The sequence below is a fragment of the Malaclemys terrapin genome, chromosome 10 (genome assembly GCF_027887155.1).
Source record: "Malaclemys terrapin pileata isolate rMalTer1 chromosome 10, rMalTer1.hap1, whole genome shotgun sequence".
NCBI classification, from domain to species: Eukaryota; Metazoa; Chordata; order Testudines; family Emydidae; genus Malaclemys; species Malaclemys terrapin.
Window position 1 is genome coordinate 86,174,253 of NC_071514.1, and position 114,322 is coordinate 86,288,574.

The following is a 114,322-nucleotide window of genomic DNA, read 5'->3' on the forward strand; positions in this document are numbered from 1 at the left end:
GGGAAGCTGAGCCACTGGAATTCAGAGTAGGACTCTGCCTCCTGTCTGTCTGTGTGGCTGGGCAGCCAGCGCTCAGCAATTGTTCTCCTTGTCGCTGTTGAGCAGTAACGGGCATGGAAGAAGCAGCCCAGTCTTGCAAAGTGAACTCCTGGGGAAATCCTGTGCCAAAAAGTTAAATATTCTGAAAATAATAATAATTCTGTGCACAATATTTTAAAATTCTGCAAAATTCAGCGTATTTTATTTGTCAGAATAATATAATCACACTAGTTTCAATTATTTGTGGTCATTTATTTCAAAATACCTGTCAGCGAGTATGTAATACAGACAACAAAAAAAGATTCAGGAAATGTTTTTTTGACAAATAGATTCCTTACTAGGCATATTAATACAGAACTGAGTAATAATTCATTTAAACTGCACTACAGAACTGTATTTCCCGCACCCCTCAGAAGCAATGCAAAAGTTTGGGGGAGTCAGGGGAGGGGAGTAAATTGCTGGAAAGGAGCCGGGGTGTGAACCTGGAGGGTTGTTGGTATGGGTGGGAAAAGTATGGAACAGGTTTTTTTTGGGGGGGGGGGGGGGGGATTGTTAGGGAACTTCCCCCATGCAGACCCTGGCTTACCCCTAGCCTCTCCCATTCAGTCAGGCACATCTGCCCTGTCCCATGTATTATTGCACCCCCATGTGTCCCTCCACCCCCACTCAGACACCCCCTCCCCCCATCCCTATGTGGCCCTGTACCACTCCCCCATCCCCGTGTGTCTCTGTGCCCCCACCCAGCCACTCCCTGTCCCTGTGCAGCTCTGCACCCCTCCCCCATCACCATGTGGCCCTGCATCTCCCTCCCTGCTGTGCCTCCACTCCCATTCAGCCCCTGCCCCAGTCTGTCCTCCCCCACTAGCCTGTATGAGCCCCTGTCTGACCCCTCCAGCACCGCATGCTGTCTATCTCCCCATAGCCCCTGTCTCTTGACCTGGTCTGACAGGCTCTTTCTCTTCCCTCGCTGGCCAGGAGCTGCTGCTGTGTTCTATCGCCACAGCACCCTCTGGTGTGCAAAAGGCGGAACTGCAGAAGTTATTTTCTGCTGGGAGCTGCAGCTGTTCTTGCACCACAGCGCCCTGGGGTGGGCAAACAGCAGAACTGCAGCAACATTTTGTCAGCTTTTTTCTGCATAAAAAAATTAATATGCACAGCTCATTAATTATGCACATGCGCAGTAGTGCAGAATTTCCCCAGGAGTAAAAGTGCAAGTGTCTGGCCCCAGCTTTGCTTGTCTGCACACGGATAAATGAGCCCACAGACATGCAAAGTGTAAGCTAATAAATTTGGCCTCCCTTCCCATTTGTCAGACAGTTTTCTTTGAAAGTGCAAATTACCCAGTTTCTTTGCTTTCCTTGGGCAGATTCAGTAAAAGCAGTTGCCCACAACTGGCTGAGTCATGACTGGCTCTTGGTGGGATCGCGAATGCTCAGCGAAACGAGACAAGGGGGGATGAGGTAATAGCTTTTCTGGGACTAGGGTTGCCAACTTTCTAATAGCACAAAACCGAACACTCTTGTCCTGTCCCGTCTCTGAGACCCCACCCCTGCTCGCTCTCCCCAACCCTTACTCACTTTCACTGTGCTGGGGCAGGGGGTTGGGGTGTGGGTTAGAGTGAGGACTCCGGCAGGGGATGTGGGCTCTGGGGTGGGGACAGGGATGAGAAGTTGGGATGTGGGAAAGGGCTCAGGGACGGGGCAGGGGTGCAGGAGGAGACTGAGGACTCCGGCTGGGGGTGCAGGCGCTGGGGTGGGGACAGGGATGAAGAGTTGGGATGTGGGAGAGGGCTCCGGGATGGGGCAGGGGGTTGGGGTGAGGGCTCCGGCTGTGGGCTCTGGGGTGGGGCCGGGGATGAGGGGTTGGGATGTGGGAGAGGGCTCTGGGACAGGGCAGGGGTGCAGGAGGAGAGTGAGGGCTCCGGCTGGGGGTGCAGGCGCTGGGGTGGGGTGGGGATGAGGGAGAGGGCTCCGGGCTGAGGCAGGGGGTTGGGATGTGGGCTCCAGACTGGGGCGGGGTCCCGGTGGTGCTTCGCATGACTTACAGGAAGCAGCCGCCAGGCACCGCGTGCTGCCCCCCCCCCCCCGTGCCCCCTGGCTCCGCCCCTATAGCTCCCATTGGTCATGGTTCCTGGCCAATGGGAGCTGCGGAGCCGGGGCAGCGTGCTGAGTCTCCCTGGCTGCCCACGCCCCCAGGGACAGCTCCCTGCCCTACGCCCGGCGCAAACTGGAGCCCGGCAACCCCAGCGCCACCGGCCCGGCCCCTCGGCAGGAGCGGGGCCTGGAGCAGGACGAGGCCCGTGGGTCCGCCGGCGGCTTGGCTGGGCCGCTACGGTGGCCGGGCGGGGCCGCTCGCAGAGCAGGCCTCGGGGCGGCTGGGTACGGTGGCCGGCTGGGACCGGCACCTGGCGTTTCCCGGCAACCTTTGCGCTCTCTGTTGTTCATGACACAACCAAGATGGCCGCCGCCGCCTGCGGGGACTGTGAGTCTGGGCGTCCCCTCCCCCACAGCCGGCCTCCTGCCCCTCCCCCGGGGCCTTGCGTGGGCTGGGGGCGTCTGCCCCGGGTGGGGCCGGGCCTGCGTGATGCCAGCTCCCCGCTCCCGGGCCCGCGGCGCAGCGGGGGCTCGGGCTGGGAGGGGCCCGCGGGGGAGGCCGGGGCGGGCGGCTGCGGGGCCTGGCGAGAAGAGCCCCCCCTGCCCCCCCGGTGTTACCATCAGCCCCGCTTCCCCCTTAGGAGCCCGGCGCCCGGCGATGGATTTCTCCAAGTTCCTGGCCGATGACTTCGAGGTGAAGCGCTGGGTGAACGGAGCCTTCCGCGCCGTGCAGCAGCAGGACGCGCCCGGCAAGGTGGACGCTCACGCCGCCACCTTGGTGATGAAGTTGCAGCTCTTCATCCAGGAGGTCAACAACGCCGTGGAAGGTGCCGCTGCGGGTCCTTGCGCTCGGCCGGGTGGGGACGGGGCAGCGCTCGCTGCAGCCAGGGCGGGTGCGAGCTTCCTCCAGCGACCCCGCCCTGCCGAGGGGACGCGATGGGACTTTCCCCACCCTTGGTCTTTTCCTTTAAGAACACTGATTCATGGAAACCCTAATTGCTTGGGAGGCGGGGTCAGTTTTGACCCATCTCCCGATTTGAAAATGGTAAATGTATTTGTTGAAATCGTTGAAGCACCCCATGTTGATATTTTGGAAACAAAACGTTTTGTTTTTAATGTTGAAACAACTTTTCATTTTAAAATGGTAATTTATGCTACAAAAATTTTCTTTAAAAAACAAAACAAAACGTTTAAAACAAATACAAGGAAGTTCTTCACGCAGCGCACAGTCAACCTGTGGAACTCCTTGCCCGAGGAGGTTGTGAAGGCTAGGACTATAACAGGGCTTAAAAGAACCTCCATGAATTTATCCAGTTCTAAGTTCATTAATGGCTACTAGTCAGGATGGGTAAGGAATGGTGTCCCTAGCCTCTGTTCATCAGAGGATGGAGATGGATGGCAGGAGAGAGATCACTTGATCATTACCTGTTAGGTTCACTCCCTCTGGGGCACCTGGGATTGGCCGCTGTCAGAGGACAGGAAACTGGGCTGAATGGACCTTTGGTCTGACCCAGTACAGCCGTTCTTATGTTCTTAAAAAAAAGTCAATATTGAAATGAAATGTTTCAGTTGACCTGACCCCTTTTTGTGTGTTTTGGGTTTTTTTAGATCGGGGTAGGCAACCTATGGCATGCGAGCTGATTTTTCAGTGGCACTCACACTGCCTGGGTTCTGGCCACCGGTCTGGGGGACTCTGCATTTTAATTTAATTTTAAATGAAGCTTCTTAAACATTTTAAAAACCTTATTTACTTTACATACAACAATAGTTCAGTTATATATTATAAACTTATATAAAAAGACCTTCTAAAAACGTTAAAATGTATTACTGGCACACAAAACCTTAAATTAGAGTGAATAAATGAAGACTTGGCACACCACTTCTGAAAGGTTGCCGACCACTGTTTTAGACTATTAGTTTGAGGATTTTGACTTTTTGTGCTGATTTGGAATAGGGAAAAAAATTGAAATTTTGAAAACTCTTGCAGGACGAGAGAATCTTTTCCTGCCCATGTCTGTCCTGACCTGTAGCGTCTTCTGGTATTCCAGCCCAATTGTTCTTCCCTCTTCTGCTGTCCTACCAATCCCCCTGCCAGCATTGCTCTACATGCTTTGTCTTAGTATTATTTATATACACTGATAGGCACTTACCAAATGCTCAGAGGATTGTCCCTAATATGCAGCATGCCCTGCTATTCCAGATCTGGAAGATCTTTTTAAATATACAGTAGAACCTCAGAGATACGAACTGACCAGTCCACCACACGTCTCATTTGCAACCAAAAGTACACAATTAGGCAGCAGCAGAGAGACACCCCTCCTTCCCCCCTCCAAAAAAAACCCAACCAAAAAGCAAGAGCTAGTACAGTATTGTGTTAAATGTAAACTGCTAAAAAAGAAGAGAGCAGCTTTTTTCTTCTGCATAGTAAAGTTTGAAAGCTGTCTTAAGTCAATGTTCAGTTGTAAACTTTTGAAAGAACAACCATAACGCTTTGTTCCGAGTTATGAACATTTCAGAGTTACGAACAGCCTCCATTCCCAAGATGTTTGTAACTCTGAGATTCTGCTGTAGCTTCAATGCAGCAATGAAGATTTGTTGTACACCATGCTCCTTGGGAAGTTTGTTCTGTGTGAGGGTTGAGTCCCTTGTCATTCCATTGCTGTTTGTTTCTGCAGAAACAAGCCACCAGGCGCTCCAGAACATGCCCAGAGTCCTTCGGGATGTGGAAGCCTTGAAACAGGAGGCAACTTTCCTGAAGGAACAAATGATCCTTGTTAAGGAGGACATTAAGAAATTTGAAGAGGACACAGCTCAGTCAATGCAGGTAACTTCTCTCCTCACTAAATATTTGCCTGTGATTTCCAGATTTGCTGTAGCTGCCGAAGTTACTGAAGGTGCCACGAGTACTCCTGTTCTTTTTGAAGACTCTGTTTTGGTTTGTGCAATTCCAGGGGGGCTCTGTTAGCTCTCTGCAGCAGTTTGAGCTCTGGTAGATGCTGACAAATAAGGGAGACTGATTTCCTGCTCTGATATTGTGTCCTTTTTAAATTGCCACGGTCATCCTGTTGCACTTCAGCAAGTTCTGAGGCTGAGATCCTAGATGCAAGGAATCTCTATGCTTTTTTCAAGCAGAACAGTCACTAAAAACTCCTACAATCTGGTAGCTTCTCTGAACTACAGACTGATTGTACGAGGCTTCAGCAATTTGATACCCTGTCGGCTGCTTCAGATTTTTCGTACTTTTGTGAAGAAGTAAAAAAGTTCTGGAGATATTGACTTTTTCTTATTGTGAATGAATGATAGTGCTTATTAAATTGAAGAACTAATAGAAGTGTCTAAAGCGGGATGTAGCATGGGCAGACGCAATGCAAGTGTCCCTACAGATTTTGCCTTGGTTCTGGGCTGCAGCACCCCTGATATTCCAGTCCAAAGCCTCTCTTAAGCAGAGAGTGATGCCGTATGGTGGTTTTGTGTGGGGACAGATGGGAGACTAGGTTGACATCCCCAAAAGCATTTTCCTTATTAACTCAGCCATGCACTGTGTACTCAGAAGTGAAAAGCTAATGCAGTACCCACCTTACCACCAAGACATAGATGTTAGCAACCCAGACTAGAACTAGCTCTGATCAGACCTTCATGAGCTTATAACTCTCCTCATGTGAGTGATCCATCTTTCATGACACGCAGCAAGCTGCGGAAGCCTTTATTGTCTGAGCTTATTGGTGGTGGTGTTGTATTAATACCATGTTATAGAGTTGCTTTGCATTTTTCCAGACAAAATGGACGCTAATTATATTGAATCCCAAATTCAAACCAGTTTATAGGTGTGCTTGTTTTCTTGTGATGATTCAGGAGTGAGCTGCTCAAGCAGAGGAGCTGATGGTTTATCCACAGTACTGCAGATCTTTGGTGAACTGTTTTGCAAGTTGTTTCTGCAGTTTTAGCTGCCATCAGAGCCCAGCCCCTTTTCCCTCAGATCACATATCCATATTACTGTTTAGAGTTGGGTGTAGACCCTGAATAAAAGCAACATTCCTCATTATGTTCTCAAATCTCTACTGATGATGCTCATCAGTTGGTTCAATTTTAAAATGGATTTTAATATCGTCAGCTCCTCGGAGAGATGATCCACTTCTGTGTAAATCCCTAAAATTGATTTTAGCCAACGTCCTTCTGAAATTGCTATCACCCAGTTTCTTAAACCCAAATATAACAGAAATAACCTTCTCTCCCCCCCCCCCCCCACCTTACTCCCCACCAAATCAAGCAGCTTCCACATTTGTCCCCAATTCTGATGGGCAGCAGTTCCATCTCTGTTTCAGGTCCTAGTAGAGCTTGATCGAGTGAAATCCAGAATGCAGCTGGCTGCTGAGTCCCTCCAGGAAGCAGACAAGTGGAGCACACTGAGTGCAGATATTGAGGAAACTTTTAAAACACAAGTAGGTACCTGCTTGAAAAAGACAAAGGCATGAAAATTGTCAATCATAAAGGAACCTAATTTTAAAAAAAGTCCTTTCAAGTCACCTTTCAAATGGAAATATGCCTCTGCTTCCCAGATGTCACTGTGGAACTTAGGACTTGGCATTTTTGATATTGTGTTAACAATCCCCTAACTTCCTTTGGTGGCAGGATGTGTCAGTGATCTCTGCCAAGTTAACAGGCATGCAGAACAGCCTGGCGATGCTTGTGGACACTCCGGACTACTCTGAGAAATGCGTGCACCTAGAGGCTCTGAAGAACCGGCTAGAGGCCATGGCCAGCCCCCAGATTGTGGCCACTTTCAACGCTCAGTCTGTAGGTCAGTACGGCTCTATTTCCCTTGTCTTCAGTGTAGATGTATTTATATGTAGGTGTTGCCTTCATCAGGAGAGCGAGTCATGGTGCTCTCAATAGCATGCTTCCAGCCCCCCAGCTGCTGTTTGGTGCTCCTTCTGCCAAGCCTTGTACACCTCCCACCATCTCCTATTCAATTTGTCCTTTCTTCATTTCTGTCTTTTTTTTTTTTTTTTTTCTTTTTTGCTTTGTTTGTGTGTTTTGGGGTTTGCTCACCAGAAAGCTAAATGCTGCCTGGGTTGGGAGTGTATCCATTGGGTCTCTTTGGGGCTGGGTTACGTGCCCTTTCTTGGCAGAACCAAACGAAGAGATGCATGGGACAGCAGCCTGCAGCCCAGTACGTGTTGGATTCTCCCATAGTCTGCAGCCTTCTTTCCACCCCTGGATGCGATCCAGGTTGGGGAATGTTTCTTGAGTGTGTTTAAGATCCCTGTAGCTGCTATATCAAAGAGCTGCTGAGCGTATGTAGCGTAGCTTGATATTGTAATCAGTGGATAACTTCATTGGGAAATGCTATGACTCTTTAGTGCCTTGTAAAAGGTGCATTCGAAACAAGGGAGAAAGTTATAAAATGGTTTGGGTTTTTTGGTCTGGCCTTGCTCCCTTTCCCCACCCTTACACTGTCCGTTTCTTATTTGTATTTCAGTAGCACCTAGAGCAGAGGTTCTCAAACTTTTGTACTGGTGACCCCTTTCACATAGCAAGCCTCTGAGTGTGATGCTCCCCCCCCTTAAATTAAAAACACTTTTAAATATATTTAACACCATTATAAATGCTGGCGGCAAAGCGGGGTTTGGGGTGGAGGCTGACAGCTCACAACCCCCCATGTAATAACCTTGCGACCCCCTGAGGGATCCTGACCCCCAGTTTGAGAACCCCTGACCTAGAGGCCTCCATAATGATCATGCTATTGTGCTGCACAAACACAGACTGAGACAGTCCATGCCCCAATGAGCTTATTTTCTACTTGAAGACAAGATGCAGAGTGAGACAAGCAGAGGGAGGAAGGAAAAGGTTAATATGAAGGGTTCATGTGCTTGTGTTCTTTTTCACACTCTTCCTCCTTTACTCCTCTATTCTTTGCTTTTCTCTTCCCATTTCCCGTCACTCTCTTTCTGGTCTTCCAGTCCATCACACTGGCTTGGTTTCCTTAGGTTCTGCACCCATCTGTCTCAGTATATGTGTCTGTCTTGTTGCTGCTCTTGGGCTGTATGGCCCTTTTGCAGGCAGATGCAGGAGACACAGTGATGTTTGAGAATGTTTTCTCCCACCGACAAGGAGAGAGCCTCATAGAAGCTGCATGATATTAATGTGTCCCATATGAGTTCTTTAGATATGTCATGTAGCTGTGGTAGGAAACTGACAGCAGGTGGCGCTTCTGTATTGGCAATGGGTCCATTGCTTGGCTTAGGTATTCAAGAGGTTCTGGCTCACTTTGAGATAAATGCAGCCCTGAGTCTATTACCCTTTTAATATTTCCTCCGGAGCAGCTGGCAAACATACATTTCCTTTCTGTTGATAGTATTTCACATGTTCTTCTGAGTTCTTCAAGAGATCTTTCTTAGATCTGACCCTGTAGATAGGAACACAGGACAACAAATGTGTCCTTTGGGGCGGGGGGAGGTGCTGTTCTCTCCTTTGTACTGCTCTAGAGCAACCCTAGTTACTTGCTGTGTGTCAGATTTACAGGAAGCCACCTGGGCCCTTCCAGCAAACCAGAAACAAGTTCCTAAATACGTCATTACTAACATCTCTGAACCCAAGTGTTTTTTGTAGACAAAGCCGTCCCCACTGTTCCGGTAATGCAAAGGGAGCAGGGAGACTTTCAGGCTTTGAGTAAATGGTAGCTGGGTCATTTAGTCAAGGTGAAGAGACAGCTAGTTGTGGTCCTGGCACCTGGGGGTGAGGAAGGTAAAACTGAGGAGTGCAGTTCGGTTCTACTGACACGTGCTCTGGTCTGGAGGGCACTAGTCCTGTCTGTCTGAAAAAAGCATCTAGTCTTTTTGGGACTCAGTACTGTTACAGGGGGCCTGGAGTTAGAAATGTTTTCCCAAGGGAAGTTTAAAAACTCTTCCATCATCACTTTACTCTACCACTCTGGAATTTCTGTGGCTATGGATTCAGAGGCAGCTGCCCTAGGTGAAGGGAAAGGAACACAGGGAGGCCTTGTCACTTTCTTCACGTATTGTGGTGCTCCATCCCACACACTGTATCCAGGCTCTTCTTCAAACTGAAGAGGGTGGATTTTCCTGCTTAGTCCAGAAGACTTGTTTTGCTCAAGGCAGTACCTCTGTCACACAAGTTAGGAGGGTGACTTGTTAACTAATGTTCTGTGTTGTTGTATTTAGACCAGGCAAAAGTGTTTGTGAAAGTCTTCACTGAAATTGATCGGATGCCCCAACTCCTGGCTTATTACTACAAATGTCACAAGGTATCTAGTCTCTGTCATGGTCACATTTTAATTTGGGGGAGTGAAATGTGAAGTAGTTCCTTGGTTTAGCCTGTAGGGGGGGCTGCCACTCTGGTCATCTCACTTGTCCAATTTAAACTGAGGATGACGCCTGTTCTCTTCCACATTTCATCCACCTGAATCTTTTCCTGGCTGTGATTACTCCACACAAGGGGGTTTGGGGAATAACTCTCCAAAGGAGTCTTCTTGTGCCTTCCTACAGCAGCTAGTAGGCCAAATGAAAAATGTACTTGTGCATCCCTCTGTGCCCTGAAAAGGTGTTTAGTTGTTGCTTTTTCCTCCTTTTATGATTTCTGGTTGTTATAAACTTTATTGTAGTTTGCTGCTGCTGAATTATGGAAACTCTCTTCAGATGGGATTGGAATTCTGGATGGTTCATTGACCTTAACCTGATCCTCCAAAGCCCTATTATCAGTGGGCCTTGTGAGGATTAGCTTCAGGGCTGGGGCCTGCCAAATATTTCAACTGTTATGGGGTGGTATTGGTTTCAGTCTCATTTATGAGCAAAATACCAAGGTTAATGAAATCTTTGGATAAGCCAAGAAGCCTTTAGCTTCACGTTTTAAAGTCTGAGCCCTCTTGGGTGCTGAATGATCGCAGGGTGGTGCGTTCAAATCTGAGGGATGCTGCCTTTGAGGAAAAGCAGTTTCCCTAGGACATGTCTCTGTTTGAGTTAACAAGGCCCAGTTCTGTAGCATGAGTGACTTTTATTACCCCTGCAGGTGCAGCTGGTGACAGTCTGGCAGGATCTTTGCCAAAGCGACTTAAGTTTAAATCGGCAGCTGACTGAACTGTACGATACTCTGCTTGGAACATGGCACTCACAACTCCAGTGGGTCATGCAGGTACTGTTACTATCAGTTAACCACATCAGTGCAATGCCTGGGAACGCAGACTGCAAATTCCCATAAGGCTCAGAATAACTGATCAGCTCACAGACTCATTTTGTGCCTCTTCACTAAAGTCTTGGAGCTTGCTTTGAGGATCTAGCTCCTCTGCTGCCACAGAAAGATTAAATGTTTGACTCAAGACCAGTGGCAGTATCTCTGCATTGCTGCTGTTAAAGCTGCTCTATCTCTTTCATCGCTATCGTACATGAAACCTAATTTGTCAGTGTTGCATTTTGTTCTGTGGCAAAACATTTGAAATACCTGAATTTCAATATCGCCTGACCTAGAGGAGGCCCTGGAGGGATTGCTTGACTGATTTGTGGTGGTTTGTGTGTGACTTCTGGGGGAACTCCTGCTGGAACCCCTCAGGATTGTGCAGTACCAAGAAAAGCATTTGAATTTGTAAATGCAGAGCTTACCATACTTACACCTGACCCCAAAAGGAGTTAGCCTCTCTTCATTTAGCCTAACCAATTATGTTGGACATTGTTGAGTCTGTCAGCGTTTTCACCCGTGAAGGGTAAGGGAGATCGTTATCTTATGGGTATGAAGCCTGTAACATGGGCTGAGGCCTTTCCTGCAAGGATACCCAGCCTTACCTTGAAATAATGTCTTGGGATTTTTTCCTGCATAACGATTAGTTGTGAATCACAGTTCAGATGCTGGCTTATTCACTAGCATGTGCTCTGTGAGGGGCCTTGCCATGTGGACCAAAGCTCATGTCACCCAGGGCTCTTCTCCCTAGTCCTCCTGCACTGCCTGTGTTAGGAAAACCATTTTTTCTTTCCTGTTCTACTTGCTGATCATGGTTTTACTGCTGCAAGTTGGATACTGGGGTTATATGTTCTGGTACTGCAGTGGTGGGGGCTGTATAAATACCTAGAGAGAATAGACCAGTCAGTCAAAGTGGTGATGATAAAAGCTACCGCAAACAGAGATGAGGGTGATGGATATGAATGTGAAGCTAGCCTTATGCTGATCTAAGGATAACATTTGCCAGCTGGTTACATTCTCGCTGGGGCTAGAATATAGTGCTTCCCAACTCTCTCCTCGGTCCATCCTGACCAGTCACCTAGCTGCTTATTCATGGGATTCTTTATCCCTTTCCTCATGCCTTTCAAAGGTACCTGTTTAAATTGTGTTTGAAGACACAGCATGCTCTCTACCTTGTTACTCTACTCTGTTGCCCATTATTTGCCTGTCCTCCTTTGGATCCAGCTTCTGCTCAACGTCATAGATTCTCTGCTGCCTTAGATAAAGCGCTCTCCTTGTCTGGGCTCTTTAAGTGATAATGATCAACTCTGCTTTCATACCATTTAGTCAGCCTCTCCTGCGTGCTGAACCAGCAAGGTTCCAGAAATCTGACCTGGCCCTGCTTTTAGTCTGGTAATATTTGTGAGTTTTCAGATGCGCTCCCATTAGTGTTAGTTGGAATTGCACATGCCCAGAGAGGATCCAATGATCTGGCAGTTTCCTGAGTGCAGTGTTCTTGATGTGCCACACAATTGCCTCTTAATGAACATAATTTAAATCTCATCTTTGGGGCAGTTTAGTCTCTTCTGCTCTGCGAATTGTTTCTGGGGGCTTCTGCATGGCTTCTGTTGACTAGGTCATTGTGCTGGTGTCCTTGCTAAAGTGGTGGAGCGTGGGGCGGCTCCTGTTCTGGGGCTCAGTTTACACAGAAGCAGTGGGCTGCTTCTGCTAACATGCTCATGCTAACAGCTTTCTTGTTCATGCAGGTTTTTAAGAACCCCCATGAAATTGTGACTGTGCTGCTGATCCAAACATTAGGTGCCTTGGTGCCTTCAATCCCAGTCTGCCTCAGCACCGCAATGGAGAGAGCCAGCCAGGAAACCAAACTACATAAGCTGCTGGAGCTGCATGACACCACAGCCCACTTTGCAAGAGGCTTGGAAGTAGCAATGGTGTCTAACTTAAGTAGGGACGGTTATTTCAAATATTCCCAGACTTTATGGTGTATTTTTGTGTAACCCTCTGTACAGGCTTTGGGTTCTGTGGTTTGTGTTTCGTTTTTCACGTAAGGGATTTGGATTTCATCCACAGTGTTTGCTGTTTACATAATGTTTGTACTGAACTATATATTTAACTTATCCCAAATCTATTGACACAATCCTGGCCTTGTTTACTGAAGCAGGGCTATTTTGATACTACCTTGCTACCTTGTGTAAATAATGCTTAGCACTTTCCTTTTACAGCATTTGTGTGGGTGAATTACAACATCCCTATAAGGCGGATCAGTTTTATCCCGGTCTTATAACTGGAGAAATGGAGTCAGAAGATACTTGACTTGTCTGAGATCACATGGCAATAAAAGCTCAGGAGTTCTTGGTTTAGACCGCACCTCTCTTAACAAGTTCTCCTAATCATTTGCTTTCTCAAACTCTGCAAGGGAAAGTTTGCCAAAATGGTTTTCACTGGAATTTAAAAAAATGGTGGAAACCGTTCTGTTGGTCTTAAGTTTTATGGAAACCATGTTCTAACCAAATTAAACTGCTGGGTCAAATTTTATTATTTCTGACGTGTGCTTTTGTTTAGTGCCTAAAAGTGTGCTGTTCAGAACAAAGTAAAGACCCTCTCCCTGCCCTAAAGCATTTGCAGTTTAATTTTAGATAGAAATCCATGAGTGGTTGATGCAAACCATTGAAGGTAAGGGAGGAAGGAAGGTGAGTTAACAGCAGTGAGACCATATGATTATATAGGCTTAGCACAGTTTTAATTTATGAACGTTTATACTTGTATCTTAATTTAGCACAGCGTCCCTTCAAAGAGAGTGTTCAGGAAATTCGCATGTGAAGGTTGATGGGTTATCTTTAACACTGCATTTCCTGCCTGTGTTTGCTTTGCATCCTACTCCTCAGTTATTTAAACCCAGTTTTAGTAGATTACATTTAACTGCTGTGCCATTCCAGGAAGTGTGGCTGTTGTTCTGTGCTTGTGTTCCACTTTTCATTGGAAGTCATTGTGCACTCTTAACAAACACTTGCTACACACTGGTCTGGCTTAATTGGGGTAGGTAACAAATACCATAGACACTCTATAGAAAGAATTTGGAGAGAAGAAGCCGAAGTCTGTAAGATAAGATAATAGGAAACCAGTTACTGAACTGTTGAGAGTAAAAGTTGCATTCTTTATTTGCATATTATCCTGCAACAAGGTGGCATGCTCTAAAAGCCACACACACAAGCAGAAGCATCACAGGAATGGGGGAGCTGGGTGACTAAGCAGATTGGCAGTGGGGCATTGGGTCAACTGGTTCACTTTCAGGCCAGGTCGGGAGTGACGGTGGCTGTGTAGTAGTCTACATGAAATGAGTTGGCATCGTTTATTTTAGGTATGGATGAAGACTGTGTAGTTTCCTTTTTGATGGGACATAAAATGAGACTTATGCCTTCTGTAGGCAGGCACCGTTCAGACAGATTCCCTGCTTCATCTCTGATTGTGATAGCTGGCTTGAACTCTTGTGACCCCAGATGGTTCTTGAGCAGCCAGGAATATGGCTTAATAATTTCCTGCTGTGCTTGTTGAAATAGAATACCTGGGGATTGAGGCGCCGATAGTGATGATATTCCCATTTGTTTAAAAAGTCTGCAGCTCAGCTTTAAAGCCGCTAGGCAAAGTCCCAAGGGATATGCGCACATGGTAGTGGCTGTCAATAGGCACAACTCATTGAAAGAGCCTAACATGCTGCTTTACGGCCACCTTGTAGCAGTTCGTTTATTTCTTTGTACGCTCACTTCTGATTCCTTGTAGAAGAGCATAACCTGGTAAAAGTGATGGAACTGGTGGAAGTAGTGTATGGTCCGTATAAACCCTACCAGCTGCGGTACGGAGACCTGGAAGAAGAAAATCTCCTCATCCAGATCAGTGCAGTGCCCTTGGTAATGTAATGTATTCTGCTCCATCTGTACAGTAGTAGCCCGCAGGTCATTGGAGGCTGATATTTATAAGTAGTTTAAAGGATCTTTGTTAGGGTGGTTGGACCCTAGATTTTGGCTAGCATTTTCCAGTTGCAATTTCCTTTGATATCTTTCTTTTAATGAAATATGGCTTTTTTCACCTAAGTTATAAAATTAATTCCAGCAGCTTTGTCTGCTCCTGGGCAATCCCCCAGTAACTGGTGCTTCATGCATCTGGTGTAGGGGAAACCTTGGGGATAAGCAGACAACTTCTTGGACGCTTAAGCAGACTATTAGAAGCAAGGAAGAAAACCTCTGAGTTTGCCTTGTCTTTTAACCTTTTGTATATGTGACCTTCAGTCAGGATGAGTGGAGGGTGGGGTATTGTGTTAGGCGCTGTACAGACTAGAAGATAGTCCCTGCCCCAAATTCTTATGCTGCAAGTGGATATACCAAACCACTGCAGGGAGGATGGCATAACCATGACAAATGGTTACATAGACTAGCGATGTGCATTCCTGCCTCCTCTGTTGCTTTCTTACCATAGACTGAGTGGGTGGGAGAGGGAATCTCCTGTAGCAGTGTTTCTCAACCTGGGGGTTGCAAGTGCTGGGCCGGCTTTAGGAGGTGGCTACCAGGGCAGTTGCTTGGAGCCCTGTGCCACAGAGGGCCCTGCAAAGCTAAGTTACGTGCTTCTGCCCAGGGCGGCGGGGCTCAGACTCCAGCTTAGGAAGGGGCTCACCATTTTTTTTTTTTTTTTAAAGAGTCCAAAGAGTGTCGCCAGCAAAAAAAAAAAAAAAAAAAGGTTGAGAAACACTGTCCTATGGGAAGGTTAGGTCAGTGTGTTTTGTCTGGAGGCAGTGATGAGAATAGGAAAGGGCAATCTGACTTTTATGTGCTGTCACGGTGTAGGAGGATGAAAACAAAGGAGACTGCTAGCCCTCAGTGCACTCCAGGAGACAATTAGACGTTGACGGGAAGGTTTGCCTGTTGGGTTAAACTTCCTCCTTCCCCATCTGGGTGTTACAGCAACTACAGTGTTAGCTACAGAATGACCTGATACAATGTGGTTACTGCAGGGACACTTGTTGAAGGAGGGTTGGGATCAACCAGTGTATTTTTTGTTCTCCAGGAGCATTGGGAAGTAATTGACTGCGTCCAGGAACTGAGCCACTCGGTGAACAAACTCTTCAGTCTGGCTTCTGGAGCCATCGACAACTGCGTTAAACTCACCGATGGGCTGGGGGTGTGTGGGCTGCTGAAGGCGCTGAAAGCTCTGTTCAAAAAGTAAAGCATTTTCTGTCTTTCTAATACACTTATCCCGGCGAGTGAGCGAGTGTTCCACAGGTGGCTCTGAATGCAATGGGGGGCAAGCCTGAGGACTTTGTGGTTTGTGATATCGTCACGTTTCTATAGACACAGCTAGTGTTGAGCATAATCCCTTCCCTTGTGATCTGCCACTCGGCTCAGCCAATAAAGATCCCTCGACTTGTTGCTTTTCATGAAAAGTGGAAGTTAAACATGACTGGAGGTAAAGCTCCTCATAGCCACAGTATGCCTGAATTTTCATTGATGAAGTGCCTAAAAGCACTTCTGGGAAAGAACCACTTCGGAGAGGACCTAATAGAAGAGAGGCATGGTAGGCTGGTGAGCATAAACCTCAGTGGGGAAACGTGTACTTTAAAGTGCACAAGTGACCTTCCACTTACAGTATTTGCTGCATACCTTCCCTGTAGAATGAGTGGCACTAATTAGAGGCAATGTATTTTTTCCTATTAAATCTATTACATACTCCCATTTAAGAGAGCATTCCAGTACTGATTTCCCCTACTTATCCTTTTTTCCCTGGGCCAAGGCAGCTGCTAACCTTGCATAAACTAAGCCTTGGCATCAGTGCATTATTGTGGGGAGTTCTGTGGGGAGAGCCCTATTCTGTGAGTAGGTGAAAGCAGAGCACTGCTCTTCGATGAGGGAACGAGAGATCTGCGAGCAGCAGTAGCCTCTGACTTTGGCTCATCTGCTCTAGAAGAGAGCAGTAATGCTTGTGACGCCAGAAGTGCTCTGCTCATACCTGCTTGATAACCGTGGCTTCCTGTCACTTAGATGCAAAGCAGTATTACTGCTTCAGCTATTCTGACTGGTGCTCTACCCTACCCCCTTGTCCTCCGGGTTGGGCCTGGACCTGTCACTGCTGGCCACCTCTAGCCTGCAAATGTCGGGACTTGGGCTGGAGCAAGGAATACTTCCTTTGTGCTCCTCTCCTTGTTCAAGTGCCTCTGGCTCTTTGCCTGAGACGAAGCGAACTGCTCATAGCAAGTGCCATTGCTGTAGTCTGAGGTCTTATTCCATTGTCTGTCTCTGCTCCATCTCTTTACACAGGTATGTGTCTGACTTCACTACTACTTTGCAGTCCATAAGAAAGAAGTGCAAACTGGATGATATCCCCTCGGATTCCCTCTTCCAGGAGGACTGGACCGCATTCCAAAACTCTATCCGGTAACGTGACCGTATGAGCCGGGCTCTTGAGAAATGGTGCCTGGTATTTGGTCCCGAGGGCGAGCTGGTTTTTAGGTGAAAATGGAAGTGGGGGAAGGTCACTTTTATTGTCTTCGGCCTGGGGATTTTAGCTTTTTTTTTTTTTTTTTTTAGCTCCTTCTCTATTGCTGGAGACTCCCTTTCGGACGTATGAAGAATCCCCACTCCCATTCCCCATTTTTTTTTTTATTTTTTTTTTGGCTAATTCTGAGTCTCTTCGCCCACCCATACTCTGTTAGTTTTGAGTAGAGCTGAAATTAACTAATGGTTTTCTTTGTGGCAACAATTGAATGAAAGCTCTCTGACATCTTCTCCTGCACACAAGCCTGCGTGGTAGTGTTGTCACTACTGTGGAAAACAGTGTTTCTAATTTGATTGCTTCTTCAGAGCCAGGCTGCTTGGGGAGAAGGGAAGGCAGGACACTCTATGGTGATAGTGGCTGCAAAACTAGAGGGTTTTTTGTTATTCATTTTTAAAAACATCTCCTTAGTGGGATGGAGAAGTGATAATTTCTGAAAACCCTAACAAACCCCAAGGCAGTTGGAACCCTGGAGCCTTTGTCTCTCAGGCCGTAACCATCTGAATGCTTAAGAAAGGGACACTCCATAAGCTAGTATGATCTACTTTAAAGTTGGTTTGATATCAGACAAATGTGGCTCTGATGGGCCCTGCTAGTTCAGTTTCACATAGGGCTATGTCTACATGGCATCTAAATTAGTGGAAGTGTTAGTGGAGATTGAGCGTTAGGTGTCTGTTGGCATTTTAGGCACCGTGTTGACTAATTCTTCTCAGAGCAGGACACATCACTTAAAATAGCAACAGTCACTAGGGCTCCCACCATTGGAGCTGAGCTGGTGTTAGCCATGGTGGGAATAGTGCAGACCTGGCTACAGTGCGACTTCAGCAGGAGAGAGTGAAGGTATGAGCATCAAGTTAACTGCCAAGCTGAAAAAGTGATTCCTACCATGGGAGAGCTCTCGCCAATCACCCAGTGAGGAACTTTATTCCCAGAGACTTGCATACTAAGGCTAGATGGCGTGAGGGAGAGTCTGGGAACCTTTGTGCTGCCTACCCCAGGTTCACAGTGTGGTGTTTTGTTCTGTTCCCTCCCAGGATAATAGCTACTTGTGGTGAACTCCTTCGGCAGTGCGGGGACTTTGAGCAGCAGCTAGCAAACAGGTAGGAAATGCTGGGGTTAGCGTGCAAGCCGTATGCGTGTCTATCCAGTTAAAAGGAACCAAACCCCGAGGTGCTCCGTCTGTATGGAGGCTACAGAAGGAACGCAAGAGCCAATGAACTGTGATAATGGCTGTGAAAAAGTAGTGACTTTGTGTATGCAGCCTGTCCACCTAGGTGTCCCTGGTCAAGACCCAAATGTGTAATGGCCTATAAAATGGAGGGGGGGGGAATAAGAGAGGCAACAGCTTGAAACGTTATGGGGTTATAAAATGAAGCTGGGCTTCCTAATGCGGGACGGTTAGAGGTAAGAGCATGCACTGGCGGAGTGAGACAGCGTAGATGCTATGCTGTGTGGAATTGAGGTTCCTGGGAAGGCAGGAAATGCAGCCAGTAAAGTTTCCTCCTGCTGCTGCTGCTGTTGGGAAGTTCTGATGAGCAGCTTATTGACAAAGCCCCATGCCACCGGTCTCTCTTATCAGGAGCCATCTTAGTGACTTCCAGGAGATTCAGGAGCTAGGTAAATAATCAGGCCAGACAAAAGGAGCATGCCCTGTAGTGCTGAGGCGTCTGCTTTTCCATGGAGGATTCTGTAAATCACCAGCTAATGGGAACTTGATTTGCAGTGTACAAAGAATGGCGTTTGGGGATGACTGGGAGAGCAGGTAAGGGGACATTTTACAGAGGATGCCCCAACTCTTAACCCCTTAAACCTAGGACTGGTTTTGTGGTTGGGTTGTCTCCCATCCTGATTTTGGGGGTGAGATTCTGGCATGCTGCAAGCTTATTATTAGAGTCCCTACAGATATCTGTAGCTGCAGTGTGTCCTCACATTGCCACATGGGAGCAAGTTTCTGCTGCAGATAGATCTGTGGAATGGCCACCTTATGTCTTAGAGATGTTCCTTTGGCCCTGGAGGGCTCCCTCTGGGACTTATGCTCCAAGATTGGCTGCTGGAGTGAGGTGGAGGTCACCACAGAGCAACACATGGCACCATTTCTGCCAACTGTGGTAGGGAGGATGTGAAATATAGTAGGGCAGAGTGGACTAACCACAGGGCCCGGTAGAGGCTGCTTAACTTGTTTGTCAAAGTTTAAAAAAAACATGTGGAGGGCAGGGGGCCTGTTAGCTTTCTCTGCTTTATTTCTCAAGCTGGAGCCTTGTGTGTCAGTAAAGCTGGTGATGCTGAGATGGGGCCTCCTAGAAGGGACGGGGGGAGATTCCAGGCAGGGCTGGGGCAGGGGCCATGGGGGAAGCTCAGGAATTCTCTTGGTGCAACCCAGTGCCAACTTCAGTGGAGTTTGCTTTTAACTTTTAGTCATGTTGGTTGGTTTCAGGATTTTATCCACTGCTGGGAAGTATCTGCTGGACTCCTACAGCCCTTGTAGTCTGTCTGGCTTTCAGGATGCCAACTCTGCGGAGAAGAAGAACTCAGTCAAGAACCCCTGGCAGGAATACAACTACCTCCTGAAGGAGACTCCGTCTGAGTATGCCAGCCTCATGGAAACACTCCATACCCTAAAGGTAGGACTGCAGTGCTGCCCAGGACACATCTGGCAGTTGGGGCCACTGCCTGGTCACATGCCTCCATAACAGCAGCCTGTTGATTGGGAAGGGCGTTCCAAGTTCTCCTGACACACCCAGTCCCAACAGAATGGAATGTCCAGAGCTGTGAGGCTCTGGGCTAACTCCCTCTCTCTGAAGCACAGAGCTCTGGTTGTGTGCAGTTCAGATGAGATATCCCAAGGCAAGAGGCAATGGAAAGTTTGTATTTGAGGGCCACCTTGAGCTTCAAGTCTGGTCATTGTCTTTCCAAGACTTTCTCAGCAGGTTACACTCTGCTGGTGTACCCATCCTGAACTGTAATTCTGCATGTGCATTCATGCGTGCATCTGTGAACAGGGTAAAGCAACCCCACTTATCTTCAGTACTGATCTAATTTATGTATGTTTGCCTTCATTAGAACGTTTGTAATAATAAACCTAAGTTATTTGTTCTGTCTTCCTTATTTTCCCAGGGTGTTCTGAATTTTTTGGTACTTAAATTACATATAACTCATGCATCGCTACCCTCAATATTACGCATTTGACTTGTGTAGAAATAACATAGTCACCTCTCTGTATTCAGCCTTCTCTATACCAATTTTTTGTGCAAAGCTTTTCCTTGATTCCGCACAGCAGGCCAGTTGCTTGTGCCCTTTGAGCATGGTCATCTAAAGGTCATGTTTGTATTCCTCCTCCTTATTTCTGTAACTTCATAATAGCTTTAGTGAGCAAATGGATTATATTATCTAAGTTTTCTTTTAGTGATTGCCTGGCAGTGTGCAATAAAATCTCTGTGCTGTTGCCAGTCCCTCCTGCAAATGGGCAACGGAGTTATACGGAACCAGGGAAAATCTTTTGGTTGGATTGTGACTATTAAGCTTTGGTTTGTACTGCCTGGGGTGTGGTGAGGGCGTGCTGCTAGGAGTCAGCCACAGTTTCTTGTGAGGAGTGCATACTGCAGTGGCAGTTCTTCCACCCTTTCAGCAGGTACAGCTGTGCTCCCCTCCGTGCCTGACCAGGTCTGCTGGCTGGTGTGGAGTGGATGTGGTGGTGGAGGGTGCCACCCTTCCCTGTCCCCTTTCAGGGACCTTGCTCCCTAGGGGCCTTAAGTAGGAAGGGGAGGTAGTGCTCTCCACTGGTACTGTGTCTGGCCCTTGCAGGATAAGGATCCTTTGTGCTGAGCCCAATCAAAACCTTTCCTTCTAATATCTTAACCTAGGCCTCCTATGATCAGTTAAGTGACATCTGTATGTAACTTCCTTTCTGTGTTAGGAGAAAGGGACGAGTAACCACAACCTGTTGTCCGCATCTCGATCTGCCCTTACCCACCTCAACCAGCTAGCGCACCAGTTGGCATTTGACTCTGTTTTCCTTCGCATCAAACAGCAGCTCTTACTGATTTCTAGGATGGAGGTAAGTTCTCTGGATGATTCCACTGATCCAGCATAGCGAGTGGGAAAACCTGGCATGGATATCTCCGCACACTGTATGGGAGCCTGGGACTAGTAAGCCCTCATTGCCTCTCTACTGGATGCCCTCACACCTATGGGGATTTCTGTTTCCTCAGATGTAAACTCCCTTCTTGGAGCTGTGCTCTTGCTTCAATGGAGAGCCCCAACAGACCCACCACCACTGCATCATCTGCTGGGATTTGTGTCTTCAGCATTCCCACATTTCTGTGAAAATAATTAATTTCAACCTATGTACAAAGAACTGTGAGAAGTGTTTTAGAGGAGGGGTCTTTCCACAGTCCTTGGTTTCTTTAGGAGTCCACTGGCAATCACGATCCCTGTTACCATATGACCCCCCTCCCTTTCTTTGGGACTGCTACTCATGCTGGCTGAAGAGAGCTTTGACTGGTTCTCTGCTTGACTCCTTCCTAGGGCTGGAGCTCAGCTGGCATTGGCGAGACGCTAACAGACGACCTGCCAAACTTCAGTCTGACTCCTCTTGAGTACATCAGCAACGTAAGAGCACATGGGGATAGTTTCTAGAAATGGCTGAATCTTGGGGGACTCTGTAATTTGGCTGTCTGAGTATTTTTGTTCATTGTATGAAGGCAGGAGTTGCTGTTTTGTTGGTTCAGATCCCTACCTCTGGGATTTCTGTTCACCGCTCTGAGAATTTTAGGCAATTGTTGGAAAGGGACCTCTTGTAAAGGGTGCCAGGAAAGCACTGAGGTTTCTGGAGAGCCCAGGAAAGGTGGTGAAAAATGACTTCTCTCTTGAGTTGTGTTAACACTTGTACTGGGGTGGGTTACGCTGCCACAAGTCCTCGGCACCCCCCTGCTTACTTCCATTGTAACTATGGAAAAGTGGCACCTTTCAGCATCTCTTCAGTCATGCAGCTCTTGGAGAGGCTAACTCAGCAGAGTAATCACACCAAGCACATAGGGCTGGAGTTCCTGCCGTATGCTGGGATGACTTTGTGTCATTATCGATTTGAAAAGAGCTTGATCTCTTTTCCCCTCAGTACCTGGGAGCCTCTCCAGTCTCCCTTTGTGCTGCAGAGATAATCTTCTGGTGCTGGGATGGCAAGAGTGAATGGGGGCCGTGAGCCTCGCTGCATAGTTCTTGCTGGCTATATCTGTTTAATCCTTGCTCACCAGCAGAGGCTTGAGGACTGCTCCCTAACCTCTTCCAACTGCTGCTTCTCATTATTGCCTCTAAATGGGCCAGGGGCAGTAATTCCGAAGCCTGGGCCAGTGAGTAAAGATCAGTCCGATACTCAGGAGAATTGTACTGACCTACTGGCTGCTGATTGCTCACTCCACCCCAAGTGTAATTTGACAAACCGGAGGATGTGTGCTCATCACTGTGATGTGCCCAGGGCAGCACTGCTCTCATTCTTCATGTCTCACTCTCAGACATGCACGAGGAATAGACCCTGAGGGGTATGCCCCAGCTGAGCGCTGAAGGGAGGGCCTGAGGCCATAGGATGCGGTCAGTTCATTTCCGGTGTTGGCATTCTGAAATTTGCCTCTCCCCGCTGCATGTAGATACCAAGAGTTGGTAGCCTGCTGAACTTTGGGGTCACTTCCCATTTATTTCTAACTTCAGCCACCTGGGTGGCTTCTGTTACAACACAAGGTTCCTTGGCAGTGTAGCAGGAAGAAAAGAGAGGGGACACCCAGCCACCACATTCCTGTAACCAAGCTGCTGACGCAGACTGCCTGAGAGAGGCCCTGGTGGAATTGATGAAAGTGATGGATAGGTTTGGCAGCAGTTGAGTGCACTTTTAAACCAAGCACATCATGGCCTCAATTAGGGTCACGTTCTGTAGGGAATTTGAGCCTTTATGGGCCCAGGAGGGGCTTCTGGGACTTGTTCAGATATAGAAAGTCTATTTCCTTTCCCAAGCACTCTTCAACCTGTGATTGAGAGGGGAGCGTGATTTATGGATTGAGACAAGTGGGAGTCTCCTTGGGTGGCCCCCAAACCAAGCTGCTGCATGGCCAAAAAGCTACAAGTGCCTTTTAAAATCAAATCCACGTAACTAGCCGTTATATGTAGAAGAGAGAGAGCAACATGAGCTCAGTAAAAGAGATGTTAATGAGACTGTTAGCTCTCCAGAGGACCAGTGGGTGAAGGCAGAGTGCTCTGAGCTGTACCCCTGCCCAGAGCCGCCTGTCCGGGGCATACAGGCAATCGGTGTGCAAAGGACAAGGGTCATGCACTCCTGCCTGGGTTTGTGTGGCCTCAGTGGCATTCTGGGAAGGATCGTGTCTGTAAACTTATTCTCGTGTAACGTGATCCTAAGGTTCCTGTTCCCTGATTTCGCTCCGAGCAGACTGTTTGATTCCCATCTACAAAATGAATCACCAATAATTCCTGTAGGGGTCAAAGAGGCAGTTATAGGTGTGAATCTGTGTCCCAGTTTTTCTTGTCATTGTTGCTCCTGTAACTGGGCCTTGACCTCTTGGAAAATAAACGTTGTTTGTATAAAGGGAATTAATGGCCAGCGAGCGATGGACGTCACTTCCTGGCGTAGTGTATGTTGGTGAGCTGCTGTCACGGTCTGTGTTCAGACCTGGTAGGTGGGGATTCCTCTCATTCAGTGAAGTGCCCACTTAATGCACAAACCTTAATAGCTCAGTGTCACACTTACAGTCCTTTTCCTTTTTATCCTAGATTGGACAGTATATCATGTCCCTCCCACTTCATCTCGAGCCATTCGTTACTCAAGAAGATTCTGCTCTGGAACTAGCCTTACATGCTGGAAAACTGCCGTATCCTCCAGAGCAAGGTAGGACAAGACCGATTCCCTGAGGTGTCTGGAGGACAGCCTGTGTTTAGCATTGCAGGGGGTAAGGCCATGTGAGGCTGATTTCCCTGCTGATGTGGTACCTTACTGTGTAACCATATAGTGCCTTCCAATTGTCCCTCACGAATACTCACAATGAGACCGTAGTTAATGAGGAAAACTTCAGCACCTTCACTGAAACCGGCAGCGTTAGGTCAAGCTGTGCTGATGTCTGTATTGGGGGAAGTTGCTCTGCAGAGGGGATGAGCCCCCATGGGGGGTATGTGTGAGAGTGAAGAGATGAGTCGGTTAACGAGCCAACCCAATGCATTATTTAGTTCTATTGGAACTGTCTCACGATCAGTGAGAGTTCCTGGGAAATGCTGTGTGGTTACCTTTGGGTGTTGAGTTCAATCACAATTGTAGCTGCACTTGATGTGTTCACTTATTTCTAGCTCCAAGTCTTCATTATTTGTGACAAAGCCATGGAGCTGTGCTGTCAGCGTGGAAATGTCCATCATGAGTACCCCTCTGGCTGGCATCAGACCACTGATGTTTGAGAGAACCACTGTCCACAGAGAAGCTGTTTGGATCATTTGTCTAGCTATTTAAAGATCGTATGATCTCAGCACTATAATAAGCCATACCTAAGTAGCACATAGTGACACAAAAGTGGACAGAGTGCTGGGGGAAGCAGATCTATGTTTCATTCCTAGCTCAGCCACTAACTCATTGTGCACCCTGGGCAAGTCGCTTCACATCTGTCTGTTTCAGTCACTGCATCTGTAAAATGGGAACAACACTACTTCCTCTTCAGCTTTGTACCGTGCTCTGAGCTGCCTGGGAAAACAGCACTACACGAGTGCCAAGAATGATGATTAATTAAAGTATTAAATGAGGGAGGATAACATTTAAACAAATTCACCACTTTGGTTGAGTCTCTTCTAAATAACATCAATGCATGGCCTGTCAGACACCATCCCTGTCTCTTGCCCTCTGGTCCCATAACCCTGCTCTGGGGTTAAATAAGCTTGTGGCATCATGTCCAATCCTCTCACCTTCTCCCTGCTCTCCTCCCTTCTGTTCCTGAGTCTCCCAGTGCTTCCACACAGCCATCAGCTGTTGGTATGTGACTGGCTGAAGCAGGTGGGCACGGCCCTGAATGTGGTGAAGTTGAGTGGTGTTTTCAAGGAAACCGCTTCACTCACTGCAGTACCGGTAGTCCTCTTCGAGCCCTTGTAGCTGGCAGGAGTGAGGTTTCTGTGAGCGCTACATTTTGGCCCTCCTTTGTGTTTCTCAAAGACCTCAAATGAGGCTTTTGGCTTTAATAAAATAAAAAATATATGGAGATATACCTATATCTCCTAGAGCTGGAAGGGACCCCGAAAGGTCATTGAGTCCAGCCCCCTGCCTTCACTAGCAGGACCAAGTACAGATTTTGCCCCAGGTCCCTAAGTGGTCCCCTCAAGGACTGAACTCACAACCCTGGGTTTAGTAGGCCAATGCTCGAACCACTGAGCCTATCCCTGCCCCCGACCTGTCCCTCAATTCTGTATTACCTCTGTGCTTGTACCCTTACATGGCATGGAAAGCTGGCCTGGATAGCTGCTCATGTGACATGGATGCCAGTGCAGATATGTGCATACACAGGGCAGGCGATGTTGGGGGTATGCTGGATTGCCGAGCAGCTTACTAGACATACTATAAAGAACAATAATTATACACAATGTTCATGTTTCCAACCTGCCCTTGTACCCAGATTGGCGTAAATAAGGATTATCAAGGACTCTTCCTTCTGCTGTTGCTAATCAGATCACTCAGACCTCCCTGAGAGCTGAAGGAAAGCACCTGTAACTTGATTTCCTCATTCTATATCCTTAGTGTTAAATTAAATTGTAAAGTGGCTTGGTCTGCAATATTTAATCTCTTATGGACATTTGTTTTCACTGACAATTGAAGCAGTGTATGGCTTGATGCTTTGTGTTCCTCATAAGAACGGCCATATTGGATCAGACCAATGGTCTATCTAGCCCAGTATCCTGTCTGCTGACAGCGGCTAATGCCAGGTGCCCCAGAGGGAGTGAACAGAACAGAGCAATCGTCAAGTGATCCATCCCCCGTCATCCACTCTTAGTTTCTGGCAGTCAGAGGTTTAGGGACCCCAGCGCATGGGGTTGCATCCCTGTCCATCGTGGCTAATAGCCATGGATGGACTTATTTTCTATGGATTTATCTAATTCTTTTTTGAACCCAGTTATAGTTTTAGCCTTCACAACATCTCTTGGCAATGAGTTCCACAGGTTGTCCGTGCGCTATGTGAAGAAGTACTTCCTTTTGTTTATTTTAAACCTGCTGCCTATTAATTTCATTGGGTGACCCCTGGTTCTTGTGTTGTGTGAAGGGATAAATAACACTTCTCTGTTCACTTTCTCCACACTATTCATGATTTTATAAAGTCTATCCTATCCCCGCTTGGTTGTCTTTTCCGAGATGAATAGTCCCAGTCTTTTTAATCTCTCATGTGGAAGCTGTTCCATAACCCTATTCATTTTTGTTGCCATCTCTGTATCTAATTCCATTTCTAATGTATCTCTTTTGAAATGGTGCAACCAGAGCTGCACGCAGTATTCAAGGTGTGGGTATACCATGGATTTATATAGTGGCATTATGATATTTTCTGTCTTATTATCTATCCCTTTCCTAATGGTTCCTAACATCCTGTTCGCTTTCTTGACTGCCGCTGCACATTGAGCGGAAGTTTTCAGAGAACTATCCACCGTAATTCCAAGATCTTTCTTGAGTGGTAACAGCTAATTTAGACCCCATCATTTTGTATGCATAGTTGGGATTGTTTTCAATGTGCATTACTTTACATTTATCAACACTGAATTTCATCTGCCATTTTTTACCCAGTTTGAGATCCCTTTGTAACTCTTCACAATCTGCTTTGGACTTAACTATCTTTAGTAAATTTGTATCATCTGCAAACTTTGCCACCTCACTGTTTACCCCTTTTTCCAGATAATTTATGAATATGTTGAACAGCACTGGTCCCATACAGATCTCTGGGGGACCCTGTTATTTACCTCTCTCCACTGTGAAAAGTGACCGTTGATTCCTACCCTTTATTTCCTGTCTTTTAACCAGTTACTGATCCATGAGATGACTTTCCCTTTTATCCCATGACTGCTTACTTTGCTTAAGAGCCTTTGGTGGTGGACCTTATTAAAGTCTTTCTGAAAGTCCAGTTACACCATATCCACTGGATTGCCTTGTCCACGTGCTTGTTGACCCCTTCAAAGAATTCTAATAGATTGGTGAGGCATGATTTCCCTTTACAAAAGTAATATTGACTCTTCCCCAACAAATCTTGTTCATCTCTGTGTCTGATAATTCTGTTCTTTACCTTTTCCTCCTGTAGCTTGCTAAGAATACGACGTGTGGTTTAGCTTTTGATGTTAATGACTTTGTCTCATTAAAGTATTTTCGTATTTAAAAGGGTTTCATTAGCTTTTAAAACACCTCACGTGTAGCAGTGAACAGAGGACGCCTTGCATGCATACGTTCTGCAGGGACCTTTGTTGCTTATTGGAGGGCTTCTCCATGTCTGAATTAGAGAAAAAGTGCTGGCTCCGGAACCTAGCCCACTGCTGTGCATGATTGGCTCACATCACTATGGAAATGACTTGATGAAGATGAGTAACATGAAGAAAGAGTGTTGTGTATTTAGCTACCTTTTAATGTGAGCTAGCAGCTGATAACAAGGAAAAGAGCTAGCACCAATCACCACCCCACTCTCCATAGACCTGTCTGTCAAAGTTCCGGTACCTTAAAGTTTTTAGATTAAGCTGACTTTTTCTTTTACCTAGCACAGAATCCACCCCCCGCTACAGACTGAGCATGCGCAGACTGGTCGGGGTTCTGATGGCTAATGAGAACTTTCTGTTCAGGTGACGAGTTACCTGAGCTGGACAACATGGCTGACTACTGGCTAGGTTCCATCGCCAGAGCTACCATGCAAACCTACTGTGAAGTTATCCTGCAGATTCCAGAGCTCACCCTTCACTCAGCGAAGCAGCTTGCCACGGACATTGGTGAGCGCAGAACACACACTGTCTATGAGCTGTTTCTCCCTAGCAGGCCTTACTCTCCTAGACCCCAACCCTGCAGTGTGCAGTAACCTCCCAAACGGTGTGGTTTGCTGCCATTTCCTAGTGGACTTTTTGGGAGATGAGAGTTTGTAAAGGAGCTGCTCGATATCTTGCATATCAAGGCTTTTGATGATGTTGCAGCTAACAGCTGAGATGGCTGGTTAGTGGTTCAGTCTCAAAGCCCATCGTTCCCCATTGGTGGGCTGCAGTCTGGCACACGCCCTTAGTGCCAAGACACACTCTGAGTGAAATGTCAGCTAGTACAGCTGCAGAAAGAAACGAAGGGGTCAGAGTTAGAACCCGACAGCTTTGTTTGGCAAGGCTTGTCTCCTGGACACTTGGAGAATCTGGGCCTTTCCAATAGGTGTTGATGGGTTGGGGAGAGAAGTGATTAGTCTGTGCAGTTACTGAAATGTAGCACCCTGTGCCTCATTCCTCTGACCAGAACCACTGATCACGTAAAGCAGTAACCGAAGATCCAAAATATAAGACGGGAGCCAGCCACTATAAGATTCCAGCCGCTTTTCGGGTGCTGTGAATTAGTCTGAACTAGTGCTGATGGACAGAGGACATCTGGTGTGCTCTGGGGCAGAATTGCCATGCCACTACTTTGGGGACTGTTTGACATAGTAACCGTTGCCTGTTTAAATACATTTTGTCCTTCAATCTTGTAGATTATCTGATAAATGTGATGGATGCCCTCGGCCTTCAGCCTTCGAAGACACTACAAAACATTGTTACTCTATTGAAGACCAAACCAGAAGACTACAGGCAAACGGCCAAAAGCTTGCCCCGCAGGCTAGCAAGCAGCATCGCCACCATGAGAAGTGTGGACTATTAACTCCAAGCCCTCGAAAAACACCAGCAGGGGAGGTCTTGGCTAAAGGCTAAATTTCGTACATTGAATTTTTTCTCCAGTAAACTTTCCAAGGATGATGGGAATTTGGTTGGGGAAAAGAGGAATTTATTTGTGACTCATTTAATACATTTTCTTCATTTGGAAATGTTGCGAGAGCTCTCCAGGTGTTTTGAACTATGAAATGGAAAAGAAAAATGTCTTAATGACCACATTTCCCTTTAGCCATCTGGGTGACCTGGCTGCGTTACAGCTGTCTTGTGACAAGTGTTCTGACGCTAGCTGGAGAGTACATGCCGCATGACAAATGAAATGATGGGCTTTTTTAGTGCAGTCTAATTAATGCGGACTGAAATTACAGGGTATGTGCAACGTGGATCAACTGAAATGAGGACTCTACTACCTGCAGGCAATGCCCATTGCTCAAGTCTTTCATTATCCACAATCTCATGAAGGTAGTGTCTCAGCAATTAACAGAAAAGGCAGGACCAAACTAAGCCCTGACAACAAAACCAGTTTAGTAGGTTGTTTCTCAGGAGATTTTCTTCCTTCTGAAGCTATTGGGAAGCTTCTAGGGAATTGGATGTAGCAGTGTTGTAGTCTTCTTGTGAAATGGATGCAAGTGTGGTGTGTGGGTTTTTGCGAAAAGGCTTATCTAATCTAGGAACACTTCCAAGGGTATAGGCTCGGGGAAAGTATAAACTGATCCCACTGTTGGGATTTTGGCTGTGTGGGATCATGGTTGATACAAATGCCACTAGGGGAAACTCTGCAAGGCTCAGCTTCTGGGAACCTTTTTTGGGTGAATCAAGTCTTAGAAATTTAAAATGCCTGATTTTTTGGGGGGAAGGGAGGTGGTGGTGGTACTAGAAGAATTTCCCTGGAACATCTGCACCAGTGTAGTGTCAGTCTGAACTGCTTTTCCAAGCTACCTATAGAATTTGATACTTCATCTGCAACATTACTTTAACCAGTTTTTTTGGCAAGAGAGGAGTCCTGATCTGGAATGCAAACCAACACAAATATTCAGGTGTGTCTTGATTCTAAGCACAGGCTGTACCCGAAAGGGATTACGACTCTCTTGGTTGCTGGCAGCAGCAGCCCTGAGGTTTTACTGCTCTCCTATCCGAATGGAATCATCTATTTGACAGTGAACTTCCCTCCTCTGAAGTGTACCTTTTATCTGGTGTGTACTTAAGAAATGTGCAGTTACAGCCCATACAACCAAATAAAAATGAAACCTCTCTACTGCAGAGTTGATTTTCTTTCTCTTTTGCTCTAGCACTTTGTCCTTTCTCCCTCTTTTTCCAGCTAGAACAGAGGCATTTTTCTGATCTCAGTTGGTCCTCTCTGGATTTGCTGAATGCTCTGCCAGAGAGGAACCCATTCATCATGGATCATCTTCACAGATACCTCCTTGTCTTGAGTTCTGTGCCAGACTCCTCCATGCAGATGGGGACATGCACTTAATCCCCATTGCAGCAGTGACCTGATCTTCAGCCATGTGTCTGTTGTTCCTCTGCAGCACTCATTCCCCAGGCAGCTTTCAGGATCAGTAAAAAGCATGCACCAGACCTATAAACCTCTCTCAAGATGGGGGGAAATCAGAAGACACAAAGGAATCAAGTGGCTTTTAAGGATATTGGTCTCTAAACAATACTTCACACTGCTTCATTTTTACTGCTACATGGCTCCTGTCCCTGTAGTTCAGCAGGGGTGGGGTGCTGTGTCCTTCCAGAGGAGATGCCAGTTCTCATGGTGAGTTGCACAGGGAAGGGTGTGCTAGGTCAGAAGTGCTGTTCCAGCAGCCCCCAGCTCCTGAGACTCTAATAATGTAATTTATACACCCGGAGCTCACTGTCTGAGCACCTCAACAAAAATACCCCATCAGTTGAAGTAACAAGGCAACAAATTCAGGGGTGTCACAGAGCAGAAACAAAACCTTATGCTCCCGCAGCAGTGCAAGGCACAAAGCAAGTGGTGAAGTGCTTTGGTGTATAGCGAGGAGGGAATTCTAGTGTTGCAAACCTTGGGGACCCTATCTCCTGCCCTCTCAATCTCATACTTTGAGGTTCTCCTCAGGCAGATTGGCCCTTCGTTATTTGCTTAAGGTCCATCGACCGGGTAAGGCCTCAAAGCATACTTGCTGCTGGGCCTATATGTTGTCAATGGCCCACGGTCTTGCTGATTGGCAACATCTGCATAAGAGTGAAGTTGACTTGAGCAGCTCTCCCTGTACAGTAGGAATTGGGCAGCAGGCATGCGTATGAGACTTGTCTTATGGTGCAGCCTCTCCTTTCAGCTGGAACAAAGAAGCTGTTTGTGGAGCACACTGGAGAATCTCCAGTCTCTGGTGAGCTTTGAACTCGGTTGTTCTTTGTAGCCTGCCCAAGAGCAGCGATGTGCAAAGTTTTGTTCTAACCTCTGCGGCCATTGAGCTGCTGGCAGTATGTGACTGTCTGGTTAGCTTGTATCCTTCCATGGGGCCCAGACTCTTCTGCTTGCTGAGCCAACAGAACACCCCATTAGCAAGGGGCAGCCAAACCTACCTGTTCTGCGTTCTTATTGATCCCTTTGGGAGAAATAAGTAAGTAAACACCCTGACTCAAGTACCTAAGGCACATTTTTCATTTTATTAGTTTGTCAAACACCCTCTATAAACCAGCATTGCCGAGAATAGTAAACTTTCCACCTGCTGCCAGAGAACACGCTGTTCCAATTTACCGTGCGAGGGGCTGTCTGTCTCACGATTTGAGCCTCTCCCATCTTTTCTCTGCTTTGTAGCTCAAAAGTGAGGAGTCTAGTGGCAACTTTTTGCTTTTTGTTTCCAGGCTGTAGCTGTTGCAGTTCGCAGAGTGAATAACCCTTGCAGGCACCCAGCTAGGAATAAAGGTCTGAGAACATGGCAGATGTTTACTCCTAGGCAGGATCTTAGACATGATGGTGCATTTTTGCACTGTCTGGGGGTTGATCCTGCTTTGAGCAGGAGGTGGGACTAGATGACCTCCTGAGGTCCCTTCCAACCCTGAGATTCTAGGATTCGATGATTTTCTTTTGGTATTTCTGTTGTAGTGCCCAGAGGCCCCCTTCTGGGCCAAGCCTTATTGAGCTAGTCCAGGGATCGGAAACTTTTGGCCCACGGGCCGCCAGGATAAGCCACCTGGCGGGCCTGGCTGATTTGTTTACCTGCCGTGTCTGCAGGTTCGGCTGAGGTGGCTCCCGCTGGCTGTGGTTCGCCGCTCCAGGCCAATGGGGGCTGCGGGAAGTGGCGTGGGCCGAGGGATGGGCTGGCTGCGGCTTCCCGCAGCCCCCATTGGCCTGGAGCAGTGAACCGCAGCCAGTGGGAGCCGCGATCGGCCAAACCTGCGGATGCGGCAGGTAAACAAACCGGCCCAGCCCGCCAGGGGCTTCCCCTGCCAGGCCACGTGCCAAAGGCTGCTGATCCCTGAACTGGCGATGCTATATTGGAGGGGACCTGATTCATCAACTGTTTTGGTGAGGGCTGGATTTGGAACAGACTCGTCTCCTCTCTCTGCAGCTGGCCTCCCAGGGTTACGCACTCTGCCTTGCTGTGGGATCAGGCATGGGCTTGGGCCAATTGTGGGGCCAAACGAGATTTCGCCACATGCTTCTAAATCCACCCTGGCTCTGGGCTGGAACAGCTCTCGTGCTCCTATGAAATAGGAGCTGTTACAAATGATTGAGATGGCATTGTCCAGTGGCTTGGACCCCAGAGTTGGAATCGGGAGACCTGGGTTTATTCTCAGCTCCCTGGTGTCTTGCTCGGTGCCTTAAGCAAATCACTTCTCTGTGACTAGACTAACTCGTCTATAAAATGAGGAGAGCAATGCGTGCCCACTGCTGCACAGAGCTGTGGCGGAGAAGCTGCTACGTGTTACTACAAATGTGCTAGAACGCACTGGCCCAGAACCAGAGGTTTGTTCACTTACCCAGTTCTCATGCAATGGCCACATGGGTTGCAGAGTGAAGCACTCTCAGGCTTTAGGGAAACTCTTTGTGAAGGCGGCTGCAATATAGAGTCATCCTCTGGCTAAGGAAGGAAGTAACCCATTTATTGGGTAGGAGGGGAGCGAGGAGTTGAACAGTAAAGGGTTAGGACGGCTCTTGTAAGAACTGGATCTTGCTGTCCTGAGCAGGTTTCCTAACTGCATTTCATCTGCCCTGTCACCAATTCTGGTTATTTTTACTTGCTTGCTCATGGCTTTGCTCTCGATGTACCCAGGGCTAGGCGATCTCTTCCTTACAACACCACCTGCGTAGATAACATAATTGGCTGTCTGGAATAGGCTGGTCTCCATCTGCTGTTAGATTCTGTCTTCCACAGACCCTAACAAACTGGTGAATAAGAAGCACGTGAACTGGAAACAGCAACAGAACTTAAGTGAGAAGCTGGTTCATAAGTGTGTCTGTTTATTGCACAGGACAGCAGACTCCCCTTTTATTAACCCTAAAAGCATCTGTTGCAGATCCTGGGGACCTAAAGTGCCTCAACCCCTCTTGAGTGTGTTCCCTCACTGACTGCTGTGAGCTCATCCCGGCATGGTGCGAGTTCTGGGGTACGGTCCTGTCGGGTGCTGACGTAGCTCAGCAGGAAGTGTTCACACACAATAAGGAATCTGATCCTTGGAAGTGAGGTGCAGGCTCAGCCCTTTACTCAGTCAAGTGTGGTAGGCAGCTGTGCTGTTCCCCTTGTGTATGGAAAGCAAAAATGCCAAAAGTTTGACAGAATGGCTCCATTTACTGACATAAGCTTCCTTTTGAAATGCTGATTATTTAAAGTATGTAGTGATTAGATGAGATATGCAAATAGAAGTTGCAGGAATGCTAGACCAGTATTTGGAAAATTAGACTCAACTAGATTATGTAGTAATCTCCTGGTTTTAGCACAGTTGGAAGATTATAATGGATACATCTTAGATCCTGCCCCTTTTTCCTAGACCTGACAATGAACACTGTCTCCCTGAGTGAGCGTCCAGTGTTTTGAATGAGATTAAAATATTGATTAGGTGGCATTAGTGGCAACGTGCAGGTTTTGTATCATTTGCAAATCTGCTGGTAATATGTGGCACTGGTTATTTCTTTGTTTCTTTGTATTTGTAGAAATCGCTCTAGTGCGCAGAGTATCGGATCAGCCTCTAGCCCATAAATGAAAACACAATATAAGGGACGGCCGGTAACATCTGCCAAACTCGCCCAGCCTCCTCCTCAGGAGCCCAAGAAACAGTCTTTCACCAATAATTACAATGATTTGAAGATGTCAAAACCATAAGTATTCCTAGTATAGACGGAAAGGGTGGGAATGCGGAAGGATAACCGAGAGACTGTTTTTTCCATATATTTAATGAATGGGAGGTATAAGGGTTGTTCTCTTAAATAAAAGCTTCCTTTGGCGTAAACAGAACACATCAAATTAATGGTTGCTAGAATAAGGGAATTCGGTTTCACTTCTGTGATGCTGGGGACTGTAGTAAATGTTCATTTATGTAGGAAAAAAGATATTAAAATTCTTAAGAACCTAGATCATGATGTTGCTTTGTTTGCTATAGATAATCTCTGCAGATTTTAGGGCATTTGCTTAAACAAACACATTGTGTAGCTAATTTAGATAACTGTCTTTAACAAAAGGAGGGAAAGGATTCAGGGCACTATAATTGGTAAGATCAGGAAAGGATGATAGAGTAGCTCCCATTCATTCATTTTTAGTCAATTTATCCCTGCAGTCTGTGAAATTAGAGATTTCCATCTATCCAGCTCTCCTCTAGTAATGGTTTAAGAGAGGGATGTAATAGAGATTTGGTCTGTAATGTGAATTCTCAAGTATTTAACAAATTGAGGTTATGAATACAGGAAAAGGCCTTTGGTGTCATTGATTTTGAAACTAGAAATCTGCCCAAAATTATAATGTAAATTAATCAAATTCAGGGCTGGTCTGTCTTAAGGAGGAAAAAGGTGTCCTCAATGTTCTGGGCTGTGTTGAGTTGTTACTTGTTATATTCTTCCTCTCTGTGAGCGCACGCAGAAAGTTTCTACTTATTTGAAAACTGTTGTTGGTTTTTACCCATGTTCCCCATTGTAGGTGCAGGAAATAAAACTTTCCAACTGGCAGAAACTTTTTAAAATGTAGACTGCAAGTGGCTCCATCGAGGAAACACTAAGGGTAAGAGAGCCGTTTCCCAGCTGTGGGAAGAAAGCCATTCGCTTTTCTTAGAATCCCATCCTGTAATCAGTTCTGAGGGGGGTGATGCTTGCTCTGAGCCCCTGGGCTGTGCATGGGGACGGGTCTGCCCAGCTGGCGCTCATGGCAGGTTTGGGGCTTTAGAGAATGTCACTTATCCCTAACTTTGTCCCATTTACAATAATTCCCACTAAATCCTGTTTCATATCGAAAGGAAAACCAATTCAATGTATGCTCTCAGGAGCTTATGACAAAGCTGTCCTGGGGCTCCCCCTGCCTGGGGCAGAATGGCAGACATTCAGTGGTCTTGGGGACTTGTCTGTCCTGGTTTACAATGTGGTGCCTATGGCCGAATATTTTATCCAAGATGGTTAATGTGAATGGGAGAAGGAGACAGGCCTGTGCAGACTGCAGCTCCTTATCATTGTGTGTATTAGCGGTATGGATCGATCAGCAGAGCGCGCAAGGCTTCGTACTTTGAACATGACTGGAAGTATTCAGAATTCCAAACCAAGGACTTCTTACAATAAAATTCTAGTGCAAAGCCCTGGGTGTAAGACGAGGCCCACAACTGTGCTGGGCACTGCAGCCACCAGGGCCTGCTGCGCTAGTCATCGATTGTGATTGTTAGGGTGTGTCTTGCTAGAATGTTGTTACGTCAGTTGTGCTGCTGTGTGTGAGGACGATCACTTCTGTGGCTGTGTGAAGGAGGAATGGAGAGTCTCCAGCTAGCCTGGGACTTGAGAATTTTGTGTCTAATTCATAGCACTGCACTTTGATAGCAGTTTTGAGCTGTGGATTTCAACATAAAGCCTCACCACCCCTCTGATAGGTGAGACTGTATTAGCCCCATTTTACAGGTAGGGGGCTGGGAGATAACTCACCCGTGGCCACGCAGCCGCGAACTGTGCAGCTGGGGATAATCCCCAGGACTCTCAGGACTTGACCACACAATCTTGTTTCTTCCTGAAGTTCTGAAAGCTACTAGATCTGCAGCGCGGTTGAGAGGCAGTGGGACAGCAGCCGTGGCATGGAGCTGCTCCCTCCTCGCCAAGATGTGGTTCATATCAGCCATAAGAGCAAGGTCCTAGGCTCACCTGCCAAGTGCCCTATGGAGATCTGACTAGATCACTGCAACCCCGCTCCCTAAGGCAGTCTGCAAAATGGAATCGCAGGGCTAGTGCTGTTGCAGTAGCAGAACTGGCTGCCTAGGGAAGCTTGACCTAAATCTGCACCGGACCTAGTCCTATCCTGTACTAGCAGCGTCTCTTTTTATAAGCACTAAGCGTCACCTGCTCTGCCACCAGGAAACTCAGCAATGAGAGCTGGTGCTTTTTGCCAAGAATGATACTGTTAGGTGACCTGCCACTCCACCCAGGGTAGGCGTGCTTGTATCTTTATTGGAATCTAAACTGTTTACCTCTAACATATATTAACAAATGTGCCCATCTGCAGGAAACTAATTACTAAAAATCAGAGCAGTGAGCACAGGAACACAAACAAAAAGCATAAGGGCTCCAGCAAGCAGCCAACACCACTTGTGTGTGGAGCAGGTCCCTGTTTATACTGCTGGTTATTTGGAGGCAGAAATATTGAGAGTGGAGAAGACCTTAGAAAAAGATGAAAAAGGGTGGGTCACTTCAGTTCTGTTACTTGCAGGCTAGCTGTACAGAAACTGATGTGTGTAGAACAGGCTCTAGTCTGTACTACCCCATACAGCAAAGCCCCTATCAGCTTCTCATGCCATGGATGTCCCAGTCTCTTTCTACTGCAAGCCACCCTCAGTCTTTCCTTTGTGACTTTCCTCCCATGTAATAAATTTCCCGTTGTCATTGCAACAGCCTTTTATTCTGGTATCGTACTTGTATACCTAGTAGTACGATTCGTTTATCACCGTCATTCCATGAGAAGCTACTGATCACAGAAACAGCATGCAAAGAAGCACTTTCTAGATACAAGTGTGCGTGGGGGAGGAACTTGCTGAAAAAAATCCGTAGTATGTCTTAGACTGGAATAGATTGCAGTATTGAATTACGCACACGTTATACAGTAAAGTCAATGCCTGCCCCCCCCCCCCATGCTTTATCGGTGGAATTTCTTTTAAATGAGCTTTGTGGCCTTTTTAGCCCCTGCCGCTCTCCTAACGAACAAAGCACAGTGCCGAGTCAATTACAAGGGTCAGGTGGCCAAGTGCAGTGCAATATTCTGTGCTTCTTAACTGGCCTCTGCATCGCTGTCCGAGTCAATGCCAGCCCGTGGGTCTACCCGCAGGGAGTCGTAGTTGGGTGGTGGGGTGCCTGGCTCGGGTGGGAGTGCTCCAGGGGGAGGAACTTCATCACAGGGGGTGATGTTGGTGTCCTCATGTTGGAACCCAAGATTGGTGTGAGCCTCCACCAGCTCTGACACTGTCGGAGGTGTGTCTGGGTACTGGGCCCGGGCTCGTTTCTGCTTCAGGCCTTTGCACCAGCTGATGATGTTAATTATGGTGATCCACAGAAAGTCAATGATGATTTCTCCAAATTCAATGAGGCACAGCACCGAGCCCCCCATCCAGAACCCAAACTGGCCTCCCAAGTTTGACAGGAGCCACACAATCTGAAATAGGAAAATGAGGTCAGGACCCGCCTACTGTCAGCCCCAGGAGCAACTGGGCAGCTGTGTACTCGGGGGGGTTACATTTAACTAGGTGACTATCCACACCTAAATCACACCTGCAACATTTAGCTCAGGCCCTCATGTTGCAGGCACAGAGGCGTGTGAGGGGAGCTGTTCACCCCAAAGGAGATTTCACTGTGCTCCTAACCATCGCTTTCCCCCGCCCCAACCAAGGATAGAAGAGGAGGTGGGTCAGCGCCAGGACTGAAGAAGGGATTGTGAACCAGCCTGTAGAGAGTGGTGCTGATCAAGAGAAGGAGTTCAGTCCCATGGAGCAGCACAGCAGGTGCATTTACCACTCAGTCCAGGTGACCGGGACACCTCTAAATACTGCATGGACGCTGCTCAGAGACTGAGATTGGCAGAGTCATTGCAGTGGGAACTCTGCAGGTATTTGGCTTCTGGAAAAGGCTACGGAAATATGCTCTGGCACGTGTGTTAGAAGCAGGAGCCTGATACTGCACTTACGGTTGTAGCCGCAGATTCCGAGATGGTTCTGTAGTTATACTCTTGGAAGTAAATATTTAGCTTGATGATCCCATTTCTGTAGGACACAAGAATTAATTCAGACTAAATTCTAGCCCTGTGCATTTACTCAAGTGTAAGCTGGACTCTGGTGCTCCCTGGGAGGGGCTGGGCTTGCATTTGGGATCAAGCTTCTCAAGGCAGCGCTAGGGGTGACAGTTATAATATTCTTTCTGTTAAACACAGTCTGGCAAATAGAGGAGGTAGAAATGGTGAGCCTGGTTGCTGGGGGAGAGATCTTGTTCTCAGGCACCTTATAAACTGAATCCCTTAAGGGGTCAAAGGTGCGTTAAGAACAGAGCTGCCTAATGACTGTATTGGAAGTGCTTGGAGACTCCTGGGGGAACTTGCCAGGAGCAAATTTCTGGGAGCTGATTAGCAACCTTTCCTCTGACTGCCGCATCTGAATAACCCCTGAGGTCTGTTCTGGAGGCAGCCAAGGGATGGGCATAAACTGTGTGCTAGGGAGGCGTTTGGTTTTGCCTGGGTGGGCATTTTCTGGTGGTTTTTAGAGCTATTCCTGAGGAAAGTGCCGGAGCTTAGTTTTGTAGCCATTTGCCACCATTTTAAAAGAGACGTGGTAAAGTTAGGCTTCTAAATCCATATTCAAGCACCTGCATCGGAGCCGGCTTTTCAGAGAGGCCAAGCAGCCCCTCTCCCACTGAAGCCAACGTGGGCTCTCGCCACTTCTAGAATTGCCAATTTTGGCCATCACTTTTACTTACTCGTTTCTGCCAAGTCTCTGTCATGGTGGCACTTCCTGTTCACTTCTGCCTCAGTCTCTTAAATCTATTTTATGACCGTAACATTATTGTAGGGTTAGGGTAACTCCCGTGAAGGCCTTGTTAATGTTCCTCTGCTGTTTGCCACAGAACATGGTCTCTCGCACATCACCAAACCTCCTGGTAGCTAGCTGGTTTTACTTTCATGCTCCGCCAAGCATTATTATTGTGCTACTTCCATCCATTTTTGCCAGACCTTTTATGGCCAGCCAGCCTCACATTCATTCTCTAATTCAGCACAGAACCTGCAGCTTTATCTGTATTCATCCCTTGGGCAAATGGACTTCAGTTGCGAGAACCTCCTTGTCCTGCCTCAGTTTAAAACACCGAAGTCTGCAAATAACCCCAGGCTAACAGCACCTAATACTGGGACTCCCCAGGGGAAGAGTCAGGGTCACAGGTCTGCTCCAGGCGGTTGCCTCTAGTTCACTTCTCCCTCAGAACCTAATCACATGGTCTCATTCTGCACAATGGCATGATTTCGTGTCCATTGTAATCTGGACATAGCAACATCCTCTGCATTATGCAGACTGGACGGGAATATGGAACCAGTTTCTCTATTTAACATTGTTAGTTCGGATCCTTTACACTGCTTAGGAATTGGAGCTGGAATTCTATATAAACAAGGAATGCAACTGCTACCACTAGGACAGGGATTCTCGGGACAAATGTTTTGGTGGCCTCAGAGTGTGGCCACCAACTCTTGCTGGTGGCTGCTCTCACATTTTTTCTAAGATACTTAATTAGCTATAGGAAACCAAATAAATGTGCACATAGACACGGCCAAATCATTGTAATTTATTTATTGTTAGCTAGTTCGTCTGCTGTGAAAAGTGATATTAACAAACATACAAGTATCACTTTTACACAGCAGATTTAATCAGCTCTAGCAAGCCTGGGGACAAATTAAGTCCTAGATGGAGGGCTGGGGGAGGCACTGGGGGGCTGGAGCCTTAAGCCGGGACAGAGCCTGAAGCCATGTGGCCAGAGCCCCGGAGCTTGGTACCCCAGGGCTGGAGTACTTGCTACCCCGCTACCCCAGGGCTGGAGCCCAAAGCCGGAGCCCCCGCCCCGCCCCTCCGGGAAGGTGGGGAACTCATCAGCTGCCTGCTCCTCCAGCACTGTGCCCAGGTGACTCCAGAGCGGGGCAGGGCCCAAACCCCGGCTGGCAGCCACAGTAACCAACATCAGGGCGGTGCATCCAGGAGCAACAGGGAGGGGGAGGGGGCTCTACTTTGCCCTCTCCCCCCCATCACATTCAGGAGGCTGCGGCCACAAGAAAAGCCGCTGGTTGCTGCAGACAGCCACGGTGGCTGCATTTGAGAAACGCTGCACTAGGAGCAACAATGGACCACAACTGACAAATGTCCGGCACATTGAACTCCATGGGTCAGCACCGCATGTGCACGACACACAGGTAAACCGGTGAGGCCAGAGTAGCCTGGCTTGGCTATGAAATCCAAGGTGTTGGTTTTCTGCGTGAGGAGAAGTGACTGTTCCTGAGCACAGACTTCAAACTAGTTTCCTTGTGCCTTTCTGCTAGGCTAGAACTAACTGCAGTGAGGTCTAGTTCACCTGGCTTTATGGCTTGATACGTAAGAGACACTGCTACTGTGATACCAATGTCAGTCCTGTGTCAGGGAGCTTAATGTTCACACCGATTGGTTTCAGTGTGACCTGTTTCCATCTGATTTTTTTTTTTTTAAGCCCACCTCTAGCACTGTGTTCTGGGCTCAGCCTTTATGGCCAATCTGAGCTTTCGCATGACTTGTTTGCTGCATGTTACACGCACCTGTGCAAGCAGATGCAAAAAAGTCAGAAATTTTCCAGACAAAGCTACAGTTTGGGTTTGGAGTCAGATTATTTCTGCACCTCAAAGGCCGAGTGCAGATTTCCCACTTGTCCAAGGCCTCAGTTCAGATTATTAAATCGTATCGGCCATCTCCATCCAACCTGGTAGACTGGGTTGGCTCCTTCAGAGGGTGGGCGTGTGTGTGTGTGTGTGTGTGTGTGTGTATGTACACATACTCCAATGCACATACAGGTGCTGAACATTGGAAACCTGGGGCATTTTAGCCCTGGTCTCTGTTAAAACTTCTTTGGAGCTGACAAGACCCTGCTGTGTTCAATATGCTTTTTAGCTTAAACTCTGGTTGCAGGTTTTTGACTTGCCTAGTTTGTAGCTATGGCGAGTACAGTATCTGCATGCGCTGCTTTTGGGACTGTCTGCCTACATGGCCAGGCAAGCACCATGTCCGAGAATCTGCTCTCCTCCCACGTGCTTGGGTTGATTGTCAAGGTCTGAGCTAACCTAATGGCAATAGGCGCCCAGACTATTCTCTCTCAGATCTGTTTTTACTCACCTGTCCAGAGTCACATTTGTTGACAGATCTCTTTCATAGGACAAAATATGGAAAATCCAGTCCTAGGAAATGAAAATTGATTCATAACTGAAAAGGGAAATGTTCTCTCTGAGCCGCATGTGCTCTGGGGGAGGTAAAATACCGCCTACAAGGTCCACAAATTTTACACAGAAAGCTGGAACCTCTGGCACCCGCCCATGCTAAATAACCATTGATGTTACACTACATAAAGGAATTTGTGATTCAGCCAATAGGAATTGCAGACAGGTGACTTTCCTCCAGCCCATAGAACCAAGGCCCAGAGAAGCAAATCAACAGGAAAATTCCGGCTGAAATGGTAAGAGGAGTAATTTTGCAGAGATTCCAATTTTCTATCAGTCCATGTTACAGGCCCAGATATTTTAGCTTCACTGTTTTCAACTGATGATGAGAAAATGTGGTGAGGTGACTTAGGGAGAGTTTGGGAAAATGGGATCAGACTGGAAGCAGAGACAAATTTCCATCATTGGAAGGATTTGGGGTCTGAACTCAAGTAAATGAAACCTTCCAAAGGGCCAGTTTGATGAAGTGGGTTGCCTATTATGGGATAGGGAGCGGCAATAGATGAGAACTGTCTAGAGTTTGAACAGATGGGGGACTTAGGCCAGGAGAAGCATATCCCTTCACAGAAACCTCAACCTAAAACTTTATACCCAGTGGGGATGAGAGACAAGTTAACTGCAAATAAAACTAGAGCTCTAAAAATGCATGGAGGATAATCGGCATCAGTGTTGGAGAAGAGCATTTAAAGAGAAAATAAAGCCCAAGTACAGTAGGGAAGGAGAAACAACAGGAGAATCTTTAAGTATGCTGGAAGTCAGCAAAATCCGAGAACAGGAGCCAAGGGTGTTCTGAAGAGTCCGGCTGGGTAAATAGAAATACTATTCCCATGTCTGATTAGAAAGATATCATAGAACCTGTGTCTGTTCTGAATAATCACTTTTATTACCCAGATGTTCTACCTAGAAAAATGGGGGAAAGTGTTGAATAACGTATTCAACAAATACGATCTTCACAGCTCTAGTAGATCTGCTGTCAGTCTAGCTCCTGCTTTTTTTTAGTCTCCAGGTAATTCCCTGGTTGCCCGGAGCGCTGTTCGTTGTTGCAATGTCGACTCTGTACTGTGCTGAGACAGAGTGAGCGGCTTTTCCCAGTGATGACACCAAGGCAAGTGTCGGTTCTGCAGAAGCATTTACCAGCTATGGAATGAGTCCCTGAGTCATTCTCTCAGGTTTGAATAATTGTTCTAACCTGTTCTTAGATAAACAGAAGCTGGGTTGTACCACAGGAGGTGACACCACTTCTTCCATTATCTTCTGCTGCTCTCAGAAACCTGCTGGAACCCTGCTAAATCCTGCTCACATTTAAAACTCCCTGTAAAGTCAGCCATGACTAATGAAGTTGTGGGAATCTGAGGACAGCTGAGAGCGAGAGATGGCCTTTTAAATACTATAAGGCTTACATTGATCAAAGGTCTCTATAAACGAGAAAAGACCTTGGTCTTGAATATACACAAAGTAGCACAGACTAGAGGATGTTACATCCATCTAAAATCTCATTGAAAATCTTGTATGAATGTGGTCATACAAACATATGACCACACAGAATGTGGTCATACAATTAAAGACTTGTCACGTATATGAAGAGCCCTGCACGGATACAAAATTGGTATCTGCATCTGATCTGCGGTCTGCAAACATAGACCATGGATATAAAGCGGATATCTGCAGATTTGCAGATCTACGTATATACATAAAGAGGCAGAGTTCAGGCTTAGTGTGCAACTTTCTTTTTGACATTTCCTGACCTTTGGCTGCTTAAGTATGCAACCTGAACATTTATTTAACGAATATATTTATGGAATGTTGAATTTTCACACTGGCTATTCCGTGAGATCCTATCACACTTTTCTACGTCAGACAACTCCTTCATCTAGTACAAAGGTGGATGATTTTTTTTTTGTTCTCAGCTATTGAGAGAGGGTTCCATGTTGCTTCTGTAGCAGCTTCCAGCTGTTCTTGGGGAAGTGAAATATGCAGATCATAGTGAGGTGTGTCAGCTAGACAGGAAGTTTAGGGTGAAATGGCCAAACACAGTAGACTTCCGTTACGGCTGGGAGTCCTGTACCATGTTCCTATTGTATAGTTTTGGACGGGCAGCTCTGTCCGTGGCGCAGTGAGCTACAAAGGCGAGTGCGGTATTGATTTGAAAGAGGAGGCCATTGTTCTCATTGTAGTTAACATCTAAAATAATGAATAATTAAGGGCCGGATTCTCCTCTCACTGACACCAATGGTTCTAACTATCAGCTATTCCTGATTTTCACCTAGGTGAAAGAACTGAGGCCTTCTCTGCTTTTTAAAACCAGATACAATATTCCTGGCTCCAATTCTGTTAAAGAAAAAGCTCTCCCTCCCTGTTTGTATTTCACAGCCTGGAGAGGCTGTTCTCTGCTGAGTGCTGACAAGTGTCAATTAGCAAAGACGGGGAGGTTGCCTAGCTGAACATGTGAATCCCTCCGTGTTTGAGGTTAACTTGGGTAAGAACATCTCATTATCAACCTACATTTTAAAAGTTAGAAATTGGCTTTACCTCGGAAGCTTCAGAGGGCCAGTCTGCCATCGATATGGTCATCTTGTACTGAGTGTCACTGGAAAGAAGACACACGAACATTAATACACAGAATTTCTCACTTCTCTGAAATCCCCAGAACTTGAGTTTGATTTCAAACACCCCAAAAAGGATTTCAGATTTTAAGAAGATCAGTGTTCACGGAGCGATGAAACGCAGGATTCCCTCCACCTTGAGAGCTGCCAGAGAGAGTTCATGTACTTACTTGCATGTTTCCTTACAAGAGTCAATACAAAACTGCCTGTGTCTTATACTTGATCTCAGTGAAGAATAGCAATATGCTGTTTGGTGAAAACAAAAAGCAAATAATCCTTTCAGATGAGAACTTTGCTGCTGCACAAATTTGCATCCCCTTTAACCTTCTGGGTTCTTGGTTAACCATTAAATCAAAACCAGTTAAACTCTGAGCTATCTGCAAAAAGTTACATCATCTATTATTATTATTAAGGGCTTAACAGATTGATTATGCAGCACTGTACTACGTAAAATAGATCTTCATCACTCCAGTAGGTAGCATGGGCTGTCACTTGAAATAGAACCTCATTGAATATACTAATGCCCTTGTTTTACTACAATCCCTTTTCTGTGCATGTCTGTCCCAAGGGAACTGCAGCACTCGGAAACATTCAGAGCAGACACAATTGGGCACTGAGGATTACATCTGCTCTGTGCCACCTTGTACTGAAGGGGGAAATTTATCTGGGGCTCTGTACAAACCCATGGAGAAGTGCTGACCTTTCCGGGCTAGGAGACCTGAAATGCAACAAGGCCAGTGTGGTGGTTTGTGTTCACTTCATAGCAGAGAGTAGAAATCCCTGTTATCCCACACCGTGTTGGGTGTTACCAGCTGGCCACCTCTGTGTGAGCAGCCTTCAACTAAGCTGCTATCAGCGGCGGCTCCAGGCACCAGCGCTCCAAGCGTGTGCTGGGGCGGCAAGCCGCGGGGGGCGCCTTGCCGGTCCCTGCGAGTGCGGCAGTCAGGGAGCCTTCGGCGGCTTGCCTGTGGGAGGTCCGCCAGTCCCGAGGATTCGGCGGCAATTTGGCGGTGGGTACGCCGAATCCGCGGGATTGGGGACCTCCCGCAGGCAAGCCGCCGAAGGCAGCCTGCCTGCCGTGCTTGGGGCGGCAAAAACGCTAGAGCCGCCCCTGGCTGCTAGGGAAGCTGAGATTTCTTACTCTGAGGCCAGAGCTGAAAGCTCTGCCTCCCCCCTCGCTATCCACCTGGTTAGCAAATAGAGCCACTGCAGAACTCAGACAAGCAAAGCCTTGAATTCAGTTACTTAAAATACTCCTGACAGAGCCCTGTGCGTTTCCGATCCCTTCCCTGATGCATTATGGGGCCTTGTTACTTCATGTTCTTACCCCAGTCTGGATCATCTTCATTGTTGCAATAATTTACCCCTTCAGGTAAAGGGAACAGATAGTGCCCACACCCACAATTTTCAAACATCTGAGCTTGGAAACAGGAGCGCAGACAAGCCTGCAAAGAGGGGACAAGGAGCCAGTTAGAACTGGAACATGCTCTCATACTGATCAATGCATCAAGGAGTTCAGACACCGCTCCCACATGCCTTCCTACCAGGCTCCCAAAGGGCCTATTCCTCCTGCGATGAATGGAAGATTTTGGAGACTCATGTTAGGAAAAGCTAATGTAACTCAGGGAGCCAGTTTTGCTGGTTTAACAAGATGAACTGCACTGTGTGACTTGAGGCTGATAGTTCTTACAGGTGGAGTGATAAGCATGATGCAAGGGATTTTTGTCTTTAAACGGCAGGGGTACAAATCAGAATGCCCTGGCAGACGATGGAACTCAGTAGTAGCAAATGTTTGGTTTACAATTCCCAGCTGTTAAATCTTTGCTTTAGAACTTCAGCTTGCTTTGCTTTGCACTTTTACTGCTTGGCTATCTAGTGATCCCAAAGCTCTTTCCCATGGGGCGTAAATGGTAGTAACCCCATTTAACAGGTGGAATAATTGAGTCTCAGAGAGCTTAAGCAGCTTGCCTCCAGTCACACACCAAACCCTGATTATTTAGGATTGCTGGGGCATTATATGGGGTTTCCAAACTGAAATAAAAAGTTAAACTAAACTTATGGACCTTGACATTATTTCTTGGCCTTATATGGCATATTCTTATTTTCCTTTGATTTATGAACGTAGATGGATAATATTCCTGACTAGGTGTTGGACGCCATTGTTCAAAATCCTTCTAACTTCTATTAAAATGTTCTTATTACAGGGAGCAGCTCTCAGAAAGCTGAATTTTCTTCTCCACCCATCCACATCCTTCCCTGGAGCTAGTCATGGGTGCAGCTTACCCTATGATCGAGGGCTGCAACGTTCTGATTAGCTTTTCAGTCTCAGGCCATTGTGAAGCAGGGTGATGCCCAAAGACACTGGACTGGGATAATTGATGAAGGAGCAAGAGAACAAAGTGGAGACTAAGAAAAGAGAAAAACCCAACACCTCCAGCTGAACTAAGGGTCATATCTCCCATGCGCTAGGAAACGTCTAAGGACTCTACTAGAAAATAGTCATAGGGCACTGAAACAGTTCCATTTTGATGACAGGTCTTTAAATGTCCCTTGGGAGATGTGCATTACAGATGGATTGAGGCAAAATTTAGAAACCTTTAAGCTAAGTATTATTTATTACGTATTGATGGTGTCATTTAAAGCATCTGCTTAGTTAAACATTTAATACATGTTTTAAAATGAATGTAAAGGGGTCTAATGAAAACAGTTATATGAAGATAGGAATGTGAAATGCCTACTACTCCATCTAGCCCATTGCCCTGCCTGGGACGGGTGTGTGAATCTCCAATCCAGCTGCAACTGACTCAAGCAAAAGGGCTTCTGCTGTTTTTCCTTAGCAAGCTGTTCTACCGCAGTCTGACATTTAGCATTATTAGGAAATATGTTCTGCTTAAATATCCCTTAGTTCTCTGGTATCCCACTGTGCCTCGTTACAGCCTCTGGGAGTGTTAGAAACAAACTCTAGGAAAAGCACAATATACATGCTAAGCAAACAGTCCCGGTTTCTCTCCCTTCTTTGATTCTGAAGCAAAAGGCAGGCCTGGGGCGAATTTGCATTTCCATATAGTGAAAGCCAAACCTGAGTTTTCAATCTCAAAGAATTTATTTCACTTAAGGAAAACAAGATAATGAAAGAACAAAAGTGAAGCCTCCATGAGAGAGCCACGTTTGTGTGTTTAATTCCCGTCACAGGCGTCAGCAGTTGTGCCTGCCTGTCTCTGCAGAAGGCAGCGTGCTTAGCAGTTTAAAGTTGTAGCACACCTAAGTCAAAAGATAACATTTATACAGCTACATAGACCAGAGATACCTTTAACCTCTCAATACCTATAAAACAGCAGTAATCATGCTGTTTCCCCGAAAGACTTGAATATTACAGTCTTAAGGAAAAGCATATAATCTTGACTGGCTTCCCATCCAGAATTGTGGTAGCTGTTTATGTTGCAATCCACCCAAGACTGTATATATGCCATCATGTGCCAGCAGTGCCCCTCTGCCATGTACATTGGCCAAACTGGACAGTCTCTACGCAAAAGAATCAATGGACACAAATCGGACATCAGGAATCCTAACATTCAAAAACCCGTGGGGGAACACTTCAACCTCTCTAACCACTCAGTGACAGACTTGAAGGTGTCAGTTTTGCAACAAAAAAATTTCAAAAACAGACTCCAAAGAGAGACTGCTGAACTCGAATTAATATGCAAATCAGACACAATTAACTTAGGCCTAAACAGAGACTGGGAATGGTTGGGTCATTACACTAATTGAATTTTTTTCCCCTCATGTTAAATTCTCCTCACACCTTCTATGGGTCATCTCGATTATCACTTCAAAGTTTTTTCTTCTGCTGCTACTGATAGCTCATCTCAATTGATTGGCCTCTTACAATTGGTATGTGTTCTTCCACCTTTTCATGTTCTCTGTAGGTATAAATATCTTCTGTCTGTGTGTTCCACTCTATGCATCTGAAGAAGTGAGCTGCAGCGCATGAAAGCTTATGCTGAAATAAATTTGTTAGTCTCTAAGGCCTGGTCCACACTAAGCCCCCAGTTCGAACTAAGATACGCAACTTCAGCTACGGGAATAACGTAGCTGAAGTTGAAGTATCTTAGTTCGAACTTAAAAGTACTTACCGCGGGTCCACACGCGGCAGGCAGGCTCCGCCTACTCCTCTCGCAGAGCAGGATTACCGGCGTCGACGGCGAGCACTTCCGGGATCGATTTATCGCGTCTAGACAAGATGCGATAAATAGATCCCAGAAGATCGATTGCTGGCCACCGAACCAGCGGGTAAATATAGACGTACCCTAAGGTGCCAGAAGTACTCCTGTTCTTTTTGCAGATACAGACTAACACGGCTGCTACTTTGTAAGACTGTAGTCGTTATTCTAGACTGATCACCTGCTACTTCGGTTAGAATATTGGAGGGTAAAGTATCCACTGATTGTTCAATAATCCCTTCTGAGTTCAAAGCACATCCCTGGTGCACAGATGTAAGGATTACATTACAACTCCACGCCCATTGGCTAGTTAACTCACTGTTCTATAATAAAAGGATTTTAGTCAATCATCAGACACACAAATCAAACATTATCCCCTCAAGACCAACAATGAAATTCTTTCCTTATTGACACTATGTAAATATCACAGTGCTGCTTTACAGGAGACCTGCAAAGGCAAAAATTGGTTTGTGCCTTTTGGTGCTTTATAATGACAAAAGGTCAGTAAAGTGTGGGATTAACAAGCTATAGATTGTCCTGTTAGTGATTTAGCTAAGAAATATCAGGAATGTAGAGGCTTGTCAACCCTTTTCCTGTTGGTGGACTCTAGAGAGGCCTCAGCTATGGACTAGGAGCTTTCTCAGCCCTTACTTGAGGGACTGGGGCATCCTGAATTTTAAATAAACAAACAGATTTTTTTTTCCAGCTGTTTATAAGCTGTGGAAGAAACAGGTGTTATCCAACACAAGTAGAAATTTCAAACTGTCCAAATAAAAATTCCCTCCGCACCCCCTCAAGCAGGACTTCTGGGGTATCTGTGGAGCCATAATTCTTGTTGTCTGTAGTGTCTTGTAAGAAAAACAGAGCAGAGAAGACCTGAATGTGGGATGAGGTCAAGCTGGATAATTTCTCTTTAAAAAGTGTTTCAAGCCCCCTTTATCCTTCATAAAGAAGCAAAAAGGGTCTCACACCCATTTTCCCCCTTTGCGAGTCACCTTTAACACACTGGCCATGCCCCAGGGCAATTCTCACCTTGCCCCGCCTCCCAAGCAATAGCTCCTAGACAGTCTGCGAAAGCAGGAGCGGCACCAATCCTCCCCAGCTTCTCCCTGCCTGCTGAGTCTGCACTTGAGGTTTCTAGAGGATGGCTCTTTTCAGTTGTCGAACAAGGACCACGTCTGCAACGTGGGAGGCACAACTTTCATTTGGCATCTCATCCTCTAGCAAACCCGTTTGTTGTCCTACGCACGACTCCACCAGGAGGGGTGTTCCCTAATGAAGTCTGACTTTGGGATCACTGGAAGACAAGCCCCTTTCACTCTCTCTGTAGATAAGGCACGAGGACTTTCAGTTCCTTGAAAGAATCATCAGTTTTCTTATAGGCAGTAGGACAGGGGTTCTCAAATTGGGGGTCAGGACCCCTCAGGGGGTCGTGAGGTTATTACTTGGGGGGTCGCGAGCTGTCAGCCTCCATCCCAAACCCTGATTTGCCTCCAGCATTTATAATGGTGTTAAATATACTAAAAAGCAACAGAGGGTCCTATGGCATCTTTAAGACTAACAGAAGTATTGGGAGCATAAGCTTTCGTGGGTAAGAACCTCACTTCTTGCATCTGAAGAAGTGAGGTTCTTACCCACGAAAGCTTATGCTCCCAATACTTCTGTTAGTCTTAAAGGTGCCACAGGACCCTCTGTTGCTTTTTACAGATTCAGACTAACAGGGCTACCCGTCTGATACTTAAATGCGTTTTTAATTGCTAAGGGGAGTCACACTCAGAGGCTTGCTATGTGAAAGGGGTCACCAGTATAAACGTTTGAGAGCCGGTGCAGTAGGAGCCCCCGGCTAGGACGCCTCCCCTCCAACAGCTACGTTTCATGGGAGAGGTCTGATTTCACGGTCTGTGACATGCTTTTCACAGCTGTGAATTTGGTAGGGCCCAATTCCTATGGTAGGTGTAGGGGTAATTTATAGCTACAGCGATTCTGGGCTATTTCTGCTCGGCTTTTGTTATGCCCTGCTAGAGTTGTGCTCAGCACTGCAGGCCGTGGAAACCCAAGTGGCCTTAGAGGCGGGTGAATTGCAGACACAGCATTTAGGCCGGGAACAGGAAGGGACACTTTGAACACTGGGACTGGAGTCACCCTATTGCTGCCTTTGCTCTGATTTCAGGATGGAATGGGGCTTCCAGCAGTGGGAACTCTACTCTGGGACACTCAGCCCCGAGACAGAAATTGGGCTGCACTGTACCGACAAAGCTCACAAGCGCTGCCCGTCTGGACCCTGCTCTGTCCTGAGTTTGTTCTCTGACGCTTTGCAAGGGTACTTGTCCCGTAGGGCTCCCAGCCTTCCTAAAGCCCTAGGGCCTCCTGCAAACACACACACAAAACCAGCTCTCAGGCACTTTCGCCACATTCATTTTGGTTTTGTTCTGGCCAACAAGCTCTCCCTGGGTGAGAACATCTCACGTGGAGTCCTTGTCCATCTTGGCATTTCTCTCGTTTCCCTGGGCCCCGTGTGCGGGCCCTAGCTTTGCTTTATTCATTGTTGAGTTTTCCCATTACTTCACTGCTAATGCTCTGATTTGGGTACATCACATTTTGTTGCACCCTGCAATTTATCTGAGAACTTTTGCCATTTCCCCTTGACGGTCTGACCCCTTCATGCATTCTAGTTCACCCAACAGTTTGCATGTTCTTCTAAAATACACTGTATGGAAATCAATTTATGTTCTGTACTCCTTTTCTGTTCTCTCCAATCTTCTTAACAGTTTTTATCTGGCAGAGACAGACATGCAAGCCTTTGGATGCTTGTCTGAAAGTAAATAAATGGGAGGAAAATTGGGAGGGATCCAATGAAAATGTACAAGTATCAGAGGGGTAGCCGTGTTAGTCTGGATCTGTAAAAAGCGACAGAGTCCTGTGGCACCTTATAGACTAACAGACGTATTGGAGTATAATGTATTTGAGGATGCACAGATATTCTAGATTCTGACTGCTTTGACTTGTGTATAATAATCATCCATGTCACCTGAGCTCCCACAATCTCTTCCAGAGACCAAAAGCACAACAAAAACATTTTGCTTTTTCAGTTTACAAATCGCTGCTTTGCTTGTAAGTTGCACTTATTGGAATTCTGTGCAACCATAAGGAAGGTTGGAAGGGAAACTTGCTAGGCTCCGGCTTTGCAGAAAGCTACAGAAAAGCAAAAAAATAAAGCTTCCAACTGGATAAAGTGAAAAGAACCATCTGCACCACGTCTTCACTCTGCCCAGCAATCTCTGTAGTAAGGTTGAGTGACAGAGAATGACATTGAACTGGAGTCTTTGTCTGAGCAATTTAAAAATTCCTAGTGGCTTAATATAACTTGAACGAGATAAATTGTTAGGTTTTGATCCTGCAAACACGCACACGAGTTTTCCAACTGAACTCAATGGGAACATTCAGATGTATGAAGTTATGGACATGCATAAGTGTTTGCAAGATTAGGGCTCTCATTTGTGTTTTTAAAAAGTTTTTCTTGTGCTGAGTTCATGCTTACTGGTTATTTTAGAGATTCTGATCTATTACGTTTAACTTTCTTATTCTCTAGAATCGTTCATATAAATTAAGAATTTAAATTGCTTAAAAGATTTTGTTTTAAATTGTTTTAATTAATAATGCCCTTTACCTGTATGGAGTAGGAGGTGTTATATTCGTTATAAAGATTTTTTACGGGGACATCTGACCCATTCATCGTGCAGTCGCTGTAGGGATAACCCATCCGCTCAAGTTCATCCTGAAAGAAAACCAAACCCACCAAATATTTGTATGCTGTAGTCATAGTTCCTCTCTGTCACAGGTTTGTTTGGTGCAAGACCCTTTCAGCCACACAGATCCTGCCAGTTCCCCGATCTCTGCAGTCCTGGAGAGGCTAGAATAGCCACAGGTTGCAATATTCAAGGAACATCATCTTGAGGAAATGCATGGAGCTGAACTGGAATTCTTTGGTGCTCAGAAGCGTGGGGCTTCCTGGATTCCCCAGCAAGAACCTCCTCAGACCCCACTGCTCTGTGACCCCATCCCATTGTCTCTTGGGGAGGATTAATGGCAGATCCATGGGTTCCACCCTGTCCCAAACCCCAGGTTATAGGTTCCGGTGATAAATGCATTATCACGCATAGACGGGAAGGATGGAGTAAAAAGCTGGGCTCTATGATGAGGGGGTTGTCTTAGCCCCAGTCAGTGCGGGGCAAAGGCTCACAGAGGCACAGCCAGCAAGACCAGTACCTTATTCATTGAACGTACAGAAAGAAACAGGACACCTGCTGTCTGTGTAATTCTAGGAAGACCACGATGATAATGACAATGATACTATGCTCTTCAGACTAAAGACAGGGTCAGTCAGCACGAGTAACATTCTGGTAACTGCACCTTAGGGAGAAGAAGGGGGCAAGGAAGAGCTGCCCTGCCCCAAAGACACCATCCAGTTCCCTTAGCTGCAGTGTTAAACGTAACTGAACTCGCTTAGCCCTGCAGCTGCTGCCACTTGGAGTGAAGAGGCAACAATTACCTAAGCTGCGGCTTTTGGCTTCGATACAGCAGTTACCAGATAAGTTGCATTCAATCTTTCATAAACAATGTTCCAAGCCGTAGCTAGTAGATAACTTGACTCTTTTGGATTGAGCCAGTTCAGCCAAGACTGAAAACAAACTTGGCTGCTGTCCCATCAGATACAGGAGTATTGTTCTCCGGTGGTTTGTTCTGATGAAATGTCACACATACCACTAATACGCCGATAGAGGTTTCTGTCCCAGACATGGCATAGATGCCCTGGTCTTTAAGAAACGGGAAACTCTTCTGCTCATGCAGCATAAGCCTGGCCCCAGCAGTAGATGTGAGGTAGGGAATGTAGTCTTGTTGGCTGATGTCCAGAATTAACTTCAGCCCTGTGGGCACCAAACACAATATTCAAAAACCCACAACATACAATGCAGCGTTTATATATAAAAAGGGAATGTTTAGAGGAACTCTCTTACGAGGCAGGGAAATCCCTCTCTGCTGAGAGAAGAGAACAGATCCTTCCTCCTTAGATTGACCATTGTTACACTTGTTCATGCTTTGAAAAGGACTCTTGCACTCAGCCAGTGTGTGGGAAGGAAACACCTGATTCTGTGGGTGTTTTCCCAGGTATTCAGCTGAGATGCACTTTTCTTAAAGTCATCCCATTATTCTGTGTTACCCTTTGCCATTTCGTATGTAATCTATGACCCTCTTTGGGGTTTACCCCCTTACTAATCCTGGCAGTCAGTTATCATTTCTCTATCCATCCCCTGTGCCCCCAAGAACTCATTCATAAGAACATAACGGCCATACAGGGTCAAACCAATGGTCCATCTAGCCCAGTGTCCTGTCTGCCGACAGTGGCCAATACCAGATGCCCCAGAGGGAATGAACAGAACAATCATCAAGTGATCCATCCCGTCGTAGCCCTAGATGATACCATAAATTGGCCTCTTCATAACATGTAACAGAACTTGCTTGCTGCAGATGAAACATTTCCCAGCCCTCCTGTTTCCTTTGTTCCTTGGGGTTTTAGTACTTACCAAACTCTGCTCCCGGGTTGGAAGAAATCAGGGCTTCCTCATCCATTCCCCAGTTAAAGATGTAGCAGTTGCCATGGTCAGGATGGTAGATCTGGGTGAAATTTCTGTAAGAATCATGCACAATAAGGTGTGACCTTCTAAGGTGGTAAAAGCATGGGACTAATTGATCCCATGTTTTGATATCTTGTAGTTATGCCAGGGCTGTACAGTTAGCTTGTTTATTTGCTGCACACACAAATACAACAGTTTCTTTTGGTATGCGATGCTCCGTTTTTAAGTGGTATCGTTTCAGCCAAATTGCTCTACTGAAAAATAGCAGCAGCAGCTCTTTGTGAGACTTGTTTGAAGGTTTTTTCCATTAATTTCCATGGCAAGATTTCATTTTTTCCGATTGAATCTGACAGTGTCGCAGATTCACTGTCCCATAGAAATCCCTCCTACTTCTGAGACAAGCATGGTGCTGGCTGGCAAAGGGAGCAATACACTAGGTGCTAGATCAGAGCTTCAGGTAGGTGGAGGTGCAGTGCCTTTACTGGTGTGAATTCTTTCAGTGCGCTTTACTTACAGGACCCTAAAGCACTGGGAGGAGGCTTAAATGGTGTCATCTATATGTTGTACTTAGCCAAAAACCCAAACAGAATTTAGAATATGGTATTCGAGGGCCTTGGAAAGACAGTATTTTCCAGGATCAGCAGAGGCAGACTGGGGGAAGGGGATGTCACACATTTAAACACAGAACTAAAATGCAGGTGTTCCCTCTGGGAATGGGACAAACTGCACGGGAGACGCTGTGACTTGAGCCTCAGTTGTCCCTAAGGTGCATTCAGTACGTCTAGAAGCACAGCCGTGGTGACCGCACAGCACGGGGGCTAGCCAGGGTGCATCTCCTCTGGGCAGGTTAGCGCCACTGGCAGTGCTTGCATCAGGGGAGCACCAGGCCTGACCTGGCACAGAGAGAGGGCAAAGGCTGCTTGAAGCACCCACCCCCTTTGCTCACCTGGGCAGGCTATAGACACAGTCTTGCCCACAGATCCAGCATCTCAGAGGTACGTGCTGTAAGTGACGGAAAGGAGACTGCCTGTGATTTTCTATTGAATGCTACAGTGTGACATAAGTGTGGCACACCCAAATAAGTGCCTGGCTTAGGGCTGTGATAACTGACTCGCCCAGTTTGGATAAATACCCAACTATTTGTTTATTGATAATTCTTATAACGTCCTGTACAGAGCAGTACTGCCGGAAGGGCTCGTTACAGCCTAGGCCGGAGTCATACACTCAGTTCTGCAGATACAGAGGGTTTGTCAATCGCAAGGCATGGGGAGGGAAGAAGTGTGTTATCTAGCAACCGGTGTTAGGAAAACGTGTGTAACCGAGGGCTTGCCCTTCTACACTGGGCCACATGCTGTGCTCTAGGGTTAGTTCTTCAGACAAACTCTCACAGGAGCCCGTTGGGCTCTGACGGTGCTCGGCACCTCTGAAAATCAGGTTGCTTATTTATCTGCTCAGCTTTAGGCTGTGAAGTTTAAAGATTGGCCTTAGTTCCTTGTCCGTGGCCATGAGGAGTCAGTGACAGAGCTGGGATTGGGACTCCTCTGATGCCCTGTCCTGTGCTCATATCACAGACACTCCAGTAGCAGGGCAGAGAGAAGGGATGGCTGGATGAGTAACGGTTGCTGAGCTGAGCAGAGCACCTCTCCGAGGTCTCCTGGCACCAAGGGAAGTTAGTACGCTCTCAAACGCAGATGGGCAAGTACATCTGTCATGCGCATTGGCGCACAGTCTCTCCTCTGTTAGCAGGTGGAGCCCCCACTCTTGTCAATATAGGTTCCACTCTAAGAGCACGTGGAGGATACAACCCTTCATAATAACGAGCAAGGCCATCAACTTGTGTGGGAAGACTGCTGAGCGGACATTTGGTGCCCAAGCGCCCTGCAGAGTAACGGCTCTCACTCCATGCATGGAACTCCACTGACATCCAAATGGGAATCAGCAGCCTTGGGAATATGCCCAGGGCAATTGGCTTTGTTGCTGACAGGAAGAAACAGTGACAATGCCCAGGCTCTCTACCTGGTACACAGACACACTGGCATTGTTCTATATTGGGACACTGGGTACAAATAAGACCATGACAGAAGAGTAATAAAGTCTCTGTGCTTATGTTAGTTCCAAATCATCCAAAATGATCCTCCACCAGTAACCGCAGGCGCATTTTCAATGACTCAGTCTGTACAGATGGAAGAAGGAAGATGAGAAATGGCTACGGGTCTAATCCTGCAGCTGTGAAGAGCACATGGTCCCCACTCATTTGGAGGGGAGCTTGGAGTAGTGTTGATATTAACTAATCCATAACCACCCTGCAGCCCATGTACATGTCAGACATGTCAGCTCTTTTGCTCCGTAGGGTCATTTCTATTGATTGACATGAATATTATACATAATATAAATATTACAACTAATATTTGCCAGCAAATTCCTTTGCAATGCTCCTATTCAGAATAAAATTGATCTCCGTTACCCAGATTTACCAACTAAACCGTAAGTGTTCGCTTCTCAGTATGCCAATCTATACCTGTAATTAAAGTACGAGCACTATCAGATTTCACCAGTAGGGTTTTTCTAATTGTGTGTTGGAGCCTGTGGACAAGAATGAGACACTATAAGCAGGGAAAGGGAACAAACTCAGATCAAATAAAGACCAACTTGAACCTGCTTCTAGAACTCAAACCAACCCCATCCTGAGAATATTTTACTCTGCCCCTGCATGTCCACTGCAGCTGGGATCACAACCAGAAATCCTGCGGGATACGTTGGGAGCACTGGCAATCTCATGATTCACTGAGAAAAGCTTACGAGAAGCAGCCACCCCCGGAGCTGCTGAGGCCTATCGCAGTAGCTTTGTCCATCACTAATTACCGGTCAGGCCAATGGTCTTTGAGGTTCAAGTTTTTGAATTGACGGTTTATTTTTTAATTAAAAAATATTCTGCCATAAAGCTGATTATATGGGTTGTTTCCCCTGCTGCACTTCACTCTCATTGTGAAAGAGAGTCAAGTGGAGGCTCTCCACTAGCTGGGATCACAGAGATAGAGCTGCTGCATGAACTGAGGTGTCTTTTTTCTTTTTTTAAATAACTGACTATTTAAGAAGTTACCTTACATTTTGGCTGGAGGCTTTACCAGGTACTGGTTACCATTTAAACCAAGTGAGATCCAGTAACTCTCCAAGTGGGGAGGCTGTGATGGTACGTAGTTCAAGTTTAGGCCATTTAATAATTTGGTAGATCCCTGCTCCAGTCAGGCTAATGAGCACCCAGCAATACTGGATGGATAAAAGCCAAAGTGCAATTCACTGCTGTAAGGAGTGAGACTTTGTGCTGTTTCTATTACAGATTAATATAGACTTCTATCTAAACATTTTTCTTTGCCTTTTATGGACTTGATTCTGTACAATGAAAATATTTAGAAAGACAATAAAAAGAGCAGGAATCACACATCCGTGTGAGGCCCTGGCTCGTACATGATTTAATAATTCATAGTAGTAGTAGTAATTCATATTTCCACAGCATCTAGGAGTCTCCGTCAGGGACCAGGACCCCATTGTCTCAGCGCTGTACAGACACAGAAGAAAGTGGTCCCTGCTCCGAAGAGCTTCCTACTTCTTTTGCCCTGTATAGTTTCAAGTGACACTGAGAGTAAGTAGAAGTTCAGTGGGTTCCACCACGTACCTGTAGCTGCAGGGCTCTGCCCCGTACAGACATGCTAGGATCATGTCCTCTGGCTGGTAGCCCATCCTGATCCTCTCTTGCAGCGGGACTTTAGAGAGGATGCTAGTGGACTGTAGAATGTACCATTCTGTCACCGCTTGGGCTGCGCTGGTGAAGTTCCAGTACATGCACTGGGGGATGTCCTTGTGGTGGCACTGAAGACACAAGGAGTTAGATTTTAATGTGGAACTAACAGACAACCAGCAGGCAGCTGGCCTTGTGTTCAGAGGGAGGGGATAACCTACAGGCTGGCGTAGCGACTGTGGCCCTCTGTAGCATTCACAGAGTATGGGGGTCACAGCATACATGAATGTAAATCCTGTGGCCACCCCCCAGCCCACTCCATCACCACTGCCCACATGGGCATTTGCATGGCTGGCATGGAGACCCTTTCTGCAGAGCAAGGACATCTAAGTGCAGTTCTGCCCATGGTCCCCAGGGCAGGGCTTCAGTGGACCTGGTGCATCTGGCCTTCACGCCACAGGTGAATTTCACCTTGGAACCCATCTGCTGTCAGCTGCACCTAGCTCCGTTACCACATGACCCTGCTACTGTGCACTAAAAGATCCCTAGTGCGCTACTCCCATGGAGTGGAGAGCGGTGTACTAAGGAGCTTTCTGGGTGCGGGAGCAGAGTCCAAGCAGACTGTCAGTATGCAGTACACTAGCGCGAGAGGGATTTTCACACCAGCTTGCTGTGCACTAACTGTTCATCCACACAAGCCCTGAGCATTTGATCCTGGTGGGGGCCCTCAGAATCCCTAATGAATGACTGCAGCCAGAGTCCTGGGTGTGTCACCTGGGGCAGGATTAGGCCCAAAAGATTAGAAGTGAAACAAACTGGTTTTATGCTGGTGTGATTAAAAAATCCCAAACCCAGCAGCCCCCCAGTACGCCAGTGTTACCGGCGAGTCCTATGGAACGACCCTCCCGAGATGCACCAGCCTGCCGGAGCAGGCCCCAGCCATACTCCCAGTGTGTCCCTGTGCGGGAAATCATTTGATATGGGGTCAGTGTTCAGTTCCAGCCAGCTCTAAACGGAGAGAAAATGGCTGGAAATGATGCACTGAGCTGTGCCAGGGCCCCTTTGTGAGCCAGCACAGACCACACGATGCAGCTTTTCAAGAGAGAAACCTGGTGGAGAAACAAAATCCAGAGGCCCCATTTGAAGCCTCTCTCAGACGGATAGAGCCCTGCGATGAGGTTATCACGCCGCACTTGTCCTGAAAGGATTAGTGAAGACTAAGGGGGGGAGGGGGCTACTGAACCCAAGAAGCCACAGCTGAGGGGAATCAGGTGGCTAAGCAATCCCCTGACTGAGGGAGGGCGTCCAGCTGAGGAGGAAGGAACTGAGCTGGGACTATAAAGACAGGAAATTGGAAGCAGAAGGGGGGGCTCCTGGGAAGTCTGCAGTTGCTCCCTGGGAGGAGGGAGGTGCGTTTTGACTGGCAAACCTGGGAGCCAGGAACATAGGACAGGACTCATGGAAAGGCTGTAAGGTCTGGAAGGGAACAGACCTTGACAGCTGGCAAGAGGATCCCAAAGCTGGAACCTGCAGTAGAGGGCAGGTCTGGGTTCCCTGCCAGCCACAGAGGGAGTGGTGCTCCGAGGCAGCAAATGGGAAGACTGCCGGCGAGGAAAGACTTTGATACCCTGGAAGGGGACACACGTATAGTGATCTAGCCGTAGGGCTGAGTTACAAAGAGGCAGTAGCAGCTTGTGGAGCTCAGACCCAGAGGCGGACAGATGGCGTGTAACGGTGGGAAGCGGCGGTGACCTTGCGAGCTATTCCCCGGAACGACCCGGCGGAGGTGCCACCTTAGTGGTGAGTGGAGCCCCCATCACAAGCCCTATCTGCCTTGCTCCTAGGGTCTACCTCTATTTATTCTCTGTATTATCATAGCAGCCAGGAGCCCCGGTCTTCAACCGGGACCCTGGTGTGCTAGTGCTGTCCAAAAACAGAACAAAAAGACAATCCCTGCTCCAAGCAGCTCACCATGTAACGCGGCCTCGAGCGAAGTGCAGAGCACGGAGCCATAAACCTCCACTTACCAGCTTCACTGCCACTTTGTGTTTCTTCACTTCTGATGTCACGTTGGACAGGGCGGGAGAGGAATTGTTGGGTCGGGTTCCTGAACCGCTTTGGTCGGTCTCAAAGAGATCGATAATGACGGGATGGTCTGGGTCACTCTCATCAATCAGAACCAAGGGGATTTGGTTCCAGAGCTTCAGGTCTAACTGCTGAGAAACAGTCTCGCTGGAGTTTAGTGGGGGAGCTGAGATTGTGGCCCCGTGCTTGGACTGCAGGATCCTTTCCAGGGCTGCCTCAGTGAGCTCATCCAACTCTTTCAATAGATGCCTGACCTTGGAGTATCTGAAGGACAAAGAGCAGTTAGCAGGTGCTGAGAAGGTGGCAGTGGCTGCAGTAGATTGAATTTCTATAGGGAACACGGAACTTAGGTAGCTTCATAAAAGTTACTGAAAAATGAATGCAGTTCATGTACGAAGTGTGATCTATGCTAGAATGCGTATCCTGCCTGCCAGACCCTGGAGCAAGAACCAGATATAAAATTAGTGAGGTGATAAACAATCAGTGTTGTACTGATGACTTGCTGTGTTTACAGAAATAATGTCATTCTCTTTCAAATAACTCATGTTCCGGGGTCAGCAATGGGCTAACGTACCCAGGAGCCACTCTAGCAGGAGAAGACACAAAACTCAACCCACTCATTGTGGGTCTGCTCTGAGTTTTGGGAGACAGACTGGGGTGTATTACACTTAGGGCCACGCCTCTGCTCTGTTATATTGATGTAAATTTAAAGTACCTTCAGTGAAGTCATTGGACTGCCTGATTTCACAGGAGTGACTCTGAATTTCCATTGGAGTGACTGAGAGCAGATATTGGCCTTTCGTGGCACCCAGATAATGGGGTTGGGTTGCAGAAAGTGTTTTCATTCATTTCTTTTGTTTCCACTTGTTTAAGGGCTTGCTGAATTACAATGGACACTTTCCGAAATCCCATATCTTTGCAATTGAGATGGAAAAGATTTACAGTGCTAGGCCCTGGAAATGTTACTGAGCAAGTCAGCTTCACAGCTAATACTGTACCACTTGGTGCAGCTGCGGAACTCACTTGTAGGGGCTGGCATTGCAGACCGTGACTGCTGGGAACTTCATGGTCTTAAACCCTATAGACAGAGATGAACTGACACTGTAGGAGAGGTATGTGTCAATGAGGATCCCCCATTGCCAGAAGACGAGAGATGCGAAGAGCAGAGTCAGGAAAAACCAGATGACTTTTTTCTTTGGCCCCTCTCGGATGATGCGCTTGGGCCCATGCGTGTTGGTGTTATCGCAGTACCAGACCAGCAGCTCTTTGTATGTGTATCCCGGCCCCTTCTGGAGACGGTGCAGCACTCTAATGAAATACCTTTTAAAGTTCATTGTCATGCCTGTGAACATGCGGGGGAAACAAAACTGGTTAGTCTTAGGCAGCGGGATTTAAATTACTTGCTGTATTCTGCTTGTAGGAGTCCTTCAGATGGGAGGCTAACCAGCAGGTGCCTTCAGCCTGTCTCTGGTAGCTCACCAGGTGGATTTCACAGATCACAGGGGAGCGATCTCACCTATGCCCTAGTGGTTGTGGTCTGTGTTGCCAGGAGGGAAATGTGCATGAGATTCTCAGCCTCTCACTACCTGTGTTGAAAGAGACCTCTCAACCTCCCACTGTCCCGCTCCAGAGCTGGGCCTCCCCCAGCAATACTGAAAACCCTTCCCACCTAGACATGGGTACCGGAAAACATACAGTTATTGGAAGGCAAGTCATACTTGCAAACCCATTCTGAGCCTATTACAGCCTAAACTGTGTAAGATCCTTGGAGAAGGGACCACTGTTTTGTCTCAAAGAACCATCATTCATGGCACTGTATGAACATTAATATATGCTACTACTGTAGACCAACCTTAGTCTTAAATCGTGATCGGCTCTAAGTCTGTTTGAACTGCATAACTCTGAACTGGTTTAGAACAGCAATTAGGCTAACTCAGCTCAACTCTCAATGTAGAAGGGACCTAAAGGGATTTGACCTGAAATGACTGGGGAAGAAGCTCCTTGGGCATCAGGTGTGTCCACCTCCCGAAAGGGGAGTAGGAAAGAGGGATTTGGACACAAGTGTCCTTTTTCAAGTCTTCTTAATCCAGGATTGAAGGGTTTCCACTTGTTTCTCTTCAAGCAAATGCTCCCCAGAAGTTTCATAACAAACACAGCATTCTCTTTAGAATAAACCACAATGTTTCTATAGTCTTCTGAATATTTAAACCTTTTCATTTACAAAATTACTATCAGTTATAATGCAACATATGTACACCATTGAATCCTTATATTTTTACCTTTTTCAGATTAAAAACCCTAAAGTGTTTACTTATATTTCTTTGTTCACAATTTTGCAGCAGTCATTTTACACACACACACACTCTTGAATTTATTTATATTTATCCATCTAACAAATGGCCCTTTTAAAAGGTACTTTGTAGCTCATATTTCCAGTACTTTCAGCACCCTTTTGTATTCTCTTGCAACTAGTTGTTTTCACAGAAATAGTCATCATACACTAGATTCAGATTACTTATTTTATAATGTTTTCCTATCATTTAAAACAGTGTCAAGTAGTTTAAACACAACATCTAATTGTTTATTTACTTACACTCGTGTTTTTCATTATTTTCTAAATATTCAATTAAAACTTTCTTTGGGATTCATTTCCATTATATTACACTGGTTACCACCCCACAAGACGCAGAAAAATAACTACTAGTATAAACAAAACCAGCTAATCTGACCAGGTTTGTTTTATTGCTCAACCTAAGGGTGCTATCTTGCAACTCCTATTCACATGAGACATCCCACTGATGTCAAATGATGTGCTTGCCCGAGAGAGAATTATTCATGGGGGTAAACTTTTGCAGGGTTGGACCATCCGTGAAGAGAAAAAACAAACCGCATAAAAGGTGAAAATGAAATGAGAATTCTATATTCATAATTTGCGACGTTATTAATAGAGGATTTTTACTTATGACTAATCTTGACCATGGCCCTTTAAAGATTTTAACACAATTGACATTTCTAAATCCATTTCTGGAGACATGTCCTAGTTCTGGACATGGGAAGAGCCCTGAATTGGCTCCAGCCTAGAGTTAGGCTCTGCCCACGTCTGCTGTGACTTCAATAACAATTTTGAGGAAATCTACCCATCTTTGCAGAACCGCTGGTGCACCTCTGCTGGTGACAGAAATGGTGGGAGAGCTACTGGAGGCAAGGCCGAGGCATTTTTACCTCCTAACATCAAGACCTGCTCTGAGCTGAGTTGGATGGCATGGTGGCAAAAGGGCTCTGCCCTGTTGAGGAAGTTGTAATCCCCAGCTTGAGTAGCCATAAATAGAAGTGTAGCTGCAGGAATATGAGCAGCAGGAGGGCTGGCTGGCCAAGTACACACCTACCATCTCACAGGGGATCATGGGGTAGCTAGATCATCCTGTTGCTTGCACCACCGAGATTACACAGCTATTTTGGGATGCCTGCACCAACGCTGATCAAGCTGGCATGTCTACTTGAGCTGGAAAGTACATCTTCCGGTTTCGGTGTAGACATAGCCAAAAGCTCCCACCAATGGAGCGGAACGGGTAGAGTAATACAAGGGTGGGGAATCTCCTCTCTACCCCCACCAAAAACTGCTGTGGAGACCAGGCTACTGGAGATTACTGTTTATCCAAATCATTTTTAAAAACTATTTACTTGGGAGGTTAAATCCTTGCCAGGTAAATATCCAAAACAAAATAATCATAACAGCTATTATTTCAAGAGACTTTATACAAGAATATAGTCAGCAGATCTTTCTATAGTCAAATCGGTCTGAATCACAATTTACAACCCATTCGAGATGACGGGATTTATGTGCACTAGACCTAAACACTGGTCTACAGTAGCTTATCAAACACGACTGTGAAATAGTTAACCCCTGTCTATGTTGACCAGGCAAATCCGATTAGCCCAAACTGGTTTTGAACAGTGTTTAAAACTGTTCATAAAAAGTTTTATCCCCAGAGCAGAGGGAGTCAGTCCTTATCTGCCTTCGCTTTATCACTTACACACAGTAGATAACGTAGTAGTGGGGACTCATATTCTAAGAACCAAATCTCACAGGAGGCAAACAGGCTTTTTACCCTGTGCACACTGATTTCAATGACCCTGCTCAAAGATTTAAAGTTAAGCATGTATCTAAAAGCTTTGCTGGATCAGGGCTAAAGTGGTCAGCATCTTACAGGACTGAGCACTCAACTGGCTGCCAGGTTAGCAAACTGATCATAAATTGATTTAAAACTACCTTTCCCAGCCCTGAAGAAAAGCTCAGTGTGGCCTGAAAGCTTGTCTCTCTCACCATCAGAAGTTGGTCCAATAAAAGATATTACCTCCCCCACCTGGGGGCTCTAAAAAACCCCCGACATATTTTAACAATGTTCTGCCCAATGCTGGCAGCACAATAGACTGGTTAACAAACACCATTTTAAAGGGATTTTTCTAATGTGGCAGGAGGCCAAGAGCCAAGCTCACTCCCTCTGGCCGGAGTAAGCGTGGCTTTCGAAGGGCAAAGCTGGTTGAGAAAAGGAAAAGTTGCACTTTAACACACACAAATGGTCATTTTTCCAGAAGGAACGTAACCCTACATTTGTTTTTAACCTTTCCAACAACTTTAACACATTTCCTTACCTTAATTTCTATCATTTTTTTTTCTAAGACAAAATCTTACTCTTTCCTTATTCCTGCAGCTGGGTCGGGCCAGGGTAGCTTGCTACAGGTCTGCAGTCACGCCTGCAATCCTTGAGACAGCTCCTTGTGCTCACTTGAGCTTAATGTCAGAGGAGTTCAAGTGGCCCATGTTTTCTAAAGGGATACTTCAGTGGCTTCTCTGGGAACCCTTCAGGCTGCCCGGCTCTCCCATTAGCTGGGATGTACCATGTAGTGCAAAGCACATAGGTGAGAAGTGAGAAACTGGCACCCACCCACCCACCACTATTGCACAGATAAATTTACTGACCCCACCTTATCGCACCCTGAATCAGGGAACGCAGCAGCACAATACTCTTCCTCTCCCCCGCCCCACATCCAAATGGAGGGTAAGGTTGAGAACTTGGAAGGTGGCAGGAGCCAGACAGAACTCCGTATCGTCAGGATACTGCAGTTCAGATGAACACAGGGCAATGCATGTATTTGTCCCTGCTGCTTCCCCTAGATCGCACTGTTTACAAAATTGCAGCACACAGCAATAGCTGCAGCCATGTGGGAAACTTTATGATGCCCCATTGCTGCTTCCAGAAGCTTCTTGTTTTACTGTTTTACCTTCCCCTCCCCTGATTTGGGCACTGCTGGGTAAAGCGACTACCAGCTGCCTATCTCCTCCTCTTCTGCTGATCTTCACTTTGCCCCTAGACACTACTCGGGTTGTAAGGATTCGTCTCTAATACATAAATAAGAAATTAGTTTCATTTTTCTTCAGCAGTGTTCTGCAATACTACTCTGCCCTTTTATAGTTATCTGAGGATCTCAAACCCTTTGCAAACTTTAATGGACACCTTCAGTCAACAATGGAGCAGTTGTCTACACCAAACAATACCTCCACCATTGTCCGGACACAGTTAAAGTTTGGCTCTTGCTGGCATCTGCTACCATAAATGTGTGATCGGAAATAACGTTCAACAACTGACCCTGAAAATCAGTTCTGGATGCTGGGCTTCTGTAGCGCAAAAGGAGCCATATGCACTTCACACTCATGGAGGCCCTATCTGTGTGTATGGTCCTAGCACGGTTTGCCTGAGCATTGTGGAGAGGCTACTCCCATCGTACCCTGAGACCCATCAATCCAGTCCTGCTCCTGTTGAAGTCCAAGGGGACCCTCCTGTGCCTGATGATGCGTATAGGATCAGACTCCATGTTATAAAATCATGCTATAGACTACCTATTCGTCTGTAATAGGGTTTGGCTAGCAGAGTTCTCATTTAAAAAAAAGTCGCAGTCCACGCTGATTAGGGAGGCTACACAAAAAGTCTGTTGGTAATGACTCTGTTTAATAACCAGTTGCTAACACGATTCCAATACTAGGAATGGCCCAGAATATCTCCTATTAGTTTCCTTGCTGAAATGCACAATAATAATTCCTCTTCAATCTTCATCTGATTACATGCCACCTTTTCCACCGCCTGAACCAAAGACAAAATGTAGCTAGAAATCACCTGTAGCCTTGTTTTCCTACAGAAAGGATTTTACTCTGTTTTGATTTAACTGTTGCAACCTAGGGGTAGAAATACTTTTATATGCAGATGAACAGGCAGTGTAACAAAAATGGAACCAGTAGTGTACATACTCTTATCAGGTAGGAAAAACATTTACTGAACCCGAGTGATGTGTGACTTGATCAGCAAAGGTTTTGCTTCCATTATTGTGTATATCTTGGCTAATTCTGAATGAGATCCAACCTCCCTGTAGGGTCTACTCTCCTAGACACAACGCTTAATGCTAACAGGGGATGGGCTGTGTGTGTTACATGTCATTAGAAGACTTTAAAAAAGGATTAAATTTTTAAAATAACAGTCTATTTCCAATATGAAAAATTACAGTACTTTTAGAGCCAGAACCACATTAGGACTTAGGTACCTAAAGTGGAGATTTAAGCACCATTGCAATCCACAACCCCCCCCCCCCCCCCCACTCAGCTGCCACCTAATCCCGCAGGTGCCATGGCACATACATTTTTGCCATAAAAGTTCCCTAGGCACCTAAGTTTCTGTCTGTCTCTTGCCTAAGTCCCAGCGCATAATATTCAAACTAGGACAACACAGGAATTCCCCTGCCTATCTTGCCTGCGGGGCCCCATCCGGTAGGTGTGCTCTAAGCATGCTTAACTCCACACAGACGGCAGGGGAGCACCCAGGCCTTTCTTCTTCAACTATTAGAAACGTCCCGTGTTTCTCCTATAAGAGTCAGTGGCCCTTCAGTCACTTAGAACAAGCCAAGGGACCACGTTCTTTGTGGGTTTTTAGTGAGGATGATGATGTTGAGAATTACATCGATGTATATCAGACATATCAACAGAAACATGCTAGTGTGAAGAGAAGACTTGTAACTAGAGCAGCAAGAGCTCTAACCAGCAGTTCCCTCACAGGTTTGGCTTTCTTAGTGCACTGTATCGGGGGTCGATCCGGTAACACATCATACATCCCCAAGGGGACAGTTCTCTGATGAAAAATCCAAGTGACAGCCGTTTGGGGATGGATGGGACACCAGGAACAAAGGACATGGCCACTGATGTATACGGAAAACCCAAACTCAAACTTCATTCCTTTAGTCACAGAGATTTACATATAAAAAACCCAGAGGTTAATACAAATTAAATAGGAAACGTTATACCCGCTGCACTATACACACATTCAGAATACTCTACTAGCAGGACAGCCCGTACAAGTGTTGCCAACGTGTAAAAGAATTGAAAGACCTCAAGTCCCCATCAGCTGATCAAACACTAAAAAGCACCATGCCTGAGTGACACGTTTTCCGTTCCAAAAACATTGATATATACATATTACAGAAGGAGGTAAAATAAGTGATTCTTTCTTGTTATGTTAGTGAAGCAAATCATTTGCTGACAGAGGCAAAAATAAAAAACACTTATCTTATTTGTTCAAACTAGTCCACTGAGCTGCCTGAACTTTGATTCCTCCTGTGAAATTCATTTGTCTTATAATAAAATAAAATCCATTAGGGGCATATTAAGGATGTTGTGAACACCGGAGTTAGGGGTTTATTGATTTATGTAAAGCACTGAAAACTTGTATTTTGCATTAGTATTTCCAGACTGTTTGCACAAATTGAGGGTTTTCTGTTGCCAACTTAATGATATCTACCTCATGCCTTTTGTATGGCTTTTTAAAATGTATTCCTCTTATTTATATAGGTTTTTCACCGTGGCCTGTGGAAAGCTTCCATACTGAGAGTTTCTTCTAGTGATACCAATCCATTTTAGGACTAGTTCCTTGCCCTAGAATTTTGATGTTTCCTCTCTGTATGCTACACCCCTGCTCTGCCCTCATTTATACATGGAGCTAATAAGTTTTTCTTCTTAATTAAGCAAGACGCACACAAATCCTCACTCATGCTTAATCATTAGACAGCTGCCCAGTGTTTAGAGAAGTCACACCTGCTTTGCTCCTGAACAGATCTCATACATCCTGTCATTCCAACAAGGGCCTCCTCCTCCCTGCCTCACGTTATACAAAACTATCTGCTCAGAATGCTCAATTCTGCACAATATGCAGTTTAAAGCCTTTACTGAAGTCATGGGCTGAAGTGCAAATCCATTTCCTGTGTTGTAAGAAGGGAATGACAGGTTCTTGTGACATCACAAACACACCAAATGAAAAATGAATTAAAAGAATGAAATACCTATTTCCTATTCTTACCATCTAAAACCAACCATTTAAATCCCCAAAGCTCTCTGATGGGCCTCCTCAGTATGTGTTTTAGGATAACAAGTAAACTCCATTCTTGGCTATTGATAGTCAATATCAGGGAGTGAATTTTAAGCATACTGCACAATTTTAGCCACAAAGCCACCCATTAAAACTAATGGAAATTCTGTGACTGCTTCTCTGACACTGCACAAACTCCAACCCATAATGGAAAATATCTATTTTATAACTGTCACTTATCCTTTAATGTAGCCTTGTGTGTTAATACAGGTAATAGGGTGTTGCTGTTTTTATTAAGTGAATTTTAATGCTAGTGAAAGGTGCCAGATTAACAGCACCGAACACTGAATTGTCTTTTGTCACCGCAGACCACCCTCTTAGTGTTGCCAACTCTTACCACATCTGGTGTTTTTCTTAAAGACCCAGCTGCTGGAATTAGGTTATCAGCCAGGAAGCTCTGCATTTTTTAGTAAGTTTCTAGCCCCCATTTCTGGGGATAAAATCTTGAAAATGTGACCCCTGAACATTCCAACATCGGGAGGTAAATAAAAAGAACCACAACTGCATTCTTCTTTTTAAAAACCTCATGATTTTTAACTCAATCTTATTGATCTGGGGGGGCCTGAGATATGATTTTTGAATGCTTGGGGTTGGCCATAGACACTACTAACAGGAGCTGCAACTCTTGTTAGAGAGAAAGCAGGACAGCTCTGTTCTACAGACAGAACAGCAAAGTGTTCTGTAACTGTTTGTGTAAGCGATGCTGGGCTAGGCAGCCATTTGCCTGAAGTTGGCCCAGGGTAAAAGGTTCTTGGCCCAGAATCAACTTGTCCCATTAACAATCCCATAAAGGTTCCAGCCCCTCTTCGTTCTTTCGGAAATGCTGTCAAATGCATTTTAATGTGAGTCACGGAACATTATTCCATATTTCCAAAATTTACAACAGACAAAGGGAGGAGATGAGAGAAGCTACAAATGTTTTGAAGGTGTAAGGACTACAAGATTGGGTCCATCTTGATGAAGTGTCATGAGTCCCTATGCAAATAGAGAAGAAAACAAGTTCTGATAGCTTCTCTGTCCCTTCAGAATATAAGAGGCACAGGGTAACATTTCTGTGCAGAATGGATTTTGATGAGTGTGCATGCTGCTGTCAGATGTGGGCTGGAGACAGGGTAGCATCTATTATTCACTCAGTGTGGTAAAGGCACAAAATCATAGACTTCACCCTAGTGCAGGGGTTCTCAAACTTTTGTACTGGTGACCCCTTTCACATTGTAAGCCTCTGAGTGTGACCCCCCTTATAAATTAAAAACACTTAAATATCTTTAACACCATTATAAATGCTGGAGGCAAAATGGGGTTTGGGGTGGATGCTGACAGCTCGCGACCCCCCATGTAATAACCTTGTGACCCCCTGAGGAGTCCCAACCCCCAGTTTGAGACAGGGCCGCCCAGAGGGGGAGGGCAAATGGGGCAATTTGCCCCAGGCCCCAGGCCCCTCAGGGGCCCCCACGAGAATATAGTAATCTATGGTATTGCAACTTTTTTTATGAAAGGGGCCCCCAAAATTGCTTTGCCCCAGGCCCCCTGAATCCTCTGGGCAGCCCTGTTTGAGAACCCCTGCCCTAGTGAATACAAAGTAGTGAGGGAAAAGACTTCAGTGCCAGTATTGCCTGCATATGCAATGCAGGAGCGGCCTCAAGACATGCAGGAATAGACCACAGGAAGACCCAGGGTACCGTCTGTCAGAGAGACATTGCCTTGTCTGACTCAGTGAAACACCAGGCTATGTCAGGCTGTTTGAGTTTAGCTTGCTGCACATTTTACCAGAAAACCCAATATGGAGAACACCCTCTATCATCCAGGCCTGACAGACCTGGCCAGAAAAAACACATTGAAAATTCCAGTGTGTCTGAAAGACAAAGGGCCAGGTGGCTGTTCCCGCCGAGCCATGCTTTCTGCAATGGTGCTGACAACAATTTTGTCCTGTTTACAGGAGCAAACTGTCTCCAGCCCTGGGTCCAGGGAACCCAGTGGTGACAGCTCCTGTCAATCAGGGCTCGCTTTCCTGCGGATCTCAGAGCTCTCCTGGGGGCGAGCTCTCCCCAAACTACCGCGGAGCTAGTGACTTGTGAAGAACAATCATTCATTCTGCACATTTCATCTCTGCACATTTTCCAAGCGAGGATAAAACAATTCTGGCAGGAATGTGTGCTTTGGGGGATTATTCAGCGAGCCCTGTTTGCCTGCACGTTGTTGGGAGCAGGGCATTGCCCAGGTCCCCACTCCATGCTGGGCTGGCTGGAAAGCCCTGCTGGGGACAGCTGGTTGCAAACATTTTTGGTTACTTTTAATCCAACGTTTTTTACCCCGGAGGCTGATGGAAAATGCCGGGCCGGGAGATCCCCCGGGAGGGTGGGGGCAGCATGGCCCCTGCCCAGGCGATGGGGCTGGGATGGGGCGGGGGGGGGGATTTTGAGCTTGTTCCCCGGCCGCGGGTCTCTGGGGGCCCATCACCGCAGGGTCTCGGCCCCCCGGCCCCGCGAGCTGGAGCAGGGCGAGGAAACTGAGGCACGGGGCGCGGCAGTGACCGGCCCCGGCCCCGCGGAGCGGGCAGGAGAACCCAGGCGCCCCGAGCGCCCCCACTCGGGCTGGGGGGTCCCCGGGCAGGTCCGGCCCCGGCCCCGGCCCCCAGCGCCGCGCCCCGCGGACCTTACCTGGGCTGCGCCGGAGGATGCGGGCGGCTCGGCTCGGCTCGGCTCGGCTCTCGCGGCGGAGGCGTGCGGCTCCTCCGGGCGCGGGCACGAGCGGGAGCGGGAGCGCGCGGCGCAGGGAGCGCGCACCGGACTCGGGAGCGGATTCGGGGTGCGAGCCGCCCCCCCCCCACGCATTACACCCCAACCTCCTCCCCTCCCCCATCCCTCCCCCCCACCCCGCCCCCTCACACCCCAACCTCCTCCCCTCCCCCATCCCTCCCCCCCTCACCCCGCCCCCTCACACCCCAACCTCCTCCCCTCCCCCATCCCTCCCCCCCTCACCCCGCCCCCTCACACCCCAACCTCCTCCCCTCCCCCATCCCTCCCCCCACACCCCGCCCCCTCACACCCCAACCTCCTCCCCTCCCCCATCCCTCCCCCCCTCACCCCGCCCCCTCACACCCCAACCTCCTCCCCTCCCCCATCCCTCCCCCCCTCACCCCGCCCCCTCACACCCCAACCTCCTCCCCTCCCCCATCCCTCCCCCCTCACCCCGCCCCCTCACACCCCAACCTCCTCCCCTCCCCCATCCCTTCCCCCCACCCCGCCCCCCCACACCCCGCCCCCTCACACCCCAACCTCCTCCCCTCCCCCACCCCGCCCCCCCACATCCCGCCCCCTCACACCCCAACCTCCTCCCCTCCCCCATCCCTCCCCCCCCACCCCGCCCCCTCACACCCCAACCTCCTCCCCTCCCCCATCCCTCCCCCCCTCACCCCGCCCCCTCACACCCCAACCTCCTCCCCTCCCCCATCCCTCCCCCCCCACCCCGCCCCCTCACACCCCAACCTCCTCCCCTCCCCCATCCCTCCCCCCCTCACCCCGCCCCCTCACACCCCAACCTCCTCCCCTCCCCCATCCCTCCCCCCCTCACCCCGCCCCCTCACACCCTTCCCCCTGCCCCCTCCCCCTGCCCCGTCCCCCAACCTCCTCCCCCTCACCCCGCCCCCTCACACCCCAACCTCCTCCCCCCACCCCCCACACCCCCACACCCCGCCCCCTCACACCCCAACCTCCTCACACCCCTCCCCCTGCCCCGTCCCCCAACCTCCTCCCCCACACCCCGCCCCCTGACACCCCAACCTCTTCCCCCTCCCCCTTCCCCTCTCCCTGCCCCTCACACCCCAACCTCCTCCCCCGCACACCCCGCCCCCATACACCCCTCACCCTGCCCCCTCCCCCAACCTCCTTCCCCCTCACACCCCAACCTCCTCCCCCTCACCCTCACCCCGCCCCCTCACCCTCACACCCCAACCTCCTCACACCCCTCCCCCTGCCCCGTCCCCCAACCTCCTCCCCCTCACCCCACCCCCATACACCCCTCACCCTGCCCCCTCCCCCAACCTCCTTCCCCCTCACACCCCAACCTCCTCCCCCTCCCCCTCACCCCGCCCCCTCACCCTCACACCCCAACCTCCTCACACCCCTCCCCCTGCCTCGTCCCCCAACCTCCTCCCCCTCACCCCGCCCCCATACACCCCTCACCCTGCCCCCTCCCCCAACCTCCTTCCCCCTCACACCCCAACCTCCTCCCCCCGCCCCCTCCCCCATACACCCCTCACCCTGCCCCCTCCCCCAACCTCCTTCCCCCTCACACCCCAACCTCCTCCCCCTCCCCCTCACCCCGCCCCCTCACCCTCACACCCCAACCTCCTCACACCCCTCCCCCTGCCCCGTCCCCCAACCTCCTCCCCCTCACCCCACCCCCATACACCCCTCACCCTGCCCCCTCCCCCAACCTCCTTCCCCCTCACACCCCAACCTCCTCCCCCTCCTCCTCACCCCGCCCCCTCACCCTCACACCCCAACCTCCTCACACCCCTCCCCCTGCCCCGTCCCCCAACCTCCTCCCCCTCACCCTGCCCCCATACACCCCTCACCCTGCCCCCTCCCCCAACCTCCTTCCCCCTCACACCCCAACCTCCTCCCCCCGCCCCCTCCCCCATACACCCCTCACCCTGCCCCCTCCCCCAACCTCCTTCCCCCTCACACCCCAACCTCCTCCCCCCGCCCCCTCCCCCAACCTCCTCCCCCCTCACACCCCAACCTCCTCCCTCCTCACCCCCCTGGAGAACCCAATCTCCTCACCCCTCCCAACCCCAACCTCCTCCCACAGACCCCCAACCTCCTCCCCCTCTCACCCTGCCCTCTAACATCCCAAGCTCTTCCCCTCACCCCCTCCCCGGAGGCCCCAAACTCCTTTCCTTGCCCTTCCAAGCCTCCACCACCAGAGACCCCCAACTGCCTCCCCCTCGCCTCACCCCCGGAGACTCCAACATCCTCCCCTCACACACACCACCCCTCAGACCCCAATTTCCTCCCCCTCATGCCCCCTGCCCACTCAGATGTCAGCCTCCCCCCTCGCACACCCTGCTCCCCTCCCTCTCAGACCCCCAACCTCCCCCTTTCACACATCTGCCTCTCCTTCTTTCCCCTCATCCCTCCCCAGTTCACCCTGTACCTTTTTCCTTTCACCCCTTTCCCTCTGCACCCCATTTCCACACCTCATTCCCGTCACTCCTTCCCTCTTGCGCTCTGCACGCTCTCCCCTGGAACACCCCTTCTCTCCTTCCCCTGCATCCTCTTTTCTCATCAACCCTCACCCCTTTCCCTCTGCAGGTTTCAGCTGGGCTGGACTCCGTGCTGCCCCCAGTGTCCAGTGGCACCTTCCTTGGGTGGAGGGGAGGGAGGTGTAGCACTTGGCAGATGTTCCCTTATCACAGCATCCCCTGGACACCAGCAAAGTAGTATTTGCGTAGAAAGACCCTGGAGTGTGTAGGGAGCTGGGGAGGGAAATGGAGTCAATGCTCAGACTCTAGGGCCTAGGACCTGAGCTGTCTCTGCTGTGTGTTAAGAAAAGAATCTCCCTCTGCCAGTATTTAGCGTTAGTGGTCCATGTATTGGTAGTGCTCTCTGATGACAATGTCTGGAGGTGGGGATGGAGGCAGACTGCCAGTGGTACATGGTGGGAGATGGGAAATACCTAGCTGTAGTAACAGTGTGGGAGGTGAGGAATGCCTTCTGGTGGTTATACTGAAGGGAGCGAGGTAATTATGCTGCTGTTGGGATGCCCACACATTTGACTGTCACAAGAAAACAAAACTTTTAAAGAAAGAAAACAGATTAATCGCATGGAATTACGAGGAACCACAGCTGTGTTTGGTGGAATGACAACTTTCTCTGTGGAGAGATGTGCCAGCCGCACTGGTTGCGAATGTTTGTCAGCAAAGTGACTCACATCCCAACTAATATTCCCCACCCAGATGCATAACCAGTTCAGGGCAGACTCCTTCAGGCCAATGCCGCACTGCAGTGGAAAGGCAAGGAATGACAGGTGTTGTCCCAGGAATGACAGGTGTTTTTTATGGTTAATCACATTTTAAATATTTCATCCAACATGTAAGAGTTCTAATTTATACTTTAAGTACTGGGCAGAATGGTTTGTTAATGGTATTGATTGTAAATCAGTTTGTTTCCTTGATAATTTCTCTTGATCGTAAATATTTATGGTTATTGATTTTGGCTGAAAACAGAGACAAATGTGGATTTTTTCTGAAAGGAGTCTCTATTATAACTCAGACTCTTTTTATTGCACATTGCAACATCTCTAGTTAAGTAGTTTGTTGTTAAGCTTTGTTTGCCTTGAAATTTACAGTTTGTTTCCTTTCTGAACATTTGAGTGAATCGGTTACCATATATGAACAAAGGACATTTTACCTCTCTGATTTTTATGGACATGATTGAGTGGATATTGAGTGATTGATAATGTGGGTTCAAATCAAGATTATTCTTGATAGCTGGGGGTCAAAACTCAAACACAGCCTCTATATTGCACTGTGACAGCATCCCTTATTAAGGTGGTGATTGTACAGATTTCAGATCCTCACCTAATTCCAGTTCCAAGCCCCCTCTTCCCAATCTATCAGACATTAATGATTTCCTTGCCATCCACCTTATGGTCCAGCAGCCAGAGTTGTTTTCAAAGTGAGATGGCTTGGCCCATACCTCCTTCAAAAAAACCCCACATCTTAACTGAGGAGAGACCATAGTGCACCTTGATCACCATCACCAGCAGCCAAAGCCTCTTACCAGGGGAGTCTGTAAGCAGATCAGCAGGTTTTTGGAGACCCCAAACTTTCAAGTTAAACTCAACGTTTTATTCATAAGGAACGCTACTGAACAGTTTAAGATGGGAAATGAAGAAGAAAGCTGTATTAACTTGAAACTGCAGGAGGAATTCAGGTATGTAGAGTATTATTAGAGTTTGAGGACAACTCTTGCTCTGATTCACACGCAGAAATTCCACTGAGCACCATGGAAATGTACAGAGTGTGTGAGGCAACACAATTTAGCCAGAATCAGGCCTGCTTGTGTGGTGTTCTGCTCTTCCGCCGCACATTCCTGTTCCCTTTCTAATCAACTGATGTCTGATTATTCAGACAGAAAGAAACTGAGTTTAAACCTTGCTTAAGATCTGTGATGCAAGGTGCCGCTCAGCTTTCAAAAGGGCAGGGTGGAGGTTATTGTATTGCAGTAAGGAAAGGAAGGTTTGCTGTATTCTGTATTGCAGCCAGCTGTAATTGCATTGTGGTTTGTTTCTGAACTGGACCCTCATTATAATGGAAGCATACTAGAAGTTAAGTTCAGTCTTACTATAAGGGAGCAAGGTTTTAGTTGAGAAGCAAGTATGTATAAGCATAATAAATGCTTCTGAAGCCATGGAATACCCAAGGGTGTGATGTTTTCTTAACCAAATGTTTGTCCTCCCACAACTCCAATCCCTGTAACTCTGCCTACTTCATCCTCCATAATGTTGGCTTTGTCTGACATAGCCTTGATGACTCCTCTGCTGAAATTACCATCTCTGGCTTCATTTCTTCTAACCTAAACTACTACAGTTCCCTCTTTTTTGATGCCCCCAAGCTTCAGGTCAACAGACTCCAGCATGTGCAGAATGCTGCAGTGTTCTTGCCTGCTGAAGAACTATCACTACATCGTACCCAGCCTCAAACACCTTCCCTGACTCCTGTTCATTTCAGGATACAGTTTAAAATTGCTCTTCTGACAGGCCTCCATGGAGCTGCCCTAGTTGAGCTCCAAAATCTTGTCTCTTTCTACTTCCTGCTATCTCCACCCATCTTACCCTGGCTTCATGTCTTTCCTCTCCCACAGTCTCACCATTGGCAGTGTAAAAGCCATCAACGCTGTCACTCCTGCTGTCTGGAACAGCCTTTTGCTGCTTCATTAACTCTTCTCCATCTCATTTCAAATTCCAGGTAGACATCTGTTTTTCTCATGCCCATGCCGCACAGTATCTGTCTCCCTCTGCTGCTACTAATTATGTAATTCTGTGAAGAATTTTGAGATCGTTTGTATGAAATAAACTGTACAAAATAACATATTATTTCTACTGTAATATTGTATTGTGGGAGGTTTTCTTATCAGGTATTTATGAATTTTTAAAATATATTTTTGCAGTTCTCTTTCCTCTAGAGCTCAGGTGGCCCCCATCATGGAGCATCTTCCTCGCATCTCTCTCTCTCCCGCCCCCTCCCCCCCGCTTTGGAAGAAGCAAGGAGACTCTTAATAGAATGACAGAATCATAATATTTGGCAATGGAAAAGGTCTGTTCCCCTTAGGTCACATCCTTGAATAGCAGGAGCAATAATAATGTTGTAATAATTGGGGCCTAACAGGCCTACTTTAATTGTTAGTCTAACTGGTGAAAAGTAGGTAAAAGTTTGTGGCTTGGCCCATACCTCCTTCAAAAAAACCCCACATCTTAACTGAGGAGAGACCATAGTGCACCTTGATCACCATCACCAGCAGCCAAAGCCTCTTACCAGGGGAGTCTGTAAGCAGATCAGCAGGTTTTTGGAGACCCCAAACTTTCAAGTTAAACTCAACGTTTTATTCATAAGGAACGCTACTGAACAGTTTAAGATGGGAAATGAAGAAGAAAGCTGTATTAACTTGAAACTGCAGGAGGAATTCAGGTATGTAGAGTATTATTAGAGTTTGAGGACAACTCTTGCTCTGATTCACACGCAGAAATTCCACTGAGCACCATGGAAATGTACAGAGTGTGTGAGGCAACACAATTTAGCCAGAATCAGGCCTGCTTGTGTGGTGTTCTGCTCTTCCGCCGCACATTCCTGTTCCCTTTCTAATCAACTGATGTCTGATTATTCAGACAGAAAGAAACTGAGTTTAAACCTTGCTTAAGATCTGTGATGCAAGGTGCCGCTCAGCTTTCAAAAGGGCAGGGTGGAGGTTATTGTATTGCAGTAAGGAAAGGAAGGTTTGCTGTATTCTGTATTGCAGCCAGCTGTAATTGCATTGTGGTTTGTTTCTGAACTGGACCCTCATTATAATGGAAGCATACTAGAAGTTAAGTTCAGTCTTACTATAAGGGAGCAAGGTTTTAGTTGAGAAGCAAGTATGTATAAGCATAATAAATGCTTCTGAAGCCATGGAATACCCAAGGGTGTGATGTTTTCTTAACCAAATGTTTGTCCTCCCACAACTCCAATCCCTGTAACTCTGCCTACTTCATCCTCCATAATGTTGGCTTTGTCTGACATAGCCTTGATGACTCCTCTGCTGAAATTACCATCTCTGGCTTCATTTCTTCTAACCTAAACTACTACAGTTCCCTCTTTTTTGATGCCCCCAAGCTTCAGGTCAACAGACTCCAGCATGTGCAGAATGCTGCAGTGTTCTTGCCTGCTGAAGAACTATCACTACATCGTACCCAGCCTCAAACACCTTCCCTGACTCCTGTTCATTTCAGGATACAGTTTAAAATTGCTCTTCTGACAGGCCTCCATGGAGCTGCCCTAGTTGAGCTCCAAAATCTTGTCTCTTTCTACTTCCTGCTATCTCCACCCATCTTACCCTGGCTTCATGTCTTTCCTCTCCCACAGTCTCACCATTGGCAGTGTAAAAGCCATCAACGCTGTCACTCCTGCTGTCTGGAACAGCCTTTTGCTGCTTCATTAACTCTTCTCCATCTCATTTCAAATTCCAGGTAGACATCTGTTTTTCTCATGCCCATGCCGCACAGTATCTGTCTCCCTCTGCTGCTACTAATTATGTAATTCTGTGAAGAATTTTGAGATCGTTTGTATGAAATAAACTGTACAAAATAACATATTATTTCTACTGTAATATTGTATTGTGGGAGGTTTTCTTATCAGGTATTTATGAATTTTTAAAATATATTTTTGCAGTTCTCTTTCCTCTAGAGCTCAGGTGGCCCCCATCATGGAGCATCTTCCTCGCATCTCTCTCTCTCCCGCCCCCTCCCCCCCGCTTTGGAAGAAGCAAGGAGACTCTTAATAGAATGACAGAATCATAATATTTGGCAATGGAAAAGGTCTGTTCCCCTTAGGTCACATCCTTGAATAGCAGGAGCAATAATAATGTTGTAATAATTGGGGCCTAACAGGCCTACTTTAATTGTTAGTCTAACTGGTGAAAAGTAGGTAAAAGTTTGTGGATTGTCACGATGATCTGTTATATACAATTGTTTAAGAAGAGGTGTAAGAGGAGTCAGAAAGACTGAATTAATATAAACAGAAAGGGTTTACTGATACCACACAAGGAGTATAGCTGGTGAACAAAGGGAGTAGAGTACTGGACCAGAATCGGTGCTATGGACATTAGGTCTAATTGGTGGGCAAAATAATGAGAGGATGGGCCATTCCACCCATTGCCTTTTGGGGGGCCCTTCAAAAGAGACACTGGGGGAGGAAAAAAGACAACTTTTTACCATCACCACAGCTGGGGCAGAAGGATTGTTGCCAGAACACCAGACCTTGATACTCCAGTGGGAACACTTGACCATCATCGCTGCACCAGCGACGACCCAGCCTGATACGTGTGAAACCTGATCAGTCTTCCCCTTGTGTGCTCCTTTCGGTTCCCCGCTATCTTCCTCCTGTCCTCTCTCTCTCTCCTGGCTTTTCACTTGATCCTGACATCAACTGTACTTCACGGCCCCAGCATAGAGAGCTGAGACAGCCCATTCAACTCTGCTCAGTCTGAGAAGGACCAGTAAAGAGAGGGACCTGACCAGATGTCCCTGACCAGGAGGTGAGTCGGGGTTCAGACTGCCGGCTGTCATGGCTTGCCTGCCAGCCCAAAGCATCTATCCATGACTGACCAGCCGCCTTATGTCCTGAGAACATCAACAAAAGCCATATTACCTCCGTCTTTACTATCCTATCTCTTCTCTCCCTTCTGGGTCTAGCTGTTTTATCTAAAGCAGCAACGTGACTATCATTCCAGTCACAGAATTGAACAACAGAACTAATCCTTTCTTCCCCACCAACAAGGTCTGCTTGACTGAATAAGAGACTTTAACCAATATTCAATGTCTCCAAAAAGGGACTTTGATAGGTTTTAATTGTTTGTTTCGCATAATTACTCAATTTCAGTTTCAATGCTCTTTCCCTCATTTTAATTATTTTCCATGTATGTGTTTCAATCAATACATTTCTAACCTTTAGCAAGAATTTCCTAATGTGTTTGCCAGGGTACTAAGCAGGCTGAGGTCTCTGTTGACCAAACCTCAAACCTTGTTTAAAACTGTTTAATGTTGGAACGTTTCAGGGTAATGTTAACACCTTTGACTCCTTGGGCTCTTTATTCCATCTAAATTAACACAACAGACAGACCCCAGTCCATTTCCTACATTGCTCCCTATAGTAATTTATACTGGAAAATGCACCCGTACATTTTAAATGTTCTAAATGATGGGACCTCTACTTATTTAAATGTTTTAGCTTGAATACTGGCCCTTAGTTTGCTAATTACGCCCCTCCCCACAATGTAATACAGGTGCCACAAGGACTCCTCGTCGTTTTTGCGGATACAGACTAACACGGCTACTACTCTGAAACCTAACATCCATATGGTGTTTTAAAATTGGGTCTCAACACATATGAAGTATTTTAAGGTGAGTTGTGCTAAAGGCAGTTTTCAGCAATAGATTTTATGTCTGCTTTTTTTACAGAAGCTATATCTGTAATTCTGCTTGTGCAGCTGGGTTTACTGTCAAGACTGCTGCTGGGTTTGGTTTCTCTGTGAACGTTTTGTATATTGTACATCTTGTGAGTGCACACTTCAGAAAATCTTGACATTTAAAGTGGAAAGCTTTGGGGTCTGTCAGTGGCTTAAAGCCAGCCATATGGGGCCTGAAAGATGATGAACACATCTTATAAGGGGATAAATAACCTCTGCTTCTATTAATGTAAACAGCAACAAAACCTTTTCATTCACAAACAGCAAAATATAAGGGCATCCGGGAAAGCCAGAGGAAAAACTCTTTAATGAACAAGACACTTCTATGGTTACTATTGCAGGTGGAAGGCAAGATTTTTATATAGTGCTTACCCTCTATGCATGTTTTCCATTTCTAGGGCTTCATCCTGCAGGGTGCTGAGCATTCTGGCCTTAACTAGCAAAGCATTCCGGCATGTGTATAGTCCTGTTAGCTTTGTTAGGACTACTCATGTGCCTAAAATTAAGCATGTGCTTAAATGTTTTGCTGGATCAGGGCCAGAGTGGTCAGCATCCTGCGGGATTGCACCCCTGAAGTGCTGTACAAATGTTAAGTAATTGTAGCATCTCGTATTAATTTGGAGCATTTTGAGTCTGATTCTGTGAAATGCTAAGCACCCTTAACTACTTCTAAAAAGCTTGTTGGAAATGCAAAGCCCTGCACAAGAGCTAATCACTGCATAAAATCTTGCTTCCCACTGTGAGAGCTAAGCCTAGAAGTTCCTTTCTCAGTCAAGAGTTTCTCAGACTTTCCCAGATGTCCTTATATTTTGTTTGGGAACAAAAGGGTTTTTTAATCTCAAACTGCACAAATGCACCCCCTGCCCCAATGTCAGAAAAGGAATGCAGGATTGTGTATAAACAATGCTTTCAAATGAAGCTAGAATAAGCAGGTTTGATGGTGAAGACCAAGAGTTGTTCAGTTTCTGACCAAAATCCTGTCAAAATAATTGCCTTCTGATGACTATAAACTCCCCTGGAGAACAATATCTATTAACTGCACACTGGCAGTTCTAATAATTTGAACAGAACAGGTTACACTTATTTAGTATGGAAAATCAGTTGAGAAGCCAACCAAACACACTGACCTTGAATCTGACTTTACCTTTGTATTGTATCCTTCACTTATTTCGCCAGAAAGGTGCTTATCCCATAAGCAAAAGCCTCCTGTGAAAAATACAGCTGAAGAATACTCTGTAAATCTCCTGGAAGCACAACAAGCAGATACCATAATGCGCTGCACAGTAGTCACATAACTGCACGTGCTACTATGGTGTACTGTAGTCAGTGGTTAAATGCAGCTGAGAAATGAAATACACAAGACAGATTAACATTGAAATTGACTATTTTATCTCTCGAATCTATAGAATATCCAAAATATCAGGTGGTCCTTACATTTACCTGGTGGACATAAAAACAGTTTTTACATTGATCCTGGTTTTTCACAGCTGTTTTTGTAGGTGCAGGATAGGACCTTTAACTCAGTGACATTTTAGTTGGCTATAACTCAGTGTGAAAGAAGCAGACGACATTGTTATATTTTCACTCCTTTTTGTACTGACAGGGCTTCAGAAGAGAAAAATCTTCCTTGAAACCAGACAATGGTGGTGCCTCTTTTGGTGGAACAGATAGCTTATTCAGACTATTTGGGGTGAAGTATAAGGAGTTGCCATTTTAGGGGTCTGTTTGCCCTTTAATCATACTTACACTACCAAAAGTGACTGCAGTGGAGCACCAGATTGCAGCATGGTAGTGCCAAACATGGGTTAAAATCTTTGGTTTTATAGTGTAGTTGGGAATGACTTCTGTTTTAACTCTATTCCTGAGCTGTATTTCAGCCTTGGTAAAGTTCAACATGGCTTGGTCCTGTTTACTTAAATCACAATGGGGAACAACTGTATTGCAATCTATTCCCCCATCATGGTAATTTCTACAGAGTAGACAGGATCTTAAAATTAACCATGCTCATCAAGAAATCCCATTAGCTGCTAGGGGCGGTTTATGATTCCAGAACATTTTTTAAATTGAGATTTTATTGAATATGGAACAATATGTATAGAATAAGCCTTGCAAATTTCTAGTTGCTACAAATGCAGGGCAAATAACTTGTTTAGGTGGGTAAATAAAATATAATTTGTTTATTATCATAAATGATCATGGTAGAAGATATGTGAATAGATTTTCTGTCTGGGCTAGTAAATGTTCATGTTTCAGAGTGGTAGCCATGTTAGTCTGTATCAGCAAAAAAGAACGAGGAGTCCTTGTGGTACCTGAGAGACTAACAAATTTATTTGGGCATAAGCTTTCGTGGGCTAAAACTCACTTCATCGGATGCAACATGATCATGGTAATTTTGCAAGTTCATATAAAATAAAAGAAACCAGTACCCAGCACTCTGATACCAATAGGAAAAGATGCTGAGAGTCAGATTTTAGACCTGTGAATGCAAGAAGGTACTAGCATAATATTCATGTGTGCAATCACCATGGCTGCATAAAGAAGAACAGGAGTACTTGTGGCACCTTAGAGACTAACCAATTTATTAGAGCATATGCATCCGAAGAAGTGGGCTGTAGTCTACGAAAGCTTATGCTCTAATAAATTGGTTAGTCTCTAAGGTGCCACAAGTACTCCTGTTCTTCTTTTTGCGGATACAGACTAACACGGCTGCTACTCTGAAACATGGCTGCATAGTCATTTACTGTGATTGCATGCACATTTATGGTAACTGCAGCTGTAAAACACACACACATTTTTGCCTGTGCAATCTTAAAAATGTTGGCCCTTGATTGTTTATTAGTCATGAAATAGCATATTTAAAATGAGAATACATGTTGCAGACAGAGATTTCATACAGTGTTCTGCCAAATTTGACATACCGAGGTTTCTGGAGGAGCTAACTTGAGAGTCAATTAGTTGTCTTGAGTAAGGAGCTGCCTGGCATGTTTAATCACAATGAAGTGAGAGGATAGTGCAGATTTATTTTACATGACCTCATCCCCACTTATATTTGCTAAAACAGAGTGATTCCCAGTGGAAGTGGCTAATCTGTACTATTTCTCTTGGATAATTAAAGGTATACCATCCACCTTTAAAAAAACAATTTCAGTGTAGTTACAGCTCCACACCTGTGCCTTAGTCCTCTTCCCAATTTTTGTTTTTGTGCAATTATATTTTTAATAAAGTTTTCCACTGTGCTCTGTGAAACACCTGTGGAAATAACAGGAGATAATGACTGACAGTAGAGGGAAACAATTAAACTAACCATATACAAAGTGCTGTCAAATGGTCAAAGTAAACTGAAAAAATAAAGAAGACCTTAAAGTTATATACAACAATGGCAGGTTTTAAAAAAAACCATATAAATGTAATTTTAAGTTGATAGTGTCCCTTTTAACTATGAAGTATGAGGGATAGGTCTTTGCCTTGCCATGCCCTGTCCCATGCATGACGCTGGTGATTTCTGTGTAAATATGAAGACTTATGACAGTGAGAAATAAGAAGTAATAGAATAGGAAAAATGGTTAATGAAATTGTGCATGTATTAGATTAGATTGAAAGTAAAAATTGTTAAAATCAAATGATAGTTTCAGTGCTAAAAAGAAATATTATTGGAATTTAGGTTTTTGTTTATTCATCCGTTCAATACCCCTGCTACAGTCTCTGGGTGCATGAACAATAACCGTTTTAAAACACAAACCATTTCTAGGGATATGATGTTTTATACAATGAAAGCTTTGCTGAATCCTTTTAACACAAACAAAACAACAGCAGCTTGAGTCGGTGGGGATTTGTCTGGCTCATTATATAGGTGAGAACATTTTTCTGTAATCATTAGGAAAATGCCTACTTGATAAAACTCTTCTTTTAAAAGTCAACATTCAATTTGTTTGACCTAATATTTACATTTTGTAAACATAATCTTTTACAAACCCTAAGATCAATAGATATGTTTTCACAATATCTTTCTAAAAATCCAGTGAACAAAAATGTTTTTGTAAAAACACAGCAGGAGAATGTTTGTAACCCAAGCATTGCAGCACTGAGTGAACCTGAAGTGAAGTGGACTATAAACCAAATTAAAACTGATTTTAATTGATTGTCATTGTCCAAGATGAGAAATGCCAGAAGGAAACAAGGAGAAGGAATAGTGATTGGATTTCAAAATGATTTCACTTTTATTTAAGGTCTTATTACTACCATTTCTAAAATTTTTTGTTTATTTACAATGTATGATTTTTATGATGATGATGTCCCTTTAACTAGTATTCCTGATTTTCTACTAGGAACCCATTTCTGTCGTCCATCCAGAATACTCAGCACACACTTGGTGATGGTTTATTGGTGATGGTTTGTTGTGCTCAGGATCTCTCTATGATGTAGCCACTTTGCCAGCTTTGGTTGCTCTTCCTTCTGGATGCTGAGATGCAGGTTCACATTCCCTCATGACAGCAGTGTAATGGTGAAAAAACGTGGGTAAACCAACAAACTAAATTCCATATTCCCCACATCAGAAATGGATAAACTCCATACTCCTCAAATGAGAAGTCATGTTTACCCATAACTGCTTTACTGCTTCATGATTCTTGGCAAGCCGGCAAGAGGGATGGAAGTGAACGTCTTCCAGGTTGTCCAGAATGCAGATGAGAATCCAGAAGTCAGGAGGCTCTGGCCTAAATATCAGTATAGCTCTTGCACTTGGAAGCATAAACATTGCAATGTTAGCCCGGATCAGTGATTTTTTGTACCCTCACTGACTTTCACAGAGGCCATGACTATATGCATGTGACTGTGTGGGTGTCTGCTATCTTTCTGGAACTTTCTCTTCTTCTGTGTGTCTAGGTGACATATGCTTTCCTCTCCTAAGCTCACCCAAAATCCAAAAGGGTACTGTGGCTGACATTGGGTTTCTATGTGGCACATACTAGCATGGGAATTGGTCACCTGGGAGAATGTCAGCTGTTGGTGAGGTGTTAAAAAACATCAGGGCTGAGATAGGGTAGCTGAATAGAGGAAGGAAAAGAGAGGCTAAGCTTGAATATGCAAGATAGTGCTAGCATGACTCGGTAACAGGTTTCTTAAGGGGACTATAAAAGATCAAAAGCATTTCTCTGGGGAGTAGGAGAGCTCCACAGGACAGCTGGGGGAGAGGCGTAATGGGGCAGGAGCCTCCCTCACACAGACCAAAGGACAAATCCAAAGGAGAGAAACTACAGTGAAATTAGCTGATCTTAGCCCTCTGCAAAGACAAAGTGACTCGTTTTGTGGGTTGTTTAGTCTGTATTTTCTTTTCTTTAGGCCAAATTCTGCCCCTCAGCATGTGTGGTTTGAAGTCCCATTGCTGTGACACTTGATAATCCTCATTTCCAGAACTATGTGTCTGACTTTCCAGTTCCACTCTCCTCAGAACACATACAGCACGCTCATCACACCTGTCTCTGGGAGACCCGGGTGATTGTGCAAGCCTACCTATGTCTGAGGGGTGGTCTAATGGGCAGAGCAGGGGATGGGGAGTTCTATTTTTCAGGGTTCTATTTCTGGCTCTGTTATTGAATCTTTGTATGACCTGAGGTCATGTCACCTCCCTGTATTTAGGGTTCCCCAATTGGGGTTAATGAAGCTGATGCAACAGGAGGCTTATGAAGCTTAATTAATTAATCTTTGTAAAGTGCTTTGAGATCCTGGAATGAAAGGGGCAAAGTATATTATTGTTTATCTGATTCCTGTTGATGCATTTTAAGACTGCTATCCTTTCAACATATCAGAAGCCTTTCCTTAGTAACATCATCCTATTTAAACCACAAACTATACTATATTGTAACACCATCGCTTTACGCACACACCACAACCATTCAAACAAATTAGATTGCTCTCTAACCCAGGCAGCAAGCCCTCTGTGCTAAGAATAAACCATTCCCTTGGTTGGCTTCCTGGCTGGGCCACTCTTCCATTTACAGGAAACTCCAATGTGGAGCAGTAACAGGAAAGAAACAACTAGCCTTTTGTCATATTACTCACTTAGCATTTCTGGTGAAGTGCTGCAGTCAATAAAGCAAATTTCTAACACCGTGTGCTATCCAAACAAATCAGGCTTCTCTTGTTCTTCTACAGAACTAAAACAGCCTGTTTTACCACTTTAATTGCTTGGTTTATCAGATTCATTTTCGGACATATGTTGTGATTAAACAAAATAATATATACAGCAATTTGAGATGTGACCAGTAAACTCCCAAAGGCTCTGAGCATTTAGACAGCCTGCCAAGCACAGGTGCTGGACCGAGAGGTGCTGGGGGTGCTGCTGCATCCCTGGCTTGAAGTGGATCCCATTATATCCATTATATTTACAGTTTGGTTCAATGGCTCTCAGCACAGGTGCCGGCTTCTTCTGGGTCCCAGGGGTGCTCAACACCCCTGCTCCGCCCATGGCCCCACCTGCCTCCTTCCCCTAAGCTCCCATCTCTGCCTCGCCTCTTCCCACTCCCGCTGCTCCCCAGGTCCTGCCCTCACTCCTTCCCCAAGACCCTGCCCTGCCTCTTCCCACCCCACCCCACCTCTTCCTCACCTCTTCCCACCTTCTTCTGCCCCCTCCTCTGAGCGTGCCCCATTCCCACTCCTCAGCCTCCCTCCCAGCACCTCCTGCATGCCGTGGAACAGCTGATTGTGGTGGGTAGGAGGCGCTGGGAGGGAGGGAGAGGAATTGATCAGCAGGGCTGCTGGTGGATGGGAGGCACTTGGGGGGAAGGGAGGGAGCTGGCTGCCGGTGGGTGCTAAGTACCCACTCATTTTTTTCAGTGGGTGCTCCAGCCCTGGAGCACCCACGGAGTTGGCGCCTATGGCTCTCAGCACTCCCACTGTACACACTGTTCCAGCACCCCTGCTGCCAAGTATCCTTATTACTTGTCCTACATAACACACCTTTAACTCGCCTTTGTTTGCCTGATAGAGCTAGGGTCTATCAATAAAATGAGCACAATTTCTGTTTTACAAATGACTGATGAATATAAAGAAAGTGGTGCCCATCTGTATGCATTCAGTTTAGTGCAAGTTCCCATGGTGAGCAGCCTTTCCTGCCAGACAAGTGGGGAACTGGACAGGACAATGCATTCTGCAGTCAAATGATCATTTTCAAAGTCTTGTGCTGATGGCAGCCATCTTGCTGAAAAGCGACATCATTTATGAGCATCTTCAAGAGTCATGGACTGCTTTCCTCTTGCTCTCTTTGTTTACTGGCAAAGAAAAAGGCCTTTGGAGATATGAAGAGGCAACTCAGATTTACAATGGATCTCTCTCTTTCTCTCTCTCCCTCCCTACCAACCAACCAACAGCCAGGGGCACAGCTAATAAGATTTACAATAACTAGACAGCACTAACGCAGCCATGCCCTTTAAGTGAACACTTACAGAGTTTTTGCCATCTTAATACTTATCTTGAAAAACTCTGTATCTTTGGAATGTTGAAAGTATTTCACAAATATAATGAAATAAACTTTTGAAGTAAAACTTTGCAGATTTGGCCAGCACTAACGATGACAACCAGAGAAGAGTAAAATAAGAAGAAAAGGCTTTCATCCTTGTCAGAGAGACACCATTCTTCTTCATTGCTACCTAAGCTTCTCTGCATGGTCCAGTGAGTTACAAAGAACGGGGAAGATATGGTGGGCCTAGTGTCCCTTGCTGTAGCATGAAGACTAATGACTATAGTAGCTTTTGTCTTAACTAGTGTCACTGTAGATGCATGTATAGATGTGTTGCAGAACTAATAGACTGCACAGCAAAGAAATGCCATAGGCACAGTGCCGGCAGACCAGGCCGATCATTTGTTATTGGTGTGACTTTTCATCAGCTTTTCACAGTACTACTACACAACCAACAGACAGCACTGGAAAATAGTTTTGCACATTAATTAAAAGTAGTTTTAGTACAAAAATAACCAGCTTGATGTTACATCATCTTTCTCTAAATACTCATGGCTCAAATCACGTTGTTAGTTACAGGTACCTAGGGTTGCACTGGTGTAACTGAGGACAAAGTTAGTAGTATGTGCTCTTTGAGGAATAGGTATTTGAAAATCTCCCATAGCCAGCACTTTATTTGTTCCTTCCTGTTCTATGAAAAGTGAAGTCAGACACTTTTTGTGACTGGTGAATTTTTCAGCATGAGGAAGAATTTGAAGGATCACTGATTGTGGCTGTCCGAATGACAGGAACACACTGTACTATTTGCATTAGTTATGTAAGCTTTGTTAAGAAGGTCTTTATTTTTGAGCAAGATATCATAGCATTGTTGCATATGAAAGATGGCATGATTCATTATGATTCAGTGACCTGTAGCTTAATCAGGCTTTGGCTGTGATGTTCGAAAAACCAAGGTGAGGCCACTGGTATATCTTCTGGGATGACAACAGCTTCCAGTGAAACCACAATGTTTTTTGAGTATTCTCTGAAGGGAACGTGTGAGGGGAGACATCTACTTTGGGAGAAAAAAAAGGGACACCAGAAACGTCAGTGTGTGGCAGCACAGCCATGTGGAGCTGGCAACTCTACTTCCCGGGGCTTGGGGAAACTTTCTAGAGTTTAATTTTGGGTGGGTTCCCACTCCTTGAGTTTTGTTCTGAGTCTGTTCAGATACCAAGTTCAAAGCAATACTCAACTAGGGAAGGAAGGATGGACACTTCCGCGCATCTCAGTGGATTTGTGTTCAGTCTCTGACTCTGGCGCAGACTGAATGGGTGACTTCTCCCAAGGGACTTTTTCTCTCTGTGACTCATTTCCCCATCTGTAAAATGGGGGGAATAATACTTCCCTACCTCTCCGAGCTGTTGGGAAAATACAGCTGTGTATACTGGGCAGGTGCCCTGGGACTTTGTTGATGCGGCCATGTAAAACCATCTATTTTGCCTTTTTTTCAAAAATAATAAATTCATGATGTTTGATCAAAATTCAGCCCAGGTTTATTTGAATGGTCCAGGAACACTGATGACCTTTCAGATGATCCTGTGCCAAATTTTGTTTTTTGTCACAAAACCTTTGCACAGCTCAGTGTAGCAGCCTGAGCCACTAAATCGGAAACTGACGAACACAAAGGATACCGTCTTGTTCCCTTTTTAAGTTAATTTGCCATTACTAGGAGCAGGGACACTAAAAAACAAAACAAAGCCCAAGGTGCCTCACCACTACTATGAAACCTGTCCAGTACACCAAGACTTGGGGTAATGCCCACAACACATTGTCATGCCAGTAATGGTATTGAAATAGGAGTAGTAGGAAGTATTGAGAATTGTGAAATTCAGGGCTGTGTGTATCAATAGAATGAGTGATTGGACAGGTATGGAAATTGCTACACAGTCAAACATAAAATGACAATAATAGTTTATCTGAACTCTTTAAGGGCAACAAAACCAACCAAACAAAACTTGGTATGTTTGACCTAAAGCCCAGAAACTTATTTTGCTAGTACATGTAATTATATATCTGTATTGCAGTGTTTTTGTAGCCATGTTGGCCCAGGAGATGAGAGAGATAAGGTGGCGGAGGTAATGTCTTTTATTGCACCAACTTCTGTCGGTGGAAGGGACAGGTTTTCGAGCTACACCTCAACAAGAGCTCTGTGTAGCCCGAAAGCTTGTCTCTCTCACCGGCAGAAGTTGGTCCAATAAAAGATATTCCCTTCTCCACCTTGTCGCTCATTTATATATATATATATATATATATTACAAAAATCCAAAATGGGGTTTCCCTCTCCATTTTGGTTTATTTCTTGAAGAAGTGCCCTTCACTGTTTTCAAAGTCTTTTTTATTTGTGGCATGCAATGCACCCCTGGTGATTTTGGCTACTATCTAATATCCTCTTGAACATCCTATGCTATGGATATTAGGTGTTTTAAATGCTCTTCGTTATGTAATGTCATAAGTCCTTGAGAAGCAGATTTGGCCCCGATCCAGGAAAGCAATTAAACATTTGCTTAGTGTTAAGCAAATGCCTACGTGTTTGCAGGATCAGGGCCTTAGTGCTGGGTCTGGTTCTCAGAATGATGTGGCACATGTTACTGAAGGCTGGTAAATGAAAGCTTCACAAGAAGTTTCCTTATAGATTTTTCTTGTAAAGTGAGGGGTCCGGGTGTAACTGATTTGGAAATGCTGACAGAGAGGGAGTTTGCATTCTGTTTTGTATTTATCTGGTGTAGTTTCATTATTGCATAACAAAAGAATGGTGTGTTTCCTTTGTCATGAGCCGGGCTGGTCTAGTTGTCCTAGAAGATGCTGTGCAAACACACATGAAGTCACAATCCCTCCTCTGAAAAACCTTACAACCTAAAAAGGGTGCTTGCCAGCCCAGTGTGCTGACCAAGTTATATTTTATATTCACTCTAATTAAATCAAACTCTGCAATTTCATCAGGAAAAGGTATTCTTCACTTCTCATTCATAAGAACATGTAAGAACATAAGTGATCTCTCTCCTGCCATCCATCACCATCCTCTGACAAGCAGAGGCTAGGGACACCATTCCTTACCCATCCTGGCTAATAGCCATTAATGGATTAACCTCCATGAATTTATCCAGTTCTCTCTTAAATGCTGTTATAGTCCTAGCCTTCACAACCTCCTCAGGCAAGGAGTTCCACAAGTTGACTGTGCGCTGTGTGAAGAAGAACTTCTTTTTATTTGTTTTAAACCTGCTGCCCATTAATTTCATTTGGTGGCCCCTAGTTCTTATATTATTATAGTTCTTATATTATTCCAAAATCTTGTATGTAGTATGGCTGTGTACTGTAAAACAGCTGATTCATTCCACCTCAGAAGTAGCTGCATTTCAGTGGTGGACGAAATGATCACTGTGTATAGTTTCTATACCAGCTTAAGTTTATAAAATACCACAAGATCCCTTGTCATGAAAGATGCTAGTTAAATATGATATTATCATTACACATAATAGTTCTTCTATTGTATTTTACACCCAAAGGGACTCGGTGCTTTACAGCATTAATTTATTAAGCTTTGTGTTACCTCATTTGAGGTAGAGACGTATTGATTTCAATGGGAGCAGGATTTTGCTTATTATATCTGTTATACCGATGGATAATTTGAGGGAGAGAGAGATGAAGTGATGTGCTCTCGGTCACAATGAATTTGTGGCAGAAGCCCATGAATCCAGACTGTCTCTCCTGCTAAAACCTGTGTCTCCTGCATAAGCCATGGTGTTTCCTTGTTTTTATATATTAATTTATTTTGGTAAGTGACAAAAGTTCTCTTGATGCACAGGTGACATTCATGCTAACCTGCCTGTCAAGGGAAACGCTGCTGCTGCAGGGTAGCTCCTGGAAACCTTTCTCCAGGTCTCTCACAATTCTTCTCTGAAGGGTGGGGAGTCTCACACGGGAACTAACTGCACCATGGAGGGGGAAACTCTTTGCAGTTTTTCCTCCTCTCTTCCAAAGTAGCTCACAATAAACAAACATTTCACAGTCCAAGTTGCCTGGAGCTCAGGGCTGCCCCCAGTGGGACGTTGAGGCAAATAGTGTAACAAGGTTTTTAAAAGGGCTGGGAGTGGACAATATTATGGGCATTGATAACATTCACAAGGATAGAAGCTAGAAGTCAGTGAGCCCAATCCCCTCCCCAGGCTGTACATTACGTGCCACAAATCAATATCAAAACTCCCAGTGCTTTCTCCCGGAGCAGGACTGGGCCCACCGTTATACAAGTAACACGCGCTTCAGAGTGTAAACGCATCACCTGCCGCAGGAGCGAGTCCCTCCCGATGTGTACAGTTTGGCTAAGGAGCATTATGGTTTATTTGTTTTACTGGGTATTTTTCTTCCTCTGAATCAGCAGGCATAGGCCACTAGCAGAGGGCCAAGAGACTATTGGTCTCATACATTACAGAGCCTACCAGTCCCTCACAGGGCAGTTTTCACTTGTATGATATTTTATCACTTTAATTGAGTTCTTAAGACAAATGGGTGGAAGGTGCTCAGAGAGTATTCTTTCTTAGGCAGTGAGCTCTGTGCCACAAGTGGGTGGGGCGGTGGTATTTAGCACTTTGCACATTGGGACCACTACCTGCCTAGGAATAAATACTGTAACAAGAAGAAAGTGAGGATCTCACCAGCACAATTAGATGGGTCACAAAAATGTTAACGGGGGAAACTAGCTATTGGCTTCAGGAGTCTATATGGATGTCAGGAGATAGTAAGTTTTGCACATTCTTTCACTTTTATCTAGACATTTCCCTGGGCCATGCGGCCTGAGAGGTCCCCTAATGCTAGCAGCTGTCACCTGAGTGCTGGATTGATGCTTTTTAAATCATTCGGTTATTAGAATTATAGAGGCTATGCTTAGAACTCAGTAGATACAAAAAGGATTTTCATTCCACGTAATAACACCTTATTACTATCTATATTAGCAAAGTATGCTTAATTAGAGGTTTGGTTTTATAGCAGTCTGAAAAAGTTTCAGATTTCTTTCAGAAGAAAATGTTATGAATTCACAGTCCTTTTCAGAGCAATCAGCATGGTTCTCCGTTCTTCCTAGGAATTCAGAGGCTCCCAACATGTCCATAAGAACAGATTATGGAAGGGAACATTCATCACAAAATCCTCCAAAACTGGACTAAATGTTCCAACAAATATAAAGGAGACAGCCACATGCTAAAATGAAGAAACTACTTCTCCAACATTTTGATAGACAGCTCTAGCTATCGAAAGAGAGAAAACAAAGCTTGGGCTACTGATTTCCTTACTCTGGGGCCTATTTCCAATTTGACTTTCCAGAGGCTCAAAACATTTAATAGCAGTAAATGGAATAAACCATCACTAACGTAAGCAGTTCACAAGAAACTGACACAGCAGAGTTGGTCATGGTTATTCCATTAAACAAGTTAAAAATATCAAAAGCACCAAGTGACTTAGAGCTGAAGTTCTATTTTAAGTCAAGTGTATCTATACAGAGATTACATTATCATACTATTCTATGAATAATTAAGTTGCACTGGAACTAAAAGGCAATTACAATCACTAAGAAAAAAATGCCCATGTTGCAATAATGTGAAAGCCACTGGGGATATCCAGAAGGGAATAAGGTCACGAGGCAGCAGCTGCATTTACCAGCTTAAGCAAGATTTGGCCATTGAAAATCTACAACTTAAAGGTTCCTAGTTTGATCTTTAACTCAACAGTTATTGCCATATTAACATATGGATGTGAAAGATGGAAGTCCACCAAAGGTATAGGTAGAAGTCTAAATGCCTTCAAAAGTAATTGCCTTAGAAATATTCTAGTTATTAAACTGAATTACTTTACGACAAATACCACAGTTTGTTAGAGTTCAATAATGTTATGCAAAAGAAAAGATTAAAATATTTGAGACGTATGAAGAATGAAGCAAGTGTGTCTTCCATGGCAAGTGCGCCACTGGGCAGCTGGAGAAATGCAAAAGGAGCCATCCCCTCCTTCGAGCAGTACTCAGAGAGGGAAAACTTATAGGACTTAACAACATAGAGGATATGCAAAGAGCAGCCCTGGATAGACCAGAAGGATGGAGCCTTTTCCATGCCCTAAGCAATGTCGGAGGGCGTGGGAATTTCTCAGATTCAGAGGATAAGAAAAGGATTCCCCTTTGGGTTTATCAGAGCAGTGAAATGGAAAGTGAAAATGCGACTCCCTTGTTAAAATGTGAGTTACACACTCCCAGGGATATCAGGGACAGTGCAGCCAGCACTCAGTGCCTAAGGATTCTGTGTTATCTGATGAGGGATATATTTTCCTTCCTTGCTGTTTTTCCACATGGAGGCAGAGGAGGAATGAAGGACAAAGTGCAGCCTACCAGCCATGATATCCTTCGGCCAGGGAGTGGGCAGCTGGTTTCCATATCAGCCATAATGACCACCCCACTATTACTTTTGTTCTCCCATCAGGAGGTGAGGAACATGTGTGCTTGCAGGGCCGGCTTTAGGCCAATTCCACCAATTCCCCCGAATCGGGCCCCGTGCCTAAGAGGGCCCCGCGCCCAGTGGCAGGGCTGCCGGGGTGGGGACAAGTGGCCGAGAATCCCTTCCCTGGCTTGAGGCTCCTTTTTAATTTTTACTCACCCAGCAGCGCTCCGGATCTTCAGCGGCACTTCGGTGGCGGGTCCTTCACTCACTCCGGGTCTTCGGCAGCACTTCGGCGGCAGGTCCTTCAATGCCACCGACGACCCAGAGTGAATGAAGGACCCACCACCAAAGACTAGGAGCACCGCCCGGTGAGTACAAGCCCCACTTGTTTTTTTACGTGTTTTTTTTTTTTTTTAAGTCATCCCTGCCGGGGCCCTGTCAAAACTGTTCGAATCGGGCCCCGCACTTCCTAAAGCCGGACCTGTGTGCTTACACTCCTTGAAGGAGAGAGTGAGAAACTCCCTCACTAGGTCTGAATTTAGATGTCGCTGCTGTTACTGTTCCCACATACAAATCTGACTCTGAAGGGTTAATGGGAATTGGTCATGCAAGTCCCTCTAGGCCAATGGAAGAATTTTTGTGGTGACCTAGCTACTGCCTCTCAGAGAGCTGGATTTACTACACTGATGGAATAACCTCTTTTATAGCTGTAATATGTCTACACTAGTACAGTGATACAACAGCGTGATCTGCAGCAAGACCTTGGGCAAATCACTTCTTTTCTCTAGACCTCTGTTTCCCTCTCATTCTTTCTCTATTTTGTCTATTTAGTCTATAAGGTCTTTGGGGAAGGGACTTTTTCTTGTTACATATATGTACAGAACCTAATAGAATGGGGCCTTGTCTTGTTGGGGCCTCTAGGAGAGTTTGTATTATAAATAATAATAATGGCTGATTTTATTTATTTTAGTTTGAAAATATCTTTAAAATGACTCAGAACCATCTAGTTGTGCACACTGTAACCCTACGGTCTCAGTATGGTGACCTTCGTTTCCCTTCCTATTTGTCACATCCACTTGTTACATCTTGTTTCAAATGATCTGTAAGCTCCTCAGGACAGTGTTCTGTGTTTGTGCAGCACCTAACTCAGAGGAGCCCTGATCCTGGGCATTACTGTCAGATAAATAATAAGAACAGTCATAATAGAGGGTCTGATCCTCATTTCCTTTACACTGCGAAGTCAGGGAATAAAGAATATTTTACAGCCACGTTTCTGTGACCTTTAAGGACCGGAGTAAAGGGACATTAGTGTAAACGAGAATCTGGTGCAGAAAATATTGATAATTTGGTTCGTTCCATGTTTTTACTGCAATGGGAAAAGTATTTTTGTTATCATGACAGCTGATCTCTCCACTCCAGCTTTGCATTCTCTACTTGTCGAGATGGTGGCTTCCTGTTATTCGTTACTTGTTTTAATTAGCTTGTTTAAGAAACATTTATTTTTTTCCTGGTTGTTTCTCCTATGCAGTTCAGAGTGGTGCATAGAATTTCATTGATATGACCCTTGAGTTTTCCTTTATACATGAGCCTGCAGAATGGGAATAACAGCATCCAGAACGTCAACTCCACAAAGATTCTTAGGGTCCAGATAACCATGCACTGCACAGCTAAGAAGCAGAGGAAACTCACTAATTTACCGTCCCCTCTCTCTCACTGGATGTGGTTTGCAAGCCGGGCTCCCCCTGGGGGAGTGTGTGAGACAGGAGAGTATGAGCGAAAAGAACGGGCAGAGAATTCCAGTCAAATAAGGTGGTGATCAGGGATCCTAGAAATCCATTTGCCACAGAAAAACACACAAAAATACTGAATGTGCCTTTTTACAGAGAATCTTTAGTTTTTGTATTCTGTGAAAAAATAAACATATATTAACTACATTTTATAGAAAGTACCAGTGTCACTTATTCAACGTGCGCAACCTCCCCTTCTTGCCGTTGAGTTTTGAATGTGCTGACTGCCCGAGCCCCAGCCACCAGAGCGGCTGGTGGTTCGCTTAATACGGAGAGCTTGGATAAATGGGGTTCTACTGTACATAGCTAAACATATTCCAGTAACCTGCTTCCAGCGCATAGAGGTTACTCAATGGTGTATCGGGGTTCGTGTTTTAATGCGTCTCAAATTTCACTTCAGCCTCCAGGACTAACTCAGCAAGTCAGTAATGGTAATAGAAAAGTAACTTTTGCTTTATTTTTTGTGCATTTAACGTGCCCCCCCCCCAATTTTCTGAAAATATAGAATACAGACATAAGTATTAGGGAAATCTAAACAAATTGCAATTCTATTAATTGGATTTTATTATAATGATTGATGGCACTGGTAGGCTTTGAACTTGCTTAAACATTGTAAATATATCAATAAAACATTGTGTTCAACTGATACTTATATATATTGTGGATAGGGAAACTAAAGTTCAGTGTTGCATTTTAATTGTGGAAAACATGGATTAGTCTCTAAGGTGCCACAAGTCCTCCTGTTCTTCTTTTTGTGGATACAGACTAACACGGCTGCTACTCTGAAACCTATGGATTTTTATGTTCTTTTCATTGGAGAATTTTGGGTTTTTACCACTGAAAACTAAGATCCCCAGGGATGATTTAAAAAGAGGAGGAGAACAGTGTAATGTTAGTCCAGACCCTACAATTAAGTATGTTCTCTTTTTGCTCTTTCAAATTACATCACAACCATGCTCACAGGCAGGAGGGACTCATGAGACTTCAGTTCCAACTCCTGGGGGATCTCTGAGACCTGATCGTGTTGCAAGCTAAAGGGAAGAATCGCGTTAAGTACATTAAGTTATTTTGCAATAAAGTTGTAGCCTTGCATTCCAAGGCTCATGCCAACCTGTGTGTCAGTCAAGGCTCTGCCCAGGCATTCAGGCTGGTTGGCGAGTGAGCTCAGGAATGGGAATTAGAAACTCCTAAATTCCAATCCCAGCCCTGACATGGCCTCCTCCTGTGGCTCTGGGCAAGTCCCTTTACCTTGCTTCCTCAATGACCTCACCTTTATAATGGGAACAATGCTTTCTTACCTCACCTGGGTGTCATAGGGTTTGATTAATGTGTGTTGCGCCCTACCTATGCACTCCACATTATTACTACATACTATCTACCTGTCCCAGCCGGTCTGTTTTCCTAGTTATTCCAGGAGGGTCAGTTCAGGGTGTGGCTGCGGGGAGTGGCTCAGCACTGGGTTTCCTTTTGATGGGGTTCGAAGGCATTTTGTGGCTGTTGTCTACTTTGATATTTGTAAACTCAGGGCTGTGGATGAGTGGATTAGCTAAATGTAAAGAAATAAAAGAAAGGCACCAGCTTACTGCAGTGTAAAGAAGAGATGTCAGAATTCCATGTACAGAATTCTGGGGACAGATGAGGTCTCAGGATCCTGTCTACAGAACTGATAGCAGCATACGAGAGAAAGAGGATATTAGTCCTGTGCTTCCATTTTTTAAAATCTTTCATGAACTGTGCACTAGATTTCCCTCCACTATAGACCCTGGGTCTGATTTCTCAAGGTGCTGAGCATCAGCAGCTCCCATTTATTTTAACTGGAATCGTGAATGCCGGGCACCTCTGAAAATCAGGTCCCACGTTACAGTGATCTCATTTGTGGCTTCTTCTTACTCACATGGGAGGAGCTTTCACAGCTGGTAAATAAGAAAGCCATGACTGTTGAAAGGGCAGGGTATAAGCTTTGGTAATAGGAAGGCTGCCATGGGGATTCTCAGCCTGGGAAAAGAGTGGCACAAGCTTGATATTAAAACAGGATATTTTCAGTGGGACAGACTGTGATTGGCAGCCAGTTTTCACAGAGGTTAAGATCTGTATTCGAATTGTAACCTGCTTCCTCAATGGTTGTTCAGGCTTTGGACTGTCATAGGTCCCTAACACAGCCTCTGCAAACTGAGTTCTCCTATGTAGGCAGGTGCTACTCACACAAAGATTGGACACAAAGCTACAATAGGAGGGGGATACATGAGAAAGAAATTTCTTCAAAGCTCAGCGACAATGAAAGATTCTCCGCCAGAAAGTGAGGAAGAAAAATTGAGCAAAACTCTGGGAGAAGTTTAAACCAATGACAAAAATAGCTTCAAATACAATGTAGCAACCTACCACATGCACATGAAATGCTCATAAATACCAAATAGCTACATGGCTTACAATTTAAATTTAAATTAATGGAGATATCCCATCTCCTAGAACTGGAAGGGACCTTGAAAGGTCATTGAGTCCAGCCCCTGCCTTCACTAGCAGGACCAAGTACTGATTTTGCCCCAGATCCCTAAGTGGCCCCCTCAAGGATTGAACTCACAACCCTGGGTTTAGCAGGCCAATGCTCAAACCACTGAGCTATCCCTCCCCCCCAAGAACTCACTCCTGGAATGGGTTACCTAGGGAGGTGGTGGAATCTCTATCCTTAGAGATTTTTAAGGTCAGGCTTGACAAAGCCCTGGCTGGGATGATTTCATTGGGATTGGTCCTGCCTTGAGCATGGGGTGGGACTAGATGAGGTACTTCCAACCCTGATATCCTATGATTCTATGAATGCAAGGCAGGTACTGTTGCAGAAACAGGAGGGGGTGAATATGCAGACCAATAGGGAGAGCTTGGGGAGCACACTGGCCCACAGCAAAAAGGGGAAACTCTAAAGTTGTCTACAAAGGGAATTAAGTATATTTTCCATGAGGAGAATTGTCCACTGTGCTCTGTGATTGTGCTGTTTCCTCACGCACCATCTCAGCTGGACCTGAACTCCTTTGAATTTTTTTAAAACGTGTGATCAGTTTTGCCTGCCTTAATTTTCCAGTAAATAAGCAATGGTGACTACAAGGACCTGTTTATGCTGTGGGTGTGGTGTGGAGATGGCAGGGACTTCACACCTGCCAAGTCTGGCTCATCTGCAAGGAGAGCCCCTCATTTTGGATTAACCTTAAAGCCAGTGCTCAAATTATTGAGGAGTTTGGGGGGTGCTTACTACTTTCAGGGGCTACCTCACTTCTGTCTATGGCCTCCTTACTTCACCCTACTGTTTAAATTAAGGACAGTCACTTGACCCTCAGGTGCCTCCTACTTTTTACCCATACTTTGAGCTCTGGTTAGAGCCATGTCTAAAGTATCTCACTTTCCAAAGGAAGAGTTTTGCACTGTGTTATTCAAAATCTGTCAGAATTGCCTGAAATTCTCTCAGTCGAATCCTCACACAGTCTGATTGTTTTGGATGCTGTGTCTGAACTATGCAGGAAGGAGAAGGCATTTAAAGACACTTCTGAGAAGCAGTGGGCGTGAGAATGCTGACTGAGATAATTCAATTTAAATATTTTTGTTGGGGGCTGAGAGTGAGAGAGATCAAAGAACATTATCCGGTTCTCTTCAGGTTCTTATATTGTGCCCATCACCAGGGTATCTGAGCACTTAACTCTTTTATGCTAGGAACTGAGACTCAAAACCGCCAAGAAGAGACAGGAATTCAAATTAATTAAGGACCTGTCTGCCCAGACTTTGTGGGCACAGCTGTGGTACATGGCTTTAAAAGTGTGTTTTTTAGAACATCTCTCCAGCCTTTTATTAAATATTACTTTTCTCACGAGGGATTGTTTCACAGCCAGGGACTCCTGGTTCATTAGCAATAAGAGAAGTATCAGGCAGGCAGAGTTGGAGGAAAGTGGCCGTTGCTACACCTGGGGCTCTGCACTTGGAGAGCTCGCAGCCTGGACTCATCTTGCAGTCCTGAGCCCACGGTGTCACACTGTTCTAGGTCTGTCCTGAAGCTTGACCCTCTTTCTCTAGCTCCACTTCTCATACTGTAGCCATATGGGATGCAAACGTCCTTTGGAGCTGGACCTGAAGTTGATCCTTCTTTCAGACCATGAGCACATTGTGACCAGGTGCTGATAAGCCTCGAGCAAAGGAAGCGACTGGTGTCCCAAAGGGAGCTGGGTTTCTCTTATGTTACAGAACAAACCAAAGCAAAGATACAACCAGCCCAGCCTCCATAGCACGCGAGGCTCCTGTTCTGGACATCTCAGGTTGTGCCTGCCCCAGATCAGTGGCCTACAGAAAGGATGAGAAATTCTCATCCCAGAGCCCCCTGCTTCCTAAGTGCTGGGCAGTCACAGGGCCCCATTGTTTGGGTTGCCCTTTCATAAAGCCTCTCCCAACATGCTCTGTTGATAGCTGGCCCTTTAAGTCTGGGAGAGAGAAGCAGGTGCAGTCCTAAGGTGGCCATATTGTCTTCATTTACTCCAGACTCCAGCTTCTTCCTTTCTAGCTGGTAAGTACTCAGCTGCTTTTATGTTGTTTTCTTCTTTTCCTGCAAGGAAGTGATACGTCCACACACACATACACTGTCCTTTCCCTGAAGTCTGATTGGCCGAACCCTCTTGGTGTTTGTACCTTTAATTTAAGGCTCTGAGTGAAATGTGGAGCCTTTCTCTGTTTGATTGTCCTGTCATTCCCCCCCAATAAGTCTTGTTATCCTCTTCCTCTGTATGGCCTGGTGCAGGTCAATGTCAGAGAAAGGATATTGGACTAGCTGGAGCATTGCTCTGATTCAGTCTGGCAATTCCCATGTTGCTAAGGGGTAATAAATAATAAATAAAGAAATTAATGGAGATCTCCTATCTCCTAGAACTGGAAGGGACCCTGAAAGGTCATCGAGTCCAGCCCCCAGCCTTCACTAACAGGACCAAGTACTGATTTTGCCCCAGATCCCTAAGTGGTCCCCCTCAAGGATTGAACTCACAATCCTGGGTTTAGTAGGCCAATGCTCAAACCACTGAGCCTTTAAATAAGGCTAAGTATCAGGGGGTAGCCGTGTTAGTCTGTATCTACAAAAACAACAAGGAGTCTGGTGGCACCTTAAAGACTAACAGATGCATAGAGTGAATATATATATATCATGTTTCAGAGTAGCAGCCATGTTAGTCTGTATCCTCAAAAAGAACAGGAGTACTTGTGGCACCTTAGAGACTAACAAATTTATTAGAGCATAAGCTTTCGTGGGCTACAACCCACTTCTTCGGATGTTGTAGCCCACGAAAGCTTATGCTCTAATAAATTTGTTAGTCTCTAAGGTGCCACAAGTACTCCTGTTCTTTTTGATATATATATCATATATATAATGCCTGCATCTGTAACTTTCACTCTATGCATCTGAAGAAGTGAGGTTTTTACTCACAAAAGCTGATGCCCAAATAAATCTGTTAGTCTTTAAGGTGCCACCAGACTCCTTGTTGTTTAAATAAGGCTAAGTTACTGCACTTGTCCTGCCTGTTGGAGACACTCATCTGACAGAAACAGTAAAGGAACCTGTTGAAGCATTTTCCTTTTTTGTGAACAACACTTGTATTGTTTGCAGAAAATCTGGAACCATCTTGATCCAGGAGGAATTGCAGTGGGATGAGCTCTGCAGTTAGAAAGGCCCATGTGTGCAAGGTGCTGAGCAGAGTGACTGTGCCCATGTGCTGGGAGTTGGAGGACTGGGGTCAAAGTGATTTTATCCCTGTAAGAAATCTATCTTGGGCTGGAACCTGGGATTTGTCTGCTTATGTCCCTTCTAGTCTCTTGGATCAGTATGTTGGATGGAGGAACTGTCTGAATTGTTTTCTAGGGTGGGGGCATTTTGCTGTGTGCGTGTGTGTGTGCGTGTGTGTGTGCGTGTGTGTGTGCGTGTGTGTGTGCGTGTGCGTGTGCGTGCGTCCAGTTTCTCTTTACCTCCCCCGGCTGTGTGTAGTGGCCCTTCCTCTCATAACTTGCTGTCATAAGGCAACTACTCGATACCGGAGGTTGTGGGGGCGGCCTGGTCATTCTGGTTTTTAATATCGTTCTGTTCCTTTTGTACTTTAAAGACTATAACCCCCCTACAGACTTCCCTGTGATATCTCAGCCCAGTACACACTTACTGGGGAACACCACAGATCCACAGCAGAGCAGCAAGTGTTCAACAATCAAAAAGGAGTCAGACACTTACAAATCATGAGCTTTTAAAGGTAATTAATTTGGCATTCTTGTGTATTTGCCTTTTGGTTTTTGAGCCTTTGGAGTTCTTGTTCTCAAGCTTTTCTCCACAAGTCTGAGAGATGGAAACTTACTTTGGGGGGAAAAGGAAGCCGAGATTCTCAGGAGCTGGGGCGTTAAGAAAAGCTCTGAATATTGCAAAGCTTGCAGTAAAACAGCAACACTCCCCAGGGCCTGATTTCAGCAGGTGTCTGAATGAGGGCTACACTGGCTGTGTGAGTTACAGGGAAGCGAGCACAATACATTAGAGAATGGTTTTAATCCTGTGTTATTCACTAACCTGTGTTGGGGCTTCAGTTACTTTGAGTTTATAATCTGGTCTTGAATAGCCAGTTTGATCTATGTCCATTGTCAAACGCCCTCGATAGCAGTGGAGAAATCACCTTTCAAAGCACCAGAATATCATGTGAATGCAGCTGCCCTTTCCTGTAGTAAAAGCAACTCATTTATGACACAATCAATCAAATAGATGATTGACAGCTGCACAAGGAATTCCAATAACACCACGCTGCACCTTGAAGCCTATGAGATCCATACAGGATTTATTACATTCTGGGAATAACAGGGTTTAAGATTTTATGGCAAACCCTGACAGAAAGGCATGGAATGAATGTCAACTAGCAATTCTACTTCATTTACCCCTGTAATGGAATGGTATTGCACTAGCAGTGGGCGGCACACTGCTTTGGCTTCTTATGCAGGATTTAGAGACATCAATCATAGTCATTAACGGGAGCCCAAATACCTCCTTGTCGATGCGATTTCAGTGTCAGACAGGCCTGGAGTTGGGCACAGCTTTTTGCTAGTGTAGCTGAGGGCAGGGCCGTGCTGTGCAGCGTGTGCACAGAGGAGCCATCCTGCTTGAGATGGGTAAGAGCTGCAGGACACCGACTCTTCCGGTATTTGGGAGTGGAGGTCGATATAAATGGGTCATATTTGGGGCTCAAGCTCAGCCTTGAGACCAGCTAGTCAATTGCTGGGATTTCCCCCCTTTATTCCCTCTGGGAGGCTCTAGGTATCTCTTGCAATCAGAAGTCTGAGAATCCAGACCTCGGTCTTTTGTACTATATGTATACAATGATGGGGTCTAAATTGGCTGTTACCATTCAAGAGAGAGATCTTGGAGTGATTCTGGACAGTTCTCTGAAAACATCCACTCAATGTGCAGCGGCAGGCAAAAAAGTGAACAGAATGCTGGGAATCATAAAGAAAGGGATAGGTAATAAGACAGAAAATATCATATTGCCTCTATATAAATCCATGGTATGCCCACACCTTGAATACTGGGCAGATGTGGTCTCCCCATCTCAAAAAAATTCTACTGGAATTGGAAAAGGTTCAGAAAAGGGCAACAAAAATGATTAGGGGTATGGAATGGCTGGTTTAAAACAAACAAAAGGAAGTATTTCTTCACACAACACACAGTCAACCTGTGGAACTCTTTGCCAGAGGATATTGTGAAGGCCAAGACTATAACAGGGTTCAAAAAAGAGCTAGATAAATTCATGGAGGACAGGTCCCTCAATGGCTATTAGCCAGGATGAGCAGGAATGGTGTCCCCAGCCTCTGTTTGCCAGAAGCTGGGAATGGGCAACAGGAGATGGATCACTTGATCCCTGTTCTGTTCATTCCCTCTGGGGCACCTGGCATTGGCCACAGTTGGAGGACAGGATGCTGGGCTGGGTGGACCTTTGGTCTGACCCAGTATGGCCGTTCTTATGTCTTGTAGTGTCTTGTCCAATCCTATAGGTACAGCTCATTCATCTTGGTTTGCTTGTAGCAAAAGTCCTGCCTATTCTCATATGATAACATTCCAGCATTTTAAAAAAAGATACTGCTCTTCCAGGTGTCATCCAGGATCCATTCTGAGAAAACAACAGCGTTCTATCCCACCTGCTACAGCCTTCAATGCAGGGCATTGGGGGCTAGGCTCAGGCGGCCTGCTGGAGATGGATGGTGTGGCTTCCATGTGGTGTTCCGATGAGTGGAGCCTAGGATGTTGCGGGAGCTAGGAAGGATCATTGGAAACAGGAATTAGTGGTTTCAGTGGCTGTCTATCTCTCCAATATTCCTGCATTGAGCACATCCCATTTCAAAGACTGTAGCGGAGCTACAAGTATATCTCAGATATTTGGAGCAATTCCGTTGTCTGCAATTATTAGAGGAACAAAACAACAAAAAAATAAAGGCAAAACTGTCCCGTCCTTGGCTTTGTGCCAGCTGTGGTGTCTCCCTCCTTCCACCAGGGCTGGGGCTCAGGCCCTGGGTAGGACAGTCACCCACCTAAGGGACCCTCCATGACAGGGAGATGATGCAGGGAAACAACTCGTGGCTCTAGAGTAAAGCTGGGCAAAATTGTTTGGCTGAAACTGTTTTTCCCTGAAAAGTGCAGATTTGGATTGACCGAAACATTTTGTGAATTTGTATCAAATTCACCAAATTGGTTTGGTTTGGAAAAAAACAAATCTGAAAAAAATCTCAACATTCAGTTTCCACATTTCAATCGAAATGTTTCAATTGTTCAATTTTTAATTTTACTTCAATTAAAAAAAGGTTTAATGCCCTCAGAAACCAAATGTTTCATTTTAGATCAAATGAAAGATTTTGTTAAACACCAAATTAATTTTTGATTTTACTTTTTTGATTTGTGGAAAAATTCATCTAGTGATTGGAAAACTCCGTGATTTGCACGGCTCTGCACCTGTGGATCTGATCGTCGCTGTGTTCTCTGGCCCCTGAGCTGACGTGAAGTATCAGAGGGGTAGCCGTGTTAGTCTGAATCTGTAAAAAGCAACAGAGGGTCCTGTGGCACCTTTAAGACTAACAGAAGTATTGGGAGCATAAGCTTTCATGGGTAAGAACCTCACTTCTTCAGATGCAAGTAATGGAAATCTCCAGAGGCCGGTATAAATCATTTCAGTGAAATTCGGACGGCTTTCCCCACACAGCCATGGGCTGCTGCTCAGACATCTACCTCAGCCAGACTCCAGCCGGCCAGAGAACAGCAGCTGAAATGTGAATGAACTGGTCGTGATAATTAATCATCCTTAACACTTACATAGCATTTTCCATTTCAAAGCACATTACAAGCATTCATTGATGCATCTGGGGCCAACTGAATGTTGGGATTTTTTGGCCAAATCTGCAGGCCGAGGAGAGGGCTGCTTTGTGTAATCCAATCCATCTGCATTTCTCAAGGTCCTGTCGCTCTGGTGTGTAGGCAGCGGCTTAGTGGCTGACTGTTCTACAGATTCAAGTAGCAGTTCTTATTGCTAGTGACAAGGAAAGTGGGTCATAAATATTTACAGTCTTATTAAACCAAATGGCCTTTGCTGCAGACCAAGTTTTTAAGAAAACACCTCGGCGTCCAACGCTTTGCACTGAACTCTGACTGTAAAGGCCACTTTATTGCTCACTGTTGAACTGTGTCTGCAGTAGGGTGATTTTACAACAAAGTTCCCACTGTGGTCCTGGTATATGCAATTTTAGGAGCCTAGTGTAGACTTTGTGTCAATTGCACCGGGATTAGCTAGCGTGGACAAAGCCTTTTAGATAGCGGCACCTTAGCTATGCGAATAATCAAAAGAATATCTGGTAGGTAGCAAAATATTCTGTTTGCATGGTCAGATCGTGTGGCTTTATCTTCACAATATGTCCCATTGGCTATGAACGGAACATGAGGAACTATCTTGCCCAACTGGACAAATATTAGCTTGGTGTTTCTGATATTTAAGAGTGTCGGGAGTCTAACCTTTAACTATGCTGATATTTAACTAGTGATAATTAAGGTTCAGGTTTAAAACCCCCTTGAGATAAAAGGGAAAAATTCAAATGATGTCCTCTTGCTCCATGGCTCGGTCTGCAGGCTCCCAGCACTCCTGTCTGGGCTCTGAACAGTCCTTACAGCCTGAATAACTTATGCTCGGCTCCACTTACCTTAATGAGGCATTTAACTTCAAAACCCCTTTGGGGACCATTGAAATGTGAGTGTTACCTTCTGGAGTGGTGGAGTTTTTAACCCCATCAGTGCTGGTGGAATGTGCTGGATGTGTTTCTTGGGAGCAGCTTTCAATGGAAAGTCCATTCGAACCGATGGGATGTCAGGATGTCTCCACAAACTTACGTTCTAGGTGTCCTTGGCATGGCTGTTCAGGGGGAAAGCCTAGCAAGCCATTGTGTTCACCCCTAATTTACCATAGGGCTCTTCTTCCACTTCCCTCCAGCCTCCCAGGTGAGGCACTCCTGGAGGACAGCCTAAGCAGGGAGGAATTTCTGTATCACTTCCCAGTCTGCCTCCAGCTGGGAACATCTTCACTTAGCACTAGGGAGTGGCCCTGGGCCAAACACGGTCCCCAGAGTGTGACGGCCTGGCCCCTGGCTTCAGCAGGGAGTATCCTGACTTACAGTCTCCGAGGTGCGCCGTGTGTCTGCCCAGGGATGGCACCTCATGCCTTTGGACAGGCAGCTGAGTTGTCTGAGGAGTTAGTGAGTGGGAGGGCTCAGCTGGAGAGGGTGGGAACGAGGGCAGGATTCGTGGACAGCCTGGGCGACATGGGCCGAGTTTGACATTCAGGGGATGCTGTGTGGCTGCATAGCCCTGGGAGATGCTGGGCAGCAAGTGGCTCAGATGACAGTGTGGTTAGTGAGACAAAGGGAATAGCTTTTATTAGAGCAACTTCTGTTGTATCCGATGAAGTGGGCTGTAGCCCACGAACGCTTATGCTCAAATCCATGTGTTAAGGTGCCACACGTCCCCCTGTTGTGTTGGTGAGACACACAAGCTTTGAAGCCACAGCAAGCTCTTCTTCAGGGCTCTCAGGGTCACAGGAAAGGAACACTCAGCATCCCAGGAAAATGCCAGCTGGGACCGAGTGTTCAGCATAGGTAGTTCACACATGCTGTAAGGGACCATTGAAGGTAGAGAGACCTGTGAACACCTCTGCAGTTATAGGCCAAAAATGGGGGTTAGTGGGTTACGGATCCTTGTAATAAGCCGTAAATCCAGAGTCTCTGGTCAGTCCATGAGTTTTAGTGGCAGAGTTATGAGTGTTCGCTCCTGGGCTCATCTTTCGAAAGTGTTGTGCAGGTTTCCTTGGAGGCTGAGGACTGAAAGGTCAGATACAGAGTGACAGAGAGACGAGGTTAGTGGCAGCTGGATCTACACAGCACATGGATGATCTCCGGTTGGCTAATGGCTGGCTCGCCAACACTAGGAATTGCATGGGGTGTTGTAGCCGTGTTGGTCTCAGGATATTAGAGAGACAACAAGGGGGGTGATGTAATATCTGTTATTGGACCAACTTCTGTACGTGACAGAGACCAGTTTTCAACACAGAGCCCTTCCTCAGGTCTGAGAAACTAACTCCGGGTGAGAAACACACCCCGATTGCCCTCAGGTTCTTTCCCTGCAGACAGACACTCTAGGCTCCGCCATGCTGGGAAAACCCTCAGTTACATTATTACAACACAGAACTGCCCCTCCCACCCGGACTAAACCCACAAGACCCTTTTAAACCCTCCCAGGAACACTTCCTCAGGCTCTTCCTTGACAGGAGTTTTGTAATGAGAATTACTAGCAGAGGAATGATCCTGGGGAAGTCAGTGCCCAGCCTCCCAACCCTGCTCCTTTGGCTTTGTTTAATGAACAGATTAGAGATAAGGATCAGGGGGTAGCCGTGTTAGTCTGTATCTACAAAAACAACAAGGAGTCTGGTGGCACCTTAAAGACTAACAGATTTATTTGGACATAAGCTTTCGTGGGTAAAAACCTCACTTCTTCAGATGCATAGAGTGAAAGTTACAGATGCAGGCATTATATACTGACACATGGAGAGCAGGGAGTTACTTCGCAAGTGGAGAACCTGTGTTGACAGGGGCAATTCAATCAGGGTGGATGTAGTCCACTCCCAATAATAGATGAGATGTCAATTCCAAGGGGTATGTCTACACTACGGGATTAATCCGAATTTAGATAATTCGGATTTGAGAAACAGGTTGTATAAAGTCGAAATGAGTGCGGCCACACTAGCACAGTAATTCGGTGGTGTGCGTCCAAGTACCGGGGCTAGCGTCGATTTCTGCACCGTTGCACTGTGGGTAGCAATTCCATAGCTATCCCATAGTTCCCGCAGTCTCCCGCGCCCATTGGGATTGTGGGTTAAGATCCCAGTGCCTGATGGGACAAAAAACATCGTCGCAGGTGGTTCTGGGTACAGCCTCACTTCCTCCCTCCCTCCCTCCCTGCATGAAAGCAACGGACGGCAGACAACCATTTTCGCGCCTTTTTTCCTGGGTGGGTGAACACTGCAGACTCCATACCACGGCAAGCATGGAGCCCGCTGAGGTCAAGACAGCACTCATGAATATTGCAAACACCTCGCGCGTTCTCGTGGAGTTTATGCTCAGCCAGGACCAGAAAAACGAGGCGAGGAGGCAGCGGCGGCGGCAGCGCAGCGACAAGCATGATGAGGACATGGACACGGACACGGACACAGAATTCAGTGAAACCACAGGCCCCGGTGCTTTGGAGATCATGTTGTTAATGGGGCAGATTCTATCCATGGAACGCCGATTCTGGGCAAGGGAAACAAGCACAGACTGGTGGGACCGCATAGTGTTGCAGGTCTGGGACGATTCCCAGTGGCTGCGGAACTTTCGCATGCGTAAGGGCACTTTCATGGAACTTTGTGACTTGCTGTCCCCTGCCCTGAAACGCCAGAATACCAAGATGAGAGCAGCCCTCACAGTTGAGAAGCGCGTGGCGATAGCCCTGTGGAAGCTTGCAACGCCAGACAGCTACCGGTCAGTCGGGAATCAATTTGGAGTGGGCAAATCTACTGTGGGGGCTGCTGTGATGCAAGTAGCCAAAGCAATCACTCAGGTGCTGCTACGAAAGTTAGTGACTCTGGGAAATGTGCAGGCTATAGTGGATGGTTTTGCTGCAATGGGATTCCCTAACTGTGGTGGGGCAATAGACGGAACCCATATCCCTATCTTGGCACCGGAGCACCAAGCCACCGAGTACATAAACCGCAAGGGGTACTTTTCAATGGTGCTGCAAGCACTTGTGGATCACAAGGGACGTTTCACCAACATCAACGCGGGCTGGGCGGGAAGGGTTCATGACGCTCGCGTCTTCAGGAACACTACTCTGTTTAAAGGGCTGCAGCAAGGGACTTACTTTCCGGACCAGAAAATAACCGTTGGGGATGTTGAAATGCCCATAGTTATTCTTGGGGACCCAGCCTACCCCTTAATGCCATGGCTTATGAAGCCATACACAGGCAGCCTGGACAGGAGTCAGGAGCTGTTTAACTACAGGCTAAGCAAGTGCAGAATGGTGGTAGAATGTGCATTTGGCCGTTTAAAAGGTCGCTGGCGTTCATTATTGACTCGCTCTGACCTCAGCCAAAGAAATCTCCCCATTGTTATTTCTGCTTGCTGTGTGCTCCACAATCTCTGTGAAAGTAAGGGGGAGACCTTTATGGCGGGGTGGGAGGCTGAGGCAAATCGCCTGGCTGCTGATTACGCGCAGCCAGACACCAGGGCGATTAGAAGATCACACCATGAAGCGCTGTGCATCAGAGAAGCTTTGAAAACCAGTTTCATGGCTGGCCAGGCTACCGTGTGAAATATCTGTTTGTTTCTCCTTCATGAAAACCCTCCCCCTTTACTGACTGATTTTCTGTAAGGAACCCACCCTGCCCCTTCCCCCAGCTTTCTTTCAAACCAAATAAAGTCACTATCATTTAAAAATCATTTATTCTTTATTAATAGATTAGAAAAAGAGGGAGGGAACCCGGGTGGTATTTGGGAGGAGGATTGCTGGGAAGGAGAAAGCCACAAAGAAAAGGTTAAAAAAATGACAGCCTTTTGCTTGGGCTGTCTACTGGGGTGGAATGGGAAGGTGTACGGAGCCTCCCCCCCCGCGTTCTTACACGTCTGGGTGAGGAGGATACGGAACATGGGGAGGGGGGAGGGTGGAACAGGGGCTGAAGCGGCAGTCTGTTTTCCAGCAGCCGTTCCTGAACCTCCACCAGACGCCGGAGCAGCCCCAGCGTTGCATCCTTCATCCTCTGGTCTTCCTGCCGCCATCTCTCATCTCGATCGTCTCTCCTCTCCTCACGTTGGTCCCTCCTCTCCTCACGTTGGTCCCTCCTCTCCTCACGTTCACTGACTTCTTTCCTATACTTTGAAACTGTTTCCTTCCACTCATTCAGATGAGCTCTGTCACTCCTGCTGGATTGCATAATTTCAGAAAACATGTCCTCCCGCGTCTTCTTCTTACGACGCCTTATCTGTGATAACCTTCGGGATGGAGGAGGGAGGCTTGAGGAATTTGCAGCTGCTGTAGGGAGGGGAAAAAAGAGAGAATTGTTTTAAAAGCTACATTTTGCAGAACAATGCTTATACTCTTTCACGGTGACCAACACTGTTCACATTACATAGCACATGTGATTTCTGTGCAAGGTCGCATTTTGCCTCTTAATGCTGAGTGCTTGTGGCTTTGCTGCTAGAGATCACAGGTCTGGGCAACAGAATTCGGCTTGCATGCGGCCATGGTAAGCCATTGTTTTACAGCTTCTGCACCCTCCTTTCCCACATACCAAGCATAGCCTGTAGAGTGCTGCAGAAGCCTGGCCAATCTCAGCCAGTTGGGGGGGGGGCAGTGTGGGGGGGCTTGTCTGGGCCCCTTCAGGCAAGTAGAGTGCTGCGGTTTTTCTGTTAACATTCAGCAGCACCAGAAAACAAACTAACCCCCCCCCGCCATGAATTCTCTGGGATGATCACGGTGCCCCTCCCCCCACCGCATGGCTGGTATCAGGGAAGATCCCTGCAGGCACCAAACTACCCCCCCCCGCCGCTGACCCCCCCCCTCGCCATGAATTCTCTGGGATGATCACGGTACCCCTCCCCCCACCTCATGGCTGGTATCAGGGAAGATCCCTGCAGGCACCAAACTACCCCCCCCCGCCGCCGACCCCCCCCCTCGCCATGAATTCTCTGGGATGATCACGGTACCCTCCCCCCACCGCGTGGCTGGTAACAGGGAAGATCCCTGCTAGCCAAACGCGGAAAACTTCAGGGCCAATTTCCCATCTGCGCTTGGCTAACTGCAGGGAAGGATTTATTTTCCGCCACAGGCAAACAGCCCAGTAGGAACGGCCACCTCTGTCCCCTTAATTAAGTTCCCGTATTTCAACCAGGTTACCAGGAGTGATATCACTCTCCTGAGGATTACACAACAAGATAAAGAACGGATGTTGCTTGAATGCCAGCAAACACCGGGACCATACGCTGCCAGGCTTTGTCAGGCAATGATACCAGATTACTTGCTGCAAGCATGGCGTGGTCAAGTGTCCTACCATGGAGGAGGGAATAAGGATGCACTGCCCAGAAACCTTCTGGCAAGGCTTTCGGAGTACCTCCAGGAGAGCTTCATGGAGATGTCCCTGGAGGATTTCCGCTCCATCCCCAGACACGTTAACAGACTTTTCCAGTAGCTACAGACTTTTCCAGTAGCTGAACTGACCGCGAATGCAAAGTCAGGCAAAGTAATCATTAAAAACCGTTTGCTTTTAAAACAAGTTTTATATTTTAAAAGGTAAACTCACCTGAGGTCCCTTCCATGGGGTCAGAGTCTTGGGTACTGGCTTGGGAGGGTACTTCAGTCAGGGTGATAAAAAGATCCTGGCTGTTGGGGAGAATGGAGTGCTGTGTGCTCTCTGCAAGCTCATCCTCCTCCTCCTCCTCCTCCTCTACCCCATCGGCAGAATCCTCAGGCGTCGAGACTATCCCCGACCCAGAATCCACGAACAAAGGTGGGGTAGTGGTGGCAGCCCCCCCTAGAATTGCATGCAGCTCGGCGTAGTAGCGGCATGTCCGCGGCTCTGACCCGGAGCGACCGTTTGCCTCCTTTGTTTTTTGATAGGCTTGTCTGAGCTCCTTGACCTTCACGCGGCACTGCTCAGAGTCCCTATTGTGGCCTCTCTCCATCATGCCCTTGGAAATTTTTTCAAAAGTTTTTGCATTTCGTCTTTTAGAACGAAGTTCTGCAAGCACTGAATCCTCTCCCCATACAGCGATCAGATCCAGTACCTCCCTCACGGTCCATGCTGGTGCTCTTTTTCGATTATCAGCCTGCATGGTTACCTGTGCTGATGAGGTATCTGTGGTCACCTGTGCTCTCCACGCTGGGCAAACAGGAAATGAAGTTCAAATGTTCGCGGGGCTTTTCCTGTCTACCTGGCCAGTGCATCCGAGTTCGGATTGCTGTCCAGAGCGGTCACAATGATGCACTGTGGGATAGCTCCTGGAGGCCAATACCATCGAATTGCGGCCACACTAACCCTAATTCGAATTGCTAAAATCGATTTTGGCGCTACTCCGCTCGTTGGGGTGGAGTACAGAAATCGATTTAAAGGGCCCTTTACATCGAATTAAATGGCGTCGTTGTGTGGACGGTTACAGGGTTAATTCGAATTAAAGCTGATAAATCCGAATTAAAGTCGTAGTGTAGACCAGGCCTGAGTGTCGCTGCTAGCTACAGGCTTTGCACAGATTGTTTAGCATATGTAGTTAACACACTGTTTCAAGAGACCATTGATGGTGAAGTGGTCCATTAACACCCCTCCTGTGGTAAGGAGGAAATGGGGGGAGGAGCAGCTGAGAGAGGTTTGTTAGTGGGTAACAGATTGTAATAAGTCATAAGTTCAGTGTCTCTAGGAAGTCACAGCTCAGAAGCCAAATCAAAATAAACCCATGAGATTTACTTCCCCCCAGAGCAGACATGGAGCTCCATACTCAGTGCAGGCCCTTTCTCCTGGGAATGTGCATTATGGCAAGTGAGCAAGAAGATTTGCACTTCATCTGCAGAATATGATGAAATAATGAACAGGAAAGTGTTTGTGGTTCTTGCCTGAAGCTTCGAGTTAAATCTCGTCCTTATGGGTAAAGGGTTCCTCTGCACTGTTAGTGTCTCCTCTGGGGCAACAAGAAATGGATTCTGACCATCACGGATTGTGTGTTCTACTGAATGAAAAAACTCTAAATATGGGTGACATACAGGCAGCACCTTTGCCCCTGCCCACTGAGCCTGGATAGAGCGGGGGGAGCTCTAGGGTGCATCCCTCTGCTTTAGGGGCTGCTTGCCCACGCGTAAAAGTGTAGCCTCTTTACCTATGCAGGCCTAGACTGACAGGCCTGTCCTATGCAGGTGCACTTATATACTGTACGTGTTAAAGGGCTGTAGCCCACAATACCTTGTTCCAGATCAGGAGTTGAAATAATCCAACCCGCTCCAAGACACCGTCATGCTGCTGTAAATGCCCCTGCTCGTGGGCTTGTCCTGGGTTGGAATGTCAGCAAAAATTCACACCCCAAACTGAGATGCTTATTTCGCTCAGACGTGTAAGTGCAGAGCAACCTGCAGTGCATGTCTCCCATGCTTAGCACCCTCTCCCCCTCCAGCACCCTGAGCCGTCCTGCTCTCCACGGCCTGCCTCTCAACTTCCTGGCCCCTCTGGCTGCTGCCTGCCAGCACCCAAAAGCCCCAGTTCCTTAGTATTAAAAATCACAGCAAACAAACCACCAGCAAGAATCTGCCAAACATGAACTGGCCTAATGCCACCCTCACCTTATGATCTAACGTAGGCCCTGACCCTTCAATCCAGCATGGAGCCCTGCGCCCCCCAGAAGCCCCGTTGGGCCTCCTTGCTAGTGGATCCAACTGCAAGATCAGGGTGTGAGTCTGTGAACTCTTCTGGACAGGGACTTTACTGTGTTCGGCAAAGCTGTGGGCCCTCTCTGTGGTGCTGTAGAAACACTGAGTAAAGGCGGGATGTACAGACCACGTCACACCTTCCTCTGAGGTGACCCCCCTCACAGCTGTGCTGCAGCACTACACAACAGCTTCAACAGGAAGTGAAGAATCCCCTGGGATGGGAATTTTTTGTAGGTAGAATGTAATTACCCAAAGTGGAACACCGAGCCCAAGTCTTGTCCATGGGATCTTTAATTACTGGTGAGGGTCAGGACATCAGTGCCACGTCTGCCAGCCTGGGGCTGCCGGACACCACCCTGGGCCATAGCTGAGCACTGCTGGCCAACAGGGAAGAGCATGAATCATCTAGTCCATGTTTGGAACACCTGGGTTTTCCTGTCGACGGCCATGTCTGCCAGCAGAGCTGTCAGTCCGGGGCGTGAAGAGCTGTGATCCATGGCTGTGTCATCAAGAGTCTGAGCGTCACACCAGCAGAACGTTGCCTGTCGCAGTCTAGCTTGTTTTGCTGCAGTGTGTGTGTGTGTGGAGTGAGCTGGACTGTACACGCCTGACTAGCTGCATTAGCCAGATCCCTTCCTTGTCTCAAGCACTGAGTTGCTGCAGAGGGCATGTAGCTCATGCCGCGGGACAAGAAGTGGGGTTTTGGTTAAACGGGGAGTTAGCTGTACCAGCAAAAACCTGCTTTGCCAGTATAGCGAGGGACAGCTCAGTGGTTTGAGCATTGGCCTGC

General features: G+C 46.4%; 2 protein-coding genes across 4 annotated transcripts; one reads left to right on the forward strand and one right to left on the reverse strand.

Moving 5' to 3' along the window:
- Nucleotides 1-2,773: 2,773 nt before the first annotated feature.
- Nucleotides 2,774-29,994, forward strand: COG7 (component of oligomeric golgi complex 7). The gene is made up of 17 exons (XM_054042337.1): nucleotides 2,774-2,959; nucleotides 4,808-4,956; nucleotides 6,455-6,571; nucleotides 6,762-6,930; nucleotides 9,314-9,396; nucleotides 10,158-10,280; nucleotides 12,065-12,263; nucleotides 14,097-14,224; nucleotides 15,375-15,529; nucleotides 16,622-16,738; nucleotides 17,891-17,956; nucleotides 19,291-19,477; nucleotides 20,770-20,910; nucleotides 21,381-21,464; nucleotides 23,628-23,742; nucleotides 27,690-27,833; nucleotides 28,565-29,994. The coding sequence occupies exons 1-17, from the start codon at nucleotides 2,791-2,793 to the stop codon at nucleotides 28,729-28,731; spliced, it is 2,313 nt and encodes a 770-aa protein (XP_053898312.1). The 5' UTR covers nucleotides 2,774-2,790; the 3' UTR covers nucleotides 28,732-29,994.
- Nucleotides 29,995-36,768: 6,774 nt separating this feature from the next.
- Nucleotides 36,769-70,855, reverse strand: SCNN1B (sodium channel epithelial 1 subunit beta). 3 transcript variants are annotated; one of them, XM_054042734.1, is made up of 13 exons: nucleotides 70,768-70,855; nucleotides 60,669-60,987; nucleotides 59,588-59,909; nucleotides 57,498-57,691; nucleotides 53,774-53,877; nucleotides 52,953-53,116; nucleotides 51,859-51,966; nucleotides 45,299-45,416; nucleotides 44,142-44,217; nucleotides 43,898-43,955; nucleotides 41,268-41,329; nucleotides 38,066-38,141; nucleotides 36,769-37,537 (listed from the first exon to the last, which is right to left on the reverse strand). In XM_054042734.1, exons 2-13 carry the CDS (start codon nucleotides 60,983-60,985, stop codon nucleotides 37,157-37,159), a joined length of 1,980 nt encoding a protein of 659 aa, XP_053898709.1. In that variant the 5' UTR covers nucleotides 60,986-60,987; nucleotides 70,768-70,855; the 3' UTR covers nucleotides 36,769-37,156. The 3 variants fall into 3 exon arrangements, with proteins under 3 accessions (XP_053898709.1, XP_053898708.1, XP_053898707.1); XM_054042733.1 differs by lacking the exon at nucleotides 70,768-70,855 and adding an exon at nucleotides 64,299-64,406; XM_054042732.1 differs by lacking the exon at nucleotides 70,768-70,855 and having other exon boundaries at nucleotides 60,669-60,997.
- Between the last annotated feature and the right edge of the window lie 43,467 nt (nucleotides 70,856-114,322).

What these genes read in the sequence shown, in the direction of transcription:
- COG7 (XM_054042337.1), top strand. Translation starts at nt 2,791, where the DNA reads ATGGATTTCTCCAAGTTCCTGGCCGATGACTTCGAGGTGAAGCGCTGG. An exon ending in TTTCAACGCTCAGTCTGTAG is followed by an intron (nt 6,931 to 9,313) that starts GTCAGTACGGCT and finishes TGTTGTATTTAG; the next exon opens with ACCAGGCAAAAGTGTTTGTG. An exon ending in ATTACTACAAATGTCACAAG is followed by an intron (nt 9,397 to 10,157) that starts GTATCTAGTCTC and finishes TTACCCCTGCAG; the next exon opens with GTGCAGCTGGTGACAGTCTG.
- SCNN1B (XM_054042732.1), bottom strand. Translation starts at nt 60,997, where the DNA reads ATGTTCACAGGCATGACAATGAACTTTAAAAGGTATTTCATTAGAGTG. An exon ending in GCAGAGCCCTGCAGCTACAG is followed by an intron (nt 53,878 to 57,497) that starts GTACGTGGTGGA and finishes TGATTCTTACAG; the next exon opens with AAATTTCACCCAGATCTACC. An exon ending in CAACCCGGGAGCAGAGTTTG is followed by an intron (nt 53,117 to 53,773) that starts GTAAGTACTAAA and finishes TGGTGCCCACAG; the next exon opens with GGCTGAAGTTAATTCTGGAC.